The sequence below is a fragment of the Perognathus longimembris genome, chromosome 21, assembly GCF_023159225.1.
Source record: "Perognathus longimembris pacificus isolate PPM17 chromosome 21, ASM2315922v1, whole genome shotgun sequence".
In the NCBI taxonomy this organism is placed as follows: Eukaryota; Metazoa; Chordata; class Mammalia; order Rodentia; family Heteromyidae; genus Perognathus; species Perognathus longimembris.
In genome coordinates this window covers 44,672,813-44,797,143 of record NC_063181.1, presented here as the reverse complement: position 1 = coordinate 44,797,143, position 124,331 = coordinate 44,672,813, and the positions used below count along the sequence as shown (strand labels likewise).

The window sequence follows — 124,331 nt, the reverse complement described above, 5'->3', positions numbered from 1 at the left end:
CCGGAGACTCGGCCTCGCGGAGGAGGAGGGCGGCGGGAGGGAGGAGGAGGGGCTCGCGGAGTGGGAGGACGGCGGGAGGAGGAGGACGCGGCGGCCGCCGGCTCCGCCCCGCGCCCCGCCCCGCCCCGCCCCCGGCTTCCCGCGTGCGACCCCCGGGGGCCCCGGATCCGCGGCACCTGGCGGGGCGAGGGCGCCGCTCCCGCTGCCCGCCCTCCCCCCCCCCGGGGCGCCCCTCGGGGAGCCGGAGCGCCCCGCCCGCCCCCGGGACCCCGCCCCCAGCCACCCCGGCGACCCCCACGGACGAGCGGCCAGCCCGCGACCCGCACCGCCGCCCCCGCGGACCCCGCCGCCGCAGCCCCCTCCCCCTCCGTCCCTCCCCCCCTCCCGGGCTGCAGCCCCCTCCCCTTCCCCCTCCGTCCCCGCGGACCCCGCGGCCGCAGCCCCCTCCCCCTCCGTCCCTCCCCCCTCCCGGGCTGCAGCCCCCTCCCCTTCCCCCTCCACCTCCGTCCCCGCGGACCCCGCGGTGTCCGTGCGGGTTGTGTGACGGCGAATGGGGAAGGGAACCCGGCCTCCTTTCCCGTCCGCTCCCCGCGGGAAAGCTCGGGGTCCTCACGCGGGTCCACACCGCACAGTGAGCGCCGGGAACCGGCTGGGGGTGCGCGGCGCGCCGGCGGACCGCGTGGGGCCCCGCCGGGGATGAAGCGAGTTCTTCATAGCCCCTCCCTCCCCCTCTCTCTGGGTGTCTCTCCCTCTCCCTCCCTCCATCCTCTCTCTCTCCCTCCCTCTCTGTCTGTCTGTCTGTCTGTCTCTCTCTTCCTTTTTTAAAGCATGGGACGCGTCAGTCAGGATTCTGTGCCCCTTTAATCAACAAAATGAGAGGCGCTGGCTCTGTCACTGAATATTCATTTCAGATTTGCCGGAGGAATGTGGGTTGGTGTACAATTGGAACTTCCTTTACAAATTTAACTTTTACCCTAGAAATGAACCCTCCGTTTCCAGTCGGATCTGGCTCCGGCAGGACGATGGCTCAGGCGAGGCTGCCGTGGGAGACCCGGGCTCAGCTCCAGCTCCAGGTAATGACGCTCATCTCAAACATGACGGGATTTATATTCGTGGTATTTGTGGAATATTTTTTAACTTTTTTGCTTATTCACTTTTAAAAACATAAAGAGACTGTTGTAAGAATGGTCTCGAAAGCAACACTCGGCCACTAGGCTCTGGTTTAAGTTAAAAAATTACAGTGTTTGTGCACACCTATAATAAACGGTCATGGCCGCTTAAAGGAAAGTCTGTCGAAGCAAAGGAGGGCAAGGGCATCGCTGGGAGGGAGAAGGGAGAAGGGGAAGGCAGGCAGGAAGGAGGGGGAAGTCAGCCTGCCAGAGAGGGAGGGAGACCCCTCACCTGCCCCCCCTGGGTGGGAAACCCCATGACTACCTTTCCCAGCCCCGGGTAGAGTGTTCCATCTATCCGGACCAGGAGAACTCACACGATCAGATGCTGCTGCTGCCATGAAAAATCCTTCACCATCTTCCAACTCGTTCTGCTAGATTCTCCCATCCCCAAACCCCATCTTCCAACTCGTTCTACTAGATTCTCCCATCCCCAAACCTTGTATCTATCTTACTGCCCGGATAATATTTCACATCTTGCTCCCACTTCCACATTCAGATTCAAATGTTCACTCACTCTTTGGGATATAATGAAGAACATAGCATGCTCATGAAGCCCAGGGCTTGGTTGACTTCAGAGGAAGGACTTCAAGGCAACTGCCTGCCTTGACTTTATTAGGTCACTTCCTTTTGGGAATGTTCTTAGAGGGGAAAAAAAGTGTCGCTGTAAAAAAAAAAAACTTGGACGTATAAGGTCACGTTTATTATCTCAGACATGTGAGCAATTGATTATGTAGATGTCACCTATAAGATAAGGAGCCTGACCAACACTGCCTTCTAAGTCTTAAGAATTGGAGGAAATGTTCTATTCTTACTTATTCACAACACCCTCATCCTTACTTGAAACATTTGTAAAAAGCACTGATCCTCTATTATTGTTTGTACTTACTTGTTAGTTATTTATTGCCGGTCCTGAAGCTTCTTGAGCTCAGGGCCTGGGCGCTGACCCTGAGCTTCTTTTGCTCAAGGCTGGTGCTCTACCACTTGAGCCACAGTTTCACGTCTGGCTTTTTCTAAGTGGTTTATTGGAGATAGAGTCTCATGGACTTTCCTGCCTAGGCTGGCTTTGAATCATGGTCCTCTGATCTCAGCCTCCTGGGTGGCTAGGATTACAGATGTGAGCCACTGGTGTCTGCCTTATTTTTTCCTTTAGCAGATTTTATCAGTCTTTTGGACAGAGGTGTGAAAGAGGAATCTCTTAAGAAGCCAACTATCTATGACCACAGTGACTCCAAATTACTTATTAGCACAATTACATGTAGCTCAACTATTCTGTAACCGAACACTTGTTTCTAGACCAAAGTAAAAGAAAGATTTTGCTTTGGGGATCATGGGAAGGAAATAATGCTTAGTTATTAAAGGGAAAACATTGTACAGGATGAAAGGTCACTGCAAAGGTCAAAGATAGTGGATTAGAACAAAGCACTGTGAAAAGTGTAAAATGGCTCAACAGTGATATTTACGAGACAATATGTTGGAAATGAGCTTAGCAACTTTGGGGGGAAGAGTTGGGGGAGGGAAAGTGGGAGGAAAACGAGGGAGAGAATAACAACGTTCGACAAGAAATGTACTCATTACCTTACATATGCAACTGTGACCCCTCTGCACAACACCTTGGCAATAAAATTAAATAAAGAAAATTGTAAAATGGCCTTCATTCACTGTGACCAACTAACTGTTCACGGTGAAACCCTGTAGGGTTTCTGAGGTAGTATTGTATTTGGCCACAAGATGGCAGGCGCACACCAAGTAGCGCATCTCTCCAGACCTTTTTTCACAGCTAAGGAACATCAAATGTTAACCAAGGCAATTTATAAATTACAACTTAATGATCAAGTACATATAATTGTTTAATTAAAATGATATAAGCGTACAGTTTTATATAATTCAGTGACTAATGATTAATTAATAAAAATATCAACCCTGTTTAGGAAATCTAAAAGGCAAAGAAATTTTTCTGCCAGTCACTCTGATTCTGTTTCTAGTTCTCTACAGTTGACACCAAGGTTGGTCTCTTTGAAGAGAATTGAACATTGTTTTTTGAAATTTAAAGCTTTTCCAAACTATATGAATTACTTCCTTTACTCCTAAAAGGAAAGTGGCCGAATTCATGAAGCCGGGGTGGGCAGATCCCTCCCTTCCTCCCATGGTTTGGCTGCTACAGTGTGGACAGAAGCAAGCCTGTGTAATAAGTACAGTGGCAGAAATTCCAGTGGTAGCCACGTTGTTCGTGTTACTGTATTGGCCATGCACATCTTGATGCCTCTGCCATTGCAGAAGGTTTACTGTGGAACAGAACTGCCTTGACGGTTTAGCTTATTTCATATTCATAAAGCAAACTTTCAGTGTGAATACATAAAACAAAACAAAGGCTCCCATAAACTTCCATAGCTCCTGTTGTAAATAAACAAAAATGAGAGGTCACAGGAAGTTGAAGGCATTTTTAGGTTTATGATATTGCATTTGGAGCTTTCTCTCCCTAAAGAGCAATGAGTCCACTGGAATATTACAGAGATACTACTATAGATTTTAGAATCCAAGTTCTGTATACAAATCATCTGCAAAAGCACTTGCAGGAAGAAACTTAACAGAACACAGTAGTATGCTCACTTACTAATATATAAAGCTGAATTTAGTTAGATTTGGGCTTTGAATCACCAGCGCTTGCAGATATATCCTTTTTCTTAGGAAACTTGAGCCTTGAAGATTAGAATGGTGTATCGCCATTAAGGGCCACTGGGACTCTTTCTGTCCCGTTGGTTGAGCAGGTAATCACTGAGGCACATGAGTGACCTGCTAAATTCTGCCCTATCTCTGTCAAGTTCTAGGCCAGATTCACCATGCTTGGTGGCAGGTATGGGAGGAAGTGGGATTGATGTGTCCTGCCCACTGGTCTGCACGAATCCATACTAACTGTGGTTCAATAATTTTTTCCTGAAAAAAAAGGGAGAGGTGGAAGAGAGTGATGGAGGGGGGACAAGATGAGGGAAGAAAAGAGGGAGAAAAGAAGGAAGAAAAATATCATAAAATGTTTCATTTTAATAATTATTTCCAAGAAAGAAAGAATGGATGCATGGATAAATGAATACGTAAATCAAATGATTTTATACTGTTTAATGGTAGTATTGCCAAGTGTTGTCAAAGACCTTAGTAAAATTCAAGTTTGAATTCCAATTTATAATTGTAGAGGAAAAAATATCTAACCAAAGCTTTTATCTTTGGCCTTCCAAGACAGCCAAAAGAAGTTAGAAAATGAGTATTTAATGATGACATTTAACAACAACAAAAGGCAAGTTGACTCAGACTTGTAGTAATAGAACATACAGTAAACTAGGCAGTGAATTATACCACCTCTAACACCAGAATTACAGACCTGGATTGGGTCACTTATTCATTTGTGATTTAAAAAAAATGTCAGTCATATTGCCCCATTTGTAAGGAAATGGAAGGACTTGGAAAAAATTATACTAAGTGAAGTGAGCCGGACCCAAAGAAACATGGACTCTATGGTCTCCCTTATTGGGAATAATTAGTACAGGTTTAGGCAAGTCATAGCAGAGCATCACAAGAGCCCAATAGCTATACCCTTATGAACACATAAGATGATGCTAAGTGAAATGAACTCCATGTTATGGAAATGATTGTTATATCACAGTTGTATCTACTTTCAACGTCCCATGTGTATCTGTAGCTTCTATTATTGATGATGTTCTTGTATCACCTTCCTGGGGGTGTACCTACACTATGTCTGTAATCTTATCTGAGTATATTGGAACTAGGAAATTGAAAGGGAATACCAAAATTGAGAGACACAGGGTAAAAAAAGTCAAACAACTACAAAAGCAATACTTGCAAAACTGTTTGGTGTAAGTGAACTGAACACCTCATGGGGGGAAAGGGAAAGGGGAAGGCGGGAGAGGGTTATGAGGGACAAGGTAACAAACAGTACAAGAAATGTATCCAGTGCCTAACGTATGAAACTGTAACCTCTCTGTACATAAGTTTGATAATAAAAATTTGAAAAAAAATGTCAGTCATAACTATCATCAGCAAGCAACACCTGAAGTATCCAACATATGTGCAAATTTGAAAAAAAAAAATCACGAGGCTACTAAGGTCCCTTAAAGATAACTAAGGATTTTCTATGTGTTGATTGCTTTCTGTGTTCTCAGGTACTAGAAATGCTCAAATTTTAAAACAAAGACAGAAAAAAATGTAGTGTATAGCTTCAAGGAGTTTATGGACTATCAGTGAGAACATTGTGAAAACACTTTGAAAGACAAACTTAAAGCACACACTAGCGATACAGCAGGAAGGGGCTGTCGGAAAGTCTTGAGGAAATGTGGAGTTGATTTAAGCCTAAAGGATGAGTCGAAGTTCGCATGATGGAGAAATGAAGGGATAGTTTTCTTGCATAGAAGATTCCTTCTGTCCTTGAACAGAAGGCGGTATGTCAGTTAAGGTCTAATCAGAGGAGCACGTTTCAGAGCACGTTTCAGACATTTTCCTGGGAAGAATTTAATAATGGAAGTTAAATCCAAAGATGTTGGAAGAGTTGGGAGAGCAGCCAGGGTGAGAGGAGAAAGCTGTAGAAAGCGACTGCCACCCCCGAGTGCGGACAGACCGGGAAAGCCATGGAACCAAGGGGTAACGTATGCTGGGGACCATGGAGGTGATGTAGCAGCTGATAGACATGATCGCTTGAGAGGAGAGAAGGTAGGCGAGAAGGGGAACAGGGAGGGAGGGGACAAAGGAGAGAGGGAAGGATCAAAAGAGGGGGGGAAAGAAAGAGATTTAACTCGAAGCCAGCTGGCAAGGCAGTCTATGAAAAATAGTTTGCAGTGGGCAGCGCCCTGTGTATAAAGCAAACCAAAAGAAAGATAAGAAATAATTTAAGTCTCAGCAGGATCTTAACAAGGGAGCTTAGTAAAGGGAACAGTCACTAGACAAAGCAGGTATCTGCTGACTCAAACATGGCACAAAAGGGCTGTGTGCTCTTCAAAGGAGTTTGAATTATATCCAACAGTCATTAGAGAGAGCTTTCCAACAACCGTAAGCAGGAGAATGAGATGACAAATTCAAATCAGAAAAGAGGATTCTGGAAGCATAGTAGAAAGACTGAAGAAAATAATATGAAGACTCTTGTCCAGTTGAAGAACAAATGAACTCCTCAACTGGCACCAATGTTAAAGACGATGGAGATAGAAGCCAGGAAAGGCCCCAGGAACAAGTGGGTGAAGGATGGGAAAGAGGGAAGAACAGACTATTTTTGTAGGTTTGGGAAAGGGTCTGGAGGTAGATGGCCATGATAATCCCCGGGGCTCATAGTCAACCAAGGAGGCACAGAATCCTTGGCTGCCACACCTGCCTGTAATCATAACTCTCAAGAGAATGCAACTTTGAAGTCACATGCCAAAAAGAGACATGAAATTGAGATGTAGGGATGGCCAATCCTTCCTGCTTCACAAGAGTCTACCCATCCCGTCCCATTCAGACGGAAACTCAGGACCCTGCACTTGCCAGGCAAATACTTTATTACTCAAGCTCCCGCCCAAAGTTGGCTTTAATGTGTTTTACTGAAAAAGCCATGTGCTTTTTCCCAGTGGAGGCCTGGCCTCTCTGCCCTCCCCCCTCTACCTTCCGAGTGGCTGGGATGACAAGCAGGTGCCAACCTGGTTACAAAGGGGATCTTAATAAAACATTTCTAGGATATTAAATATAATATGGCAAAAAATGTAGCCTAGAAAACAGAAGTATTACTTAAAGGCATTGCAGCATTGTGTGTGTGTGTGTGTGTGTGTGTGTGTGTGTGTGTGTGTGTGTGTGTGTAGACATCAGTCTTGGGGCTTGAGCTCAGGGCCTGTGTGCTATTTCTGAGCTTCTTTTATGTTCAAGGTTAGTACTCTACCAGTGAGCTACAGTTCCACTTCCAACCTTTTGGTAGTTAATTGTGAACAAGCGTTTCACACACTTTCCTGCCCAGGCTGGCTTCAAATTGTGATCCCCAGAGGTCAGCCCCCTGGTTAGCTAGGATGACGGGCGTGAGCCACCATGCTCAGCTCTAGGAAAAATTTGATGCCAGTATATATTCTTCATAAAGGTGCAAATTATACGCAACCGTTTTGGAATCATCTTAGCAAAGCAGCTTATCCTCTAGCTATTTTAAATAATCCCGTACTGAATATTTCCACTTGCTCTTCTCAATGTATCCTCTACTTTTCTTTATGTTAGGGAGGCCCATCTTTTCCAGTCCATTTCACAGGACTCTTTTGCACTCTGGGCTCTGGTTGGCTCACTCCTTAGAAGGCTGGCAGAGGATCTGTGGTCAAGATAAAGACACAGGGATTATTAGGACATACAGCCACTACCTTCCTTTGCCCCGTTGCCCTGACCTGGAAATGATAGGAAGGTCCCCTTACGTCCCAGATACTTCTCAATTACCACTTCAGAGTATGCTATAGGCACTTTCATTGCAGATAGAACCCTCTAGCCTATCTAATCTGAATGTAGTCTATTTTGTGCTAGTGGAAAAAAATACATATAAACATCTACTGAATCTTTATTTAGAAAGCCACAATTATCCCTTATTATATACTTTAACATTTAAAAATCATACCAGAATTATATGGAGCAGAATAAGACATAACCATAACTGAAAATCTGGAAACACAAAGACAAAAGCCACTCATGATTCCAAGAATTAAAACAACCCTTATTTTATATTTTGTTTGCCCACTGGATCTTTTTGTATACATTTTTTCACAGTTGAAATAGCATTCTCATAAATAGTTGATCATATTTTCAATTTCACCATATAGGTTTTAAGTCATTTTAAATGTTTGCACAATATTCCACTTTGTAGACCTACTATACTACTACTATAGTTAACTAAAACATTTTCTTATCGCTATTTAAGTATTTTCTAAGTTTTCACTGGTACAACATGAATATCTTACCGCATGTAGCCTCTTGTTCCTATTTGGATGTTTTCTTTGGCGAGCATCCCAGAAGTAAAACTAAAGCAAACAGTTTGAAAAACTATGTAACGGGGATGATTTTTAAATAGATACACACATGTTCTTTGATAGTTTTCCTTTTAAGATGTGGCAGCTATTTCCTCTCTCTTCAAATTGTTGACTAAACGCAGTGTCTTTGTTCATTCTGATAGCAAAATATCATAAACTCTGTTCATTTATAAACAACCAAAACCTTTTCCTCAATGTTCTGGAGACCGGGAAGCAAAGGCTGAGGGTGCCGGGCACGCAGGTGGCTACTGATGACTGACTTCTGGCTCCTAGTAGGTAGGGGTTTTAGATGTCTTAAAAAAGGGCGAACGAGCTTTCTCTGGCCTCTGAGTCCCTCCATTGCATTCCAGCCGAGTTCATCACATCCCAAAGGCTCCATCTTCAATACTGTCACTTTAGGCATTGGGCTTCAGCACATAAATAAATGTTCCTGGCACACAAGCAGACTAAAATAAAGTCAAGAAAAGATGCTGTGACTTTCTCAAAGCTCTGTTCCTCACGTCCCTGATCAGTGAGAAGCCAGCACCATGTCTAAAGCAGTCCTCTGGATAGGCCCACGTCACAGGGGACACAGACCAGCAGCAGACAGCTGGGTAAGGGAGTGTTTTGGGATGTCAGTCCTCCAGTCCCGGTCATTCCTTCATCACCAGCAATCCTAGCTGAAAGCTTGACCACACCTGCATAAGAAATCCTGAGCTAGAATCACCCAGCGGAGCCACTCCAGAGTGACTCAGAAATAGTGCGAGAGAATCAAAGTTTGTTTTCTGGGCCTATGGTATATTGGGATAGTTTGCTTTCCAGCAACACATAGTGAAGAGCAAGGGGCTCGTGTTGTACAGCATTTGTCTAATGAGGTTCAACTGTGAGGCACATAGTGGAGCACCTCAACTTTAAAATTAATCACAGTAAATTATCACCACGGCAAGTCATCACATGGAAAGAGCCGGTGAAGATACAGGGAGAACAAGGAGGAAGAGAATGGAAGGAAAACAAAAGATTAAGAAAAGCAGAAGTTAGCAAGAGAAGGACAGGCCAATTTACTGTTGACAATCGTCCTCTGCAGTCCTGTCCTGAGACTTTTCCAGAGTCAGCTCACTGGGATGATGAGATGGATGCTCCAGACAGGTTGACATCTTGGCTTTCTGCCCTGCTCTGGGTTCTCTCCCCAGTGCCTCCTGCTCTTCTGGCTCCAGCTCTCCAGCATTCGCTTGGAATTTCCCATCAAGCCATAGCCTCTCACCAGCTCCTCTTCTGGGGGTTTATTGTGATTGCTTGCCAGTACTTCCGCTTGAATCCAGGGCCTCATGTTCTTGCTTCGTGTTTTCGCTAGAGGCTAATGCTCTACCATGTGAGTCTCCCCTACTCTTCTGCCTTTTTGCTGGTTGATTAGAGATAAGAGTCTCTCAGCTCTGTCTGCCCTGGCTGGCTTTGAACTGGGATCCTCAATGTCAGTCTCTTGAGTTGCTAGGATTACAGTCATGAGCCACTGTACTTAGCTAGATGTTCATTTGGAAGCATTCTTGCATTGCAGTATGCAACTTACATGCGGTAAGCAACTTATCACAAAAGTTAAGAGCTTGCATTAGCAATTAGGCAAATCTGGCTCTGAATACTACTTACCAGGATGTGACACTAGGGAAATGGTGTAATTTCCATAAACCTCAGCTATAAACTGAGAAATAGAACTGGATATTATCAGTAAGTTGGTTCCAAGTGAATGCTTATTATTTTATATTTGTACTATTTTACTATGTTGGTTATTATATTACATTAATATTTATATCATCTTATTATAGCTATCATGCACTAGGCGTTTACCATGGCCTAAGCTTGCTAGGCAGTTTCCCATGTAGCTCTCAGCCTACCCAGCAGCTGTCAGATCTTCTCCTACACAGGAAGTGCTGAGGCCGTGAAGGCCAGGACTGTCCTCATCTTCCACACCAGTCATTGATAGCAGCAGGAGCTGAGCCCCAGAGCCCACATGCAAGCATCCTGTTGTGCTGGAGGGAGAGGCTAATTACAGCTCACCTGCTCACGCTCATCTTCCATGTGTCCTTCCTTTTCAGAGGCCGCTTTGGGACCGTGCCCACTTTTTCGGCTCTCTCTGAGGATCATTTAACTTTACAATTACGCCAGTCTACACCTGTCTGAATGATATACTGACTCATTCACTTAGTTGAAGGGTAGAATGCTAATTGGCATTTGAAATTACCACAGGAACCTAATTGCAATATTTCATGAATCATCTTAATGAGAAATTGGTACCAGGAAATGGAGTACAAAAAAAACCTTCAGACAATTTGCTTTTGAAAGTGCAAATTAATGACTTAATGGTCTTGAATGAATATTACTATCTGGTAATACATGGTATAACAATACAGTGAGGGTCACTTCAGTGATTTTTAAACGTTGTTCCTCATTCCTCTAGTACTGAAGATGGTCATGTGTATATTTATGAAAATGAAAGGGACCATGATTCTTCCCTTCATTTATTAGGCTGAGCTTTTCTTCTTTCCTCTAGCCCTCTCTCTCCACTTGCTTCTTCTCTGTGCCTCGTCTTGCTGGCCTGGTACCCTTGTTTGCCCGTGTTCACATTCTACCATAAGCACTGAAACATACTTAATGTTCTTTTTCATCCAAAACAGTTTTGACCTTACTGGAAATGCACTGGAATTTGAAGGCATTTAGACCATACTGAGGTGCACAATGACTCTTGGACTGTGTATCCCATCATTTTGAGAAGCAAGCAACCTATGAGAGCTGAGGGTTGTAGAAGCTGCTTATGAAAGTAGCACCTTTACTAATGTTTACTGACTTACTTCCTCCAGGCATTTGGAGAGGGCACTTTCCTCCTACTATTGGTTCCTGGCTTGGTTTCTTCAGTCCTAGGCTCTTGCAGGTTGCAGCTTTTTCCAATGCTCAAGTCAGACAGGATGGCAAATCTGAGGTGCTGAAAATGCTTGTTTGGGCTTGCAGCACACTGAAGATCCTGCACTTGGTCTCAGCTAGAATCCCAGAGCCTCCCTGCAAACGAGCTGGGCTCCTGCCCGGGGCTGCAGCCTCACCCGTTCTCTCCCAGTGCCTGGCCAACAGCGCGGGTGGTGGCTTGGAGTGAGCTCTGGGACTGAGGATTTGGATGGGTGACACACTACCGCCATGTGGTGGTCTTCCTGCGAACCCACGGACCTCCAGCAAGTCCCACTCAGTGATTACCCAACTATCCAAAAAAGTTGCAGCTTCTCCAAAGAAATGCAAATCTCAGATGCAAAGTATGGGAGAGCTCCACTCAAAGCTCCGAGTCCTCCTGGTAATTGTTATTTGTTAGACTTTTCCTCAATACTCACTAGTCAGTCCACTATTATACCAATAATTGTTTATGTTACACTTCTGCTTATATCATTGTGTGGTGCTCTCTTCTAACTGGGTCCCACTGGTGTTGGTGAGAATATTCCTTGCCTTGTTATCTGCTTGGTCTGATGGGTATGACCCCATTCCTCATCTCTAGTGTCTTTTCTCTTTTTATGTCTTTACATAGGAAGCATATCTTCTCTAGCAGCAGATAGTCATTAAAAATTCAGCCAAATAAGATCTGATGCATAGTAAAAGTGTTTAGTGCCTCCAGTGTCTCCCTGGCAGTGCAGTCTCCGGAGCTGTTTGCTGTCGCGCCTCATGGAGTCTCGCTCTGCTGTTAAGCAGTTTTGAATGGGAAGACTTAGTCATAGACCCTGGGTGCTTTCCTGCGCAGCTCCTTGCTCTGGAACCTTTCCCATGTATCGTAGCCACCCAAGTTATCCTAAACTCTCATTTCAGTTCTGCCATCCCACAAAACTTGCTGTTTGCTCTCTCCATTTCCTTGTAACACAGTTTAGAATATGCTCCAAGGCAGAAAGCCAGACTGTTAGAACCCTATGGTTTTCCTTTCTTTTAAGCAAACAGATATCAAAATCCTGAATGCTCTGGCTGTTTGTGGTAGGCTATATGGTGTAATACCGATTACTCGGACATGTCTAAAGCCAAAACTCCCCAGTGAGATCTTAATTTCAGCAATTCAATTACTTTTAGAAATTCTATAAACACGTTTAGTCTCTGTAGTTATGTGTCCATTTGTGCAATTTCATGGTTTAACATGTTCTGTGTTTTATATCTAGTTCCAACATCTACATTCTTAGGATCTAAAACATTGCGGGGATTGATTCTGATTCCTAATGGCTGGCCTTCCCTGGTTTGCTAATCATTAAAACATTATGCTTGAGGCAAGGGACATAGCTCAGTGGTAGAGGGGTTGTCTAGGATGTATGAAGTCCTGGGTTTGATCCCTAGTACTGCAAAAAAGCGGGGGGGGGGGTTGGAGGTTATGCTTGACTGTCATCAATGAGAGTCATAGGTGATTTTTTTTTTGCTTCCACTGTCCATGTATACACACATCTCAGAACCCTCCAAGACATCTTTAAAGACTTTAAGAGCCAGGCATTGGAGGCCCACAAGTATAATCCTAGCTACTCAGGAGGCTGACATCTCAGGATCATGATCAGGGATCAACTCAGCCCAGACAGCTAAGTCCATGAGACTCTGATCTAAGCACCAAACCAAACCAAACCAAAAACCCCAAAATGGAAATGCAGCATGACTCAACTGGTGGAGTGCTAGTCTTTAGCCAAAAAAAAAAAAAAAAGAAGGAAAGAACTGAGGCTCTGGGTTCAGTCCCCAGGACTGGTATTTAAAAAAAAAAAAAAAGATTTTAGTAACTGAGAGGATGTCTCTCGTTACTGTTCTTAAAGCTCAACGTCTCCCAAACTCCTATGTTTAAAACCAAAGCCTGCAGGCTAACTACCACTGTAACTCCAACTACTTGTAAACTGTATTGCTTTGCCCGGGGACACTCCTCTGGAGCTGGCTGTTTCTGAAAACCCAATCAGGCCTCAAGTTCCAATTTCCCTAGGTCCCACACTTGGCCACTTGAAGCTGTTTTGTTTTGTTGTTTTTGATTTTTAAAAAAAATTACTCATCCATTTTATTTTTTGAAGGAGGAATTCTCTGGAGACTAAAAATGCTTTGATGTCTGTTATATTTGGGGACCTAGTTATTATGGAACAGAAATGAAAATTAGCTAAAACTTTCAAATATCTGGGAGCAAAAATACAAATATTTTACAATCAAGTAAAAAAAATAAAGGGCAACAAGTATCTTTATCTAAATAGCTACCTAAATAAAATATCATTATCTAAATAACATACTTATTTAGCGGGTAATATATCAATCAATATGAGAAATTGTTAATATAATTTACTCTAGTATTTTCTTATTGCTTCATTTATTTCTTAGTCTAACACTAATTAAAGAATACTTTCCAGGGGTGGGAATATGGCCTAGTTAGTGGCAAGAGTGCTTGCCTCGTATACATGAAGCCCTGGGTTCGATTCCTCAGCACCACATATATAGAAAAGGCCAGAAGTGGCGCTGGGGCTCAAGTGGTAGAGTGCTAGCCTTGAGCAAAAAGAAGCCAGGGACAGTGCTCAGGCCCGGAGTCCAAGGCCCAGGACTGGCAAAAAAAAAAAAAAAAAAAGAATACTTTCCATAGACAATATTTGTTAATTTTGGGAAAAAAAAACATACTTAAGTTGACAAAATGAGTGCTGACATTTGGCTATGCTTTAATAGGCTGAACATTTAGCAAATCCTATTCCTTTATTTGTTCATTTTGCAATACATCTCGACATCACCTTCTCCTCTTTCTTCAATTTGCTTACTTAGCAGGTACAATGCAGTTTTGATGTGCAATCTGATTTCAAAAGAATCTTTGAAACAGCTAATCTTCTGTACACTCACTGTAATTAAATATTACAGCACAAATGGTACATGAGATACTCACTTTCTTGAGAACCTCTTAGCACCAAAGAGCAATGACATAAAAAAGTATAGATTTTCAAGGTGCTTTTCTGTAGATTTTTCAGCTTGAACTTTTAACTCTTATAATACCTACAGATTGCTAAGGCAATATATGGCAGAGAATGGAAATTTATTGTCTTTCAATCTGTCCTAAATTCTCATTTTACCTCAGCTTAAAACCTAGTAGTAGACTAATCTGCTTACCTTTAAGCTAGCTGATTCATCTACTTGCTTGCTTCGAGCTACTGCTGTACTAAATTAGGTTAATAACCAAGTTCAGCTATCTTGTGGTAAATATGACGAGCATATGTTCTGCATAGAATATGGCTGCTATCTTCAGCTCCTTCAGTTCAGTAACTGATTTCCACCCATGTTTACTTCATTCCTTTCCCAGAACTACTAAGTTTAATCTCTGGTAGTTTTGTAAATTACACTTGCCATTTTATCTTGCATTTTTCTTAGAATTTTCTCTTTTTTTTTTTTTTTTTGGCCAGTCCTGGCCCTTGGACTCAGGGCCTGAGCACTGTCCCTGGCTTCTTCCCGCTCAAGGCTAGCACTCTGCCACTTGAGCCACAGCGCCGCTTCTGGCCGTTTTCTGCATATGTGGTGCTGGGGAATCGAACCTAGGGCCTCGTGTATCCGAGGCAGGCACTCTTGCCACTAGGCTATATCCCCAGCCCAGAATTCTCTCTTTCTAATTGAAGAAGTAACGTAACTCTAGATTGGGTGACAAACCCATCCCATATGGCCTTAATGTTTATTCCCACTTTTATTAAATAGAAATCCAAGTTTTAAAAATGTGTTTTTCCTGAAAAAAGTAAACTCAGGCTAAAAACATTCAAACAGTTCACTAAATGTAACTAGGATCCTTTCCTTCAAGGTAACCATACTTGAATTCCTTTGGGTACTTCCCTGGACATTCTAAATTCTGTATGTTGTTCTGAAAAATGCTTACTTTCCTACACATTGAAACAGTACATGATAGAAAAAAGGACTTTTTTTTAAAGGCAAAAATTTTTTTCAAGAGCAAGAAAATTAGAGAGTACAAGGACAAACTTTTTATGTCTTACAAACAGGCAATTTAACAAAACAAACAGAACTTAAAAATACTGGTAACAGAGTGATTTCCTGAATGAAGAAAATTCCCACTGAAGACTTCCCAAAAGCTTAAGAAGGGGTCTGGAAGGCCTGAAAGTTGCACTGCACGCAGCTTGTCCTGGAATTCTGTTTACGAGCTCACACATTTTAGGTACCTCCCTGCAGCTCCTGTCTTTCCTCTCCCATACTTTAGAGGCTGAACAAGAGATATACTACGCTTAGAGAGAAGAGCACAGTAGCAAAAGGAGAATCAAGATCTCTTTTCTAAACAAAATAGGAGCCACACTTTGAAATATTCAGCAGGCAAGCAAAGCCATTGTTTGTTTATATGGAGCAAACGAGGGCAGGATGGAAAAAGAAAGAAATGGTGATTTTAGAGTAAGCTGTTAAAGTTTGCTGATTATAAAAAATATAGACACATAGAACTTGAATAAAATTAAAGTATTGTTCTATGCAATGAAGGTATGCAGTGAAGGTGAGTAGGGGCAGGGCCCACATTGTTTAGATCATATTCTGCTCTCATAAAAATAGATCGCAGATTATATCATATCAACACCATAAATAAAACTCCACCTCTTCACTTGAGCATATTCATGAAACACATATTCTTATCAACATGAAGAATTATAAATGTATGTATTGGACTATTATAATCCCATAATTAAAATTCTAGGTTAAAATTTTGAGATATTTCTTCAGTTACATTACATTCAAACTTCTAGCTTTACCAATGTTGAGAGGACTAAATTTCCCCCATGTTCTACCAACACTATGTACTATAAAACTATGTTTGCATTATGGAACATGAAAAGACATATCATTTTGATTTATGTTTGCATTTATTTCCAGAATCTGTCTACTCAGCCCCAATTGAAAAAAACAACTGTATCCTCATCTGAATCCCTTCTTCATGATCTTGTTTTTTTCTATCCTATTTCTTACTGCCACCTACTTGTTTCTCTTCTCTCTCACAATGCTGGGCAAAGTTTATCCTTCCCAGAACAAATGTTATAGCAATGTTTTTCCTTTTATTTAAGCACTGTACATTTATGTGCACATAAATACAATATGTCTACTCCTATCTTTAAGGTGTACTATAAAAATACTGTGATATAGAAGATTAATTATAAATATTATATTCACATAGTATAGGGGGTGACCGTGCAGGAGAAGCCACTATTTCATGAGGTACCAAGAAAGCTGAAATGCTAGTCAGGTGCTGGTGGCTTCAGGCTTGTTAGGAGGCTGAAATCTGGAGAAGCGAAGTTTGAAGCCAGGTGGGACGGGAACGTCTGTGAGACTCTTCTACAAAATAACCAGCAGAAAGCAAAGCTGGAGATGCGGTCCAGGTAGAGCATCAATGAAGCAAGCAAGCAGGCTGAGCAAGTTTTAGCTCCTGAGATTTAAACTTCGGTGCTACCAAAAATTATATTATAAGCCATTTAAACAGTAAGGGTTGTGAAGCAAAATTGACAATCCATTAAGTCACAGGTAAACTTTCTGAAAAGCTTTGTAGTGTTAACCACAGATCTATATTATAGGGATTCCTCTGAGGTACATCAAGAAGCTGTAAGACTCTAATCTCTTACCTGCAAATGTGTTTCTCAGGTCAATTTCTCTGGTGTGCAACGGCCATAGAAGAGTACCTAAGATTAATGGTAATCCACGGATACTGAATATTCCCAAAATTTAAAGGTGATATTTTCAGAAAGCCATTAGTCCATAGTTATATGGAACAGCAAACTACCGATGAAAGCAGTGGTATCAGGCCTATAATCCCAGCTACTGGTAGAGACAGTAGATCTGTAGGTTGAAGGCCATCCAGGTAAAAACTAATGAGACCCTAACTGAAAATAAAACATAAAAAAACTCCCAGATAAACAAAAGGATTGAAGGTGAGCTCCTTGGTAAGACCACTGGCCCAGCAGTCTGCAGGCCCGGGTTCCACACACCGTACAGGAAAAAGTAAAGAAAAAAGGAGAACAGAAACAAAGCACAATGTTTGTTGATTCAAGGGCAAGTATATTTATTTTGAGATAATGTAAGACATGTAGCTTTATAGTTATAACTTATAAGAACAATTAATTGTGATTTAAGTGAATTTATTATGCAATGATTCTAAGAAGTACCATGTACTACTTATCACAGAGGATCCTTGTAAAAGTATAACTAAAATTGTATTTACAGCTTAACTTTTGCCAAGTATAGTTTGTAGAAGTCAAACTGAAAACAACAGCATACAGGTACTTAATACATCATTTGCAAAGCATTTAAACATTTAAATTGATGTAAACAACAATTCATTAAGATATATATTTTTTTTTCATTAAGATATTTTTAACCACTGATTTTATAGATGAAAGAGTTGATGAGTGTTATTATGGAGGGGATCACTGTAATTTGCTATTCTCTTTTCATTGTAATTAGTCAAAATATGGGATTCATTTTCATTTTTATATTATCTTTCAGTCCCATAAACACATTCACCTATTCATTCCAATAAACAATGAAGAACAATGATTATATAACAATGGCAGAGAATGGATTGAGAGAATGACAGAATTATAAAGGATTTTTAGAATGTCTAATTCAATTTTTAATCATATGATTTACATGTATGTGAGAATGTAATTTTCAAAGACTGAAATGTATTTTTTTAATATTACTTTCCAAACCGAACATTGACAACATTCAGTATAAACAACGAAGACCTGAGATATAAATGAGTAAACAGGCATCTGCATTTAGACACTCAATTGACTCAACATTCAAAACAGGTGAAGTTAAATTATGCTATGTGGGATTCTTAAATTTATGAATCTATGCTTCTGCATTGATATAATAAATAATATCAGAAAAATGTAAGTATAACAAACATAAGTCACTGATAATAACATATTGGAAATAACATTATTTTTATAAATAAACTGCTGAAGACCAATTTCACATTTAATAACTTATAAAAACAAAGTGCTTCCTATTTTCTTTCAAAAGCAAGATCAGAGTGGAGTGTGTATAACTTAAAATAAATATGTCTTAAAAAGGAAGATATATAAACTTACAGTCTACATGCAATAAATATATTAACTTAAATCATTGTATTGTTTTTAAATATTTTAATTAAACTGATTTATATTAATTTATAAAGTACTTGTACACTTTTTCTCAATGTGACTGAGTTTTTTCAATACAAAGTTTTTATTTTCACTTGCAAGATATATTATTTTGAAATAATGTGTTGTATTTAAGTTACCCATTATTACACATACTTTTGTATGTGGTCCTTGTGCAAGAAACAAAACATTATGTTCTACCGAAATATACATCAGTCATCTGAATCATTTTAATCTTTATAACACATTTAGATGCTACAAATATATATTAACAATATGCAATATGTGACAGAGCTTCAAGATATTATTTAGTGTTATTAATATATACCACTACATTCAGGAACAATATTGTGTTTAAAATAATAACAATGCATCTTGTTATAACTATCCCTGCTTCTGTCAAGCTAAGATTTTATTTTACCTACATTTTACATCTCTTTCTACATTAAAAAGTACCAGAAATCCTGTTGACTTTGGTGAATGCACAAAAACAAGACAAAACCAAAAATAAAACAAAACAAAAAGAATTTAGACAAGTCAAACAATGTTACTTCAATACTCTTAAAAGTTAAAAGTACAATGTAAACCATCATATTATTTAGACACTTAATTCTATTTTTCCCCCAATTACTTCAACAAATGAAAGAACTGGTAAATAATAGGAAATTATTAAAAATCCCAAGGGTCCGAATACAAATCTGAAGAAATATTTATTTTCTAAAAATAAATTCACAGTCCAAAGCAAAAAAAAATATGTTGCTTGTGTTAGGTGGTCTATAGTCTATGAGTCATAATTTATACTTGAAATAAAAGAAATCTCAAATAAATAAAAAAATTAAAATACATTCTCATACAAGTCACTGGAAATATCTGTATACTTCTTGAGGGAATGAAAAAGTGCAGAAAGTTCAGGAAACAGGGTAAAGGCTCAACTCGATTATATTTACCATTTGTCGTATCTTTGTTAAGAATCCAGTTCAACAAAAATACATAAATTTCAAAACATTTCACTCTTTCCTTCATTTTCTACATGTTGTGATATCAGACCTGCTTCCACTCTCAGAAATTTTTGCTTCTTGCATTTGTCATATAGATTGTAATCCTTTGAACTTTAAGGAGTGTCTAATAAAAAACACACAACATTATAAAACCAATACTTAGTATATAATTCAGACATAATGACAATCAAAATTCTTATGAAAATAATGTGAAACAGTAAGGCATACAATAAAAGCATCCTGCCTATATATAAGCAAATAGTAACAAAGTAGTTCCTTTAAAAGTTCAGCATTCTCTTTAGAAACTTCCCTCATGTTCAGTCTTAGAATGCCCTAGAAAAAGGTTGTAATCTTTAGGTGTGATTCTAGGCACTGAAACACAGAATCAACAGTGTGCTATTATAGTTTCATTGGGACCATACTACCAAGAAGGCTGGTGCTACTTTCTAACTATATTACCCTTTAAGATTTCACAGAGAAGTATAAAATTCTTTAAAATAGAGATATCTTCTTAGTTCAATCACAGTAAGTATCTTAGATAAACAAGCTTTTTTATCTCTAAACATGGAGACTAGACATTTCCTGAAGTGGCTTCCATAAATCACTAATCTCCAAACTCTTCTGCAAAAGACTCCTCATTATAGTTTCATTTAGAAACGCAAAGCAACTACTCAAATATTAAAATTTGATAAATCCTGTAGAGAAGGAATTTACTTAGCCAATTTTACTATAGTTCCTAAACTTGACTGAGCAACTTTTTTGTTTGAATAGAAAAATATGCACTGATATGTAAAAAGATGTAAGATGCTTCAAGCCTGAGGAAATAGCAAAAACTACCTATGTGAAATGTAATTGCTCATTGCTCTTGACTCATTTTAAACAATGAAACTTATATGTGGAAACTTAGCTAATTGGAATATACAACTGACCAAAATCAGATAGCTACAGTTGACTTAAAAAAATGATTAGCAAGTTTGAGATATTTCAAGTTTGAGATATTTCTTTGGGTGTGTATAATTGGAACAGATTCCCTGAATCTTCTTCAATTATCACAATTTCTGGTGACAATGTAGTAAACATTAAATAAGACAGTTCTGCCACCAGAAACAATGGTCTGTAATCTTGAGGAAGTTATAGTTGCCAACCCTTGATCTTGTTGTCAAATGGGAAGTAAATGAAGTACCAGAAGAAGACATATTGTCAAGCAATTTAATCCTTCAAAAACCTGGAAGAAATTCAGAATGATGATCCCCCAATTAGTAGCAAAAACGCCTTAGGTGCTAATGATGCTAGGTTATAAAAGTACAGTTGATTATATTATGGGATCCATTATATTGCATCTGTTCAAGACCAAACTCAAAAAGTTTAACATAAAAGTTTTTCAATCAAGACATTCTAATAATCTAAAATTAAATCACAGATTAGAATTGAATGTTGTTCAGAGCTCTACCACTAAATTACACCCTTAGCCCTTTCTTAGCAACTTTTGAAATGTTATCACAGAAAAATAAGTTATGTTTCATTGGACACTGTTATTGGACAAGTGAGGCAGATAGAAGTTAACATACTTATCTGCTGTGAAGTTCTTTTTTCAGGCATGATTTGAAAGTAGTATACTTTTGGACTGTTTTATAACCCTACAGAACAGAAAATAAGAATGTTCAAATGTAAAGAAAGAAAACAAAACAACATAGTCACATATACATGGAGTCTAAAGCAGTCAAACTTAAAGAGTAGAAAATTAGTTATCAGACTGGAAGAAGCTGACCAAAAGCCACAAAGTACCATCAAGGAAAATCAATTCCACATTAAAGTGGCCATGGTTAATAGTCACATATATATAAAAAAATGTTCATAAAGTAGATTTAAAAAGTTCTCACTGTAAACGTGAGAGATGGATGTTAGCTTCATATAATTATCCACAATGTATCTACCAAAATATCAAATTATACTCTATTTATATACTTATATATATGTACATATACAGTTAATATCTGCCAGCTAAAAAAGAAAAAAATGTGTAAAAATATAATAGCTATATGATCAAAGATATACAATAAGCACATAAATTAAAAAAGTAATATCTAAGTGGGAAATACAGTATCAACGTTTCAGAGTATAGTTTATACTCAATTTGATCATGTTATGATAAAATTAAGAAAAAATACATGATTTTCAATGTTTCTTTCCAGGTGTTTGTGGTACTATGTGAGGTATTAACAACCAACTAAAAGGTAGCAGTCAAGTACATAGCCTCTAACTAAGACAGCTTGGATTAAAGTCATCATAATCTTGAGCATATTGTTTATCTTAATGTTCTTTCTATAGAGATGTTTGTCTTGCATATTTCCTGGGAATATATCTGCAATGTAGATTAGATTGAATTACCAGCTGATAATTTTAGTAAGATTTCCTTTTTTCTATTCATGAAACATCTAGAAATACATTAGATACATCACACTATCTTTTAAGGTTTAAAGCATGCTTTAAAAAATAATCACTAAATTTCTAGTAGGTACTTTTTAGTATGTTAACAAGAAAAAAAATTGTTTCCCATACAAACACTAATGAATAAGTAACCTAAGAGCCTCAGGTGGGCTAATGGGAATGTGTCTCACATTTCTGAAAAGCCAATGTGCAGACAGGACTTTTCAAAAATATCTGGCAACTTTTTCACCTCAAACTGGGACAAAGACATTAATTAAGCTAGCTGAATATAAATTAAGCTAGCTGAAAATAAATTAAAAAGTACTATATTCTATCATTTCAATTGTTTTTAAAGTAGATGGGACCCATAATTTTTTCTAAATAAAGCATTTGATTATATTCTTAAAATTTACACAAATTGTTTTTGAGCTGTTTTTCCCTTAGATTTTAAAAAGAATATCAAAAGACAGGAAATTTGTAGGTTTACCCGGAATCCTCTATGGAGTCTGTCTTTCATAATTCCAATAAATTCTTTATAACTTAATTGATCGTCTTTGTCAACATCAAAGATCTTGAAGACAGTATTTACTAAATGTGGTGACAGTTTGAGTCCAGTGGCTACGTAGACAGCACGTTTAAATTCATCTAGACAAATGTTGCATGAAAAGAAAGTAGATCTCATTAACATCATTTTAGTATATGTTAATTACCAGAATGGTTGCAAAAGAAGTTGTTTCCTAATATGGGTTATGGAATTACAGAACACATGACTTCATTAATCATCATGTTTTTATAGTTTTAATAATGAAAGCAATATGGGGCTGGGGATATAGCCTAGTGGCAAGAGTGCCTGCCTCGGATACACGAGGCCCTAGGTTCGATTCCCCAGCACCACATATACAGAAAACGGCCAGAAGTGGCGCTGTGGCTCAAGTGGCAGAGTGCTAGCCTTGAGCGGGAAGAAGCCAGGGACAGTGCTCAGGCCCTGAGTCCAAGGCCCAGGACTGGCCAAAAAATAAATAAATAAATAAATAAAATAAATAAAATAATGAAAGCAATAAGCAGCTGTATTTTAGGTTAATACTACATTTACACTCAATGAAAGTTTAAAAGGATCCACTATCAGTGACAGAGATTTTAGAGGTTATTAAGGTAAGTTTCAATAGTTCAGATGGGAGACAAGACACTTGTCCAAATAACCACTACATGTAGCCTCAGAAAAATAATCAACCAAGTACAAGGACAATGTAGAGATGAGAGATCTTCCATGTGCGGCAATGAAAGAACAATGCTTAGTCTGGCTTGGGTCAGAGCACAGAGGACATAAAGGACCTAAAGAAGCATGACAGACTCTTAGATGAGGACCGTGTAACTCCTTTGATAGGCAACTGGGAAACTTAAGCCTCCATAGTAGATGTGTCAAAGAAAAGGTTAACTTGTAGACAGCTTCAGCTGAGAGTTGTCTGTGAAATGTTAGGAAAGAAAACAGTGTGATAGGTTAGAGTAGAGGTGACTACTATTATAGTCCTTCACAGAAAAACTCAAATAAGACACTAGTAGTGGGAACACTTCCAAAAGTGGCACTTTTTTCTTCCATTTCCTGGTTCCAAAAAGTGCAATGGTCTATTCTAAACTAGGTAAATCTATATTGATTATTTGTGTTTTTTGTTGTTGTGTTGTTGCTTTTTTCCCCCTCAGTTGTGGGGCTTGAATTCAGGTTCTGGGCGCTGTCCCTAAGCCTCTTTGTGCTCAAGGCTAGCGCTCTACCACGTGAGCCTTAGCACCACTTCCAGTATTTGAGTGGTTAATTGAAGATAGGCGACTTTTCTGCCTAGGCTGGCTTCAAACCACAATCCTCAGATCTCAGGATCCCGAGCAGCTAGGATTACAGGTGTGAGACAACAGTGCCTGGCTTATATTATTTGTAAAGATTTATAATACTTGTAAGGATCTTATTAATGAAGGTATGGCTTCCAAAAGTTTTGGTTTGAAAACACTAAAATGGGCTGGGAAGATGTGTGTGAACACCTAGTCTAGAGAAAAGACATCATGTGAATCATTTCAGGTTTCTCTTATTCAGTAAATAAATGCAGCTATAAAATAGATTTAGTATCTATGACTGTTTTTTGTGTGTACTTTTTGCTGGGATTTGAATCTAGATCCTTACTGCCACATATTGTTGGTCTTCCTGTGATTTTTCTTAGTACTACCTTTTTAAAAGGATTATTTTTTTTAAGTAACCGTTCAAAGAAGTTGCCATTTAACAAAGCTGTTTGTGAGTGCAATCTATCTTGATTAATGGCTATGGCTGTTTCTTCCTTCCTGAAATATGATAATAAAAACCCAAGAATGTTTTCTAAGATTTGAACCAGAGTACTAAATTATGTCAGAATAAATTAATGTTTTTTTAAAAAAAAACAAAACCCAACCAAACAGAAAGTCCCCATACAGCCAGAATTTTTTTTTTCTTTTACAAAGGATAAGGCCATGAGGATAGAGAAGATGACTGTTAACTACAGAATCCTAGAATAATCCTAGCTTGTTAATAAGGAAAGAGTGAGCTGGTTCTGAGGTGGTAGAATTGTATGTATTTTTATGTAAGTTGTATTTCTATGTAAGTTAAACTAATTTGGTCTTACACATCATTCTCAAAAATCAGTGTGATGGCTAACTTTGGTTGTCAGTTTGACTGGATTAAGAAGCTCATAGGAAGGGCTGGGAATATGGCCTAGTGGCAAGAGTGCTTGTCTTGTATACATGAAGCTCTAGGTTCGATTCCTCAGCACCACATATATAGAAAAGGCCAGAAGTGGCGCTGTGGCTCAAGTTGGCAGAGTGCTAGCCTTGAGCAAAAAGAAGCCAGGGACAGTGCTCAGGCCCTGAGTTCAAGCCCCAGGACTGGCAAAAAAAAAAAAAAAAAGCTCATAGGAGATTAAGAAAGCCCATCTTCAGGTGTATCTGTTGGAGAGTTTCCCAAGAGTACTGGGGCGGAGGGGAGACCTTCCCTGAACAGCAGGGATCCTGATGGAATATGGAGAGATGAAGAAACAGGAGGAGGGCTGCTTCTCTTTTCTACCAGGCCTCCATGATGTGATCTGTTCTGCTCCACCATGCCTTCCTTCTCCACCATGCTTTCAGACCATGGTGAACTGAAACCTCGGAAGCTATGAGCCAGAATCAACCCTACCACCATCAGTCGTTTATGTCAGTTTTCCTGTGTTCATGGTGAAGGGATGGCTCTGCTGACAAACCTAGTTTTTGAGCTAGCCGAGGAGACTCGGTAAAATAGCATCTTGTAAGAATTTCTGAGGCATGGCTAGCTGACCACACGTCCCTCATTGTTATTGAGTCCATAAAGTTTCTTCTTCAGTGAACTTTTGAAACTTTGTAAACCAATACCACTCACTTTTCTCTACTATGAAAAAGAGCAATATATATCCAGTGAAATATTTAGAGTATCAAATTTTGCTTAGTATTCCTTAACGTATCAGAACAACTTTCACACTGAAAGCATATTTAATTGACTTATTGGGAGAGTCCTCTAGAAAATTATGTAGGATTTTGCTCTTAACCTTGTTTTATTTTTGAGTAGACAAGTGTAATACCACTTGAGCCACATCCCAGCCCTTTTTTTCTTTTAGTTATTTTGTGAATAGGGTCTCATGTTTTGCCCAAGGCTAGTCTAAGCCTGTGATCTTATCTAAGACTCCTAAAAAACTGGAGTTACAGATGAATACCACCAACCAACCCTTGTTTGTTGGCTGAGATGTAGTCTTGAAATTTTTTTGCCTTGACTGGCCTTGAACCACAGTCCTCCCAATCTCTGACTCCCAAGCAGCTGGGATCATAGGTGTGTCACAACATGCCTAGCTCTGCTTTAACTTTTGAAGAACGATTACTTACCTTGTCCTATAGAGCGGCTTGCAAAGTTATACATATTGAGGGCTATTGCAAAGTCTTCTAAGTTGTTCAAAAACTGGAAAAATGACCTGAATTCATCAAATGTGATGCCCTATTTTTGGAAAGAAAACATAATTAGTATATCCAAATTTATTAAAATAAGCATTATAAACTAAGTAGAAGAAAAGTGATTGAACATTTGCAGCGTATCTTGACACTATGTTAGGACACATTTTAGAAATAGTTTCTCCAAAAGGAATATGTGATTCACACAGACTTATTCCCACTGTTTAGTGTTGCTATCAATAAGTGGAATTTTCCCTTAAATACTGTCAAGACAGCACAAGTGCCAATAAAAGGCTACAGTAAAAATGTTAAGGCCCAATATTTTTAACACTGCAAGTATAATGACTAAGAATTAAAATCCATAAACAAGTTTGCCTTTCCTATGTGCTTTCTTTCCAGTCCCTTTTCCTTGGTCACTAAAGGAGCCTCCAGTCTCAGAATCTGTTTTGTGACCTGACCCCAACGTACATGTTTCCTAGGAAGACTGCTAGACTCAGTTAAAGAGGCTGTGGAAGGAGGGGACGGGTTTGCTGCAGAGACCATGTTGCCAAGAAAACTGAGAAGCACTCCAGTTTTCTACCCATGTATGCTGACATTAGCTTCCAGGGCAACAGCTTTGTTTCATGATGAAAACTTAAAAATAAAAAGAAGATGGGAAGTGGAAATGTGGCTTAGCGGTAGAGTTCTTGCCTAGCATGCATGATGCCTTGGGTTTGATTCCTCAGGACCATGGACACAGAAAAAGCTGGAAGTGGCTCAAGAGGTAGAGTGCTAGCCTTGAGCAAAATGAAGCCAGGGACAGTGCTCAGGCCCTGAATTCAAGCCCCAGGACTGGCAATAAACAAAAGTGCTGAAGAAGTAAAAAGATAACCCATCACAGACTGGGAGAAAAGGCTTGCAAATCTTGTCTTATAAGGGTCTACATACACAATGGAAATCTATGCTTCCATCAGAAAGAATGACATTGCCTCATTCATAAGGAAAGGGAAAGACTTGGAAAAAATTACTTTAAGCCAAGTAAGCCAGACCCAAAGAAACAGGCTGCATGGTTTCCTTCATTTGTAATCATTAGAATGTGCCTATAAATCTACAAGTAACCCAGTGGATAGTAAAAGAAAAATAACTATACTTGGACATGATTAAACAGCACTCTAAACATTCACACAGTGAGACCCAAGGAGGAGGATATTATTAGCAGAGGATCACAAGGGCTCAATAGCCATGTGCATATGATCATATAAAACTATGCTTATCAAAATGAACTCCCAAGAAATGGAAACAAGAGGATTTTTACTGTACTTTGTGGTTCTTTCTCCCCCTCCCTTTAGGTGTATTCCTTTTTGTTGCTAGTTGTGATTTCTGTACCCTCTGCCTTGGATATACATGCCTTTATCTTATTTGGGGAGGGGAGGGGAAGCACTGAAATGGTGGGACAAAGGGTGAACCTGAATTCAGTACTGATATTCACTAGACACTGCTTTGGAAATGAATTATACAACTTGGAGGGAGGGGCCCAGGAGAGGAAAAACTGGGAGAAAATGAGGGAGGGAGTGACACTGTTCAAAAAGAAACTCAAGTACCTGACTTATGTAACAGTAAGCCCTCTTGTATATCACCTTTACAATTTTAAAGCAGAAAATATCACAAAAAATATATGAAGAATTCTCAAAAATCAGTAACAAAAAGACAAATGAATTAATTTAAAAATAGGCCAAAGGGTTGAATAGAAGTTTCTTTGGAGGAGATTTATACATCGCTAACACACATAAAAACTGCTGAATATAATTATTCACTGTGGAAATGCAGATCAAAAATCAGTGAAGTATCACTTCACAATCACTTAGAATGACTATAGCGAAAAAGCAAACAATAGTAATTGTTGACAAAGACACAGGGAAATTATAAACCCAAATTATTGCCAGTGGGGCTGTAGAATTATTAGAGTTACCTTGGAAAAGTTCGGCAGTTCTTCAAAATGTTAAACATAGGGTTGGTATGTAATATAGCCATTTATTCCAAAATATATACAAATTCTCTTGGAAATAGTATATATTCACACAGGTTCCTAGGCGCCCAAATTAGAAGCAACTCAGATACTCAAAAACTGAGAAACAGCAAAATCTAGCATTATCTACACATGAGAGTATTACTTCAGGAAATAAAAAGGATCAAAGTATTGATACTACTACAAGAAGTTATGCCAAACAAAATAAGTCAGAAAGGACCATATATTCTATGATTCCACCTGTATGAAATAACTGTTAGACCAGTCCATAAAGACAGAGGCCTTGGAACATCATCAAGTGTGACAGCATATGCTTTATGGGACAGAAAGAAGGTAAAGAGAAAAGGAGATGAGCCCCCACCCAAAAAAAAAAACCTGAAGAAATAATGGGTGAAAATTTCTCAAATTTGATGGATGACATGAGTCTACATATATAAGATGTTGAATAAACTCTAAGTAGGATAAACTTAGGAGACTCATTCCAAAACACATTGTCACACTACTGGACAAGAGAGAAATAATCATGTAAGCAGCTACAGGAATATGACTCTTCGGTAAGCCCAACCTATGATTTCTATCTGAATCATGGAAGAGGGATAATATATTTCAAATGCTAAAAGAGAGAGAAAAAAGGCCAGCCAAGTATTTGATATGTGGGCAAAAACACCTTCAAAGCAGAAGAAATTAAGACATCTTTAGATAAGCAAAAGCTGAAGATTTTTAGAAGCAGCAGGCCTTCCCTAGCAAAAAAAAAAATAAATAAAACAAAAATGCTAAAGAAAGTACTTTAAGCTGAAAAGAAAGAAAACTAGACAGTAACGTATATGGAGAAATAGAGTAGAATACATGTAACAACAACAAAAAAACCCTAAAAATAAAATATGGCAAGTAACATCACATTGAGTTCTACTTCTAGGTATATACATGAAAAAAATTGATAAGTAGTGCTCAAATAAGTATACATATATCCTTAGCAATCCTAATCAAGAACCAAATGCCTGTAGATGGATGAATTAATGAACAAATTAAAGTATAAAAATACAGTGAAAGGTCACATGTTACATGATTCAATTGAAAGGAAATGTAAAGAATATACAGAATATCTTGATAAATTTACAGAGATGTAAGCTATATTGTTTGCAGGATAAAAAGTAATGGAAAATGGGAAAAATGGCTTAATACTTGCAGGGTTTATTTTTGGTGCAGTAAAAATGTTTAGGAAGGAGACTAGGAAGAATGAAGTTCCCATTAACTGAGATGTGAAGCAAGTTTTACAACCATTAAGACATCCATCAGATCCTCACATTGAGTAGGCAGTATATTATAAAAGACTAAGTTTGGTGGGAGAGGTTTAACTTGGAGGCATAATCTGGAAGCCTAAATACCAGGAACTAATATTCAGTAGTTTTAATTTTACCCCTAAATGCTAGATTATTTATCCAACTGATTGTGTAAATACTCTCACTTGAATAGCCTGTAGGAATATCAAACTTTATTTCAATTTATAGTTCAGGCCAAACACCCAGTTCTCCTTGATTCATCTTTCTCTTTCACACTGCAATACAATCTACAAATAAGTTTCATCAGCCCTATGTTTGAAATAATCCAATATATGACCCCTTTGTCCTATTTTTGCACTTGTTTAGGTAATGCTTATCTTTTATCTGAATTCTTCAGATAGTATCTTGCCTTTCCTTCAAGGTTGGGCATATTGAAGTGTGTTTTGTTACATAGCAATCAAGATGATCTTCTGAGACATAGATTGGAATATCAATTAAATTATATGAGGTAGATAAAGGAGATCACATCTGAGTGTCATAGTAGATGGTCAATGCTTTAATGAACAGATATCATGCCTAACATCTAAGAGCAGGTTAGCAAGTTGTTAAAATTTGCAAGACTGTTCAGACAATGAGGAGGAAATCCAGAAGAAAAATTGAGTCACTATGTTGGTGCAAATTTTCCATTTCTATTCCACTGACTTTCAGTGCTGAAAACGTCTATCAATTAAACACCTGGGTGTCGTGGTGCATGTTTATAATCCTAGTTCTTGGATAGCTAAGGCAGGATTGTAACTTTGAGACCAGCCTGCACTACATACGCCTCTCAAAAACAAGCAAACACAATTCAAGTGTAGAAACACTACAAAGAGTTTACATAACATCATTACTCCTAGAACTCAACATTCTGAGTTACATTTTGATGTTTCTATTTAATAGAAAAAAAAGAAAACCACATTAAAGGCCCTAATAGCTAGAGTAGTACAGTTTCCAACACTTTATTTTCTTTAAAGATGTACCTATGTGTTCGAAAAGCACAGTTTAACTGGGAAAATAGATAAAAGTCCTCAGATTAAGAGATAATGTAAACTAATAGCCAAATGCTTCAATACCTTTTCTTCTCATTCCTTAGGGGGGCCTTGAGAACTGTTAACATTGTCACAGTGTATCTACTCTACAGAAGGTTAAACTATTTGCAAGTTTTCCTTGGGTAGACTAACTTGATCCTTCTATAAACAAATAGAAGGCAGTATATCCAAAACATCCCATGCTTGAAGGGGTTCTTGTGACACCAGTTCTATTTGGATGCAATGATGCATTCAAATACCACTAGATAATGCAACTGCTCAGAAGTGCTGACAACACATTTGCTTCCAAACAAATAAGACAACCAGTTGTCCCAGCCATTCATACCATCCAAACTCCATGAAAAGCCTCACTTCAACTGCTGATAAGATCACTCACTCAACAATGGCACTCTTTAAATGACCTTTCATTATGGGTGTTATAGAAATGAACAGAGTGTGACAGAAATAATGCCAATACAAACTGTTTTATATGAAGTGAGGTTTGTGTTCTAGTCAAAGCATACAACAACATGATTCTCTTGAAAAATCATCTTCTTAATTTGAATTAAACAATTGCTAGTAGCTGTAAAGATTTTCTGCACGTACAAGAATATATGAACATTTAGCCAGAATTTAAAATTAAGTTAAAAAATTTAGATAGTACTTAGGAAACAAAGGAAGAATATTTTTTTAAGAGAAGCAAGAGAACTAATAAAAGGGCCATGCATCTTGTAGACTTATCCAAAATAGGGAAGATAATGTATGTAACACAATAAATAAGAATTAGATACCTTTTCCTCAGGTATACTGTAACGCACATTTTCCAAAAACACAGATGTATTTTCCACATTTGTATATCGTAAAAGAATATGAGCAAAATCTTCTTCACTGATAGTATTCATTCCATTAGAATAGGAAAGGAATTCTATTTCTAGAACTTCTGTTTGGAGATTATCCATGAATCTGTGATCAAAGTGCAAGAATGAGCAAGATTAACGATCAACTATTTACTATTCTAGAGAAGGAAAGAAAGAAGCACAAGCTATGAGAACTTCTATCACCAATGGAGGGCTTGAGTTCCCCCATCTGCTAAGTGGGGATGATAAAGTACCTTCCAGTGTAGAGACAATACTTGCATTGCTTACTGGTATTACTTATTGAGACCAAGGCATTAGTAACATAGGGTGTAACAATGGGGATATGTGGAGATTCTGTCATTCATTAATTTCTTATAATAATCATCAGTATAATCACTGGTTTGCAAATACCACAGGAAATGGATATTTGTTATACAACATCTCCAGTTAAGATAAAAGCAATGAAGAGGTGTCACTGTTCTACCTGACGTGCAAAGCCCATTCCAACTTCAGTAATTCCAACAATTTCCAGTTAAAAATAAGCTCACCTATAAAAATCTTCAAAGTTGAGCTCAGCTTTTCCTTTCTTTCCAAAAAAGTGTACAAGAAGTGTAGTATCTGCTACTAAACTTGTGATGTCATCAGCACGCTTAAGAAACAAATCAATTTAAAAAGTCACTTGCAATAAAATAGACACTCAACATCCTTTAAAGAATTTTATCAGCATATAAACATCAAGAATGCAAAGGTATTAACATTAGAATGAAAAGTCCATGCTATAATAATTCATGTCATTATAGCTAAAATGAAGCTCAAATTTTGATAACAGAAATTTGAACAAAATTGATCTTTATCTTAAAAAAATGTTAAAGACATGATTATAGTTTGAGAAGTTTTGTACCTCAAATTATGCACACAAGGTATCTATACTTTGTCTGTTTGTATTTTGCCAGTCGTGGGGCTTGAACTCAGGGCCTGAGCACTGTCCCTGACTTCTTTATGCTCAAGGCTAGCACTCTGCCACTTGAGCCACAGCGCCACTTCTGACCTATTCTGTTTATGTGGTGCTGAGGAATTGAACCCAGGGCTTTCATGCATGCTAGGCAAGCGCCGTACCACTAAGCCAAATTCCCAGCCCCCTTAAATATTCTGTTAAGTAATTTTCAGACTTTTCTAGTCAATCTGAAAAATACAAGAGGCCAATTCTAATAATTAAGTATATGAAGTGGATACAAGAATATCTCCAAAAAACAGCTTGCTCTAACCAAGACACTTTCCAGTTGTTACATAATTATGATACTGCAGGTAGATTACAGTGTCATTTGAAAGAGAAACTATAGTAAAAACTTAACTTGGAGTTCATTTATAATTTTTTTCAAAGAGTAAAAAGCTTATAAAACTCCAACTCAACAGAAAGGCTGGGCATGGTGGTAAGGTATCAATCATCCCAGCTACAGCAGGAAGCATAATAAATACAAAGATTATGTCCAGGTTGACTTGAACTAAAATTTGAAGCTCTTGTCTTGGAGTACCCAAAGCAAAAGGGGGAGGCAGTGTTGTCTGAGGCTGTGTAACGCCTGCCCAGTACTTGCGAGGCTCTGAGTTCACGCTCCAAAAATAATGGGGAAAGAGTTAATCCCAGTGGATTTATTTTTCTATTCCACTTGATAAGCTGTTTCAACAACTATATTCTGAAAACTTTTTGATTATAGACCTTACAAACTTAAACAGACTAGCAAAGCTTTTCTTAAATCCATTACAGGTCTTCCGTTTTCCCCTCACTCTCTCCCTCTTCACTTAGCCATGAATTCATGCCTACTTTATTAATTCAGACACAAAATTCATGAATTTCAAATGATTGTAACTCTCCTAGATCTCATTCGAGGAAATATGAGAAAAACAGGTTACACAGTACTACCATCATCTATATTTTAAAAATAGCTGAAGATTCCCATTAAAGGTATAGAGATAAAATAGAGTACTTCAAAGAAAATGTAAGGCACAGGGGGAGAGGACCTTCTCTACAAGCACAAGTTACCTGGGGTTCCAGACAAAAGCCTCATTTCAACCACTTTACACACAGCTTGAAACTGGTCTTCCCAGTTTTTCATGAAGATAGCTATTTTACCCTGCAATATGGGCTAGATTTTATTTCCTTTCTCCCTGGACCAAATATTATGCTTCTCTTTTATTGATTAGTAGCGATTACACCTTATGATTCTGTCTCTAGCTTGCCTCATTAGTCCATTAAAATGTTTCCTAAAGTGATCTCTCTACTACTTTAATTGTTTGAATCTCTCAAAAATTCTAGCATGGAGGGAATCCAAATTTCAAAGTATCTAAAACTGTTGGAATTCTTTAGTAATCTTCTAAATGTCATACACACACACACACACACACACACACACAAACAAGTTTAGATTTCTTAGTCTATCTCGAGCACTTACCCTCCTTGGGTAGGACTGGTTCAGAAGACCTCTACTACTCATTCTAAGTTCAGTTTCCTGAAAAGTCTGTAGTATTTTCAGAATGTCTAGAAATTCCATATAACATCCTCAGTGCCTGTGAAGACCTGATAACACATTGATCTAATTGCTAAAAGAAAAAATCTAGCCTGGTAACCAAGTGTCATGTCCTATTTTTAGATTGATCTACTTGAAAACAGCTCATTCTGACTACTGAGGAATAAGAGTGGCAGTAGCCTTCAGAGCTCCATATGTGAGATGAGGCAGCACAATCTGAATTAGTGCTGGAAGGCAGTTGTTATTTTACCAGTAGCTTTAAGCTCATGAGCCACACCTTTCTAATAGGAGAGAATAAGACGTAAAATCAGGAGTTTGGGTTCACTGGCTTTCTTGACTTTTGGCATTATAATCTGTAAAATTGGAATAATTCTATTGATAATAACCTAGTGGACAGTTAAGCTGTGAATGCAGGTAAAGGACATAAACGTTACTACTGGCAGTCAAAAGTTGCAAACACCATTTGGGAAAAAGGAGCCAGATACTCATGAATTAGTGTGATCAGTTTATTATCCTTGGAACAGCTTAAATTTAAAAGGGGAAGAAATACTTCAGAAATCATGTCTTAATAAATTAAGCATGAGAATAGAGGCCCATGCTTGCTTCAGTAGTACATGTAACAATACAGAGAACATTAGCATGGCCCTGTGTAAGAATGACACGCAAATTGGTGAAGCGTTCCATATTTTAAGGATCACAAAGGCTCAATAGCGACATGATCATATAAAATGATGCTTACTGAAATGAACTCCAAGAAACGGAAACAATGTTTTTTGTTTCTTTTTCTCCTGTTTTTGATTTCTTACCTTTTCTCTTGAATTTAGGTTTATCTGTTGGGGGAAGGAGAGCGGAAATGGCGGGACAAAGGGTGAACAAGTGTAGCAGTGATACTAGACATTATATTGAAAATGAACTATACAACTTGTGGGATAGGGGGTTGAGAGCAAAAACCTGGGAGAAAATGAAGGAAGAGGTGACACTGTTCAGAAAGAAATGTACTCATTTACCTGCCTTATGTAACAGTAACTCCTTTGTACTTTACCTTTACAATAACAATAATTTTTTTTTAAAAAAAGAACAGAGCCTCTAGCCTATCTGTGTGAAAAACCAGGGTTTATCTATCTAGAAGGTAGAGGAATGGGACGGGAGAAAAGGGGACAATGTGACATAGTGGGAAAGAGCTAAGGAAGATGTTTTTGAAAAAAGCTGCTTTCTTTACAAATAAGCAGTAGCATGCCCAAACTAAATGATGAGTTTAGGATTCAGATGGCTGGCAGTGAAGACTAACATTATTTATGTGACCTTGGAGAAGCTAAGATCTCTGAGAATAACTTTGGGAATAGCAGTATGCATCCTGAAGCATGGTTTTAATGATAACATGTAAATTTTTAGCACTCTGGGTGCCAAATTCAATAAATACTAGCTATTACTATGTCAAAGGATTAGACATGACAAAAATGATGGTAATACTGAAATGTCATGAAAAAGATCTTTAGATGCTATACTTCTTTTATTATTGAAGATAATGGCTGTATAAGTCTAAAAAAAAAGTCTTAAAATGAGACATTCCCAGATCACCATGTTAGTGAACTCAGATGACATAATTTAGGAATGTCTTCCTTCAGTGTTGTGATGTCACCATGTCTAGAGACACAGTACACTATAACTGAGAAGCCTCTGTAGTATACAGGTCTTAATAATGACCTCAGCAGGCCAGCTCTTCTCATGCTCACTGAGCAGAGAGGATCTTTACTTACAAGGCTCAGCGTTAAATCTTATTAGATTCAGGTTGCAGCTATCCAGATAATCCAGAGTCACAGAAGCAGAAGTAACAGTTTGACATTGGAGAAAAAAATTAGAAAATTGAAATGGGGAACCCCCTTCTATTCAGTGAAACTCAGTACTGCTTAGAGTCACTGAAAGTGATACCAATGTCCTAGGTACCCGAACCATGTTATATAACTTACATCACAAGAAAGGTTGAGACAAAAATAGAGACTTTATCCCTTTGATTCTATGCTTATTGTTAAAATAAAATAAATTCAGGTGTTTTCATAACAAAGCAAGAAAAGCCACAAAAGAACCCATGGGCCATTTACATAAAAGTCTATTATCTAATTTTGTTTTGATTAAGAATTACTGTAGGGTGTGGAGAGGGAGCTTAGCGTAGGGATGGGAGCTTGGTGGTAGAGTGCATGTTCAGCATGCATCGGACCCTGGGGTCAATCCAACGCATAAAAATAATCAAATTAATGAATCAATCACTCAATACATATCTACTTTAAATGGCTTCATTTTAAAGAATGAAGTAAGCTTGCATACAGTATAAGGTCTTCACTATATAGACAAAATTTTAGGGTAGCTTTTCAACATTTTTACTGATTGTAATATAAAAATAATTTTAAGCTCTATCCAAGCGATGAAGAAAATCTTGAAACTCATGATTCAATGAAAGTTTTTGAATAACCTATTAAAAGCTATTAAGGATAAGTAGAATTTAAAGCAAATGCAAAAAAAATGCATTTGTGATGCTCAAAATACTATTTATAATTCTGGTATGACCAGACTCAACTGAACTTATACTGTGACTTTATTGTATACTTTTGGTTAGACAATGGTACAGCTCTGATACTTGCAAATTTTTATTATGTCATTTTAATTAATTAATTGTAAAATATTTTACTAACTTGAAAATACTTATAGTTAGAAACTTCTCTGGGACAAGAAAATGAGAGGCTGATAAACAACTGTAAAATGAATAAGAACTACTTTATCTCAATAATTAAATATGAGAGCTATAACAAAAATGCAAATATATTTCAAAGCTTTCTAAGCCAACTTGACTCCTGAAATACTAATACTGTAATATCATGTATACTATACTAGTTTGTTATAATAGTACCTATAGGAACAGACCACTATGTGCCTATATAACTGATTACAAAATAAAGTACTTCTAAGATCTTTGAAGGGAAAATTTGTCACTTCATTCCTATGTATTATTCAAAGCTAATAGTTGATATAAAAAGGATAATATATATATGGTCATGATTATATCATATTTAATCATTAGAGAAGTTAAAAATAGGGCAAAATGCACTATCTATTTAATTTGGACACTAAAATTGAGCATGATCAACAAAACTAACAGTTTCAAGTATTTTCCTGGATTAGGGATGCCAATTGAGTAATTTTGTATAACTAAGTAAAGTTACAACTAAGCCAAGCACAGGTCAAACCTATAGTCCCAGCTACCTGTTGGGCTAAGGTGTGAAGATCACTTGAACTCTGCACAACAGAGCAAGTCCTCATCTCAAAAATAAATGAAAAAGAAAATCAGAAGAAAAGAAGTCAAAACTGATTGTAGTTTATTTCTTTATTTTTATGTGTAATGTTAGAAAAAGTAAACTTAAAATTCAGAAGTCACCTTTATAGAGAAAAAGATAATGAAAAGTAAATATCTTAGTGCTGTCAAGTTCTTTCCAGTAAGACTTCATTATAACTTTATAAAACTTAAGTTAAAAAAATTTTAATTTTAATTATTGAAGTTCTTGGTAGAAAACATAAAACAATACTTAATCTACATAATTCAGCTCATACTTAAAAATATTCAAGTATACTATATAAGTTATATATACATCATACAGAAATTCTTAATTTATAGTAATTACTACTTTACTGAAGAATATAGAAAACAATATATTTTTGGTTTCATCCTGTGACTCTGAAACAAAATGAGGACTGGATTAGCAAAATGGCAAATGATACAAGAACCTTTGATGAGGTTTAATTATACCTCTGCAAGGTCTGAAAAGAGTGCTTGGCTTGTGTTACGTCTCAGTGTGTCCCAATAGCTTCTGGAGACAAGTTCCTCAGCATCTGTTTTAAGTACCTGTGGAAGTGTTAGGAAGAACAACTGAAATCTGAAGAACAGTCACAAAGAATGACAATTTATACATTTTAAACCTCTTCTAACAAACCTTAAAAGAAAACACATTAGCTTACCTCTTTTGTCTTCTGTGGCACACAACAGTATTCTGTTACACTGCTGGTAACCATGGGTGCTTTCAAGGGTGTAATGGCATATGACCATGATTTCTAAGTACAATGTGGCTTTGTCAGGAGGAATCAAATTCTCCCATCCCTCCCTCTGCCCTTCTCCTGAGATGTATATAGCTTCTTAGAAAGTTGGAAATAGACATTTTATGCTCATTTGTGTGAAGTAAACTCATGTCGAAGATTTTATAATTTTGTAGTAATCTAGTGAAATCATACTTTAGTTATTTCTGCTGTTGCCCATCAAAATAATCTCATCCAGACTTACAAATCTTAAATTAATGCAAAGCCTATAAAAAAGGAATTTATTAAATTGGGTGTCTCTGTCAATGGACAGTGTTTATCTAGCTTTTTATAAAGTTTTTATTGTTTTAGGAATATGGCCTAGTGGTAAAGTGCTCGCCTCATATAAAATTTTTATTTTATTATCTTTAAGTAGTTGTACCAGTAAGTTATTATTCAACAAATCAGTTTTTGAATATAATGCATTTTCACCATTCTTCCCCATCCTTCCCATCCCTACCCTCTCAATTTTCTTAATTTTGTAAAATATGCATGTTTATTCTCAGTATTGCCTAGTCTGAAGATGTCAAGATTAAGAAATAATCTAATTATCCTGTGAAAATTTTGAACTCTAAGCCTAATTTCAATGTATAAACAAAAACAGCTAAAATGGTCACTGCCAGTAGAGCTTTACTCTCTGTTTCCTTTTGTTCTATTTTTTAAGAGTTAAGTGTCAGTGAGGTACAACGGCACGTGCCTGTAGTCCCAGTTACTTCAGAGAAGAACAGAAAATTGCTTAAATCCAGAAATTCAAGGCCTGACAACATAACGAGACTCTAATTCAATAAACAAACACATAGCTAATGCCATTAATAGTTATTGCATTGCTAAGAATTATCACAAAAACTTGTAATTTTAATTATATTATTGAGTAGAAAATACTGCCCATTGCTCAAAGTTTGTTTGTTTGTTTGTTTGTTTTTTGTTTTTGTTTTTTTTTGGCCAGTCCTGGGCCTTGGACTCAGGGCCTGAGGCACTGTCCCTGGCTTCTTTCCGCTCAAGGCTAGCACTCTACCACATGAGCCACAGCGCCCCTTCTGGCCGTTTTCCATATGTGTGGTGCTGGGGAATTGAACCAAGAGCTTCATGTGTAGGAGGCAAGCGCTGTTGCCACTAGGCCATATTCCCAGCCCCCATTGCTCAAAGTTTAATAAATGTTAACAATAAAACATTTAACAGAATTCACACTTAGAAAAGAGGTAAGTAGTACTGCAAATATCAATGTAGCACTATGACAGGGAACTTGCTCATCAGACCAGCTTTATATAATAAGCACTGCCTAAACAGTGTGAGGTTAGGTAATACATCTAGATGCTAGAATAGCTTCTTACTCTTAAATACGACCTTCATACTTTGAACACAGATTTATTTTGTTGTATTAGCAGGTCAAACATGATTTTGAAAAGAAAAGTACTATCAAATCTACCAACTAAAAAATAAAGCTGACTAGACACTATTGTTAGAATAATTGGCATGTTTCCTTAAGTGAATCCGTGCCTTTTGCCCACTGGCAAACAACAGTCATCTATAAAAATATTTACAACATATGATGAGATAAAGTTGGCTTAATAAAATGTGTGTTATATAAACATAGGAAGGAAGTAAATATATGGAAATAGATTGATTACCTCTGAGTGGTTAGGATAAGTTGTTTTTCCCTCTTGCTTTCCCATAATTAAAAAAATTTAATGTGTATTCAGGATACTCTATCAGTTTAAAAAGCTAAGTGTCTATGTGTAAGCTAAGAGAAGCCAGAAGAGAAACGTCTAAACATAACTAATAACACTTTTGGATATCAAACAGGTAATAAGGATGAGGCAATTTGCAAAGACATCCAATGCTTTATCAGTATTCCTGATCTGAGTTTTAGGCCTGTTTACCAGATGCGTATGCTAAGTGTACAATTTCATTAAAAGATTAAAGATGAGATTAAAGAAGAAATCCACGAGTCTAGAATAACATATATGTATGTAATATTAATAAACAATGATGGTATATCTAACTGATAGTATTAGAAAAACATGAGGCAAACACAATACAAGAATTTCAAGCCAGGCCCCGTGGCCCCCGCCTGTCCTCCCAGCAACTCAGGAGGCCGCGATCTGCGGATCGCGGTTCAAAGCCGGCCCAGGCAGCAAAGTCTGAGACGCTCATCTCCAATGAACCACCAGAAAGCCAGAGGCGGAGCTGTGGCTCAAGTGGCAGAGCACCAGCCTTGAGCAACAAGAAGCTCAGGGACAGTGAGCGCCCAGTCCCTGAGTTCAAATCTCATGACCGACCAAAAAAAAAAAAAAAAGAATTTCAAGTGCCCATCAAAGCAATTAAAGGTACTAACGTGTTTTAAAGCTCTAATGATATGGAAGTGTACAGGTACTGCCTAAGCTATGGTTTTACTTTTTTAAGTATATCTATTAAGAATTTAAAAAACTAAAATGAATAGAAATGAAATAAATATCTTCTACACTTAAAAGAAAATTATTTTCAGAATCTTTTTTTTTTTTTTGCCAGTCCTGGGCCTTGGACTCAGGGCCTGAGCACTGTCCCTGGCTTCTTTTTGCTCAAGGCTAGCACTCTGCCACTTGAGCCACAGCGCCACTTCTGGCCGTTTTCTATATATGTGGTGCTGGGGAATCGAACCCAGGGCTTCAAGTATATGAGGCAAGCGCTCTTGCCACTAGGCCATATCCCCAGCCCTATTTTCAGAATCTCAAAGAAGAACAAAAATAGTAGAAAGAATAAAGTTACCAAAATTCAAATCAGAAAGTAATCACAATAATGTCAATCAACTCAGCCTCCAATTAAAAATCATGGATTTTCATCTAGATAAAAGAAACCAGTACAACTCACAGCATGTACTACCTAAAAGTTTCAAATCCTTAAGAAAAGTGTGGTTGAAAAGGGTATTATAGGCTATAAAAAAAAAAGACTTGTAGGGGCTGGGGATATAGCCTAGTGGCAAGAGTGCCTGCCTCGGATACACGAGGCCCTAGGTTCGATTCCCCAGCACCACATATACAGAAAAAACGGCCAGAAGCGGCGCTGTGGCTCAAGTGGCAGAGTGCTAGCCTTGAGTGGGAAGAAGCCAGGGACAGTGCTCAGGCCCTGAGTCCAAGGCCCAGGACTGGCCAAAAAAAAAAAAAAGACTTGTAATCATTACAACTGAATAAGCTGAATAAAATTTAAAACAGGTAAGATCTTTAAGCCTCTTAAAGACATTTGTCTGGCTCTGTTGACATTTGCACTCCCAGTGTAAAAGTAAGATTTTAATTGATGTGTGTGTGTGTGTACCAGTCCTGGGGCTTGAACTCAGGGCCTTGGTGGCTGTCTCTGAGCCTTTTTGCTATGTACCTCTTGATTACAGCTCTACTTGCAGCTTTTTGGTAGTTAGGCAGAACTAAAAGTCTCAAGGACTTTCTTTCCCAGGTAGGATTTGAACAGTGATTCTCAGATCTCAGCTATCTGAGTAGCTAATATTACAAGCATTAAGCCACCAGCACCCAGCTTCATTAATATTTTGAAATAAATGAATAAATATTTTAAATTCTAATTTTTAATTTTGAATATGGTAAATATAGGAAGATATAATTTACATAAACAAAATCTCTTTTGGACACTGTGAAGAAGTCACAAGAAACCCACTGCTTACAGTAATAGAAGACAATAAACTAAGAAGGCACTTAGTGGTTCAAATCCAGTTTGGGCATAAAAGCCCATGAGACTTCATCTCCCAAGTAATAAGCAAAAAAGAAAAGGGGGGGGGCGCTGGAATTGGGCTGGAGTTGTAAAGACAACCAGTTCAAATTGTTGGTGAAACCTCATTTCAACCAATGAAAGTGACATGTGGTAATTGTAAAACCAGAGCACAAGGCTCTGGTTTTAAACCCTAGTACCACCAAAATATATGTGAATGTGTATACGTGTGAATAAAGGTAATACAGTACATTTTGGTAACTAAAATTGATTTTTCAGGCAAAAGAACACTGTAGTATAGTACATAACAGAACAGTCAATTCATTAAAAGACAGAACTAATCTATATTCTAACACATGTAAGAGTAATTCTTTAAAACAAAAATTAAGAGGACTATTAGTAAAAATAAGTCTACCATTGTAATATGTAATTTAATATACTAATTGACAGATCAAGCAGACAAAAATATCAAGAATGACAGGTATTTAAAACACATAACTAACAAGTATGGTAAAATATATGCATATTTATGCATATATGTCACAACACCACTATAAATCGAATACATTCTTTTAAAATAAAGACTACGTAATAAATACTAACACTGTTTCGAGCCATAAAACACATCTTAAAACATGTTAAAGAAATGGTATAAAAGTAGATGTATTTTCTAGTAGCAATATAATTAAGGTAATTTAGAATGATCTTTAAAAATATAAAAGGCATGCTAAAGTAAGCATACTTGATTTTTAATTATTTATTCTTTTATATTTTTATATTTCTTTTTAAGACATTAAGAAGCTAAATTGAGAGTATGATGGTAAGAGAAAAATGAAAAGAATCTGAGTTATCTGAAACAAAAAAGCAACATAAGGTTTAAAAAACTCTCTTCATAGATCCAAAGGAACTATGATTTTCTCTGTAGCAGGAAATAATTAGTTAAATTAGGCAGAGTCAACTGTATGTGTGACAAAACAGACTACAGAGGCTAAAGAGTTGTCTATAAGACAAGGTGACTACTGATTTTCCTGAAGGAGCTTCCTCCTAAAGGTAAAACTCATTCCTAGAAATCTCTGATGTTCAGCTACACTATCAACACTCAGATCAGATTATCACTTCAGCTGATTTACAATTCTAGAGACTAGCAAATGATTTTCAGTGGAATTATAAAGTTACACTAATGTATTTGTGTAATATTTGCGTCCATGATATTGAGTACATTTTCAGACTGTATTTTTCTAATCGTAAATTAATTTTCTTTGTTATCTTACAGGGTCTGAAATAGGACCATTGCTTTGTGAGTAAAAATTTTGTTGTAAAACAAGAAAAAAGCTTATAAATCCAGCTAAATGCTCAAGGGAGTTAAAAAATCATGTATAAAAATAACATCAAGTTATCTTCCTTTAATAGGTTCATTTTGCATATGGAAGTCATCTTTGATAAAAATAATAAAAATGCACTACCCAATAAAATGTAAAAACCATACTTTTCTATTAAATAAATGAGCATGATATAAGCAAACATCAATTTGAGCCTGTTTTTTTAATACTGTTCTCCATGTCTGAGTGACTGCAATTTTATATGCAGCTTAAATAAGGTATATTAGGATCATTTCTTTTTAACTTAAAGGATCATTTCCCTTAAGGTATATTCTGAAATACAATTTACTACTACTAATAATTAAGAAAAATCATCTTACATGTAAATTACTTATGAAGTTAAAGGAACAATTACTGCTTTCACAGAAAAAGTCATACAATGATGGTATATTAGAAAAACAAATCATAAAGTAATAAGTATTACACATTTCACAGGTTCTACAGAATTATAATTTGTGAAATTTTCATTTTATGTATAACACGATTAACAGACATCCTTTAATTTTTTTTAAATCATAGACTTTATTTAATGGAAAACAATAGCAAAGTAGTAGAAAACATAAGTTTCTTATAAGGATTAAAATGTTAATCATATGAATCCCCTAGGCTTAGTTTGTTTCCCATTCATTCTAGGTATATTACTACTGACTATGAAGACAATCTTGTGTTTACTTTATGATGAAGTTTCTTCCGTTATATGTTTAAATCTAAACAGAAGTTAGTTTCTATAGTTGCAGTTTTGACATCTACCTAGTCATGGAGTCAAGATGACTGTTTTTAGCATTGTGAATGATAGCTACAACTCTAATCAGCATAATACTGAAGCAATTACCTTGAACTCAAGGGCTTCTCAGAATTTCTAGTTCCAGAGACTCTTTTTTTTTGTTTTGTTTGTTTGTTTGTTTGTTTTTGGCCAGTCCTGGGCCTTGGACTCAGGGCCTGAGCACTGTCCCTGGCTTCTTCCCGCTCAAGGCTAGCACTCTGCCACCTGAGCCACAGCGCCGCTTCTGGCCGTTTTCTGTATATGTGGTGCTGGGGAATCGAACCTAGGGCCTCGTGTATCCGAAGCAGGCACTCTTGCCACTAGGCTATATTCCCCAGCCCCCAGAGACTCTTTTAAATGGCTGAAGGATTGATTACTGGGGAAACGAAATGAACTGTGCATGTTTACGTTTAAAAAAAAAAAGGGGGCCACAGCTTGTTCTTTGTAGGTTAGTTACTAGCTGAGCTAACTAGTAAATTCTAACTTGCTCAGGAAAAAAGAAAGATAACTTGGCATAAGAATACATTTGGGAGTTGATTTATGGGGATTCCCCTCTTTTCAAGAGAAGAGTCTAAAAACATTCAACATTCTTTGAAATATAACATAATATATTCATACTAAATACACCAAGAAGCATCTTATATCATATTTTATAGACCAGAAAAAGGATGTAAGCAACAAAGACTTTAGGGGGAAAAAAGAGAATACTGAAAACCAAAAAATATCTTATTAGAAATATCTTATTAGAAATGATCAAAGACTATCTATCAGATGGATATATTTAGTTTTTAAAATATCTGTGTTTGGCAAACACACAGACCATTTTTTCTATTATTTACAAATAACTTCATATACTGCTGAAAAATATAAAGTTTCAATTACTCTACCAGAGTTCATGGTGGTTGTTCATTCATCCTTCCTTTATTTTAATCTAAAAGCAAGCAATCAATAAAGATACATAATTGCTCCATATATTTTTACTTCTCATAAATCTAGGAAAGAAATGTAGAAATTTGACTTCACTGTAGCTTATTTAATTCAATAATTCCCAAACATTCTAGTGATAATAGTTTTATATAAAGTAATAGCATTTTCAAGTACAACAGGTGAAGACGATATACATAAAGAACATTGAAAGTATTGTACATACACTATTAGGAGGAGAATGGTATCCATAAAGTTGAAGACGCTGACACAGAGCACAAAGGGCCAAAGGAAGTGTCACATTTCAGAATGAACCCAAGTATAGCAAAAGAAAAAAGAAAAAGGCGACAAAATAATCAATTAGGAAGGGCAAATCATTATGCTACATTCTATTCATAGAGCACGCACATGATACAAGTGGGATAAATGTTAAAGATGAGTAGCAAAGTTTTTCAGTCTACTATAATTAAACATTACATGAGCTTGTACTCATTTCAAACATCTTCACTGTAACCTAGAAGCACTACTGCACTGGGTAAAACATGTTCCTTTTACCTATGCACTTTTATTGAGACAAGTTTCAGAAATTTTACATGAAATGGGGAGCTCTAGATGTAGCAGCATGAGAGTGGAAATGGTATGAGAGATCTGGAATTCTGCTCTGTTTCTATCAGTGCTATGACACTAGACAAGGTAATTAACTCAAGACTGGTTTCTCTTCTGTAAAACAGGTACAGAACTTACCTGTGGGAACTGTAATGAGGACTAAATGGGAATAACAATTATTATGAACATAGCATAGAGCTTAGCATGTCAGTGTCTCACCAAGGGCTGTATTCATTTTACTCCTGCCGTTTTATTTTAACATAATTTTATAATATAGTTTTTTAAATATCATATTTTAATAAGAAGACTTAAAAATTTAGTTTTTGTTTAATTTTATTTGGGTATGTTAAATTTCAGTTTAAGGTAGCCAGCTATGTGGTTCTAAGCAGCCCTTCATTAGCTAATCTTTTTGAGTTTATTAGATTTCACATACTGTTTAGTAGCTACATGTTTTAGCTCATTTAATCCCTATAAAAGCCACATGCAGTCACTATTCCTATTACCCTGACTGTACCCATGAAAACAAGCGAGGCAAAGAGGTCAAGAATCTTGTTCAGGATCATACAGGCAATGCGTGGTAGAGGTGATACTAATAGAAATAAAAAAGATTCTGCTCTTAAGTCTCGGGCTACAGTGGTCCCTCTGGTGCAAACTGTATTTCTAAAAAGCTAAAGTTTAGACTTTGAAATGTTTTAATAATGTATACAGGATCAGGAGTGTTGGTGCATGCCTGTAGTCCTAGCTACGTGGGAGCCAGAGGCAGGAGAATCACAGTCCGAGGCCAATGTGGGCAAAAGCATAAGACTTTTTAAAAAGCAAAAGGACTGGGGCACAGCTAAAGCTATGGAATGTTTGTCTAGCAAGCACAAGACTAGATGTTCAATCTCCAGTAGAGGGGGAAAAAAAGGAAAAGAAAGCATGTAATCATATTTTCATTCTTATCACCTTGACAAACACAACATTATCTTCAACGGGATCCTCTACAAAGCAACATAAAAGAAAATCATATATTTGGCATGGTAGTGCATGCCTGTAATCCCAGCTATTTGGGAGATAGAGGAAGGAAGACTATTCTGAGGCTGGCCTGAGAAAAAGTGTGAGGCACTATTTGAATTACAAACTAAGCCAGTGAAAAAGAATTGCGGGCAGTGTGATAGTAGCAGGGCAATAGCCTAGCAAGAGGCCCTAAATTCAATTCCTAGTACTCAAAAAGTCAGTTCAGAGTAACATTATTAAAAATAAGTTAAAATTACTATCACCAATATGAAGCATAGTAGTGAATATTTGTAGAGAGCTATATTGCCAAAGAATGCTGTTATAATCAGAGGCTAAACTAAATAATATATCTGTATTGTTTTAAGAAATGATTCTGGTAGTTAAATTTTTTTTTGGGGGGGGGCAGTCTTGGAGCTTGGACTCAGGGCCTGAGCACTGTCCCTGGCTTCTTTTTGCTCAAGGCTAGCACTCTGCCACTTGAGCCATAGCGCCACTTCCAGCTGTTTTCTATATATGTGGTGCTGGGGAATCGAACCTAGGGCTTCATGTATACAAGGCAAGCACTCTTGCCACTAGGCCATATTCCCAGCCCCTGGTAGTTAAATTATTTATATTATGTAAGACAAACACTTCTGGAATACCTGTAAAGACCAGAGACTTTAGTGCTTACTATAGTCCTTACCTTAGTGTTTATTTTACTTAAATGTTATTTTTATCTGCTCTTTAAAATTAAGTCTCCTTCCTGATATATTTGCTAGAGAAGGCTTCATTCAACTATATGCACATAAAATTACATAACCTAGGGCAAGCTGGTATCATTTAGATTTCATCATTCAAACAGACTTGCCCTAAATAATCCAAGTTAAGAAGATTTTAACAGATCATTATTATAAAATATTTACATTAAATTCTCTTGATTTCAGTGCAGCTCAGAAGCAAGTTTTGTGCCAATAGTGCTATTCTCCTAGTGTCGGTTACTGCTTTTCTCTTTCCTCTCTACCTTTGTTACCAAGTGTACATATTTAAATAATAAATGTTAGTGATGAAAATCATACTGTATTTTTAATTGAAGCTCCACAAATCCTCTCTGAAATACTATAAAGAAATAAAACAATTAAATTCCTGTCCATTGAAATACTACTTTGGTACTATAGGATTCATTAACATAACTTAAACTCCCTAAACATTTTACTAACAACTTGCCTATTGTATTATTGGTAAAAATACTCTGCCAAAATTAGAATAACTCCTTATTCTTTCAGTATATTATTTATTCTCACAGGATTTATTAATTACTATTTGAGAGACCTGATTTAGAGTACTACTAATATCCCTTTTACTGCTTTGCTAATATTGCAATTAGCTACTTAATTTTAAAGACTGTCTTCAACATTTATCAATAAAGTATTAGTGAAGGTTTATCAACTTTTGCTAATTATGTCATGGCCAAATACCCATGAAGTAATATGTGTTTAAATATATTGGGATGAACATGGTGACCATCTGCTATAGCAGTCCAAGGTATTATAAAAGCTAATTCGAATAACTAATACATATAGTAATAGAGATAATTATTCTGACTTAATGTAGACTTGTAAACCGACTACTCAGAGCCATTTATTTGCAAATTAATCAATTATCATTTGTGACCCAATAAAATTCACTATTTCTAGTGTCTAAGTACTAGAAGAAGAAATATGCACAATACCTAAAGTGCAGGTTCTGGAGATAGACATAAATTCAAATATTGTCACTTAATATGTATGTGATTTTGGACAAGATAGTTAAAACATTTTATTGTTATTATAAAGGTAATGTACAGAGGGGTTACAATTACATAAGTCAAGTAAAGAGTATATTTCTTTTTGGGTAATGTCATCCCTTCCCTCCTGCTCTCCCAGTGAAAATAGCTTTTTAAATGATCAGTTTTTTATATCTCATTGTGGACAATAAGAGAATAGTTGCATGGATTAAATGAGGAAAATGCATGCAAAGCACTTAGCATATGCCTGATAGTCACGTCTCTAAGCGGGCTTATTTGTATACTGGCCTGTATATAGGATGGAATACTTGTGATAAAAAGAAAACTGCTAGGAAGATGAAAGGAAATGTTCTTTAATTCTAACTTTAGGATAGATGACAATATTATGCATCCTATAAAAATTGTTCATAGAAACTATTCCTAAGAATAGAAAACATAAATTCTTTTAATTTGCTTCAACCTTCACATTATTACCTTACCATTAAATTCATTCACATTATAACTAAATCTTTGCAATTCACCTTTAAATTTTTACATGCATAATGATCTGTATTAATCCACTACATGATACACCCTTCAAATCTCACAGGTAACAACAATACAAATGAAAATGATTTAATGACCATGACTATGGGTACAGATGCTTAATATCAATATTTGCTTCAAATATTGATATTGATGTATATAAATACTGAAGCAATATTTCTACCTAAGTATATAAGAAAGTTTTCAAGAAGGAAACAGGCTCCAAAATTCTAGTTTATTGGTTTTCACCATAAACTTTCACCTGAAAACCACCTGAAATTATTCTAAAGTATTTCTTACCAGCATAGCACGTTTTTCTTCATCTCCTTTAGTTTCTCTCTTTTCATTTTTTTTCCTGAATATCTCTTGAAGCTGAAAGAAAATCAATTAAGAATCAAATTCCATCAAGGGTTTTGAGGCACCTACTTACCACTCTTTGCTAAGTATATCCTAAGAAACAAAATAATTTCATTAGTCAAGTCCTTTTAAATATATATATATATATATTTAACCTGATTTTAATATTTTTCCCAAGAAAAGAAAATTACATTATTTAGTACTACAAAACACTGTTAAGTTAAATGTGCTTAATGTTAGTTTTATTTTCTTGTTAAGACACAGATATGCAGTCTGAAATATACACAGAAACAAAACAATGGAGCCTACAAGGATATAAAGAATATTGGAATAGTACTCAACAAATCTGGGTTTGAGTCTAGCTTCTATCACATATTAATTTTATTATGTTGACAGAGCACTCAACATTCCTGGAGCTTCAATATGCTCCTATGTGCAAAGAGGAGATGACATCATGACTACAGTGTGTTTCAGGTGATGGAGAATAGGCTCTGCAGGCATCATTCCTTGGACAAATTACTTGAAATATCTAAGGCTTGTTTTCCATTTGTGAAACACAGAGAAAATTCCTTACCTTATAGAATTGTGTTTCAAATAAGTGCCACAAGTAATTAATTACTAATTATTCCATAGAAGAAGTAAAAGTTAGCAACTATTATTATAAATGGTATTATTATAACTTAAAGAAGGAGAATCCTACTTCTTTCATCAGAGTTCACTGCTGTTGTCTGGATAATCTGAACAACAATCTCAGTTTTATTTTACTTTATAAGGTAATTGTTGAAAACAAAAATATTACCTCAAGATTTTAGACTTTAAATAACTTAGTCAAACAACTTTGTCTCTTGCTTTTAGGAATTCTTTGCAAGTAAACAAACACATACCACATATGAGGCAACTAAAAAGACCAATTACAATTTTAAAGAAAAGCCAACTTTTGTACAATTAAAGTAGAATAAATAATCTAAGGAATAAATTGACATCCATTTTTTACTTAATAACAAAAACAGAATTGATACCTCAATATAAAAACAGAGATCCAAAAAACTGTGGGACAAAGGGTAAACCACTGCAACAGCGATACTCATTAGACACTGTTGGCAATGAACTTTACAACTTGGTAGGGAGGGGCGGTGGTGGGGAAGGGAATAAGATAAGGGAGGGGTAACACTGTTAAAAAAGAAATGTGCTCATTGCCTTACTTATGTACCTGTAATCCCTCTGTACATCACCTTTACAATAAAATAAAATAAACACAAGAAGAAAGAAAAATTCTGGAAGGTAGGACAAGTGAACACAGCTGAAGACATTGTCAGACCAGGACCAGGGCTGCACCAGGAAGATCAGAAATATCCAGGGATAAACACCTAAAAACTGTCAGGTCTTGGCCAAAGACAATGGAAGAAAAAAGGAAAGAGGAAAGCATGAGACTTACAATGGTAAGAAAGGAAAGTTCCTATGGCCAAGAGCTATGACAAGGCTGATATGATGGAGACTGAATATGAACTGGGAAAATATCATCTCAGGAAGGCCTGTTATCTAATACATTCCAAACTTCCCGGTAGAATATAAGCCACTATAATCACCTTTATACACTAAATATAATTTACTTTCACAGTCTAAATACTATTCTAAAGACGAAAATCTTTAAGATGAAAATCCAATTTTCACTTTCTCTCTACAATAGTACTCCAAATAATGCAAAAGCATAAAATATAAGAAGATGATAGCCAGCGGTTGAGAAAATGAAGCTTGTAATATACATACCACTAGGAACTCCTTCTTGTCCACCATCTCATTGCCATCAGTGTCAAACATGTTGAAAGCTATCCTGAAACCTGCATGGGGCTCTGCCATAAAAGAGAAAAAATGTTCAATCACCACGGCGCTCTTGGTTGTAAAGTTATACATACACTATATATAAATAGTTTTAAACCAAGAAATTAAAAGTAGTACATTACTATTAGTTAAGTATAATGAAAGCTGCATGGAAATATACTTATGTCTGCTTCCTGTGTTAACAGACAATAACAAAATAGTCAAAATACACTTAAAGAACTTATGTCATACTTATTGCAGAGAACTGAAAGAAAAACCGGACTGATTTTCCTCTAACATAAATTATCCAGCTGGGTGCTGGTGGCTCCTGTCTGTAATCCTAGCTATTCAGGAGGCTGAGAGCTGAGGATCATGGCTTGAAGCCAGCTGGGGCAGGAAAGTCTATGAGATTCTTTATCACCAATTAACTACCAGACAGCTTAAAATGGAGCTGTGGCTCCAGTGGTCAAGGGTTATCCTTGATCACAAAAGCTCAGAGATAAGCACCCAGGTCCTAAGTTTAAGCCTCATGATTGGCACACAAAATAAATATCCAAAGTTTATCCACTGGTTAGAAAAATAAACTGTTATTTCATCACATCTGAAACCTTTTCAATATATGCAACTACTTGAAGTTGCAGAAAAAAATAAAAATATGACATGGTGAACCACTTTCAATTCATCAGAAAAATACAATGGAAATGCCTATAGGAATAGAAGTCAAGCATGAGAGATCACAGATTTGGGGTTAAACTTCTAGAGGCATAAAAAAGAAATGTCAAGGAAGATTGAGTATGTAATTCCCAATGTCTAGAAAAAAGACAAGTAACAAGTGCTTTTCTGAGACAGTCTTCCACATACTCTGAACTGATTTAACCAATCCCTACGATGAGCCTTGCTCTTTCCACTTTTCACTTGAACAGCATAAAGAAGAAAACAAAGGAGGACAAAAAAATGTCCTCCTTCAAAGAGGAGCTCAGTATTCTCTAACTATGTGACCTTATTTTTCAGATATCTAGCCAAATGCTTTACAATGGACTCCACGCCCCCCCCCCCCCCCATCTCCAGATGTACTTGCTAATGTGAAATACTCAACCTGGTGAAAGAGAAGCATATAGCCCAACCCTGCTAACCAGTAACAGTGGTCTCTTAAAATAACAGAAACAGAGCCTGACTTTTATGGTAGCCCAGCCCATTTCTCACATGTATTTTAGGAATTTAAACTTGTTTTTGTTACCATTCACTAAGAAAGGAAAAATATACTATAATAAAATTTTTAAGTTTTAAAAAGATCTTAAAATAACATACAGACTTTCTTAAGCACTGTTTAAATGGGAAAGAAAGGTAAAGGAATCAGAGGTAGAGAGGAAATACAGATAGGTACCAAAGAGTATGTAACTCCACATCATTTTCTTAGTTCTATTCTAAACAACATTACAATTTTTTCTATCTCTACTTGGGATTTTCTTGGAAACCTCAAAGGAAGTTCACGGCACTGAAAGATCCTACCCTTTCTGTAGTAAGGAAACAAAATGGTATGTTTGCTTGTGCACCTTTCAATCACACCCTCTCCTATGACTTGCCAAAACCTGTACTAATTATTCCCAATAAGGGAGACCATAGAGCCCATGTTTCTTTGGGTCTGGCTCACTTCACTTAGTATAATTTTTTCCAAGTCCTTCCATTTCCTTACAAATGGGACAATGTCATTCTTTCTGATAGAGGCATAAAATTCCATTGTGTATATGTACCACATTTTCCTGATCCATTCGTCTACTGAGGGGCATCTGGGTTGGTTCCAGATTCTCGCTATGACAAATTGTGCTGCGATGAACATTGTTGTGCTGGTGGCATTACTGTGATTTTGTTTGTGGTCTTTTGGATAGATACCCATAGCAGAGCATCACAAGGCCCAATAGCTATACACCCTTATGAACACATAAGATGATGCTAAGTGAAATGAACTCCATGTTATGGAAACAATTGTTATATCACAGTTGTAACTACTTTCAACGTCCCATGTGTATCTGTAGCTTCTATTATTGATGATGTTCTTGTATCACCTTCCTGTGGTTGTACCTATCTTATCTGAGTATATTGGAAACTATGTATACTGGTATTCGAACTAGGAAATTAAAAGGGAATACCAAAATTGAGAGACACAGGGTAAAAAAAGACAAACAAATACAAAAGCAATACTTGCAAAACTGTTTGGTGTAAGTGAACTGAACACCTCGGGGGGGGGGGAAGAGGGGGAAGAGGGAGGGGGGCATGAGGGACAAGGTAACAAACAGTACAAGAAATGTATCCAATGCCTAACATATGAAACTGTAACCTCTCTGTACGTCAGTTTGATAATAAAAATTTGAAAAAAAAATGAAAAAAAATCACACCCTCTCCCATCTCTACTAATGGCTTTCCTAACCAGCAGTGTTCTTATTTTTGTTTATTAACTCTGCTTGTTTAGGTCTTCACAACTTACAATTTTGCAACCAAAGCTGTTGTGGCTGACAGAATGACACCAACGATAATTCCACAGTAGCATTCTTCCATCATCTGGACTTGGAACACCATTTCTAATCTCTTGTCAACCACAGGTATTACCAAATGCATGATTCTTACTACTCAGCAGTAATATTTATTCTCATGTTTTGGAAATTAAAAAATAGAAGAAAAAATAAACAAAAACAAGATTTTGTGGTATGTGTGTGCCGGTCTTGGGGCCTGAGCTCAGGGCCTGGGCACTATGCCTGACCTCCTTTTTGTTCAAGGTTAGTGCTCTACCACTGAGCCACAGCTCTACTTTTGGACTTTTCAGAGTCGTTTATTGGATAAGAGTCTCATGGACTTTCTGGTTTGGCTTTGAACTAGGATCCTCAGATCTCAGCTTCTTGAGTAGCTAAGATTACAGGCATAAGCCATTAGCGGAAAGGATTTCTGAAACATACATGTGTACATATTCCCTTTTGATTCCACAAAACTTCCTACAACAGAACTCAAGTTAACATAATTAAGAATAACATGGTGTGAATTTTGTAGTCATAGATGTACAATGTATTTAAAAACTATTTCTAATGAGCGAATTCTATTGATGCCTGTTTGAATACATCTAAATCCCCACACTGGAAATTCCAAGAGTGATACTACTTCATTTCCTTCTTCATTTACCAGGTGTTTTCTGAGAGGGTAAATGGCCTGATACAGAAGGAGAATAATGTAACATTTTGCCATCACAGATTCTACACCTCAATATAAGACCTATGCAAAACCAATAATACTTTCAAATAAATTTGTTATGAAGAAAATAAAACATGTTCTAAAGAGAGAGACATGGAGAAGGGAACTATTTGAAGAGGATGACCAAGTAAAGATTTCTAAGTTTTCACATTTTTAAGAAATCTGAATGATGTTTATTCTCAAGAGAATCTTGAGTAAGACAACTGAAGGCACAAAGAACAAATCCCTGAGGTGCAAATTCGAGAAATGGAAAGGTCAGATGGCTAGAGTACAGCAAATACAACATACAATTTCTTCATCAAATGCAAAGAAACTGAACTGAAAGCTTTAGTAAATTCTTTTTTTTTTTTTTGGCCAGTCCTGGGCCTTGGACTCAGGGCCTGAGCACTGTCCCTGGCTTCTTCCCGCTCAAGGCTAGCACTCTGCCACCTGAGCCACAGCGCCCCTTCTGGCCATTTTCTGTATATGTGGTGCTGGGGAATCGAACCCAGGGCCTCATGTATATGAAGCAGGCACTCTTGCCACTAGGCCATATCCCCAGCCCCTAGTAAATTCTTTACCTACTTCTTAAGAGTTTCTACATATGAGAGGAAGAGAATAAAAGTATTTTAAGAGTGGGAAGATGGGCATTTTGACAGACTCACCAACTAGAAGAGTCAAGTCTCAGTCTCTCACAGTAGCCTTAGAAAAAATCTGATAAAACTTTACAAATTATGTATATCCTGACCATTGGAGTCTCAAGTAAGTTAAAACTGAAAATGCTGATATACAATATAAGTATGATACTCTGGTTTCTCTTCAGATCGTATAAATCTTTCACCTTTTACAATATAAGTTATGAACATCTTATTACCATACCATAAGTAAAAGTATTTATGTTTTTGACCTTGAGAGTGATACATTTAGCATTTTCTATAGCATAAAAACATGAATTTTACAGAACAGTACACATAACTCAAGGTGATTTTTCCACAGTAAGAGACAGTAAAAAAGATCTCTTTTCCGAGATTCAGATTTAAAAAGAAAACTGTATCTAGGAATAGATTTAATGAGTATACTTACTTGTTAAAATACATAAAAGAAAAAGATATTCTGTGTAAGAAATCACACCTAGAAGAAAAATAATACCAATTATAAACTACCACTCCATACAAATTAGAAAATACTACACCTATCTTCATATATATTAGTAAAATATTCTATTAGTAATAAATGCTGTGAGTAAATAGTTTTAAAGCAGATGCTAAATAGTTTTAAATGAGACTACATAATTATAAAATCATTGCAAAAGCAGCAATGATTTTAATTGTTCCACATACCACTATAGAATCCACATAAAACACCCATTAATGTTCCCAAATATACTGACAAAATAGAACAATTGTAGTGCTTACTTAATAGTTGTAACTTCAAATTTATTGCTAATTGTTAATGTATGAACTGAACATAAAAAGATCAGACATGGTTAATATTGTAAGACCTTAATTACAAACATAGTATTTACACATCCCAATTTCAATACTTGATTTTTGTATTGCATTAAAAACAAAACTTCAGTGGAGCACTAGTGGCTCACATCTAAAATCCTAGGTACTCAGGACACTGAAATTTGAGGATCCTGGTTCTAAGCTAGTCCAGGTAGGAAAGTTCATGAGATTCTTATCTTCAATTAATAACTGCTGAAAATGGGCTGCAGATTTTAATGATTTTAGTGATAAAAATTGGAAGCTAGCCCTTCAATTTATTAAGAAAACCAGTAATAAACAATAAAATTAAAATCAATGTTAAGCATACAGTACAATCAATAAAACAGCAAAAAAACACAAGCTATCTACTAAATTCTAGCACTTGGAAAGCTGAAACAGGAGGACTGCAAGTTGAAGGCCAGCCTGGGCTATATTTTCTTTTGAATATTAAACAAAAACTTTTACAATAGAGGTTATTACTCCTTAAAAGCATTTGTAATTAGAAATGTTTATAACTCCTTTCACAACTGTTTGTTTCCAGTTTATTTTCTCTGTCCATATATACACATAACATATAATTTAAAAACTATGTGAAGTATGGAAAGAACACGAATATATGAATAAAATGCATAAAAGATCTGATCATATGAATAAAATGCATAGGTACTCAAGTTAGCTTACCTCTTTCTTTAAGATTTCTGAATAGCTTCGATGACCCCTTCCAAACTGGTGGTGTTTCTGAAAGCATTTGATTCAATTCCTACAACAGGAAGCATCATAATATTCATAAGTAGACACACATACAAAAATAACTCATTTCAAAGACCTACAATGCATATTACCCGCCCTATTCTCTGGCTGTGGCTCATGCAACCACAATATCCAATATCAGCCCACAAAGAAAATACAACAAAGAAGAAAGATGCCACATTAAGTTTGATCAGAGCTGCCTAAGATGTCAGATAACTTTAATAGCTGGAGATGTATAAAGTAAGACAACCAAAATAAGACAAAATACCAAGTCAGTTACAAAGGGATAGTTTTAGAAAAGCCATATGGTTTTTAAAATCAAGGTCAGAGATGATCACCATCACCCAGCTCCACACTCTTCTTTGTTGCACTCATAAATTTAGGAGTTCAGTAAGGAAATAAATGGGAAAAAAAAAGGGGGGGGGGATGCTAAAAGGATATACAGAGAATTTTAATGGTGACTCAAACAATTCTGACATCTGAAGTTGGAGAACAGTAATATCGAATTGTAGTTACCAGTTCAAATTTGTCTTCTAATCTTAATACCATCTTTAAAAAGAATCAAGTTATCACTGCTGCAGGGAAACTTTTGGAGAAATGAAGCATTTGAATCCTTGCTCATACTCATATACATGTTTTAAAGTTCGTTTTGCATTTTAAAAAATTCACTGTAGCTCAGAGCGAAAACTGGACTAAGAAATCTGATTAAGAGCTTTTGTAAAACAACTTAAAACATTTTGAAATTTAAAACTTATCCCCATTAGCATAATTAAAAAAAGAGAGGCCATTTTTATTTGTCACTCTGATGCCTGTTTAAACTGTAGTTCCCCAAAATCTGATGTCACCTGAGAGCTCGTAGAAATTTAGCAGGTCAGTCCCAATTCCAGACAGCACGAACCACAATCTGCATATCTTGTAAGATCTACAGGTGTATTTGTGCACATCCAAATTTGAAGATACTTCTAGTGCTTCCTAACGCAGTTGTACCTAAAAATCTTTGTGCCATTCATAAACTATCTTTTATCAATTGCAAAGATTACCTATTCAGAAAAAGTAAGAAAAATCTCTGGAAGGCCAAAGGCAGAAACAATGTTTTTAGGATACTTGTGCACTTCTTGAAGCCCATGTGTAGATTTGTACATTCATTTCCTTGCGGGTGCTATATCTGCATTTCAGGTAACAGAAGCCAAAAGCTGTAAGCAAGTGTCTACTTGGGTAGCAACGACACGGAAATTATGTTTTCAGGTGATAGTATTGAGAAGCTGGGAAAACTGCTGTTGGGACAAAAGCAAACTCAAATGTTTTTGTTAAACTAAGAGACGTTGAGAAAAATACTTTGAGTACATTTTATATAGTTTAATTTATACTCTATGTGTATATCTTTCTCCATTTTAATTCTCCATGTCTTTCAATACCATCTATCCTACTTAAATTTTTAGTTTCAGACTGAAAACCCATTGCTACCTCTTACTGAGTACTTTCTGTGACTAGCAATGGACTCATACAATAGCTCATTTAATTAAAAGCAGGCAATCCTCAATATGCATATTTTACTGGTAAGTAACTGAACCAAGTTAGACAGACAATTAGTAAATAACAAAGATCTATACTTAGTCTAAGTAGTTATTTTAATAATAATCCAGTTTTCCTGGTATAGATCATACAACTGACACAGTGATCTTTTTTCTTTTCTGCTAACACTAATAACTTTTAAAAATTTATTAAATCTATGTATTTTCAGTCACACTAGAAATCTTACTCTTACTTTCTATCTTGGACTCAAATATAGTAATGCAGTATGTAAAGAACTTCACTGACCCTTGTCCAGGGTTCCTGAGAAGACAACTGTAAATCCTGGAACCACACTTGAATTTATTATTCCAAGGAAATAACTCTCCCTGGTTACTAGGAAGTACAACTCGGATTAGAAGGTTAGGATGTTGAATCAGCTCTACTTCTTATGAGAGAAAGGGGATATCTAGCTTCATATTATCCCCATAAGTTCTAGACACTAAGTTTAATGAGGCCTCTGTGTTGATAAGCACTTGATGTATTGGGAGGATGACACACCCTGATTCTGTGTAGTGCGGCACAGAACTTCTGCTGAGTCCCTCCCAGACCTAATCCTTTTTCTCTTCATTTGCCCAGTCCAAATTTGTAAGCTTTATAAATAAAACTGTAACATTTATCTGAGTTCTACAAGTCACTCTAATAAATTGTGAAACCTGAGGAGAGTTGTGGAAAACTCCTAGACTTGGGAGACCTTGGAATTTGTGCTAAGCATTGAAAGTAGAGGTACTTGTTGGGCCCTATTCTCTTACATTAGTGGAATTTACCGTAACTTTGGGTGACTAGTATCAGGAATATATTGCAGTATTGCAAGGAGTACCAAATAAACATCTACTGAACTAAATTTACTTTTTAAAAGTTATACATGCTATTGGAAGGATTTATACAGTAAGAGAAAAGAAAATGAATAATCCAAAGACAAACCAAACTTAGGTTTTACTTAGAACTTCATTCATTTTATTTTGCTAGCCAGAAAACTGTAAATATTAAATTATTCTATGTCCTGTTTTGTAATATCCCCGTGTACTTCATATATCATGGGTAATTTTCTTGTCAAATACTCTTCACTTTTGTATTAATCACTATACAGCAGTTAATATAAAATTCTGAAATGCTTATATTCTTAATATAAAATATTCTTAGTATAATTTATTTGAAAAGTAAAATAATTTGTTAATCTGAAAGCAAAGAAGAAAAAATTTTAAATACATATAAACTACCTTCAAAGCAATGGCATCATAACTCATTATGCAGCCTCTAAATAACTACTGTGGGAGAATCAGACTGAAAAAAACAAGTCCTTCTCCACGGTATGAGGAAGACAGATTTGACTTCAAACATCCTTGGGAATGTCTTTTCATTACAAAGAATTGCCGATCTACTTTTTCTGCAACTTGCTGTTTACACAACCTTTTCTCTCTAACATAATTATCCATTTTAACTGTTACTGTTTGTCCTTGGTATGTCTATTTTGTAATTATATTACCTATGTAATTATAGTATCTATATTAATGAATGGTATTTTTATTGCTTCTATTTTTTTTTTTGCTATATTAACTAAAGCTTTAGAAAGCATGAATAGAATTGCTGGTACAAATATACTGATATTACTCTAGAAAACAAACGTACCTGGAAGTAGGATTTTCAATATATTATTCAACTTTATTAACCATGACCAAATTCCTCTCTAAAGTAAATTAACAAATTTATGTTCTCCCTGGTTCCTTCTTGCCTTGCTAATTATTGACACTATCAGACTTCTTGATGGTGCCAAATAATTTAACATCATTAGTTTAATTTGCATGTTCCTAGGTAGCAACAAAATTGAACTTCTCTTTACAGGTATTTATTGGCTATTCTTTAAGTGCTTGCTTCTTCATTAATTATTTTTTTTAACATGAGTACTATATGAAGATAGATACTTTTTTGTGGGGGGGTGCTGGTTTTGGAGCTTGAACTTAAGGTCCAGTTGCTGTTCTTGAGCTTTTTTTTGCAAAGTTAGTGCTTACCATTTGATCCAGAGCTCCATTTCCAGCTTCTTTTGGTACTTAATTGGAGAGGTAAGAGCCTCATGGACTTTCCTGCCAAGGCAGGCAGGACCCTCAATCATGACCCTCAAATCTCAGCTGCTTGCCTCCTGAAGTAGCTAGGATTACAGGTGTGAGTTACTGGCGCCTGGCTCAAGATGTTCTTTTTAAGTTATTATTTTTTAAACCAAGTTGAAAATATATTCTCTCAGACACTGTACATCTTTTAACATTGTTGACAGTTTTTTAAATGCCAAAGTTTAAAATACTTTATTTAGTAGAATTTGTCAGTAATTTGTATCATGTGTATGAGTTTGAGTGTGTATAGCACACATATGTATTTGAAAAGCTTTAACTTACCTGTTTAGAAAGGGACTTCCATGTTTTGGCAACTACAATAAATATAAAATAATTAGATAATAAATACTTCATATAATATGTATCTATATTCAGTAATAACCCACCATAACTCAAAATCAAGGTTTTATGTCCAAAAGGTAGTTTTTTTAACCTTAAGATTTAAATCCAAGACATGATATTTTTATATTATCTAATTACTTCATATACCACGAACATTTTCCAATTATCTTTTTTTGTTGCTGTTATTGTTGTACTGGAGTTCCAACTCAGGGCTTTGCATGTGTTAGCAGGTACTCTCCCAAGATCACATGAGATCCGGCGCGTTCAGGATGGTATGGCCGTAGACATGCAGGTACTCTCAACACTTGAGCAATGCCTTCAGTTTGTTTTGCCTTTGGTTATTTTTCAGAGAGGGTCTTGGGTTTTCTGCCTGGGGCCAGCTTCAGACCATGACCTCCTACCTATGCCTTCAGTGTAGCTGGCATATAGACAGCATTACTGAGATGAGGTCTTGCTAAATTTGTCAGCCTGGACTTGAATCTTGACACTCTTAATCTTTAAGTCTGGAGCAACTAGATTACAGGTGTGAACTACCCCACTCAAACCATAACAATATTATCTTAATTTGGCCTTCTGGATCTATAGTATTTTTTCTATTAAACATCTTCAATTTAAACATCTTTAACAATTAAAGCACAAATTCTGACACTTATAAAACATTAATCCTTTAGGACATATTAGTATCCCTGGAAATAATTCATAGCTGAGGTCTGTCTAGAATGAAGAAAGATAATGGCAAGGATAAAGAAGAATAAGAGGAAGTAAGGTAACAGGGAGAGCTGGCAAAGTAAAAGGGAAATTCCTGTCCTACTTTTCACTCTCCCCTACACCTATTGTAAATGTATCATGAGTGTGGTAACCCAGTGTACTATCTAGGACCAACTTTTTTATCTAAATCTTTTTTCTGTTCCTCAAAGATCTCACATGCTATAAATCATACTATGTTAGGACAAATTAGCATTCAGTATTGCTGTTTCTTTTGATCAGATTTGAAAACTATAAATTTCTAATGACTAAGAATTACCTCCAGGTTGATATGTGGTTAAGTCCTGTAACATAAGTGTATTAGGAAAACTAGTAAACATTATTTCAGCTACACTAAATCAATGATTTCTAGATATCTTTTTCTTCATAATTAACAATATATCAACAATAGCTAGTTTAATATAATTAACAATGTATCAAATTTCAAAATTCTAAGAAAAGACCTCTCTCTCTCTCTCTCTCTTTTTCCTGTTGTTAGTTGTGAGGCTTGAACTTAAGAGCCTAGGCACTGTCCCTGAGCTGTTTTTGTTCAAGGCTACTTTGCACCACTGTTCCACTTCTGGCTTTCTGGTGGATAGCTGGAGATAAAAGTCTCAAGTACCTTCCTGCCCAGGATGGATTTGGACAGCAATTCTCAGATCTCAGACTCCTGAGTAGCTAGGATTATAGGCATGAGTCACCAGCACCCATCTGATCTCTCCCTCTCCCTCTCCCTCCCTCCCTCCCTCCCTCCCTCCCTCCCTCCCTCCCTCCCTCCCTCCCTCCCTCCCTCCCTCCCTCTCTCTCCCTCTCTCTCTCTCTCTCTCTCTCTCTCTCTGTCTGTCTCTCTCCCTGGGGCTTGAACTCAGGGCCTGGGCTCTGTCCCTAAGCCTCCTTTTCTTTGGAGGGGGGTAACTTTGCTTTTTATTTATTTCTCCTTTGTTGTTCTTTTTAATTTCTGCATCTTTTGTCTTACATGTAAGTTCATCTGATTTGAAGAAGGTAAAGGGAAGCAAAGAGATGGTGGGACAAAGGGTGAACAAATGCAGCAGTGACACTCACCAGAGTAGATTTCTTTCCTCATTTTCCCCCGAGCCTCTCTGTACTCAGGGCTAGTGCTCTAGCACTTGAGCCACAGTGCCACTCCTAGCATTTTCTGAGTTGTTTATTGGAGATAAACGTCTCAAGGACGTTCCTACCTGGACTGGCTTTGAGCCAGGATCCTCAGATCTCAGCCTCCTGAGTAGCTAAGATGATAGCCATGAGCCTTAAGGTAATATTGTAACCCATTTTAAGATCAAAAGAAAAGATTTTTCCAAAAGTTTGGGAAACTGATTTTCACCTAGCTAGGTTTCATAAGTATGTAATAACAACATCTTAGGATTTACCCAGATAGTTTGTACAAACAGATAATCAAGTGACTAAATTCACAGCTCTGTAAGTTAAAATGCAGCATATAACCCTATGATACTGCATACATTCATTTCACAGTGACACTTTCAATAATCAACAAAACAGTGTGGATAATACTTTTGATTCTGTTGCACCTGAAATATAGTAAGAATAGAGAAAAATAAATGGTATAAAAGTACATGTACATACTCTTATGCAATGTTCACAAGTTATTTATCAGAAGAGGAAGTGAGACATACTCTTGAGTTTGGTAGAGTTTATGGTAAATTATTCACAAAGACATATTCATTCTGCCAGAAATGTACCATGCTCAATATTGTAAACTTTTAAAAATAAAGACTAAAGAGCCATTAAGGTTGTTCTTCAAAGAGTTTCATGACTTTCCAAATTCCTCATTTCACATGAAGTTACAACACATGGAACTATAGCAAGTGAAAGATACCTCAATTTTATTAAAATATTTTATTTCTTAAACTGTAGCTTTATTATATGTGTATTATATTTGTGATGCTTTTTATGTCTAAATATCTTCAAACAATATATTTTCAAAAATCTAAATTGAAATATTTCTTGTTGCTATACAAAACTAATCAATTACTAATGGTAGTGCTGAGAGGGGATTTACCTTTTAGATTTTAGTTAAAAAGGTAAAACAAGAAATTTTCTAGTTTTCAAAGACAAAATTATAATCAATAAATGTATTTCTTAATTATCATTTGAGGTATCTTAAGGAAGCATTTTTTACACTATATCTTTTTCTCTCATGAATGTCATCACAACATTATATAATTTTAAGTCATGGTTATGACAACCAACTAAGGGGACCATAATTCTTATGATGGTCTTTGAATTATTTATATAAAGAGCCCTAACTACTTCTTAGCCTTCTCAATCATTCCTGCCCTACCCATTCCCAAAATAGCTGCAAGAATGTACTGATACTCTTAAATTTTATGGTTTTAATCATATAGTTTCTTCTCCTTTAGATACTACCTTTACAATCTCTAGTCTAAATCTTCTTTTTAAAAACTGGGGCTGGGGATATAGCCTAGTGGCAAGAGTGCCTGCCTCGGATACACGAGGCCCTAGGTTCGATTCCCCAGCACCACATATACAGAAAACGGCCAGAAGCAGCGCTGTGGCTCAAGTGGCAGAGTGCTAGCCTTGAGCGGGAAGAAGCCAGGGACAGTGCTCAGGCCCTGAGTCCAAAGCCCAGGACTGGCCAAAAAAAAAATTATTATGGATTAAGAACTTGTACAATCAAGCCTCTACCACAAACTTCACTACAGCTGTATTTCTTTTCTTTCTGGCAGTCAAATGTCTCCAAAGAGTCCTTTATATCCACTGTTTTCATGTCTTCATCTGCTTGTCAGCTCTGCAATCTGGTCTTTGCCTTAATTATGCCTCTGAAACAGCATTTTAAAAATCAACACTATCCTTCATATTCCTAATCCAAATGGACATTTTCCTTTCCTCCTCTAACTTAACTATTCAGTGGCAACCTTGACTATCGTTGGCTATTTTCTTTCACCTCTATGATTCTTTACTCTTCAGACTTCTTCCTCTATCTCTCAGGCCCAGTCCTCTGCTTTCTCTTTTGATTCTTACCCTTTTCGGGGGGGGTGGGGTGGGGTGGGTGTGTGTGTGTGTGTGTGTGTGTGTGTGTGTGTGTGTGTGTGTTCTCAACTTTTCCTTTTTTGCCAATCCTGGAACTTGAACTAAGGGCCTGGGCTCTGTCCCTGAGCTTATTTTGCTCAAGACTAGCACTCTATTACTTGAGCCACAGTGCCACTTCTGGCTTTTTCTGCTCATGTGGTCTGAGGAATCGAATCCAGGGCTTCATGCATGCCAGGCAAGCATTCCATCACTAAGCCACCTTCTCAGCTTCATGTTCAACTTGTCATCTAAGTCATACTGTACTATACTATTTCCTAGACAATGTTAGCCATACACATGGTATTAATTACCTACCATGTACAGCTGAATACATCTATATAGACGTCTCTCCTGCTCTCCAGTAGAAATAATCAAAAGCAACAAAAAATCAATTCATTAAAAGCTAGTCTGACCCAGACATACACCTGTAATCTTATCTATCCAGGAGGCTGAGATCCGAGGATTGTGGTTCAAACCCAGCCCAGTCAGGAAAGTCCATGACTCTCTTATCTACAACAAACTACTCAGAAAAAGCCAGAAGTGGTGTTGTGGCTCAAGTGGCAGAGTACTAGCCTTGAGCAAAAGAAGCTCAGGGACAGCACCCAGGCCCTGAGTCCAAGCCCCAGGACAACACCCAAAAGAAAGCTAGTTTGCAAAAGAGCTAATATTTCTTTCTTTTTCTTTTCTTTTTTTTTAAAATTTTATTTATTTTTTGCCAGTCCTGGGGCTTGAGCACTGTCCCTGGCTTCTTTTTGCTCAAGGCTAGCACTCTGCCACTTGAGCCACAGCGCCACTTCTGACCATTTTCTATATAGATGGTACTAAGGAATTGAACCTAGGGCTTCATGTATATGAGACAAGCACTCTTGCCACCAGGCCCTATTCCCAGCCCCCAAAGAGCTAATATTTCTAATTACTGAGAGTCTTCCATCCTTTGGCAGCACCACAGTTTGAACTCAAGACTTGGATGCTAGGTAAGTGCTCTACCACGGGAATCACACAACTGTGTTATCACTCAAACTATGATCCTCCTATCCTCTATCTCCCAAATTGCTAGGGCCACAGGCATGCCCTACCACGTCTGGTTCGTTTTTCATTGGCTGGGCTGGCCTCAAATCATTTTCTTTCCATCTCTACCTCCCACATAGCTGGGACTATAGGCATATACCCCACACACAGCTAACAAGGTTTTATTATTTTTTATTTATTTTATTCTGTATTCCAGTCTCAAAAGAAAATACGTCTTTAACTGTTTTAGTCTAATGTTTGGTATATTGAGTTTCAGTTGAGTACTATGCAGTGAACTGAAATGAGTTAAGAGACACTTTATACTACTTCATCTTTCCCATTTACCATTCAACTCAAACATATCATTACAAAATTGATAAAGTGATTATTGTCCTCAAACCCCATTCTTACTGTCATCAATGCACGTAATTGGGTCAGAAGCTCTTAGTACTAATTACTATTTCACTACCATCTTTGGAGGCTTTCAAAACCTAAACTATCACTAAGTTGTGGAATAGGATCAAAGAAGAGTATATGTCATCATAAAGGCTGTTGGGTAAAGGATGGGTTTAGTGGAGTGGGCACTTACCACGCATGCCCTTGACATCCACAATCATCCACAACAACAAAAAGAAAAGGCTATCAAAATTTTCCCTTTTTCTACCACTTGTATCAGTAAGGTAGTTTTCGTCACATTTCCCAGAAAACAAAGTATTCTAACGCATTCAATGCAAAAGCACATACAAGAATCCAGCTGCCTATTAAGATAGACCTACATTATGCCAAAAAGTTTGAGAATTAACTGTTCTAAGGAAAAGTAAGAAACTATCTAAAAGATAAGTTGCTATCTGTAGTAACAGCTAGAAGAAATGCAAGATCTAAGAAGAATTCTTAATTATATATTATAAGAAATATATGTATATTATACATATAAAATTGAAAGTAAGATGATGTTGAAGTTTGGGAATGAGGAAAATTTTCTGAAAAGGAGGCAGTAAGAGTTTATAAGAAATATCTGGTAACAGTGTAGAGTAGACTTTGGAAATACATTACCTTGGTTAATTATTCTAAAATATATTTCTTCTCCATATTTTTATAGATCAGAGAGTTATTTCATTTTTTGTTTTTTCTTAAATCTCATTCTTACTGTCATCTTACCCAGTTAATCTGTTCAGAAATCCTTACTATTCATTATTATTCTGCTACCACCAGATGTGAAGGCTTTTGAAAATTATTAATACAGATATAACTATTATGATAACTTTTAAAATTTACTCACCTTTGGGCTCATCTGTGGTAACAGCCAAAATAAAATCATATGGAGTCATGAATAACTGCCCTTCACACTCTATAGAAGCAAATAAACGAAATCTTCTCTCTCTTGATGTAGCATACAGGTCCAGGTCTTCAATATCTGTTCTGCTAATGGCAACCTACAATTAAGAAAGCAAAGAAATTTGGGCTGTGTGAACAGCACCTTCTTTTATAAGATAAAAGCTTTATTTATGCCCGTAATGGAGCTTGATCTCAGGTCCTGAATGCTGTCTCTGAGCTTTCTTTGTTCAAGGCTAGCACTCTACAATTTGAGCCACTTTGGGGCTTTTTTGGTACTGTATTGGAGAAAGGAGTCTCACAGTCTTTCCTGCCCTGGACTGGCTTCAAACCTTGATCCTCAGATCCCGGCCTCCTGTGTAGCTAGGATTATAAACATGATCTACCTGGTACTAGCTACAAGATACGAGCTTTTGATTATATTAGAAGTGATTTAATCAGGTATATGAAAAAAGTGCTAAAACATTACATGTTTTGGAGAACCATAAACATTTTACAAATTGTTCATATGAATAAAATTAATTAATTAGTTAATTGGTATTAAGAATATGAAGAATTTTAAAGTGTTAATTTGAAATGTTTGTGATTTGCTTGGGGATGGCTATTTCTTTCTTGCTAGAATGCTAGGGGAAGGCTAAGCCCGAATAACAAACCTTCTGAAATGCATACCTAGGCAATGTGTATAGCTGTATTTACTTGATTAGAAGCCTATTCTAGAGGAGGAACTAAAACTTTGATAAGCTGCTCATGACTACTTATTAGGAAACCATGTGGAGGTCCTGTTTAGATTAGGGCCACAATCACCAATTCAATGTCACTATACAGTCAGTCACCGAGGTGACTTTTCGCTTGCATACAGGCTCATAGGTTTCTTTCATTTTAAGATTTTTCCTTGTAGACAAATCATTTTCCAGTGTTACTTTGCTCTTGCAGTGAATTTATCTAATAAAAAGATTTTTTCCTGGTTAAAAACTAATGCATAGACATTGAATGCAATTTAGAAGATGTTTTTAAATTTACAAATATAATTCTGTATTGCTTGTTTAAAAAATGGGAAAAAATCTGATCTTCAAACTTACATCAGGGACATTTTCCTGTATCACTACTACAACAGAAGAACATTTTTAGAAACTGTATGATATCCCATAGCCATCACAGAAAACATTCAAACTCATAGAAACGAAACAATACATTACTGAATGATTATAAATCACTGAGGAGATAACAAGGGAAATTCAAAAGTTTCTAGAATTCAGTATAAATGAAAACACAAAATACCATCTCCTCTACGACACACCAAATGCAGTACTCAAGGGAAAGTTTATGAGTGCCTACATCAACAAATTAGAGAAATCTCAAATCAATATTAAAATAATGCACTTCACCCTCCTAGAAATACAAGAGCAAGCAAAGACCAAACTGGTAGATGGAAAGAAATAATAAAAATTAGGGTGGAAACAAACAAATTAGAGACTAAGAAAACCTTACAAATATCCACAAAATAAAAAGTTGGCTCTTTAATAATATTAACAAAATTGAGAGATCCTTAGCAAAACTAAGAGAAGAGAAATAACCCATGTAAATGAAATTAAGAGATGAAAAACAACAGGAAAAAAAAAAAGGCAGAAACAAGGGGCTGGGAATATGGCCTAGTGGCAAGAGTGCTTGCTTGCCTTGAATACATGAAGCCCTGGGTTTGATTCCTCAGCACCACATGAACAGAAAAAGTCACAAGTGGTGCTGTGGCTCAAGTGGCAGAGTGCTAGCCTTGAGCCAAAAGAAGCCAGGGACAGTGCCCAGGCCCTGAGTTCAAGGCCCAGGACTGGGGGGAGGGGGGGAGAAGCCAAAAAACCCAGAAACAAGCAAAATTCTGAATATTATAAGGGAATATTTTGCAAACCTTTATGCCAATAAATTGGAGAATCTGGCAGAAATGGATGGATTCCTAGAGAACATCAATATACCTAAACTGAGCTAAGAAGATATAAAACAATTAAATAGACCTATAACATGCAATGAAATTGAAATGGCAATGAAAGACTTCACATCCAAGAAAAACCCAGGACCTGTTGGATTTACAGCCCAATTCTATAAAGCCTTCAAAGGAGAACTAATACCAATACTCCTGAAACTCCCCAATGAAATAGAAAGGAATTTCATGCTATGAAGCTAGCATTATACTCTCACCCAAACTAGGTAAGGACTCATCAAAGAAAGAGAACTACACAGACCTATCTCGGATGAACATATATGTAACACTTCTCAATAAAATTCTGGCCAATTGTATTTAACAACTAACAAAAAAAAATACATACTATGGTCAAACAAGATTCATCTGAGGGATGCAAAGCTGTTTCAACACATGTAAATCAAGAGAAATAAGGTAAAAAAGAAAAAAACCCCACGATTATCTCAATAGATGTAGAAAAAGCTTTTGACAAGCTCTAACACCCCTTTATGATAAAAAGCTCTGAAGAAGCCAGAAAAACATAGAACATTCCTCAATAAAGGCTGTGTATGACAAAGCTACAACCAACATTATTCTTAATGGTAGAAAATTAAAACCATTCCCTTTAAAATCAGGAATGAGATAAGGATGTTTCTACTCCTGTTCACTACAGTACAGTTCTAGCAAGCACAATAAGGCAAGAGAACAATATAAAGGGGATCCAAAAAGGGAAGGAAGAAGTAAAGCTATCTTTTGCAGATGGCAGATCCTGTACTTAAAGGACCCTATAGACTTCTCCTCCAAGTTACTAGAACTGATTCAAAACTGGTAAATTAGCAGGGTATAAAATAAAAGTAGTTTTAATGTATGCCAACAATGAGAAGATGGGAGACTGAAATCAGGTAAGCAACTCTGTTTACACCTAAAAAACAACAAGAAAAAAACAATTTAGGGATTAACCAAAGATGTGAAACACCTCTATAGTAAAAATAACTAAAAATTTAAAGAAGGAAATTGAAGAAGACTTAGGAAATATAAAGGTCTTCCATGCTTCTGGATTGGAAGAATTAACATTGGGAAAATGGCAATACTACCCAAAGCAATTTACAAATGCAGTGCAATATCCATCAAAATGCCATCAAAATCATTCTTCAATGAGAGAGAGAAAGCAATTTAAAAATTTCAAATGCTTATAATTAAAAATCTTGGGGCTGGGGATGTAGCCTAGTGGTAGAGTGCTTGCCTAGCATGCATGAAGCCCTAGGTTCGATTCCTCAGCACCACATATATAGAAAAAGCCAGAATTAGCACTGTGGCTCAAGTTGGCAGAGTGCTAGCCTTGAGCAAAAAGAAGCCAGGGACAGTCCTTAGGCCCTGAGTTCAAGCCCTAGGACTGGCAGAAAAAAAAAAAAATTAAAATCTTTCAATAATATTTTTTAGTAAATGATACTATTTACATCAAAATTACCAACACAGTAAAAATTCATCAAAACTAATAAAAGCCAATGGAGAAAGATAATCCAGAAACCAAAAAGGCCTAAATTACATTCATTTAGTTAATTGCTGAAAATAAAAAATCATTATCAGTTCAATATTAAGAACCCCTCTACCATTACAGTAAAAAAGAACTAAAAAAAAATAAGCCTTTCAGAAGTGGTAACGTAATTGAGAACTGAAGGGATAGATAGGGAGGGCATTACAGAACCTATAGTTATTTAAGAAAAATTCTTCTTTTCTTCAGATTGGTGGTCAAACCAAAAAGAAGAAAACAACATATTTCAAAGTTCAAGAAATAAGAGCTTTCAAACTGTTAGGAAATACTAAAAAGGAAACTGTTAAGGTTAATATCAATAACCAAGAAAAAATACAGCCTATTAAGGTGGAAGATAGGAGGGGCATTTATGGTCAAAACTGAGCTTCAAAGAAATCCAAAAGTAAATCCAACATAGTTTCCATACATCAGCTTTCTTGAAGATGCTTCTTTAAAATGATTATGATAATGTGAAATACTTCCTGCCTTTGTTTGCATATGTGTAGTCTTACTAACAGGCCTACTGTGGAAGCTCTTTAATACTAATTCTTGTTAATTACAAGTTTTGGTTAGTTGAGGTTAATAGGTAGCACATCATTTTACAGAGGCTACTACCTACAGTTTATTTAAATTTTTGTTCTGAGTAAAAGTTCTTACAGGTTGATATACTTAATGTTGCTTCTCCATTGAGTTATATTTTTTTTAATCAGTCTTTGCAACCACTACTATCTCAGGTTGTTAGTAAACAGTCCCAGGCCAGGGATCTGTATACTGTCTATCCTATCAGGAAATGACCTTCTGATTTCCTGATGTCAACTTGGATTCCTCATTTCCCACTTTCAGTACCTGGACTCCTTCTTGTTAGCATGTACCTTTCGTGGTTTCCTAATACTTCTTTAGTTTCCCTTGGAATTGAGATACATGCTTTCTTACCCACTTAGAAGTAGCTTGTTTCTTATTATATCTCTGTAAAGCTTTTGTTTAAAGACTGTCTGATAGTTATCAACACGTGCAATGGCTGCCACCTAATGCTAATGCATAAAAATTACTTAACTATTATTAATCAAAGTCTAGGCTTAATTTGTTAAAAACAAGAATGATTCAAGTTTTCATCTGTGCCTGGGATGAGTTGTGGAAACTGTAATACTGTACTCCATCAACCACATCAACTTCAGTAACGTTTTAGATTTACTTAGTTCTTTGCTTAGCTGTGTAATTTCTCTGAATGGGTGCCCCAATACCTTCCTAGTTATTGCCTACTCAGTTTCTACATATCAAATGGGATATGTGATTCTTTTATCCACACTCTCAGAAAGCCATTTGTCTGGAAAATTCTGCTGTCATACATTCTGTAAGTACAGACCCGAATTACTTTTATGAACTATATTTATTGTACTAACATCTTAAACTTTGACAATGCAGTTACTTTCCTGGACCCTTGGATAAGTGATAGTTATTTCCTTTATAAATTCTTACTACATTCTATTATATCTGTCACTTGATTATGAATTCCTTGAGGAGAGCAATAAATTCTTAATTTCATAGTGCCAGTGACTATATAGTGCATGAAAGGATGAATGGTTGAGAATGAAAAGATAATTGGTCACTATGTGACAAGCAGCCAAAAGAATACGAAGTCTGGGTCAAATGAACAGACAAAAAAACGGTCAGTTTTTTTTAAGGCAAGCAGAAGTGAGGTTTCTGATTCCAATCTAAACATTTTTATTGAGTTATCAAAAAAATTCAAAGCTTTAGTGAGAAAGGTACAACATAATAACAAGTATCTATCATTTAAAATATTCTTCTAATGACATATTGGTTTTACACGTAGTTACTAGGTAGACTGACATTTAAATGCATTTCTAGAAGATGTAAAGATCATATCTGGGTTACTGGCATGTTTATCACTGAAGGCATTTATCCCTCCTTTTTGACAGAAATATTCAAAATCCTTTCTATCACCTATTTTGACTGGTTGTGTTATAGAACATAAATATTTATAGAGCTATCCAAATAGCCCTATATAACTGTTAAACATCCACTTTCCATCTCCCACTCCTTTCCAGGTTTTAGAAACCACTATTTAATTTTCAGTCTATACATCTGACTTTTATAGATTCCATTAGTGAAATCATGTAGTATTTGTTGTGTGTGTGTGTGTGTGTATTTCTTCACTTAAAACAATGATCCATGTTCCATCCATGATGCTGCAAAATACAAAATTTAATTCTTTATGATTAAATAGTATTGTTTTATATACATATGACATTTTTTACCCATTTATTTGTGGTTTGACACTACTTTGTAGCTATTCTGAATTACTTTGTAGCTATTCTGAATGGTAACCAGTTCATTTCCTTTTGGGGAGATGGGGGATGTTGGGTTCCTTTGGAAGCATCACATTACCTTGTCTTCCCATGTTTCTTGTTGATCTTTATGTATTTGGTGGAACAGTCACCTTGTATAGAGTGGTTTTCAAGTAAAAGACTTTCTCCTGGTGATCTGTTCTAAAGTGTTGTTTGGATAGGCTTCACTGGGCTTTGGCTCCTGGTGGAAACTAGTGTGATGTGTAGCTTCTTCAGCAATAATCGACAGCAACAATGTTCATGGGCATTTCAGTAGCTCAGGTTGCAGTTGGGGGATGTGGGATTGCACTTACAGCTGGGCTAAAGTGGGGTGGGGTTCCTGGCATCTCGGAAGGACAGTGTGCCCTGATTCTGGCACAAGGTGTCCATCTGTGTCTGTGGGTCACACTGGGGCCAGGCTGCCTCCCTGTGTGCAGTAGGTATTATGCAACATACATACTAGAGGCCTGCATGCCTATCCCAGCACCACACAGGGATGGAAATCACTAGTGGGGACAAATACGGTCCTTGTCAGTGTCCGAGAGCTGTGCAGGTGAGTCTGAAGGACTAACCTCTCAGCAGGGTGCCTTGCTTCTTTCTGGGCCCAACGGTGAGTTAGTAAGTAAACCTGTTTCCTTCCCAGGGCCTCAGTGGGTGAATCTCCTAATAATGTGCTGCCTAATTGCCTCCCTAAGCCAAGCCATGCCACTGTGGCCCAAGCTGCTCTTTCAAAAAGTTGTTAAAAAAAATGTTACTTTTAAAATTGATGTTGTTTATGATTTAAGTTTAGCTGTTGCAATAAGGTTTACGGGATTTATTTTTTCATTCTATTGTTATTTTGCTAGAATAAAAATTATGGTAAAATCTCTTAAGCAAGGATACAGGCAAATGATTTTGACTTAAGTCTTTAGGTTTGAAACATTCAACTCTCAGGTACCACTTCCTAGGTGATTAGGACATATAAAAATCCTACAGGCTGTAAAAGAGGGTTTTATATACTTCTAATTTTAAGTACAATGTTACTACCTGTATAATACTTCAGTTGGTTTCTTTCCGTTATATATCATCAACTCTTTTCTACAGGAAAGAAATAACTTTGCTTCAATAACATCCTTACAGAAAAGGTTAATGAAACTGAAATTCATAAATAACAAGAAATACATTGAATATTTGGTGAGAATTTTATCAGCTAATACATTAGGGAAGGAAGGAAGAGGATGTAGCTTTTCAAATTTGAATGAACACTGAGCATTCTAATCTAAAAGAAAGCAGTTAGTTGTTGCTTGACAAAAAGACAGTCATAAATATAACTTGAAAGAGGCTCATCCTTAGTAGGAATGCAAGGAGCTGCCCAGAGGATAGAGGCAGCAGTAGAGGGAATGAAAAGCCTAAAAATAGGAAAAGTAAGAGATATATAATATGATTTACCTGGCAAGGTCCTCAGCCAAGTACAAGATCCAGACTCTGGATCTCATCCATGAATAAAAGTGATATAGAGAGGTTCAAGTAGCATGAAAATTGGCTGAAGTTCACTATCCAAGAAGAGACAGTAGATCAAGTCAAAAGAAACCTGGGTTCAGGAGGAGGAAATTTAGTCCCTGAAAAATTAGCATAAGGTTGTGAGGAAAAAGATAGGAATCTAAGCACATGAAATTATATGTATATAATTTATAATATATAATGTATAAATGTATAAATTATATATATAAATGACTGGAGTTAAATCATAGGTATCAATTATATCAACAATGTCAAAGTGGACAACTAGACCACAACTTGAGGCTTCTATTGGTCTTAGGGTTTGTGGTAGATTTGGCCTACAGGTGAACTATGTTTCATACTAGGAAAATACAGGAGACCAGTTCAACTGAAATTCAATTTCATCAAAAATCACCCATCTTCCTCCCCAAAGATAAAGGCCTTTTTTTACTTAGTCCCTTTTCTGTATTAAATAGGCTATTCTTAATTCCTCAAATGTCATGGTTCAAAGACAACTGAGTCCATTTCTTTCTTAGATAAAATATGTTCTTTCCAGAAAGAACCTATTAGTTCTTGGATGAGTCATTAAGAGTCCACAGGTAAAAAGATAACTCTGACATTATCAATTGAGGAAAAGGAGAGAGGTATGGAAGATTATCAGAGAAATATTTATAAACCAGGCCTAGCAATGGTATAAATCACTTCTGTTCACATTTTGTTGAAGAGAACATGGACACTTTGATCACATTTAAGTGCAAGGGATGCTGGAAAGTAAAGAAATGAGTATCCATATCCTAAAGAGGAAAGGAGGAGACTGTGTACAACAGTTTCTAATCTCTGTCACAGCAACTCTGGTGATAACATCAAGGACATATGGAATACAAAGGATAAGTGAGCAAAGCCTTAGAAATGTATGCATGTATGCTGAGGGACTTAGACTAACTTCCGAAACAAAACCCTACATTAAAAGTCACATGAGTTAACTTCAAAACACTTCATCCATTGTGCAAACACTAACCTGCTGCAATGCACTCTGGCTGAAGAGTTCCAGACATTTTAGTCACAGCAAACCGTACCTTTCTTCTAACTTCTGAAATGCAGCCAGTATTGGCTTGAAAGTTTATGCTGGTTGCACTTATGCTCTCTATAGCTTTGTTTTGTCAAAGCGGACAAAGTGCTTCTGTGATTCCTACTTTTTCCACAAAATATTGCCTTAACATTATGAAAAAAATATTTATGGGCCAGGTGCCAGTGGCTCAAGCCTGTAATCCTAGCTACCCAGATGGCTGAGATCTGCAATCCCCATTAAGAGCTAGCTCAGGCAGGAAAGTCCCTGAGACTCTTTATCTCCAGTTAATCACCAAAAACCCTGGAAGTGGAGCTGTGGCTCAAGTAGCAGAGCACTATCTTTGAACAGAAAGCTCAAGGACAGTGCCCAGGCTCTGAGTTCAAGCCCAAGACTACCACCAAAAAAAAAAAAAAAACCAAAAACAAACAAACAAACAAAAACCCAAACAAACAAAAAACACAGAAAGAAAAAAAAGAGAGAAGAGAAAAAATGAAAACATTTATGTGTTGTTCTCTATCTTTGAACAGTTAAAGATATCAATTATAAATAGATGTCTTCTGCTCCTTGTCCACAGATCCACCCACATATCCGGGGAAGCTGAACAATAATTATCATTACTGCCTATAGCTTAATTTACAAAAAACTAAATTCACTCAAGTACAGAGAGCAAGATCTCAACTTCTTGATAAAACTACAATATTACTGAATTTTATGATAGATTGCTATTCTGAAAATATCCAGCAAAGATCATTAATACTTTGTCTAAAATTTAAGAGAAGCAAAATACAATATTCCTTGAAAATGCATTGTTGTATACAGCCTTACATTTTATGTTCTAACAATTACACTTCTTTTTTGTTTTCTTTTGTTTTTTTTTGCCAGTCCTGGGGCTTGAACTCAGGGCCTGAGCACTGTCCCTGGCTTCTTTTTGCTCAAGGCTAGCACTCTACCACTTGAGCCACAGCGCCACTTCCTGCTTTTTCTATATATGTGGTGCTGAGGAATCGAACCTAGGGCTTCATGTATGCAAGGTGAGCACTTTACCAGTAGGCCATATTCCCAGCCCCACAACTACATTTATAAGATTACTCTAAAAATAAAATACCATTAAACTACAAGATAATGAAACTACACATGAATAATTTTGGCAGAAACTAAAAGTAATTCAACTATTATGGCAAGGAATCTTAAGAATTTTATAATGCTAATTTTTTGCAGAACAGGGAAATACAGATATTGTTAAGTTTAAGGTTAAGTATCACTGAGGTATTTTTAGATGTAGTAAAATTTGCTAAAGACTTGGAATTTTTCATACCAAAAAGTGTGGCAACCCTTCTGTTATTTTTAATAATGGAGAATTCACATGGAAGTAAAAATTCCAAATCCATGCACATTACTTAAAAATTTATGACTTTTATGTAATCTAGGTCTTATAGGTTGTGCTAACAGACTGAAGATGAAAAGCTTAGAAGTGGTAAAAATGATAAAAGTTAATTTTTTAAAAAATTACCTCACCTTTCCAAAAGAAAATAAATATTGGCAGTGCAATTACCTCCCTGGAATTTCCCAATGCAGACATTTGCAACTAGTATTTAGATGTTACTTCTTAAGGTAGCGAAACAAGGAGCTTCAGGCAACAGAGTACATCATTATCCTTCCTATGAATAACAGAGTAAAGGTTCACTGCCAAGACATGGGCTCAGGTTACTTCAGGTCAGAGAAGCAAAAATTTACTCTGTGGCAAGGTCTGATTTTCCCAGGGAGGCAAGATTAAATGCCAGATAAAGGATTCACTACTAGACAATTAGAGAAACTGATGCCTACAAGCTGATAATAACACAGAGAGGTAACCTGAAACAATTCTCTAAATTACTGTTTAGCAAACAAGAAACAGAAGTGAGAAGAATGGAAAAAAAAAAACAAATGAAAATCATTTGTAATAACAAAATTATGTAGGTTACTCATCATTATTAGTTTCCTTAAGGCACATTTGTTTTAATTAAATCAAATTAATACTAAATTTTAATAAATATGCTAATGTATATTTAATTTCATGTAGGTGGTTGAACACTTAATATTAGCTCCTAATTGGCAATGGCAATTATATCAACATTTCATAAAACATTTAAGAACAAATAATCTTTTCATTTTACATGTAAGACCATCAGAGGCAAGAATCTCATGGAGCATACTTGAGGTTCTATTCAAGTAGCTAAAAAGCTGTTCACGGGAGTATTACATTTGGCTTTTCACCTATGGCTTCAGGCTTCTTTAAAGAAGTCTAAGAAGATAAAAGAGCTAACTTTTTTTAGCTTTCTGGGTGGTCGAAAGGTTAAATATCAAATTCCCACGACGGGAAAATCCCCAAGTACTCTGGGTGAGATGTGTTGATGCTTAGCAAAGTCATCTGTGTAAAATATATACAGCTGAAGACAAGCCAATACTATATTCCTGGCTGAGATCAAATACACAAATCGCTGCTGATAAAGCAACTGACCATTTATGAGTTTCAAAGTCTATTTGTATTGTTATAGCGTAAGTGTAGAGAATTCTTTATAGTTTATGTTTATGGAATTCCTTACTTTCTCATATATCATCTTAATTTTTATCTGACAAGTTAAGTGAAGGTATTTTTTAGAAAGTAGCATGGTGCAGTGATTTATTGCCTAGAGCTCATCTTTCCTTGTATATTCAAGACTGTTCCAGTAACACTTCCCTTGCCCTGCAACCCTCATGTTGCTTCCCTCTCTCCTGACTACTTCCCTTTCACATGTTGCTACTTCTCTCATCTTAGAAAGAAACCTGTCCTAAGGCTCCCTTTAGTAATACTTCCCCACCTTCTTGCCATTTCTTCCCTACCCTGTACCAAAGGACCTCAGGAAGCACAGTCTCCAGTTCCTGTCTCAGATCTCCTCAGTCTCTTTTGAAATTACTTCATTAGGTTTCACACTCTACCTCCAGTAAAAGCTTGTCAAAGTCATCCATGTTCTTAATCCAAAGGTCATTTCTCAATTTTCATCTTATAGCATTTGACATAGTTGATTACTCTATTTTTCCTTGAAATAATTTAGTGTCTCCGATTGCCTCGCTCTCCTGATTTTCCAATTACTCTGGCAGGTCCCTAATGGTATTAAAATGTTTTCTTATTAAATAGTTATAAAAAAGGTTACATTTCTGTAAGTCAGGTTATGAGTACAATCTTCATCAATGATATCTTGATCAATGTCACCTTTTTCATCATTCTCTCTTTTTACCCTTCCCATTCCTATCCTCAATTTATGTAGTTCAACTCTTACATAATGTACACTGAAAATAATGACTGCATTTCTGGGGATTTTTTTTGGGTAGATCACCTGCCTAGAAAGTGTAAGGCTCTGGGCTCAAACCCTGGTATATATAAAAAAGAGAAAAGATCTCAGTAACAGAACAATGTGCTTACTGTTTTTATTAAACATACACTACATATTTTGACCACTTATTAATCTTCACAAAAGTCAACTTAATAAAAATAAGAATGATGTCAGCTTATGAAATATCTGTTTTTTTCAGGGATACATACATAATTTGTAACCGTATTTAAAAACCTGCATAAATGTGACGAAAATAAACACGCAATTTCTAGGAAACAAATTATTACAAAAAAAAAATTCTTGGCTAAGTTTAGCACTGATGGCTCAAATCTGTAATCCTAACTACCTAGGGGGCTGAAATCAAAGAACTGAGATCAAAGTCATTGCCCTAGGCAAAAAAGTCTGCAAGATTCAATCTTCGGTTAACTACCAAAAAGCAGAGCTAGTGGTGTGACTCAAGTGGTAGAGTGCCAGCAAATCATGAAAATCAAGGAAGCATAAATCCCTGAACTTAAACACTAGTACCAGCAAAAAAAAAAAAAAAAAAAAAAGACGCCCCAAATTCTCAGCTAGATATAGTAGCTGACATCTCTAAAAGGTTGGTGGTATGTGCCTGTCATTCCAGCTACAGGGCAATATTAATTGGAAGGATCATAATCCAGGCCATGCTAGCAAAAAAGTAAGACCCTATTTGAGCAACAAAGGCCTAATATCCATCATCTACAGAGAACTCAAGAAACTAACCTCCTCCAAACCCAGTAAACCAATTATTAAATGGGCAAAGGAGCTAAAGAGAGACTTCACAGGAGAAGAAATAAAAATGGCAAAGAAACATAGGAGGAAATGTTCAACATCCCTGGCAGTAAAGGAAATGCAAATAAAAACAACCCTGAGATGCCACCTCACCCCAGTTAGAATGGCCTATACTCTGAACTCAGGAAACAATAAATGCTGGAGGGGGTGCGGATAAAGAATGTAAACTAGTACAACCACTCCAAGAACAGTATGGAGGTTCTTCAAAAAGCTCAGCATACCCAATGGGCCAGCCATACCACCACTTCTAGGCATCTATCCTGAACAAAAGGATCCAGGATACCACAAAGACACCTGTACATGCATGTTTATTGCTGCACAATTCACAATAGCCAAAATATGGAAACAACCCAGATGCCCCACTATAGATGAATGGATCCAAAAATGTGGTACCTATATACAATGGAATTCTACACAACAATTAGAAATGATAAAATAATGGCATTCACAGGGAAATGGTCAGATCTTGAACAAATAACGTTGAGCGAGACAAGCCTAGAACACAGAGAACAAAGGCGCATGGTCTCCCTGATACGTGGATGTTGGGGGGTGGGGGGAAAACAGTAGAGATCCTGTCTCTAAAACAACAAGTTCCTTTTCAAATGGTACTTCTACATGTTTTGGTCAGTGACTTTACATTATGTCTCTAAAACCAAACAATTACTAAATAAACATAAAAAGGTCTAGGATAGACCTATCAGAAGATCACAATAGCTCAACTGCTACATACATATGATTATATAAGATGCGGCTAGGCAAAATGAACTCCAAGAGAGGGAAACAGGAGGATTTTATTGTTGTCATTATGTTTCATGTACTAGGTGAATTTCCTGTGGCGTACCCCTGTGGTCACTGTATATGATTTGGTACATCGGATATTGTATATATGCATATCTGAGCTAGGGAAGGGAAAGGAAAATGAGGGAGGGTGTAACAAAGATGACAAGAAATGTACTCACTACCTTATTATGTAACTGTACCCCCTCAGTACATCACCTTGTCAATCTTTTTTTAAAAGACCCTATTTGAAAACTTAAAAGCAAAATGGCTGCCGATATGGCTCCTGTACTACAGTAGCAGCCTAGCAAGTACAAGGCCTTAAATTCAAGCCGCAATACTTTGATCCTGTGAAGCGGAAGGGGAATCCGGGCAGCCATGTGCACAGAAAGACCTTCCGCACGGCCACCCCCGCAGCAAAGGAGTCCGGACTGAAATTCTGGTGTACAGCACCAAATCCAGTGCTCCTTTTCTTACTACACAATGTGGTAGAGTGGAACCAAAGTACACAGGTTTTGCAATCTCTTAGGTCTACATTCAAGTGCCAGCTTCACCATTTCCTAGTTAGGTAATCTTGGGAAAAATATTTAAGCTCTCCAAACTTTACCATTTTCAACTTTAGAATGGACAAATACTAGCGCTATAAATTATAAAGATTGAAAGTTAATGAGGGAATTTCCCTTTCCCTTGTTCAACAGAATCATTTGATAAGAAAATATTCTTAATTAGCTGGATCTTGAAACAGTCTAGCTACTTAGTTCTATGCCCAAAGTTTAAAGTATCAAGTAACTTTGTGACATGTAAGTTCAATGTTCACTAAACATGTCCATGGTGATAGAACTATTCCAAACATCTGACATTTCTTTGTAATTCCCTTCTACTTTATGCTTTGTCACCTTTCTGTTAGTCTTTCTGTCCCAAATATTTGGATTATACAGTACTTATTTCTTTAGGGCGATGGCTGACACTTCATGACCAAATCTCTAAGTATCCATGAGAAAAAACAGCCATGAACATTACAAATTGCAAGACTGTAGGGACCAGGCTCTAGCCCTTAGGAACTCACAGAACATTACCACTTGCTAGCCAGACATGAGGCTACAGGATATAGTGTTCTTCCTGCTGGGTTTTGGTCATGCTTTGGTCTAATGCTTCCATTCTTCTGTTCTTCCCTTTTGAAATGGGAATGTTTACTCTGTTCCATTATATCTTGGAAGTATGTGACTTTTTGATTAATTAGAACCCATGGCTCAATTTGCCTGGGATGATAGAAGCTTTAAACTTGAACTGCTGAACAATCTTAGAGTGGTACTCATACAGATGGACTAACGCATTTGGCATTTGGAAATGGTACTGAGTCTTTGGGAACCAAGAGCAGCATGTTGGTTTAAATATGACATATCACCCACAGGCTCATGTGCCGAGTGCTTGATCATTAGCTTGTGGTGCTGGTTTAGAAGGTGCTGAAAACCTTAGGATGTAAGGACCAGGTGGAGAAAGTGAGTCACTGAAGGCATTCCCTTGGGAGTTGTGTATTGTCTAGGGCTCCTCTCTGTCCCCTTGGTACCTATCTTGTATGAGGTGAATAGCTTCCTAGCCTCCTCCTCCATATGCTCCACGACGTTTTGTCTAACCACAGGCCCAGAAACTGAACCAGATGTGTGGACTGAAACCTCTGAAACGGAACCAAAATAAATCTTTCCTGCCTATCAATGGTCCTCTTAGATATTTTCATCCCAGCTATGCAAATAGACTCCTAAATATTCTAGATTACAACTTAAGAAAAGGATCACAACACACCACTGATATTTAGACTTTTTCCTAAATAAATCATAATGAATTTAGCCGTTTAGGGTAATCAGCTTAGTCTTCTTTAACAAGATATCTTAGATGCCTTAAAGAATAGAAATCCATTTTCTTTTTAATTCCAGAGGCAGAGAATCTGAGATCAAGGTGAGGATTCCCCTCCTGGCTTGTAAGTAGCCACCTTTTGCTACGTTCTTCCAATGTCTTTCCTCAGAGTATGTAGAAAGTGAGAGAAAGAGTGAAAGAGCAAGTTCCATGACCTCAATTCACCTCAATTCCTCAGAGGCCCAGTCTCCAAATACTGCTACATTAAGTATTAGAGCTTCAATGGATAAATCTGGGAAAGACACAAACATTCAATCCCTACTATCATCCACCACTATATCCATCATACTATCACCAAATAGCAATTTAATCCTTGTCCCTGCTCATGCAGGCTTTAAAATAATCATTTTTACCAGCATTATCACTCTTGGGAACAACTTGATTATTTTTAGATTTCATTACAGATGCTCTCTTGGTAACTAAGATCGTTCTTCATCCTCTGTATATCACCTTTATAACTATTTTTTTAAGAATAAAAAAAATGTCATCAAAACAAACAGATGAGTCTTTTACACAATCGTTGGCCCACTAGTTCCCTATGGGGACAGGAGGGCAGCTCTCTGCTTGCTTGCCTGAGGTTGCCTGCTCATCAAACACCAGTCTTGCATGCCAGTGGGGGAACTCCTGTCTGCCCAATGGTTCCCCAGCAGAAAAATTCAGGTTGTCAGTCCAGGCTTCTGTCTTTTGTCTCCATGTCTGTCGGCCAACCTTGGCCAAGTAGCTGTGGAAAAGCTGTTGTTGCTAACTAGACCCCAATTCCAGTTTAGGGAGCTTCCCTTCCACATTTGTTTCTTCCTAGAGTACTCTCCCTCAGCCCCAGGGCTTCTCTAGAATGCTGATCCCTTCTCTGTAGCGAATCCCTTGTAAACAGTCAATAATACTGTTTAATACTGTGTGTTTATATAAATATATACATATACATGTGTATATATATATATATATATAATACACTTGGAAAAATCCACAGAAGGTGCATACTGAAAGGAAGCAAGTGGAGACTGTGTGTGTGTGTGTGTGTGTGTGTGTGTACGGATGGACGCTAGATAATATTGGTGTTAATTAATTGTAACAAATGTGCCATTCTGATACAAGATATCAATAGTGGGTAAGCCTGCATCTGGGAAACTTGTAGCTTTCTGCTCTCTTTTTCTAAAAAAATAATATCTATTTCAAGAAAGTGAAGAGAGATTGTATTCTTCAATGTGATTTCTTAAAAATAAAGCACATTTGGCTAAGCATATATCTCTGAAAATGTCTAGAAATATACCAAAACATCCATTTCAAAATCTGAATGATAGAATATACAACTCATATTTTAAATTTGGACAAAAAAGTTACAAGAATACAAAAAGTACATAACTAAATGGTATACAAGTTTTAAAATGATATTCAATTTTTCATCATAACAATTATTAAAAAAGAATAAACGAGCTTGGTTTTTACCAACACCCTGGATTGAACCCAGAACTTCATCCATGTTAGTTAAGTCCTCTATTATTAAACTATATTCCCAGCTACTTTTAAATTTTATATTGAGATGCTTTTGCTAAATTTCTCAGTGTCTTCGAACTTGTGCCCTTACTGTATCCCAGTCTACATGAAAATATTATGATTATGAAGTAGGAACTAATTTTATTTTTCTCACACTGAGTACTTTAATTGTACCCCATCATCTTCTATATTATTTAATATTGAATACTAGTTAAACTACATTAAAAGTAACATTATTGTGTTTTACTCTTACTTTACTAATGTTTTTGTTCACCATGTTTATTTTATTTTTATTTTTTTGCCAGTCCTAGGGCTTGAACTCAGGGCCTGAGCACTGTCCCTGGCTTCTTTCTGCTCAAGGCTAACACTCTACCTCTTGAGCCACAGCACCACTTCTGGCCTTTTCTATATATGTGGTGCTGAGGAATCGAACCCAGGGCTTCACGTATAGGAGGCAAGCACTTTACCACTAGGCCATAGTCCCAGCCCCAGCATGTTTTTTTGAATGTCAGTCCTTTTATGTCTGTTTCCTCCTGATATCTTCAATAGTTTCTTCCCTGATGGTCTGACACTAATAAATAATTTCAAGTTCTTATGAAAATGAATTTATTATCATTCTTAGAAATTTACCTAGATACAGAAATCGAAATCAGCAGTCATTTTTCTCCCAGAATTTTGAATATGCACCCCCTGTTTTCTGGCTTCTATCTGTTATCATGATCAGACAAACTATAGTTATTTTACAGATAAACCATTCTGTTTGTATATTTATTTTATTTTATAATTTCAATAAAATGTGACAAAATATGTATTTTTTTAATTTAGTCACCTTGGAACTAATGCTCCCTGAAACTGAGGATTAATGTCTTTGTTCCTCTCTGGAAACTTTCAGACAATGTAACTTAAAGGAATGTCTTCATCATTCTATTCTTATAGTCTGTATCCCTTGAAAGATGGATTTTAAATTCTTTGGTCTAGTTACTATGTATCTTAAACTCTATTACACTTGTTATTTCTATATATTTTGTTTTGTTTTATATTGGGTAGCTTCCTCAATTATGTTCTAGGCTATTAATAGACTCATTAGTTCTTGCAAGTCCTGTTTGACTCTAAATTAGAAATATATTCTTTTTCATAGTAAATTTCAATTATGCTTTTAACCATTTTCAGTATACTTAGTGTAAAAACTCAACCAAATTACCCTATTATTAAACTGTTAGCAAATTATTGACCTTTTATTCACAGAACTTCATGTATTCTGTACTGTGGGATTATGTACTTATCTTGGTCTAGACCTTATCACATATCCAGTATCCAGGGAATTTTCTCTGCAAAGAAGCTGTGTATTTCTTTCTGTCATCTATATCTGCTACTTCTCTGCTTGAGAAATATAAATTCTAACTCTGAATATCATGAGGTGGAGCAAAAACATGTTTATACGTTCATAAGACAGTCTCTTCAACCCAGAGCCCAGGAAAAGATCTTCAGGGTATTTTTTGTCATCAATCTATACTTTATCCTTTTAATAAGAATTCTGACTTTTGGTAAGTGGCATCTTAGGTCCAACCTGCTTGAACAAGATAGGTCTTGTCTCCTTATCCCCACATGAGAACTAAACTCCAGATCCTTATAATTCAATGAATAACTCCATTGCCTCTCCCAAGTAAGCTAGAGCTCACGCATTGTTCTACAGTCCCGCCACTAGCAATTTCCTGAAATCTAAGTACATTGTGATATCTAAAAGTTTATTTAAAGGATTTTTATGGATAGATTTACCAACAATAAATCTAACAAGGGTCTAATAACTAGAATATACAAGGAGCTTAAAAATCTAAAGCCCCAAAGATTCAATAATCTAGTTAACAAATGAACAAAGGAGCTAGACACTTCTCAAAGGAAGTTCATATGACCAATAAACATACCAAAAAAAACACAAAAAACAACCAGGCACCATTTCTGGCCATAATGGAACTGTAAATCAAAACAACACTAAGATTCCATGTCACTCCAATCAGAATGGCCATCATCAACAAATGCTGGTGAGGACGCAGGGGAAAGGAGACCTAATACACTGCTGGTAGGAGTGTAAACTAGTGACTACGTCCATGAAGGAAATCACTATGGAAATTCTTTCTTCAAAAAAACTAAAAATGGAACTACTCTATGATCTAGTGATGCCATTCTTGGGCATTTATGCAAAAGTTTGCAAGATTGGATATAATAAAAGCATTTGTTGCACCCATGTTCACTGCAGCACCATTCACAATAACCAAGTTACGGAAAGAGCCGATATCCTACAATTGACACTAATGGGTTAATAAAATGTGATATAAATATAAATACATATATTTATATGTTTGTCTATACAACATGGAATGTTATTCATCCATCAGGAAGAATAAAATTATGTCAATCTGGATATTAACTCTTAAGGTCATTGGTACAGTTCAACATAATGTTTTTCTGAAAATTCTTGGCAAGCCAAACTTGCACAGTTATATACATTATCATATGACTGGATCTACCAATTACTAGAATTTAGGCTTTGACTGCAATCATACCAATTTAAATTATATTACTAGTTTGGCTGAACAAAATATTAATTCCCCACAGAATGTGGATGTGCCATTTATTTATGTATTTATTTATGTATGTATTTATTTATTTAGTAGATCATGGAACTTGAACTCGGGGCTAGATGTGTCCCTGAACTTTTTTTAAAAAATTTATTATTATTTTTGCCAGTCCTGGGGCTTGAACTCAGGCCCTGAGCACTGTCCCTGGCTTCTTTTGCTCAAGGCTAGCACTCTACCACTTGATCCACAGCACCACCTCTGGCCTTTTCTATATATGTGGTGCTGGGGAATTGAGCCCAGGGCTTCATGTATATGAGGCAAGCAAGCACTCTTGCCTCTAGGCCATATTCCCAGCCCCTGTCCCTGAACTCTTGCTCAAGGCCAGGGCTCTACTACTTCGAACCACTTTCTAGTGGTTAGAGATAAGAGTCTCTCAAACATTTCCACTGAGGCTGGCTTTGAACTGCGCTCCTCAATGTCAGGTGTGAGCCACCAGTGCCTGGCAGGATTGCCTTTTAATGTGTATTTCCTATACAAATATTTAGTATTTATTCAATTAAACAAAGCAATTGCATCTACCAAATGAATATATAAAGATAACCAACATCATTTTGGTGCTTCTCATTAAAGGACTGAGACAAAAGGAAATTAAGAGATAATTACCAAAAAATTTATTATTGGAGAGTATATGATAAGCAGGGGTATTTTACGAAAACTATGGTGTCAGAAAAAAAACTTTCTGGTGGAACTTTAGAGCTGAGGTTAAAACAAAAACCTTCAAGGCTCTGGTAATGGAACTACATTTCAGCAAGTTACAGATGTCCATTCCCATCAGTTAACTCTATGCCAGGCTTATAAATCTGAATTTCTTTCAAATATTCCCTCCATATCCACACTAAAATCACAGTAAAGAAATATAAAATGTACAAATACATTAAGACGAAGAAAAAGAAGAAAATCAATTCAGAGAATTCTCCATACTGTTGTAAAACCAAGAGATGGAGGAAATAACTGACTTGAGGGAGTAGAGGCAAAACTTGGAAACTAAGGCTAAGATCAAACTGAAGTGAGGTATTTGCTATACAAACCCCTAGAAAAGTCAAGGCCTTGGAAATACAGGGAGCCACAGAAGCACTCTAAGTGGTGGGACTGAAAATACAGGAATATAAAACAATGTGTAGGGGCTGGGAATATGGCCTATTGGCAAAAGTGCTTGCCTCCTATACATGAAGCCCTGGGTTCGATTCCTCAGCACCACATATATAGAAAATGGCCAGAAGTGGTGCCGTGGCTCAAGTGGCAGAGTGTTAGCCTTGAGCAAAAAGAAGTGCTCAGACCCTGAACCCAAGATGCAGGACTGGCAAAAATAAATAAATAAAGTAAAATAAAACAATGTGTAAATTCACAATTAGATACTTCCCCAACAATGCACATGTTCTTATACATATGCATCACTGTGCTCCTCCAAACTCCCCTATTCTTAGAAGCTCATGATACCAAAGAAAAAGTGCTGTGAAATACCAAAATACCCAAATCGAGAGACAAAGGATAAAAAGACAAAAGGATTCCAAAAGCAATACTTAGAAAACCATTCGGTGTAAACCAACTGTACAACTCATGGGGAGAGAGGGAAAAGGGGAGGGGGGAAGCGGGGGAAAAATGAGGGAGGAGGTAACAAGTTGAACAAGAAACGTACTCCCTGCCTTATATATGAGAATGTAACCCCTGTGTAATTCACTTTGACAATAAAGGAAAAAGAAAAAAGAAAAAAAAATACTGAAATGTGGATGCTGCTCCAAAGTCGGTTTATGGAGGTCACATACAAAAGATATGCTAGTCAAGATTTAGAGTAAGAGGCTTGGGATGGGTAAGCCACGGGGCTTCAGTATCATTTAACTTCTAAATATACAGAAACTTTTGAACACACTAACCAATAATAATTAAATAAAAACAGACAGTAAAGGGGTTAGGGGTTAGCCCAGTGGTACAGTGCTTGACTAGCATATATGAGAGAAAAAGATAATAAATGAATAAATACATTGAATATTTACTATATGCCAAGCATACCATAACTCATTTGGCTGTCTTAACACTGTATGAAACCACAGCCTCTTTTACACATGAGGCTATAGGCAGAGAGAGGTTAAATAATTTACCTAAATGATACAGCTAGTAAGTGGTGGAACAGCTGAACCCTGTTTCTCTGAGGGCAGTCTTGCAAAAAATGGCAGAATACTGTCTCTCAACTTGAAAACTAAAGTTAATTTTTAAAAGAAAAAAAAAGGCAATTTGCATTTTTGCTACCTTGTTAATCTGTCACCAAAGAGGCCGGTGGCTCAGGGGTAGAGCACCAGGCCCTAGGGAAGCCTTGGCACCAGCACACAGCCAGCCCGCACGCTGCGCTCCGACTCGGTCGATGGGGACACACGGGGCACGCTACCCCCTTCCTAAGCTACCGAAGTGACGGGCGCGTGGAGGGGGCGGCGAGGCCCCAGCGGTCGGGGCTGCTTCCCGCCGCCGCAGGCTCGCGGTTCACTGCGGGGCGCTGGTCCGGGCGGCAGGCCCTTCCCCTCGACGGCCCCGCCGTCGGCACTGCGCGCGCGGACCGCTGCCGGCCATAAGGATCCTCACGCTGCCCGGGCCGCCTCGTCCCTCGGTCGTCTTCGTCTAGACCGTTCACTCCTCCGGCCCAGCAGGGAGGAGGTCCCTGTTCACCCGGCCAGCGCACACCGCGATGCGACCCGGGTGCGCGCTCGGGTCCCGGGCCCGCCCGGTCCGGCCGCCCACCCGGGCGTGGTGTCAGCTGTGCTCATCCGTCACGCGTGGCCCCGAGTCCTCGCTCCGCGCCGCGGCGGGGGGTGGGGGGTCGCGGGCGACCACCTTCCCGGGGCCCGGGCACCCGAGGGCGCCCACCGGCGGGCGAGCGCGCTCTCCGGGGGCCCGGGCCGCCGCAGCACCGGTACGCGGAGGGGGCCGGGGCCGCCGCGGGGACCCCCCCCCGCACCCCTAGCCCTCCCCGCCGCCCCCCGCCCCGGGGACCCCCCCCCGCCCCCCCGCCCCCCGCCCCGGGCCGCCCGCGCACGCGCACTCGCACGTACCGTCTCCTTGGCCGCGGCCACCGGGATGGGCAGCAGCCCCCGGGCTCGGGGCGGCGCCTCGGGCTCCGAGGCCGCGCTCTCCGCGGGGCGCGCGGGAGCCCACGCCGAGTCGGCCCGGGGGTCCCCGTACAGCCGGTAACACACCAGGCCGACGAGCCCCCCGCCCGCCGCCGCCGCGACGCCCAGCTCCCCCCAGCGCCGCCGCCGCCGCCGCCGCCACGCCGCCTCCGCCACGGCGCCCGCCGCCGCCTCCTCGCGGCCCGCCGGCGCCGGGGCCGCGCCCGCCGCCCGCCCGCACGGCCCCGGCCCGGGCTGGAGCGGCGAGAGCGCCGGCGGCCGCCGAGGCGGCGGCCACAGCAGCCTCCGCAGCGCGGCCATGGCGGGCGCCGCCGGTACCCGAGCGCGGCCGGCGGGCGGGGCGGGGCGGGGCGCGAAGCCTCGCGAGACTTCGGTCGGCGGCCGGGCGCCGGGCCCGCGCCTGGACGGGGCTCCCCGGGGCCCGGCCGAGCCTCGCGCTGCGAGGGCCGCCCCGGGCTGCGCGGGGCGCCGCGTCCCCGGCCCTCGCCCGGCGGTGGGGGCCGCGCGCGCGCGCCGGGTGGCGAGGGGCTGCCCGGTGTGTCCCCTCGGGCCCGGCCCGACGGCAAATTCCAAATCCCAGCACGGTCCCTGGGTAGTGAGGCGGCGGGGGGTGGGGGGAGAGGTGGGGGGGGCTCCGGGCCGGTGACCCTGGCCGCGCGGGGTGGGGGGGCTCCGGGCCGGTGACCCTGGCCGAGCGGGGTGGGGGGGGGGCTCCGGGCCGGTGACCCTGGCCGCGCGGGGGGTGGGGTGGGGGGGCTCCGGGCCGGTGACCCTGGCCGCGCGGGGGTGGGGTGGGGGGGCTCCGGGCCGGTGACCCTGGCCGCGCGGGGTGGGGGGGCGGGGGGCTCCGGGCCGGTGACCCAGGCCGCGCGGGGGCGGGGTGGGGGGGCGGGGGGCTCCGGGCCGGTGACCCAGGCCGCGCGGGGGGCGGGGTGGGGGGGCGGGGGGCTCCGGGCCGGTGACCCTGGCCGCGCGGGGGGGGGGGGTGGGGGGGGCGGGGGGCTCCGGGCCGGTGACCCTGGCCGCGCGGGGGCGGGGTGGGGGGGCGGGGGGCTCCGGGCCGGTGACCCTGGCCGGCGGGGGGGGGGGTGGGGGGGGGGCGGGGGGCTCCGGGCCGGTGACCCTGGCCGCGTGGGGGGGGTGGGGGGGGCGGGGGGCTCCGGGCCGGTGACCCTGGCCGCGCGGGGGGGGGCTCCGGGCCGGTGACCCTGGCCGCGCGGGGGGGTGGGGTGGGGGGGCTCCGGGCCGGTGACCCAGGCCGCGCGGGGTGGGGGGGTCGGGAGTGTGGGCGGCCGGCCGCGTGCTCGCCGGCGGCGGTCGGGTCCGGCGTGTTCTCCTCTCCGCCACTGTCTTGGACACCTTAGCTCCCCGGACCGCCGGGATCCACCCGTCGCAGCTCCCCGGATCACTGGGATCCACCCGTCGCAGCTCCCCGGATCGCCGGGATCCACCGGTCGCAGCTCCCCGGACCGCCGGGATCCACACATCTTAGCTCCCCGGGGCCGCCGGGATCCACCCATCGCAGCTCCCCGGGACCGCTGGGATCCACCCATCTTAGCTCCCCGGATCGCCGGGATCCACCCATCGCAGCTCCCCGGGACCGCTGGGATCCACCCATCTTAGCTCCCCGGATCGCCGGGATCCACCCGTCGCAGCTCCCCTGGATCGCCGGGATCCACCCATCGCAGCTCCCCAGGGCCGCCGGGATCCACCCGTCGCAGCTCCCCGGATCTCCGGGATCCACCCGTCGCAGCTCCCCGGATCGCCGGGATCCACCCATCTTAGCTCCCCGGATCGCCGGGATCCACCCATCGCAGCTCCCCGGATCGCCAGGATCCACCCATCGCAGCTCCCCGGATCGCCGGGATCCACCCATCGCAGCTCCCCGGATCGCCGGGATCCACCCGTCGCAGCTCCCCTGGATCGCCGGGATCCACCCGTCGCAGCTCCCCGGATCGCCAGGATCCACCCATCTTAGCTCCCCGGGCCGCCGGGATCCACCCATCGCAGCTCCCCGGGACCGCCGGGATCCACCCGTCGCAGCTCCCCTGGATCGCCGGGATCCACCCATCGCAGCTCCCCAGGGCCGCCGGGATCCACCCGTCGCAGCTCCCCGGATCGCCGGGATCCACCCATCTTAGCTCCCCGGATCGCCGGGATCCACCCGTCGCAGCTCCCCGGATCGCCGGGATCCACCCGTCGCAGCTCCCCGGATCGCCGGGATCCACCCATCTTAGCTCCCCGGATCGCCGGGATCCACCCATCGCAGCTCCCCGGATCGCCAGGATCCACCCATCGCAGCTCCCCGGATCGCCGGGATCCACCCATCGCAGCTCCCCGGATCGCCGGGATCCACCCGTCGCAGCTCCCCTGGATCGCCGGGATCCACCCGTCGCAGCTCCCCGGATCGCCAGGATCCACCCATCTTAGCTCCCCGGGCCGCCGGGATCCACCCATCGCAGCTCCCCGGGACCGCCGGGATCCACCCGTCGCAGCTCCCCTGGATCGCCGGGATCCACCCATCGCAGCTCCCCAGGGCCGCCGGGATCCACCCGTCGCAGCTCCCCGGATCGCCGGGATCCACCCATCTTAGCTCCCCGGATCGCCGGGATCCACCCGTCGCAGCTCCCCGGATCGCCGGGATCCACCCGTCGCAGCTCCCCGGATCGCCGGGATCCACCCGCCGCAGCTCCCCGGATCGCCGGGACCCACCCGTCGCAGCTCCCCGGATCGCCGGGACCCACCCGTCGCAGCTCCCCGGATCGCCGGGATCCACCCGCCGCAGCTCGCCCTCCTCCCACGTGGACGCCGTCGGCTTGCGGCCGTCTCCTCTCCCTTCCGCCTTGAGCCGTCACACCGCGCTTCCTCTGACGGCCGCCGGGACAGATTGAAACCCAGAACCGGCGGGGGGCGGCCTCCTCACTCCCGGGTGGGTTGCGCCTCGTGCTTGCTTGCAGGGGAAAGTCGGCGGGGCCTCAGCTTCCCACACCTGGCACCCGTCGGTCTGACCGGCGTCGTCCGAGCTTTGGTTTCCATCTGACGGGACGATGGTACCCGGAGCCCTCACGGAGCTTAGGTCCAGTCCGGCGGCTCCCACTGGGCCGGAGGGTCGGGGTCCGGGTCCCCGCTGATTACAGCGATCCTTAGGAAAACCGCTGTCAGGAGCCACCAGAACGACAGGTCCTGCCCTCCACCTGCCCACCTCTTCATCACTCACCTCTTGCCAATGAGTGACCAGTCAGGTCCCTCCCAGTGTAGCTTGTCTTAAGATAGGTTTAGTGGATTTTGCCTACTTAAAGCTGCCAAATGTGATTTAAACACGAAACTTCCATAACATATAACAAAGTATCTACTTTAGCTGCCCTCTCTGCTTTTCAATAGGCTGACGTGTTTGTGGGTTTTATGTAACCAGTACCAGAAGGAAGAGCCGTTGAGCGCTCCTTGCTTTACCCAGTTTCTTCCATTGGTGCCTTTTCTGAATTGTGAAAAGTTTAGTTTTCCCTTAAGTTTTACTTATATGTACCATCACAGACACAAATAAACTGCCCTACAGTTTACTTCAAGCACAATTTCCTGATTTTCTTGCAGATTTCCATTGTAGCCTAATGCAAGAATTCTTGAACAGACTAATGAAGTTTCATGAGTTGCAGGTTCAAAGTAGCTTTGCGTCAGCCAGCAATGGTGGCCCATGCCTATAATGCTAGCTACTCATAGTCACTGCGGAGGGAGAGATTGGAGTTGGAGACGAGTCCAGGCAAAAAGTCCAAGAGGATAAATCTGAAGAGAAAAGTTTGTGAGTGGCACTATGTATGGGTCTGTTATCCCAGCCATGAAAGGGTAAATAGGAGGATCCGGATATAGGCCAGTCTGTGCAAAAGTAAGAGCCCTATCTCAGAAATAACCAGAGAAAAAAGAGTTGGAGGTCTGGCCAAGCAAGATTTCTCACCTGCCTAGTGAGCACGAACCCTTCAGTTAAAAAAAAAATAGTAAAAAACATCAAAAACTACAAAGAAATGGGGATGTAATAGTCATATATTAGATTTCTTAGAAATGTTTTCTTGGTCAAAAGACTAAATTGTAAGCTCTGAGTTTAACTGAGAAACGTTAATAAGCAATCATGAATAGGAATTTGGAAATGTTTTTGAAATTTTAGATACTTTTATGTCAGTTCTACAGAGAAATTTCTTTTAAAATGCACATATTCTGGGCTGGGAATGTGGCTTAGTGGTAGAGTGCTTGCCTAGCATGCATGAAACCCTGGGTTCAATTCCTCAGTACCACATAAACAGAAAAAGCCAGAAGAGACACTGAGGTTCAAGTGGTAGAGCACTAGCCTTGAGCACAGGAAGCTCAGGGACAGTGCCCAAGCCCTGAGTTCAAGCCCAGGACTGGTGAAAAAAAAATGCACATACTCTGCAGTGAGAGCACAAACCTTCAAATGTGCTGAAAATAAATCATAAGGTTTTGTCCTTTTTTTTCCAGGAAAGTGAATATAAACTACGGTGGAAATCAAGAAATCTGGGATCAATCCTTGAGTTTGCTACATCTTAATTGTAGTGCCTTGCAGGCTAAAGTGTCCTATAAAATAATGAAATATTAGATAGAAATTAGACTGTAGCCTTCTGAATCTGTGTTTCCAATTTACCAAAAGACTCCATTATTAGCCATGTTTCTATAGCGTACTTTTTTCATGTCATTTTTTTTCAGTGCTAGAGCTCATAAAATTTTTCATATTTTATTTGAACTAAAGATGTAGCTCAGTGGTAGAAAGTCTGCCTGCCTAGAATGTTGAAGGCCCCAGATTTGATGGCCAGTAGTACCACAAGAAAGCAAAACCAATAGTCGTTTCTCAAGATCTATAATTCAGTGTGTCCTAGCTACTAAAGTTCCATCCCCAAACCTAATTATTTTAGCCTGTTTGCTGTTTTTTAAGTTGCAAATAAATGAGTAACTTTTAAATTTGGAAAGTGTGAAATTTCAACACACCAGCAGAAATAGCTTAACAAAATTATTAAAACATGCTGTTGCCCTTGTTTTGTTCAGTCCAAACTCCGGAATCTTGAGTGGTTAAAAGGGAAGTGGGCGCAGCTGAGATGCTGCAGCAGGTGTGGAACCACCAGCCCCAGCTCCACCGAATTCTCACAGAGGGAATATACCGAAGAAAGAGCAAAGAATGCCGTAATCTCCTGAAAAAATTGTCATAAACATCATATGCCCTTGTTAAGGAATAAAAGGTTGTACAGGTAAAATTGAGGTGGGTTCTTTGGAATCACAGCCCTTTTTTCTTCTTCTTCAGCATACTAATAATCAGGAATCTTGAACTCCATTCCCCAGCATCCAGGACATGCCAGACACTGAAAGAATCTCTTGAAATAGATCAACTCAAAACGGGAAGCTAGAGAGAGAAATCAAGGGGTTGGCAAGGAAGGATCAAAGACAGAATGTGATCATGGAGAGGAGCTGATTCAGAAACAGGCTGTGTGATTTTGAGGTTTTAGTGCTGAGTCTATCCTCTTAAGATACTAATTAGCAGAACCTTCTTGGACTAGAACCCTAACTTGATCCTTTTGGTCCTCTGAGCAAGTCTATTATGATCCATGGCCAAAAGACCTGACTTGTCATACCTTCCTGTTTTGATGTATCTCACTGGTGGTGATAACCACGTTGTCATTTATACATGCTTACCTGCTCTTTTGACTATAACATTTAACATTGATATATTATGTTTCATACAGTTTTCTAGAGTCTTTTCTGATGGTGCCTGAATTCCTGTGTAGCTCCTTGGAATTGTCTTTCGTCACCATTTGATAGGGTGGCAGTTCAAACTTGTTACCAGCAAAGTTTCCTGCTTGCAAACAAGCCAGCCCTTCTCAACTTGTATATGCTGTTCTCATGCCTGGCAGGGACTAAAGCTTTTGTTGCCATCAAGGTTATATCCTGGTGGGAATCAATCTCCGAGCAAGATAATGATATCCATTATATAAGTCTGACACTAGGGTAGAAAAATAATCTTTCTAAAACTGTTGGTAGTATCTACTAGAGTTTAACCCATACACGATGGCCCATCGACTTTACTCAAAGGTGCAGTAGTCAACAAAAATGAGCACTTATGTTTACCAAAAGATATACAGAGGAGCATTCATAGCAGCATTATTATAATTGGAAAAAAGTAGAACTCTACATATCCATCAGTAGCAATTTGGATCTTTTTCTTTTTTTTTTTTTTTTTTTTTTTTTTTTTGGCCAGTCCTAGGGCTTGGGGCTCAGGGCCTGAGCACTGTCCCTGGCTTCTTTTTACTCAAGGCTAGCACTCTACCTCTTGAACCGCAGCACCATTTATGGCTTTTTCTGTGTATGTGGTGCTGTGGAATGGAACCCAGGGCTTCCTGCATGCTAAAGCACTCTACCACTAATTCACATTCCCAGCCCCGCAACCTGCATTAAAAAAAAATTGTCTAGTCATATAATTGAATGCTCTAAAGCACTAAAAATTGCTGGTCTCAGTCTACATGTAATCATATGGGTGGGTTCCATAGCATAAAGTTGAATCAGGGATCAAATAGAAAATGCAGCTATGTTATAATATTTGTAAAGCTCAAGTGTAACAAGAACAACAAATATATGTAATGTATAGAGCAGTAATATATATGTATACGTGTGTGTGTGTGTGTGTGTGTGTGTGTGTGTTTGAATTTAGGCTAGTAGTTTCCCTGGATAGAAGTTAGTAACTGGATGGAAAGACATTCTGTGAGCTGTTTCTTATTGTAGGAGCTAATCACACAAGGGCATTCATTCTTTGAAAATGCATTAATCTGTCTGCACTTTTTATATATGTTATGAATCAACAAAAAGTTTATATATAAGAATAAAAATAAATTTACTTCCTGCTTCTCTTGCACTTATGTATTATTGACTAAAGGACTGCACAGTTATGAATTTTCAGAAGAATATGTACAGCTTGAAATAGTTGAGCTTATTGGATTATCTGGAGATAGCCTAAAGAGGTGTAACCAAAAATATATTGATAAATGTCTTTAGTGCCTGAAAACTCCTAAAAATGCTTATTAGCTACTTTTATTTATTATATAAAGGCCACAAGGAGCTTATTATTTTAAACAAATAGCTCAGTGCTTTACCTTCTTTGACTTGTAGCACTCTCTCTTGTAAAAGGCCCATATGGAGTCACCCAGTAGGTATCTCGTCCTGAGGCCTAGTTCTACTAGTACATATTCTTGTCTCTGGCTATGACTCTGGTTTATCAGGTGTTAGATGGAATTGCTTCAAGGCCAAATAGCCAAACAGAAGGGCAGCCTTCAGAACAGATGGAAAGCTCAGCATAAAGAAGAAACCATCGAGACATCGAAAATAGCACCAAGTGTACATACATGAGACGCTTAGCAGGATGACACAACATTTTTGTCTTTTGCCAGCTCTTGTTATTTGGAATTGGTTAGCAAAGAAACTGAGCTAAGCAAAATTTTCAGGCCAGGCCAAGAATGCACAGTGGAAGAAAGTGCCTATTAAAGATGAGGCAGCATTAAAGAATATATATATATGCATATATATTGTTGGAAGATCGCCATGGTATCTGAAATTCTCCATTAAGATGATGCAAATAACAACAAGAACAAAAACTGGAAACATTTTGCATATTTTTGTAATGTCTACATGAATATTTTGCATTTATACAGTTATGGAATATTGGCACTAATTTAGAGATGGCTTATTCTGGAAACATTTTAGTTGAAACTTTTTTTGAGCAGAGGTAATGTAGAATACCTTTGGAAATTGTCAGAAGAAATTTTATATGATCCAAAATAAGGAATCGATAACAGAATATCTCTAGTTTGAGAGGAGAGGAATCTATTCATTTACAACCTCCTTTTTCCACCATCAAAATGGGATATTGCATACCTCAGTAGAATCTTGGGCCACTAAATACACACACACATGCACACGCACATGTTCATTGCTGAAGAAACCAAGAATTTCTCAGGCTGAAGAAATTTTCTGGGTTTTACAGCCAACGCTTGAGTCTAGATATCTTTCCTTGTCGCATTAATTTGCAAGGAATGAAATAGTGATTACAATATGAAATCACAGATACTATGAGGTCCTGGAAAGTTGGAACCAAGTCAGCTCTAAGAATGACATGAGAATTCGACAACCATTCTAACCATTGCTGTGAGCCTAGTCATCTGTCTGTCTGTGAATCACGGTGTCATCTCTAAAGAGAAAGCTTTAGGTTGGTTTGTCTGTATGTGTTTTTTAACCTTTGTTAGTGTTTGATTTAGGCCCATCAGCTGTATCTGAGATGAAAGGTGTGGAGTCATAGTGAGATGCTGTTTCTGAGAAAGACAGAACAGCATCCCTTAGAAGGCCCTGTAGGCAGGTGCCAGGATGTATTGGCACAGATAAAAGGATTATTTCTGAGGAAGGTAAGGTGGGCAGCCCTAATTTGTGACAGTTCAGATTTTCATGATGTAAGTACTCCCATGCTGGTGATTTCAAACTACTAATACATGTGAGTACAGACTTGCATAGAAATGCATGGTAGTATATCATTGTATAAAATTTCCATTATCCACATACAAAAGGTACATTGAATATATAATATGTGATAGAATACATAATATATGGGGAGATGAGATTTAAGTAGATAATTTTTATATTTAATTCATCTAATAAGTGTAAATTATATCAATTTAAATATAAGATCTAGTGAGAAGTCTAGTTTTGATCATGTCTTTAACACCTGGCTTGAAATTTTTCAGAAAATGTAACAATGGACACAAGAAGTGAGACATAAATCTAACCCAAAAAGATCAGGGCTGAAAATATGACATTAGATTAGGTGTAACCCCAGCTACCAGGAAGGCAGAGATTGGGAGGACAGAAGAAGGAGGTCATTCCCAGGTGAAACTGTTATCAAGAAAACAAAAAAGGTGGGCTGGGAACAGGGCCTAGTGGCAAGAGCGCTTGCCTCCTACACATGAAGCTCTCGGTTCGATTCCCCAGCACCACATATATGGAAAACGGCCAGAAGGGGCGCTGTGGCTCAGGTGGCAGAGTGCTAGCCTTGAGCAAAAAAGAAGCCAGGGACAGTGCTCAGGCCCTGAGTCCAAGGCCCAGGACTGGCAAAAAAAAAAAAAAAAAAAAAAAAAAGGAAGAAACACTGCCTTCAGCTACAAATGGCAAAATGAATTTACCCATCTTCCAAAAAAAGTTTTCGAAAAGTTATAATTGATCTCAACTCTCTAAAGGTTTTAATTGTTTTGTTAACTATATACTATGGGATTATTTTCTTTCTAATTATATTTGTTGTTCCAAAGACTTGGAATTAAAGAGTAATCTTATGTCTGTAAACACTGGATTACTCAAAAAGATGAAGGCTCTTTCTGAGTTGAGTCTTCAAGGATCCAGTTAAAAAACTCTTCATTTAATCTTATCGGCTGGTTGGGGCTTGTTTCATTTCAATTATAACTTTTATATTTGGTTAAAATATATTGCAAATGTTTACTTTAACAATACAATACCTCTAACTCATACTTGTTTATTATACTTAAAGTTTAAATATTATTCACATGAACGTATTTATGCCTAACCTAGAGTAATGACGGAATGATTTAGATTGCTCGGCAGTGTCTTTCTTTTCTCAAAATAAATGAGTGTGCTTCAGTGCTGGAGAATGATCTAAAAACAAAGTTTGAGACTATAGGTATTTGTACATTCCTTGGCAGCTGAAGCGGATCAGAACTTTCACAGTTCAAAAACGATCCTGACTTTTTTCAAGACAGCCTCACACCTCGTGTTCAGAAACCTGTGAACCTCAGTTACCCACATCAAGGGAAATAAAGTGAACCTTCACTTGAGGATAAGGTGTTACAGAAAACCACTGAATGAGCCAGTCTACCATCATCATTCAGGCCTACGGGTGTTCTGGATCAAACTGTTCTGGAATAAGATCAATTCCTGTATCCTCACAGTGTTATACAAGGAAACCATATTTGATTAGAATTTTATTGTATGCAGAATTAGTTTCAAGTACACTTTGATCAACATCAATATAATGGAGACCTATACTCTCTGATATACACAATCATCAAACTCTTTCTTGGCTCTCATTAAATACAAATACTATCCTGACTTGCTTATTATTGTGCCTGTGCAGTTTTCCCCAAAAATGTATTTTAAATATCAAAGACCACCAATGATTATGAAACCAGTATACAAAATTCAGGTTCATTACCTAAATCAGGAGCTCTCTTGAACTGAGAAAGAGCCAAAGAAGGAAGAACTGAAAGTTGTATTACTAAAACTTATCAGTATAAGTTTTATAAAAGTGGAAATATGAAAAGGCAAACTTCAGAATATGCTGTGAATATTCCTTTGTTCTTATTTCTACTCTGTATATTAAATTTTCTTCTAATTTTTCTCTGATAATTACCCAAGATTGACATGACATCAAACTAGAAGAGAAACATCCACGGTTGCAGATTAGAATCAAGAACTCGGGCAGAGAGATCTTCAAAGTGACAGGTGAGCACTTCATAGTTCCATGTCAAAATTGAGCTGAGCTTTTAAAGTGATGTTTGTAAAAGAAAAATTGTACTGTGAAGTGTATATGTGTTCTTAGTAATTTCATGAGAGTTAAAACATAAGTTATTTAACATATAACAACAAAATGGGAACTTCCAGCCCTAGCAAAAAAGTTTATTAGTCCTCCTTCACAAATGCAGTATTGGCATATCTCTATCATGCCAACTAGATAGGCGGCCAAAATTGGGAGAATTATAGTTTCATGCCATCCTAGGTAAAACAAGTTTCCGAGAACCCCTCCCACCCCCCCCCCACCAACTCAACAGAAAAAGCTGGGCATGGTGGTACATTTCTGTCATACCAGCTGCTTTGGGAAATATAAAGAGAAGTATCAGGATCCAGGAGGGCCTGGGAATAATTCAACATCCTATCTTAAAAATAATTAGAGCAAAAGCGGCTAGAGGCATGGTTCAAGGAGTAGAGTGACTGCCTAGCAAGCAGGAAGCTCTGTATTCTGTCCGTAGTTCTGCCCCAAACAAGTATACAGATCTGTTTTCAACAGTACCAATATTTGAGACCAACAGTAGAACTTCATTATCTTACTGAAAGCACTGATTTTACAGGAAGAGTTGAGTCATTTCAAGTAAATTCCACTGAATTTTATCTTGAGATTTTGGTTAGAAAAAGCACATAATATTAGGTTGAAAAAATACTAAAGAAGTAATGTCATTTAAGGGCTAAATTTTGGAGAGGAGAATGGATGGATCATGGTTTTCCAAGAGAAGTTTCATGATCTCCTTTTTTTCTACTCCTTTCTATAGCACTCCCTGTATGAGTCCACGTACATATTACTCTAATCCAGAATGCCTTCCCTTTCCTAAGGCTAGCCTAGGGCACCTTTGATACTTAAACTTTTGATGAAGTACCTTGAACTCCTCCATTATGACATCACCTATTGCTTCTTTAGGTGTCTAGTGGTAAGATTCAGGAACCTGGAGATCATATTTTACCCATTAACAAATGTAGACATTACCTGTTTTGTAACAAAAAGTTAAATATTTTTGAGTTTATGAAATATTTGTTTTCAAAAAATCATGGAAAAATTCATGTAAATTTAATATAGTTTTCTTTTCCAGGATAATAAAGGTATGAGTTGAACTATTGCCCAAATGTCAGAAAACCAAGTCAATCATATAATATACTGTTCTGCAGAACAAATTTTTATGGCAACAGCTTGTTAGAAATAATTACAGCTTATTATGTTGATATATCTGATGTAATACTAGTATGTGAATCTGAGTTTACTGAAGACAATCATAAATGGTTACTATCAGAATGTGGTTTTGCCATTTCGCTGTAGATTCTGGTGAACACAGCTTAAGGGTGAGCCAACACTCAAAGACCTTTTTATTTGTCTTATATTACAGCAAACAACTCCAAATCTAGTTCCTTTGCCATTTCATTTGCTTGACCCAGCGGCTTGTCCTTGAGCTCATTTCACAATTTTATTGCCAGCTAGAACCTTAGAGCCTTATTCCCCAGAATAGCTCAAGTCAAAGATTTTCAGAGTCAGCACTTTCATGAGGTCCCGACAGCTGCACAGAATCTGCTGAATTGCATTTTATTCCTCATCAAGATTATTGACACTTTCACAATTTTCTCTGATTGTTTAAACTAATCTTTTCCCATGACCTACTTGTTAGATCCGTGCTGTGTTTTTCTCCCCCCAGTTTTGGAAGTGAGGATTGCATGAGGAATTTGCCAACCCTATGACTGGAGAAATGAAACTTGACCCGCCAGGTCCCTGTGGCCTTAGAAGGGGCTGGACACCTAGGTGACCAGCACCGCCCTCTAGCGGCTGGCCCCGGGGAGTCCAGCAGCTACTGCCCCTGTGGTAATGACCATTTCTGTCAGGGCATGGCTTTATGCCCAGGGGCAATTTTTTTCAAGAAGAAAGTTTTCCCAGCACATGTTTTCTAACAGACAAATTTTATATCTTTATTCGTTGTGTGAATTATTGGACTCATTCTTCACGGGGGGAAATATTAAATTCAACAAATCAAAGCAAATATGACGTTTCTGGAAAACTCTGAAAGTGAATGTTAATCAACCAAGAGGTATTTACTGGATATGCAACCTAGGCCGCATGCTTGCCATTCATTAGTGAATCGACAGATTCCTGCCTGCGAGGAGCTTACGTTCTAGGGTGAGGACTCTGCTAAGTGCCCTGCTAAGACAACAACAGCACGATGAACTTTCTCTCCACTGCTCTCTTACGCTCACCCTTTTTGTCCATTTCCCCTTCCCCTTTTCCCTTCCCTTCCTCTCCCATCCTTTCCCTTTCCCCTTCCTCCTTTTCTCCTTCCCTCTCATCCTCTCTTCCCCTACCCTGTTTCTTTCTCTCTCTCCTTCCCCCCCCCCCCCGCCCTTTCCTCCCCCTTCCTCTTGTCCTCCCTCCTCCCCTCCTCTCCTCCTTTTGACATATGGATTTGTCAGATCGCCCAGATTGACCTGCAACCGGGCGTCATTCTCACTGGCTCTTCCTGCCTCCTTAGTGCTGAGACCTCAGGCTTACGCCACCAAAGCCAGCTCCAAGTCCTTAAACTGTGTTCATGATACTCAATTCATGGAATTGGATTTGCATGATCTTCTCTAACTTGTCTTCAAGGCAAGTCAGAGGTGACTGGCCACAGACCACTTAACAAGTCAGCATTCATACTTTGTCAAGCAGGCATTAATAAGACTTCCTGTATTACTACTTCTCACGCCAGAGGGACCATTATAGGAAGTTATTTATGCCCTCCTAAATTGTGTGCTAAACCAGAAGAAATGTTCTTGCTATTCCTTTTCTCAGGGATGGAGATTCATCCCTACAGCTCCTGCTCTAATGGGGCTGAATGTCTTCAAGAGAAGACTTTTTTGCCTGGGGTTAGGCTCCCGTACTGCATAAACACTAGTCCTCTCAGGTCTCTAATTAGGGGCGATAAGTGGGTAAAAAGGCTTTAGTTAACTCATATTTTGCTTTTCTTGCAAGCTTCAAAATTTCAAGTTAGCTTAATAAATCATTCTCTTTTCTGCCCTTTAAAGAAAATGTAGCATTCATATTAGTGATGTTATCACAGATTGAATACTTGCACCTACAATTCTGTAACTGTAGTTTTAATTTTGACCTATTTTTTTTAAAGGCAACACTTTCATTAATTGTTAAAGTCTACAGACTTAGTGCTGATAGCTCATGCCTATAATTCTAGCTACTCGGGAGGCTAAGATCTGAGTGTCAAGATTCAAAGCCACACAGGGCAGGAAAGTCCACTGAGACTCTTATCTCCAAGTAACTGGAAGTGGAGCTGTGACAAAGTAGTAGAGCCCTGGTCTTGAACTAAGGGCTCAGGAACAGCACTCAGGCCTTGAGTTCAAGCCCTATGACCAGCAACAACAACAAATAATAATTATAGACTTTAAAAACTTTATGAGTAAACTCCCTAGTCAGAAGGATACAATTTTAAAAACAGAATTTTGATGGCATATCCTTGGAAAGTAAAATTTACTTGGATGATTTTAACTTCCTAATTATTATAATAAAACATCTATTTAACGTTTACTTGGCATTATCCCACAGAAGATTGAGGCATATTTACTATATCTTGAAAGTGGGAAAATTGAAACAAAGAAGCCTAGTGGCATCTCTGGATACATTCACAATGAAATGAGGCCATCAAGAATTAAAACATGTAGTGGTACTCACTAGGCACCATGTGGAAAAATAAGCTATACAACTTGTGGGTAGGATGGGAAGGCAGACTGGGAAAGAGAAAGGGAAGAGGTGACATTGTCCAAAAAGAAATGCACTCTACCTGACTTAGGTCACTATTACCCCTCTATACATCACCTTTATAATAACAATAGAAAAGAATAAAACAGCTGGGAATATGGCCTAGTGGTAGAGTGCTTGCCTCCTATACATGAAGCCTTAGGTTCGACTCCTCAGCACCACAGATATTGGAAAAGCCAAAAGTGGCACTGAGCTCAAGTGGTAAAGTGCTAGCTTTAAGCAAGAAGAAGCTGGGGACAGTGCTCATGCCTGGAGTTCAAGCCTCAGGACTGTAAAAAGTAAATAAATAAATAAAAATGTATCAGCTACAATCACTTTTTTTTTTCCTCTCTCTGCCTCTCAGAGTATATAAAGTACCTCCACATCCCTAATGTCCCAGGATTTGTATTAGGGCCTCAGCTGGTGATCTAAATTATTTTTATCAACTTACTGTTCAGTTACTGGTTCTGAGAGCAACCAAATAAAGTCATTCATACACATAATAATGTCACTTTGAACCACAATCATTTTCATGTGTACTTTAGTTGATCTAGAGAATTGCCATTTATTATTTGACATGTACTTGCACCATTAGTCAGTGGGAAGTGCACTGGAATTAGGTTTAATATATTTTGACTTAAATGGTTGTCTTTCATTGAGTAAGTGGGATGAATCATATCACCTTCCTCATCTGCTAAATGAAGATATCTAGTTGTTCTGGCAAGTTCTTCCCATGGAATCAAACAATGTGAGATCATTTCATAGTGTATTTTTGTGACTCGCTCAATGATGATAGGTCATGTGAAACACGAGTGAGTGATATGTTTTTAGTGAGATGCTGTGCATTAGGCTGCTTCTGAAAGTACTTCTTCAATGTTCCAGATCCATCTCAAGGAACAATGATTGATGAACAGGAACAACTGTTTAGGAGGCTGAGGCAGGAAAGGTACTTGGCCAGCCTGGGCAACACAGTGTGGCCCAATCTTAAAAATGCTACTAAGTGGCTGGGGATACGGCCTAGCGGGAGAGTGCCTGCCTGGCATACATGAAGCCCTGGGTTCCATTCCTCAGCACCACATATACAGAAAAGGGTGCTGTGGCTCAAGTGGTAGAGTGCTAGCCTTGAGCAAAAAGAAGCCAGGGACAGTGCTCAGGCCCTGAGTCCAAGCCCCAAGACTGGCCAAAAAAAAAAAAAAAAAAGAAGCCAGGGACAGTGCTCAGGCCCTGAGTTCAAGACCCAGGACTAGCAAAAAATAATCTATTAAGCTAGTGGCTCACATCTGTAATCCTAGCTACTTAAGAGGTTGATACCTGAAGACTGGTTCAAAGTCAGCCCAAACAGGAAAATCCATAAGGCCCTTATCTTCAATAAACGACCTCTCAGCTGGAAGTGGAGCTCTGGTTCTAGTGGTAGAGCACTAGGCTTGAGCAAAAGAGACTCAGTGATAGTGCCTGGCCCCTGAGTTCAAGCCCCGTAATTGGTGTGTGCACACACATACGTGCACAAATACTATTAAACTTTTTATGTCAGCAGACATAAAATTATTTTTTCCAGGCTCCAAATAGAGAACACTGTTAGTTTTGATGATGGTATAAATTCTACAGGACACCTTTATCTTCTTTGATTCTAGAAGACCACAGAAGTTTTAGTAACCAAACATTCAGGAAAAATTGGTAATCAAAATCACCACTTTCCACAATTTAGATAGACCACACTTTATTATCCTAATTTTATGGACAAGAAAAATTGACTTGTATGGAGGTAATTTTCCCAAAATCCCATAAGCAGGCAGCAATCTTCTTACGTCTAGCAAGATAATGAAAAGAAAAAAATTACAAGGCTAAAATCAAAGTATGTGTTGTTTATTACTCTTGATCTTTTCGGCGGGTAAATTAGAGAGTCATGATGGATTATGGTAGCTGACATTCCTGAAAGAGCAAATAAAAATCAAGATGTTCAATTTGCAACTAATTTTCAACCTACATAAATATAGTTTTCCATATTATGTGACTTCATTGTCAATTAGTATTTCTTTTTTTCACCTATATTCAGTACTGTCCATAGAAAAAAGATCAAAGCTAGTTTGGTTGAGGTATGAGGTTTTGTGTAGTCTAGTTCTCTTCTGAAAGCCAGGAAATCTGTTTAATCTGTGATAAAGCAGACAATTACTCATAATTGTGGATAAATCTTACAGGTAGAGGTTGAATTGAAATTTTTTTCTTATATTAAATGGTTTATGTTGGGCTGGGGATATGGCCTAGTGGCAAGAGTGCCTGCCTCATATACATGAGGCCCTGGGTTCGATTCCCCAGCACCACATATACAGAAAACGGCCAGAAGCGGCCCTGTGGCTCAAGTGGCAGAGTGCTAGCCTTGAGCAAAAAGAAGCCAGGGACAGTGCTCAGGCCCTGAGTCCAAGGCCCAGGACTGGCCAAAAAAAAAAAAAAATGGTTTATGTTATCTTTGTTGTTTCATCAAAATCTTTATAGTCTTTATAGTTTAGCATCTATAGGTGATTTTGTTTGGAACAGCAATGTTCTTATGATGGGTGCAAAATGGTCCATTTTTAATTTCGTCATTCTTGTGCTATTTATTAAAGTTCTACCACAAGAAAAACCTTTCTCTTTCCTTTATTGATTACTTTGATTGCTTAATTACTTAAACAGTTGTATTCCAAGAGTTTTATCCCATTTTGTTGAGATCACTCTTTATTTCAATGTTCGTTACCCTAGATTTGGTTTATGATTTTTTTTAAGTTCTCATCATTTTTTTGATTACTTCCTTGCTCTCTGACACAAAAAGATGTCCAATCCTGGGACGTGAGATATTTTGGTGGCCTAATGGATTAAGAAACCAGAATTTAGACACTACTCTGCCTGTTGCCTTTGCATGTGCTTGCTTCTAAACCCTTTTAATGGATAATGTAGACATTACATACACTCACACATGGGCAAGCTCACACACGCACACACGAACACATACACACACATGCACACACACACACGCCACAGGCATCCTCAACCTGCAGAGGCATTTTCCTCAATATATTTCCTCAATATATTTTCTTGTTTGCTTAGTTCTATAATACACTAATTTTTACCATTGCGGAAAACTATCTTTCTCATTGAAGTTTATGTTTATTACTTAGTTATTTTATTCTTTAAAACTTCATTCAAAGAGCTGCATTTGAAAATTGCTAAGTTAAAAAACTGATGTGGCCTTCTATGTGGTTATATTATTTACTTGGTCATTAACATATTTACTTGAATCTATATAGCTAGGCTTATTTAGTTCTACCTTATTTCATTTTTCTCCATAATCCTTGTTTATTTCATTTCACCTAAAAATTAAACATTTCATTGAAAATCAAAAGTTCACAAAAAGTTTGCAGAGATATATCACACATCCCTCCCTCCTACTTTTTATCCACTAGGCAGAGTTTTATTAATACATTATATTCTATTTGTCTGTCTGTATGTGTGTGTTTATTCATTAATAACACTAAAGAGCACTTCCAGGGTCTTTAGCCACCTAGGCAAGTGCTATATAGCTATTATCACTAGGCCTGTTTATTTTTTATTTTCAGCTTATCTTTCCAGGTAACTATATACATGTAGAAATTTCTTAGCTGGGCACCAGTGGTTCATGCCTGGAATCCTAGCTACTCAGGAGGCTGAGATCTGAAGATTATGGTTCAAAACCAGCCCAGGCAGAAATGCCCCCTTAAAGCCCTTATCTCTAAATAGCCACCCCCAATCCTGAAGTAGAGCTGTGGCTCAAAGTGGTAGAGCACTAGCCTTGAGCAAGAGCTCAAGGACAGTGCCTTAAGTCGAAGCCCCATGACAGAAAAAAAACAAAAGCATTTCTTGTTTCCCCTCTGTCTTACAGGAAAGATAACATGAAGTTTGTATTTTACATTCTTTACTTAATAACACTATCAGTTCATTCAGTTCTTTATTTTTCCAGTTTTATAATGCTTTGTTGTATCATAATTTATTCAACTTGTTTCTTGTATATCAAAATTTGTGTTGTTAACTATTTTTGTGTGTATGTGCCAGTACTGGGACTTGAACTCAGGAACTGGGCTTTTACCTTGAGCTTTTTCTTTTTTTGCTTAAAGCTAGTGCTCTACCACTTGAGCCACAGGTCCACTTTCAGCTTTATGGTGGTTAACTGGAGATAAGAGTCTCACTTGCTTTCCTACCCAGGATGGCTTCATATCAGAACCCTCCATCTTGGCCTCCTAAGTAGAATTAGAAGCATAAGCCACCAGGACTCAGTTGTTGACAATGTTTTGTAATTACAAAACGTAAATAATGTTGTGTAACTGTACTCTTATTTTGCTGGATGTATAAATCATAACTTACAAACGAGATCTTTCTCAAAAGTACCTTTAGCACCATCAAAAATTTCTATCTTTTTTCACTTTGTAAAAACTAAGGTTCATGACAATAAGCTGGCTAAAAAAAAAAAAAACAATGTAAAGAAAGCTATATAAGAAAAAAGCAGCATTAAAAGCCCTGTGAAGTCTCACGAACTGTGAGTGTGTCTTGTGGAAGTAGGAATTGTACCACCTGTTTGTGTAACAGCAAGGCAAGTGTGGTCTCTAGGAAGTACAGGTAACGCTGATTAGATTGCAGTGTATGCTTAAAAGGTGAATAATGTACTCTTGTAAAACACTCTTCAAAATTATTTAACTTCCCATGATATCATCACCGCATGAGCAAAAAAATCCTTCAGTGTTATCTTTTCCTGTCACGTGACAAGAGCAAACACCAGGAAGCCTTATCTCTCCGTGTCCACGCTGCCCTTTATAGAACAGCATCAGAGCACCGTTCAAAGCTCACGCATTAAGGGTTTAGTTTGGGGGAAAAAGGGGATTTATTTCACATTTCCAACAAGTTACACTTGCTAAACTATAAAAAGAAAACTATGCGCAGCAATGGACGACGCCTAGGAACCCTCATGGCCGTCGGGCTTTTTTCCTAACTACATCTTCGCAAGAAACTCTCGCGGCCGCCTGCGGCCTCCCGAGCCCGGTGGGAGCGGCGCCGCCTGTACTTCACCAAGCAGAAGCCGTCGTGGGGCGGTGGGCGGGGGCCAAGGCGTGCGGGCCGACCCCGGGGCGGTGGGCGGGGGCCGAGGCGTGCGGGCCGACCCCGGGGCGGTGGGCGGTGGGCGGGGGCCAAGGCGTGCGGGCCGACCCCGGGGCGGTGGGCGGTGGGCGGGGGCCGAGGCGTGCGGACCGACCCCGGGGCGGTGGGCGGTGGGCGGGGGCCAAGGCGTGCGGGCCGACCCCGGGGCGGGGGCCAAGGCGTGCGGGCCGACCCCGGGGCGGTGGGCGGTGGGCGGGGGCCGAGGCGTGCGGGCCGACCCCGGGGCGGTGGGCCAAGGCGTGCGGGCCGACCCCGGGGCGGTGGGCGGTGGGCGGGGGCCGAGGCGTGCGGGCCGACCCCGGGGCGGTGGGCGGTGGGCGGGGGCCAAGGCGTGCGGGCCGACCCCGGGGCGGTGGGCCAAGGCGTGCGGGCCGACCCCGGGGCGGTGGGCGGGGGCTAAGGCGTGCGGGCAGACCCGGGGGAGCAGGGTGCCCTGCGCGGTGACGGCTCGTCGACCCCGGGGAGCAGGGTGCCCTGCGCGGTGACGGCTCCTCGTGCAGCGCTGCCGTCGTCCCTAGACGACAGGACGCGCCCGGCACGCTGAGCCGGCGAAGGCGGCCGGGGATTCAGACTCGGCTGCGCGCCAGGGAAGGCGGGGGTGCGCCTCCGAGCGCCGGGGAAGGCGGGGGTGCGCATCCGAGCGCCGGGGAAGGCGGGGGTGCGCCTCCGAGCGCCGGGGAAGGCGGGGGTGCGCATCCGAGCGCCGGGGAAGGCGGGGGTGCGCATCCGAGCGCCGGGGAAGGCGGGGGTGCGCCTCCGAGCGCCGGGGAAGGCGGGGGTGCGCATCCGAGGGTCTGCCCAGCTCTGCGGTGTCAGGGCTGCAGGAGAGCCGGGCGGTCACACGAGGGCGGGGGGGCGGGGGCCCACGGGGCCGGGACGGCCGCCACACGAGGGGGGGAGGGAGGGGGGGCTCTCCCGGCGGGGGCGGGGGCCCCACGGGGCCGGGGACGGCCGCACCTGTTCGCCACGGAATCGCGGGCGGCCTTTCCGCGTGCGGGGGACTTGGGCCTTGACGCCCACGTCGGTGGGCAGCACTCGCTCTCGTTTTAAGCCCTCCCACGTGGCCCGCGTTCGGGCGGGGTGTTCACGGAGGCGGGCGCGGGGCTGCGCACCCGGGCGTTTGAACTCGGCGAGCGAGCTGGGCCGTCGAGGCTTTGATCGCCCTCTCCGGCGTGTCTGGGCAGCCCGCGGGGACGCCCGCTCCCCTCCTCCCCGGGCGCTCCCGGCCCCGCACCCGTCCAGGGCGGGCTCCCCGCGCCCGGCACGCGTCCCCGCCGCCCCGCTCCCGGCCCCGCACCTGTCCCGGACGCGCGTCCCCGCCGCCCGCCCGCCCCGCTCCCAGCCCCGCCCCCGCAGGCCGCCCCGCTCCGGGCCCCGCACCTGTCCCCGCCGCCCCGCCCCGCCCCGCTCCCAGCCCCGCTCCCGCAGGTCGCCCCGCTCCGGCCCCCGCACCTGTCCCGGACGCGCGTCCCCGCCGCCCCGCCCCGCTCCCGGCCCCGCACCTGTCCCCGCCGCCCGCCCCGCCCCCTGCCCCGCACCTGTCCCCGCCGCCCGCCCCGCCGCCCGCCCCGCCCCCGCAGGCCGCCCCCGCGGTGCAGCCCCGCGCTCGTCCCGCCCCGCGCGCCTCGCCCGCCCGCGCGGAGCTGGGGCGCCGCCGTCCCGTCCCGGGCCGGGGGTGGAGGGGGGCGCGCGGCTCGCGGGGCGGGGGGCGGGTGTCGGGTTTCACGGCGGGCGGGCTCCCCATTAGCATGAGCCGGGGGACGCGGTATATAGACGCCGCGGGCGGGCGCCCGGGACGCCGCTGGGAAGCGCGCGAGCCCCGCCGGACCGCGGCAGCCCCGGCGCCCGCAGCCCAGCGCGGCCCCGCGGAGCCCGCCGACCCCGGGACGGGGCGGTCGGCCCGGCCGCTGCAGGGCGCCGTCCCCGCCGGCGACCCCGGGCCGCCCCCGGCCGCGCGCCCTCCCCGCCCCTCCGCTCGCGCCCCCCCGCGCTCCTCGGCGCCCCGCGGCCCCGGCGCCCGCGTCCCGCTTCCCGCCGGGCCCCCCATGGCTCCCCTGGCCGCGGTCGGGGGCGGCCTGGGCGGCCTGGAGGCCCTGGGCCCGCAGCAGGTGGGCGCGCACTTCCTGCTGCCCCCGGCCGGGGAGCGGCCGCCGCTGCTGGGCGCGCGGCGGGGCGCGGGCGCGGGCGCGGCGGAGCGGGGCGCGCGGGGCGCGGGCGCGGCGGAGCTGGCGCACCTGCACGGCGTCCTGCGCCGCCGCCAGCTCTACTGCCGCACCGGCTTCCACCTGCAGATCCTGCCCGACGGCAGCGTGCGCGGCACGCGGCGCGACCACAGCCTCTTCGGTACGAGCCCGCGCCCGGGAGCGGGCGGGCGGGGGCGGGGGCGGGGGGGGGGACACGGGCCCGGGGCAGCCCGGGGGGGGACACGGGCCCGGGGCAGCCCGGGGGGGGGGACACGGGCCCGGGGCAGCCCGGGGGCCGCGCCGTGCGCCTTCCCGGGACCCCGAGGCCCGGCCTGGGGAGCGCGGCGTCTCCGCGCCCCGCACTCTCGCTCTGGAAGCGGCGGGCGGCTCGGCGAGGGCGTCCTGGGCCCCGGCTCCCCCCCCCCCGGGGTTGGAATCGAGTCCTCGGCCGTCCACGCGTGACCGGGGCTCGCGCTCGGGCTGCGGAGCGGCGGGGTCCCCGCGGGAGCCGCCAGCGGGCACCCGGGAGCGCGCGCCCTTCCTCCGGGGCTCGGCGCGGGCGGCGGCGGCGGGGGGCGCGGGCGGCGGCGGAGGGCGCGGGCGGCGGAGGGCGCGGGCGGCGGCGGGGGGCGCGGGCGGCGGCGGGCGCGGGCGGCGGCGGAGGGCGCGGGCGGCGGCGGCCCCCCAGGTGCACCCGAAGGGCGGGGAGCCAGGGAGCAGGCTGGAAAGCCAGCCCAGCGCACGGGAGAGCCCGGGTCGCCGTGCGCCCCCTCGGCCAGAGGCCGCGGGAAAGGGAAAGAAGCTAGAGGTGGGAACGCAGACAGACGGACAGACAGACAGACAGACAGACAGGACGCCACCTGCCCCCAGGCCTGGGGGCCGTCGGGGGCTCAGAGGAACACAAACGAGTCTGGCGCGGCCCCCCGGTTCGGACCTCGGCCCGCCCCTCCCGGTCACCGCGCCGAGGTCCGGCCCGGGGTCCCCCGCGCCCCGCCCGTCGGGGGCTCCCTCCCGCCCAGGCGCCGCCCCGCGCGGAGGCCGCCGTCGGGAGCGCCGCGCCGCCCCCGGGCCGCACCATCGGGGACGCGGGGACTCGTTCTGAGCGCGCGGGCCCCGTGCGTGGACGGCCCCCGTGCGTGTGCGTGGACGGCCCCCGTGCGTGGACGGCCCCCGTGCGTGGACGGCCCCGTGCGTGTGCGTGGACGGCCCCCGTGCGTGGACGGCCCCCGTGCGTGGACGGCCCCGTGCGTGGACGGCCCCCGTGCGTGGACGGCCCCCGTGCGTGGACGCTGGACCGTCGGGTCCGCGTCGGATGCGCTTTGGAAGCACAGCAGCGCCTTGCCTTTGCGCCACGGAAGGTTCTGGACAGTGTCCCCTCCCCGCGAGCCCCTTACTTTAGCCCCCTGGCCTCGTTCCTCCCCGGCCTTGGCTGCTTCTGGCTTGGACTCGCAGTGGCCGTCAGCACGGGGACGCGTCCATCCCCGTCCATCAGGGGGACGCGTCCATCCCCGTCCAAAGGGCGTTTGTAACCTGAGACTGGAGCTCAGCAGGTGGCGGCCATTGGGCAGCGCTTGAGGCTGAGAAAATCAACTCCCAACCCCGCGCGCTTGGCCTCCCACGGATCCCCTGAGTCCCCGCGGAGCGGAGTCAGGCGAGCCGCGACCCGGCGACCCGTCTGGGGTCCCTCTCGGGAGGACTGGGAGAGGCGAAAGCCCTCGGTGGACCCCGGGCGGCCCAGCGCGCCTCCGGAGTGCGGGCTCCCGTCCTCGCGGAGGCCCGTCGGGTCTCGGGGAGACTTAGACACGCGCGGGCGGAGCGGCGGACGCCCGGCTCGGGGAGCATTCAATGGACGTTGCGTTTCAGAATTATTATCAGCCGGTATTGAGCTTTTGTGTCATTATTTAGTAATTCACAAATAGGACAGACCGATTGGGTGCTGGTTTAACTTGCGCGGTACTAGCAGACTGCATAGAGAAACAAACTGACTCATTGTATCCTAATAGAAAGGCAACCTAGACTAACCCGGGAGCTAAAGGAGTGAGCCGCCCCTTCTCACGCACTCCGGTGCGTCCTAGTGGCCTTGGAGAGGTGATGCATCGCGTTTCACTGCGAGGGCCTGCAGGTGACCAGGAAGTTATGCTTAACATGGTCAACAGTATAGGCATCTATCGCTGTTTGACTTCGTTGGATAATTCTTCAGTTGCTATTTATTATGTTAGTTTTCTAATTTGTCCTTTAGATTAATTTCACTATCATCAAAGTAATAATTTTGGGGGCTGGGGATATGGCCTAGTGGCAAGAGTGCCTGCCTCGGATACATGAGGCCCTGGGTTCGATTCCCCAGCACCACATATACAGAAAACGGCCAGAAGCTGCGCTGTGGCTCAAGTGGCAGAGTGCTAGCCTTGAGCGGGAAGAAGCCAGGGACAGTGCTCGGGCCCTGAGTCCAAGGCCCAGGACTGGCCAAAAAAAAAAAAAAAAAAAAAAAAATAATAATAATTTTGAAAAACTCCAAAGAATGATTTAAGATACTGAGTATCATTTTTGAAATGTTATCCTAATTTGGCCGTGATCAGGTAAAAGCTGAGAATTTTGTATTTTTAAATTTCAAAAACACATCACTGGAACATAATAAGAAAGGTCTCAGGAAGGCTAAAATAGTTCCCTCACTTAGCTTTATATTTAATAATAGGATTTTTCTGCACAGTAGTATAGGAGGAAGACTTTGCTTAATACGTAAACATGGAATCATTTCTTTAAAAAAAAAGTTTAACCCGAGATCAAACATAGTCATTTAAAGCCCTTCCTTTATTCTCTCCTATTCTCCTTAGATTTGTCTGATGTGGTTGCCCTGTGGGTTGACTCACCTGTTTATTATGATTTTTTTTTTAAAAGGCTGGCTTTGAAAATGATACCAGAAAGACAAAGTACCTCCAAGTCTTTTTCTGGGACACTGGGCATTAGAAAATCTACCTAAAATCTGTGATTACCTCTTAAGGAAAGTTTTTCATGTCTACTCTTTGTAAAGGAATTAGCTTAGTTGCCACCTCATATTATGAATAAGAAAGACTTGTCAAATCTCATTTAAGAATCAAACGATTACAAATTACTATGCAGTATACTATTTCCTCGAGGAGAAGAAAGGATCAGAATTAAAAAGCGTGGCTCAGATCTTTAAGAGGAGCACGAGGGAACACACAGGCACTTTCCCATCAGTTCTCCTAACCACTGCAAAATTAACCTAAGCTTGATTGTGCGTGAGGTTTTGAATGCCATTTCATAAAGTCGAAATATTGAATATAATTACTGTAAGGGCACATGTGATAATTTTTCCTTCATACAATTACATATTTTTAGTAAGATACCAGAATTGTGTTAAGAGGAGAACAGAAGAGTAGGTAGAGAGTATCCTGGAATAGAAACACTGAATTAGAACTTACTGAGTTTTCCAGGAAAAATAAATGTTTTTATGGAAATCAAAGTTACAGTCTACTAAAGTTGACAACTGGTTTAGTTTGCAGTCTACTTAGGTGATCCTTCTCTGTTCTCTGAAAGACAAGAGTAATTCATTGCAAATTAAGAACTTATCTAATACCTTAAAGGGACATAAGTTGCAATGCCTATCAGCCATATACTCTTTAATGTGAATGCATATTTAACATACTTATAATTGATATATTTCTTAAACCAATTGTGTTTTAAGAAGAATCTTTGGCTGATAAGCTTGGTAATGAGTCTTTCCCCCCTTTAGTCCCTCTCTATAGTTGTCATTATGATAACTATCTTTTGGATCTAGCTCTTCTTTATCTTTTCTTTGCCTTAGGCTCTCAAGTTAGGGACTGTGGCTCTTTCAGGCCACTTACAGACTTTTAGTAGTGTATTGTTGCTGTGAGATCCCTGATAGCTCTAGTGTTCTACATGATCTCCTAATAGGTAGAAAGAGCTCATTTGTTTTGCTAAGAATCTATGTTTCTGCCAAAGAGTGAATTAAGCTCTGGGTAGAATAGAGCCCTCCGTATCAGCAAATAGTCAGATTCTGTACTTTCCTTTGGCTTTGGGAGTATCACGTGTCCAAACAGGAACTGGTACAATAAATCAAGAAATGACTTAAGAGCAAGAGTCAGGCTAAATGGTACACATTTATACTGTTTGTAGAGCTTAAGATAGGGTGAAGGCGTGAAGATACAAAGCTATTGAAGGAGGCAGAACTAAGCATAAAAAGTGTGGTGATACTTTTCCACCTCTCTAAGGGGAAGAACAAGACAAAAGAACTAGTCCAGAGGTTAGTGTGTGTAGAAAAACAGGGTAATGCAGACTGAGGTGGTATAATGTATTTTTTTGCACTGTAATGTATTACTGTGTCAAGTGGAATGTTTCTGAAATGAGTCATTCATTGATGAATTAAAGTGACTAGGAAAGTATTGATAATAAAATCTACTTTCCTATTGAGCTTTTGGTATGTGGCTGTCAGATGTAATGAAATAGGACATTCTTTTACTTTTCAAACTATACAATTTGTTTGAAAAATCATTTGACAGAGAAAACATGTTTTATCACTTTTAGTCTTGAAACTACTTTGCTATTTTCAAGAAACAGTGATCTGGAGGACAAAACAGTGGATTAGGGTTCAGAAAAAGTAAATTAGTTCAAATGTTGGTGTTACCGATTCATTATAAACAACATCAATAACAGCAAACTCTCCAACCCCCAGTTAATTGAACATGGTTGCAATTAAAACCAGTAGAACCATGGAGGGCCAAGAACACCTCTATTATAAACTTTCTTATGATAATAATAGCTTCTATTTGTTGAATGCCTACATGCATCAGTCTTATCACTCTGCTGTAGATATATATATGTATTATATACACTAATGAGTACAAATCATTGTTTTCTTTCATAAATTTAGGAATTCTAGAATTCATCAGCGTGGCAGTGGGACTGGTCAGTATTAGAGGCGTGGACAGCGGTCTTTACCTTGGAATGAATGACAAAGGAGAACTCTATGGCTCAGTATGTATTATTCTTCTTAAATTACTATTATAATTCTCGAAATAATTGCTACCCATTTTGTAATTGAAAAATTCCCAATAATGTGTTCCTGAAGCAGTATATAAAATACATCAAAATTAGAAGTCTTTATCCAGTATATAAAATATGTAAAAATTAGAAGTCTCTACCCTAAATATGTAAAAATTAGAAGTCTCTACCCTAACAAATTTCCATCTGTCTAGGCAACCGTATAACAATTCGGTTTTATTTTAAATCCTCAATCAGTCCTCTAGTCAGTCCTATTCTTTATCCTGCGTCTCTTCAGTCGCCTTCAGAGTTTGGTCATTTCCACCAGTGACAGAGAAAAATGAGAGTCAGTTAAGACAAAGACAAAAATAATACACTTGTAAAAGATTGTAAGAGAAAGGATTGAAAACATATGCAGTCTTCATACACAAGTGGGATTAAATAAGAAAATGTGGCCTATCCTTTAGAACAACATACAGTCTCTCTTAAAAAGACTGGGAATGATTGGGATTTTACTATATATACCTCAGTAGAAACATAATCCGTTAGAAGCTATTTGTGGGGAACATACCATCAATAATAAATTTATAGACAGAAGACATTGGATTTGGAGGGGTGACCTTCAATTAGAAATCTGGATCTTGGCAAGGTCTTAGATATCCTAAGACATGCTGTGTGTAAGTTTGGCAACAACAGTGGGTCAAAACAAATTAGAGACCTGCTTGGTGGTGATAGTAGCAGAAGGGTGATAATGTTCTGCAAGTAAAAATTCCGAATTTTTATTAAGTATTTTAAAATGAAATTGGACTAGATCTGGTTGGAGGTTCATGCCTATATTCCAGCTACTTGGGAGGATTATGGTTTGAGGCCAGTCTTAGCAAAAGATAGCAAGACCTTATCTCAACAAATAAGTTAGGTGTGTTGTGACATGCTTATAATGCTAACTACATGGGAAGTGTAGGTAGAAGAAACACCGTTTGAGGTTGGCCAAGCAAAAAGCAATCTGAAAAATAACCTAAAGCCAAGCAAACGGAAGACAGACAAGATAGATAGACAGACAGACAGACAGAGAGAAAGAAAGAGAAATTTAGAATTAACAAATATTTTAAAGTTCTTTGAACTAAACTGTCAGATACAGTCACCTGGGAGAAAACAACTCCAAACAATATATGAACCAAATAAAGATAAAAAAATTAAACTTTTTTCCTTCTCTGATAATGAACTCCACATTATGGAAACAAGTATTATATCATTGTTGTAATTATTTTTAACATGCCATGTGAAATCGTACCCTTTTTTTTTTTTGTTTCTCTCATATTCCCCTAATGTAGTTGTACCCCCGCTATCACTGTAGCTCATCTGAGTACCCTGGATACTGTATATACGTGCATTAGAACTAGGGAAGGGAAAGGGAAAGGGAATATCAAAATCAAGAGACAAAGGATAAAAGACAAATGATACCAAAAGTAGTACTTTTGGTACAAAACCATTTGGTGTAAACCAATTGTACAACTCATGTTGGGAGAGGGGGAGAGGAAGGGGGAGGAGGGAGAGGGGAAATGAGGGAGGAGGTAACAAGTTGAACAAGAAATGTACTCACTGTCTTACATATGAAACTGTAACCCCTCTGTACTTCACTTTGACAATAAAGGGAAAAAATGAAAAAAAATTTAAACGTTTTTTCCTTCTTTGACAATGACATAGTTGTTATCAAAGAAAAGCAGTAGAGAGTTGAGAATTTTGTAAGGAAATTGTATGTGTTAATGGTATTTTTCTTTTGCAGGAGACACTGACTTCTGAATGCATCTTCAGGGAGCAATTTGAAGAGAACTGGTATAATACGTATTCGTCCAATATATATAAACATGGAGATACTGGCCGCAGGTACTTTGTGGCACTCAACAAAGATGGGACTGCAAGAGATGGTGCCAGATCCAAAAGACATCAAAAATTTACTCATTTCTTACCAAGACCGGTAGATCCCGAAAGAGTTCCAGAATTGTACAAAGACCTACTGATGTACACTTGAAGTGTGAAAATACTCTATTGGAGAATGAGATTACATCCATCATTTTCTATAACAGTTCCCATGGTTAAAGAACAATTGGAGAAGACATTCAAACTATTACAGTTTGTTTTTCCACTGGGAGAACCAAATTTTGAAAGCTTACTAACAGAAAGAAATAGACTTGAAGTAGATCAAGATCTACAGGTGGATTAAGTTTCCTTAGGTCCCTTGGCTCAGTCTTTACCAGTAGATTGAAGCTGAAAATCAGTTCATTATGGATAATGGGAACATCATGTAGTTTGCTGCTGGTGCGTCTGCCTCTCTTTTTTTTTTTTTGGCCAGTCCTGGGCCTTGGACTCAGGGCCTGAGCACTGTCCCTGGCTTCTTCCCGCTCAAGGCTAGCACTCTGCCACTTGAGCCACAGTGCCGCTTCTGGCCGTTTTCTGTATATGTGGTGCTGGGGAATTGAACCTAGGGCCTCGTGTATCCGAGGCAGGCACTCTTGCCACTAGGCTATATCCCCAGCCCTCGTCTGCCTCTCTTGATTATGTTTACTTTGGAAGTTACCCTAAAAAAAACAGATACTTCATGGTGAAGAAATTGATTGACAGAATTGGCCATAATTATTGCCTCTTAAGTAGAAATTTTCAGGTTATGGCATTATATAAAAAAACAAACAAAAAACCAAACTTAATGAGCAAACAACCTTCAAGTGACTATGGAGTATAAAATATGCCACACCAATATGGACCTTTTTGTTTTTACACAATGAACCTATTTATACATTTTTCCATTTACAAATATTTATTATATATTTATTTATTAAAGAGTTTATTTTTTACTAGTATATGAAGACAATACAAAGAGTAAAGACAACAAAATTTCTTACAGTATATCATGACTTCGTTGTGAAATCTTGTGCTATAAAGAAATCATCATTATAACACCAACTACAGAATATGATCTGGAACTCACCTTTAAAAGAATAAAGTAGAGTGTATATTATACTCTTATGCAATCAGTTGCCTTTTAAATGTGACATTGATTCCTTTGGACTCAGAAAAATACTTTTACTGATTTGTATTGCATTCAGGACCTGTTCAAAAGGGAATTAAATAATTTTTATTTTATGTTTTGGTATTGCTTTTCATGTGTGCTTTATTTATAGGAATTTTTTTTAAAAAAGACAACATTCTAAACACCCTAGAGAAAGAGTTTGATATTTAGAGAAGAAATTTTAATGTTGAAACTATTAAACATTGTAGTCAACTTACAGTTACTTATTTTCTTGATTTATTATAGCAAAGACTTTCTTTCACCATGTGTGATAGTGGCATTAGTTTTTGTGGTGCTTCCATTAACAGTGGTAAGGCCCCGTCTACCTGTGGCTCATGTCCTTTCTATTTGTTTAACAAATATTCACTAATAGCTACTAGACACCAGACACTCTATCAGGTACTCAGGACATTGTGATCAGGTCAAGTCAAGGGTAGATCCTGCTTCACAGAGCATAATGTCTGATAGGAGAAACAGAGCACTAAACTAAACTAAAAATTACAGTACTTGTGAACTATGATGTGTTCTACCAGGAAAGCAACTTTTAGACCTAGAAAAAAAGAAAATAATAATTGAGAAGGTGATTCAGAGAAGGTGTCCCTTAGGAGATGACATTTCTGATAGGCTCTTAAAGACAGAAGGAACAAATGAAGCTGAAAAGTGTATAATATTTGTGAACAATGAGCATCCTTCCTCCCTTCAAGAAGCTGTTGTACATTTTGATTATATCTTACTGATACCCTCACAGATACTGATGGTTAGGCAATTACTGGATAGATTTTTCCATAAGCTACGTAACCTTGGTGTTAGTGCCTACACAAACTATGTAGTATCTTTGCTCTCAAAGAAAGACTGTTTAGATAGCTTTCTAAAGGGAGGCAACTTGTTTTCCTTACCTTGGTAACAGAGGCTTGACGATATTACCAATCAATAGTATTTGGGACTTACTACAACAATTTGAGAATAATAAAAGCTTTGGCAGGGAAATATTCATATTTTTACCGGGGGCACACACCACTTTATATTATTAACTTCTGATATTCATTTAACTTTTGTCTGGAGCATCTGGGGGAAGGGTCTGCCTTCTGGGCATAGGCTTTATGGTTCCCTTCATTTGCCTCTGCTGGTCCTCTTCAGTACTGTGTCTCTGTGTCTCGTGTATGGAAAGAGGTTGCATCCTTATCTCAGTGTCTGAGTTGTAAACGTCCTGTGTTGGTATCCACAAAACATTTAAAGTTCGATTTAAACACTGCCTTGATGGATGAATGGGAATTTTTTTCAAATTAATTTCTTAAAAAATATTAATTTCTTGCATTGAAAAAAAATCCTCTGATGGGGATGCCAGGTAGATCTGATCTGTCTTTGCTCTTTCCATCTGGCTGGTGAAAATGGGTCGATTAGCTCTGGAAATGTCAGAGCATGATTAAAGCTCAGTAATGACTTACAAGTTGGAAAGGAGGGGCAGCAGAAATCAGAGTATGAGTTCATGTAAATGGAACTTTGGTTTCTTGGATCCAAATCTGAAAATCTCTCCATCATACCATAACAGTTTTTTGTATTATGCCAATAAACATTTTAGTGGGCAGATGGCAGGCTTTAAAAATTATTTTTATTCAAGAATGTTCCTGGCTGGGCCCTGGTAGCTTATGCCTGTAATCCTTGCTACTCAGGTGACTGAGATCGGAGGATCACGGCTCAGTGCTTACCCGGGCAGACAGATGTGAGACTCCATTTCCAATTAACCACCAGAAAACTGGACGTGGATCTGTGGCTAAAGTGGTAGAGCACTAGTCTGAGCAAAAGAGTTTAGAGACCCAGGCCCTGAGTTCAAGCCCTATGACGGACAATGAAAAAATCATCCTAATCCAAGTGCCAGTGATAGGTACATGGCTAAGGTTTTTCAACCGTGCATGTTATTTTATTTTTACTAGTATTTAAGGGCTGATAGATGATTCAAGTATGCCAAACAAAGTCTTCATTTGTATTCTGGATGGAACTAAAAAAAGAGAGATCTCTCCTAAAATGCAGAGGTTAAGAACTACACATATTTAAAGCTACAGGTCTCTCTGTGCTGACTTAAAGGAGAATTGTAGTCAAACTAAGAAAAATAGGATAGATATAGACTTGAAGAATGAGTCCTGAGTGTTGAAACCTCAACAAGGAACTCTAATAAGATTGTGGACACAGGGACTAGGAATATAGTCTAGTGGCAAGAGCACTCGCCTCGTATACATGAAGCCTTGGGTTCGATTCCTCAGTGCCACATATATAGAAAATGACCAGAAATGGTGCTGTGGCTCAAGTGGCAGAGTGCTAGCCTTGAGCAAAAAGAAGCCAGTGACAGTGCTCAGGCCCTGAGTCCAAGGCCCAGGACTGGCAAAAACAAAAACAAAAACAAAAACCCCAAATAGATTGTGGACACATTACAGAATTACTATGGACAAAACACTATTTTGTGCTCTCCATTTGTTTTCCTTCTTTTTGAATAGAAATGTTGGTAGCTTTATTCTGTACCTGTTCCACCACTGAACATTGGGGGTGCTATGGATATGAAACTTGCCTTTATCTTTTCACAGGTCCATAGACTCAGAGGAATTGCACTGTAGAGATTATACTTAATGACTTATACTTGTCTTTTATACCTACAACTGATTTAGATAATAGAATTTAGATTTTCACATATTCCTAATGAACTGATGCTTTGGGGGAATCCTGGGAAAGAAGAACTGTATTTTTCATGTGGAAGGTCCATGAATATTTTAGAATCCAATGGTCGGTTAACTGTAGTGGACAGATTTTTAAGATGCTCTTCCCTGATCTCTGCCTTCTTGTGACCATGCTTTTGTGCAAGTCCCTGTGAGACTTGTTATCTTTTCCTAAACATCGAAGAGGGCAAGGAGTTGGCTGTCACACCTATAGTTATACTAGTAGTTTTGCTCTAGAGATTCACTGCTGAATAAATGAGTAAGCAGCCATGGTGGGGAAGTCAGAATGGTAGCAAACTGCTGGTAACCTCTAAGACTTGAGAACAGTGCCTAGCCCGTGACAGGTAGAAGCTTGGAGCCCTCAGTTTCACTACTGCAAGAAATGTCTCCAACAACCTGAGTGTTTATGAAGTAGATCTTCACCAGTCAAGCCTCAAGATAAAGTGCCATCTGTTGGCTGCAGATGTATGAAACCCCGAGTTAAGAGCCTGAAGAAACCCTGGCTACAGAATGAGGGAGCTCATGAGTTCATATTATTTGTAAGCCCTTGACTTTATAGTAGCATATAGTAAAGGAACACGTAACAAATACATTTGTTAGGTCAAGTAAACATTTATTATTAACCAGAATCTCAGTATTCTTTTTAAATTACACACACACACACACACACACACACACACACGGGCTTGAACTGAACCTTGCATAACTTTTGCTCAAGGCTGGTGCTCTACCACTTGAGCCACCACTCCTCTTCCATATATATACACACACATATGTATACATATATATATATACATACAGACATATCTGTGCCTGTTTACATATGCATATAGTCTTTTTAAAGTTTAAACTCTAAGTTTTTATTTTTGAAACTGTTGCATAAAATTAATTTGTAGACATGGCCTATATAGTTGGTTTGCACACTTCCAAACCTGAAATGACCAGATTTCTTTTCTTAACATTAAAGCAAATTTGTTCTCTCTCATCTGGAGCTCTGAAATGTGAATTTCCTCTCTTCTGTAATCCAAGCATTACCAAGGTGCAAACATGAACGATGCACCAAGACAGAGAAGTCACATGCTGTTTCCCTTCTATATTGTACTTTATTCAAACTATCTTTTGGAGATTGAGTGGTGCAGGCCTTAGTATGTTTCTTGGATTGTTGACACATAATTTTCTAGGTAAATCAAATTTGTCTCATTGAAAACAGAAAAAAGGCCCCATGGGCTGCAAATGAAGGATTCGCCAAGGGCTTCTTGGCATATCTCACCTTGAGTTAGTCTGTAGAATGGGAACAAATAAAGGCAATTTTCTTCGAGATATAATGATATTTTATTTCTTTATTAGTTAAGGTGGAACTGGATGAAGAAGATTTGTATCTTTCTGATTTAACTGATAAGTGGAATAATGAAACCTGGTGCATCAATAACAAGGTCAATTACAAGGTCACAGATGTCCCAAATAGGGTGCTTCTGCTGAAGCAGCTGGAAGACTATGAGAAATATATTTTTGTCATTGTCAATTTGATCTGATTTTAGTTTTAGTGACCTCTGCATCTAACATCCACATTTTATAGGATGGTTCTGGTGATTTCAATTTACTCCCGCATAAAAATCTACAATCCCACATTGGGCATGATTATTCTCAGTCTGTTTGTTAGCATTAGCAGGGATATCTTAGCACTCAAAGATAAGTGACAACACAGTCTTACTAATTACGATACTTTAGTGAAAACTAATATCATTCTAAGCTTCCCAGCTAAATCTTCTGTGAATGAGAAACATTCACACTTTCTCAGAGTTGAGGTGAAAGAAGACCAATGCATATATATTTAATTTAATTGGTTTCACACTTCATTTCTCATTGAGCAGAGTACCTACATGCAGGTCACAGCTAGACACTGTGAGTTCCTTAGTAATTTTCTTCTTCTACGTGATTGGGAACTATAAGCAGCATACTACTATGCTACCAAATTAAGGACCAGTCTGAACTGGCAACATTTATGCCTAGTACCAACTCATCTTTTAGTATGAACTTATAAAATAGGCAATGCAATTTTTATTTTGAAACAATTTTTCTTCTATTTCTAAAGCATGCAAGAGCAGGTGTCATAATTCTTGTGGGCACTTGATACACACAATTTTGGTATGGAGACACAAAATTTTCACAGGCTGACTCATTAAAGAGGCCAAATATTCACTGGCTAGCTTTTTACAACTGGCATTGTTCAAGAGAATTAAATATTAAATATTAAAAATGTGTGTGGGTGACTACATCCTTAATCTTCTCATGCACAGATCTGGTGTGATTTTAGATATATTAGAGAACATAATTAGCTCCTTAAGGCTGAATTCTCTTAGGAATTCTTTGGGAAATCTGTGGGCTTTTCAGAGAATCCATGTCTCTGAAACATGATTGACTGCTACCTGCAGGTGCCAGGTATGTGAATACAATTCAAATCTATGTTCATTAAAATTCTCTGTGTCACGTTTTTTTTAGTGTTTGAATAGCATTAAGGTCGTCTGATATGACCCCTAGGCCAGGAGATTTAAGGATCCTCAAAGTGGTCCAGAGTATTTCTAGGCCCTTGAATATATTTTTCCCTATTAATTTTTTCTATGAGTTTTAATTATCAACCTAATAAGGAAAGACAGAGCCTTGAGTACAATTACTTCTGACAGCGAATTGACGTGGCATCTATGAAGTAAACACTGTTTCTGTTTGAATTAGGTCAGAGATTTCTTTTTTAATTTTTACATAACTAGATTATATAGTAAGACTGCAGAGTTTATTTGTGTAGTATTATCATAAAGAAGTAATTTGGACTAAGTAAAGGCAAATCACACTGGAAACCAAAATTAGCAAAAGTTGACATTTGTAGTATCATGGGCCACAGCTTAGTAGGATGCTAATGTAATGTCCCTGTCTATTTGGACTAGTCAAACCAGTTTGTTCAAAGGCTATGTGGTGTGTTGGGCTATTCTCAGGTTGTTCAATACCCTTATTATATACATTGGTATACCTGTATGGCAGCCTGGTATTATTACATATTTGCAAGTGTGATGATATAGAACTGTTCTACAAGTTTCCTGTTGGTATGCCCAGTTGTTGGGATCCTAATCTTACTTCCCCTAGAATTATAATTTCCTTGTAATTTACACCCTCACGGAAAGCTTTTGTTTTGTTGTTGTTTGTGGATCCTAGGCAATTTTCACATCTCATGAACTTCAGTTACTTTCCTTTCCATCACTCAAGAGTCTAACCAATTCTCTCTTTTCTAAAGTTAAGTGGGGCTGAGAATATGGCCTAGTGGTAAAGTGCTCACCTCATTTAATGTTAAGTATTGTTTATTTTTATTATTGCTTTATTGTTATTTAAAGGTGATGTACAGGGGGATTACAATTGCATGAGTC

General features: G+C 39.7%; 3 protein-coding genes and 1 non-coding gene across 5 annotated transcripts; 3 read left to right on the top strand and 1 right to left on the bottom strand.

Moving 5' to 3' along the window:
• Nucleotides 1-17,183: 17,183 nt before the first annotated feature.
• Nucleotides 17,184-88,750, bottom strand: Micu3 (mitochondrial calcium uptake family member 3). Of its 2 annotated transcripts, XM_048330294.1 has the most exons (15): nucleotides 88,363-88,750; nucleotides 65,922-66,075; nucleotides 59,762-59,793; nucleotides 55,737-55,815; nucleotides 54,652-54,699; nucleotides 50,302-50,384; nucleotides 48,478-48,549; nucleotides 44,515-44,553; nucleotides 37,210-37,305; nucleotides 31,440-31,540; nucleotides 30,826-30,997; nucleotides 25,620-25,728; nucleotides 22,204-22,361; nucleotides 20,858-20,926; nucleotides 17,184-19,413 (listed from the first exon to the last, which is right to left on the bottom strand). In XM_048330294.1, the coding sequence occupies exons 1-14, from the start codon at nucleotides 88,738-88,740 to the stop codon at nucleotides 20,858-20,860; spliced, it is 1,590 nt and encodes a 529-aa protein (XP_048186251.1). In that variant the 5' UTR covers nucleotides 88,741-88,750; the 3' UTR covers nucleotides 17,184-19,413. The 2 variants fall into 2 exon arrangements, with proteins under 2 accessions (XP_048186251.1, XP_048186253.1); XM_048330296.1 differs by lacking the exon at nucleotides 44,515-44,553.
• Nucleotides 34,002-34,103, top strand: LOC125339754. Its single transcript, XR_007208606.1, has one exon. It is a non-coding gene; the product is annotated as a U6 spliceosomal RNA (small nuclear RNA).
• LOC125339418 (basic proline-rich protein-like) lies at nucleotides 88,739-91,331 on the top strand. The gene is made up of 3 exons (XM_048330555.1): nucleotides 88,739-89,032; nucleotides 89,805-90,542; nucleotides 90,678-91,331. The coding sequence occupies exons 1-3, from the start codon at nucleotides 88,739-88,741 to the stop codon at nucleotides 91,329-91,331; spliced, it is 1,686 nt and encodes a 561-aa protein (XP_048186512.1).
• An 18,661-nt stretch (nucleotides 91,332-109,992) lies between these two features.
• Nucleotides 109,993-117,178, top strand: Fgf20 (fibroblast growth factor 20). The gene is made up of 3 exons (XM_048330814.1): nucleotides 109,993-110,290; nucleotides 115,040-115,143; nucleotides 116,933-117,178. The coding sequence occupies exons 1-3, from the start codon at nucleotides 109,993-109,995 to the stop codon at nucleotides 117,176-117,178; spliced, it is 648 nt and encodes a 215-aa protein (XP_048186771.1).
• The last annotated feature ends 7,153 nt before the right edge of the window (nucleotides 117,179-124,331 follow it).

Excerpts from the sequence above, each read along its gene's own strand:
- LOC125339418 (XM_048330555.1), top strand. The coding sequence starts at position 88,739 with ATGGCGGGCGCCGCCGGTACCCGAGCGCGGCCGGCGGGCGGGGCGGGG. Across the intron at positions 89,033-89,804 it reads AATCCCAGCACGGTCCCTGG|CTCCCCGGACCGCCGGGATC; the intron begins GTAGTGAGGCGG and ends TGGACACCTTAG. Across the intron at positions 90,543-90,677 it reads AGGGCCGCCGGGATCCACCC|CTCCCCGGATCGCCGGGATC; the intron begins GTCGCAGCTCCC and ends CACCCATCTTAG.
- Micu3 (XM_048330294.1), bottom strand. The coding sequence starts at position 88,740 with ATGGCCGCGCTGCGGAGGCTGCTGTGGCCGCCGCCTCGGCGGCCGCCG. Across the intron at positions 30,998-31,439 it reads AACTTTGAAGATTTTTATAG|ATTCATGGATAATCTCCAAA; the intron begins GTGAGCTTATTT and ends CTTTGATCACAG. Across the intron at positions 22,362-25,619 it reads AAGCCGCTCTATAGGACAAG|ATGAATTTAAACGTGCTGTC; the intron begins GTAAGTAATCGT and ends ACATTTGTCTAG.
- Fgf20 (XM_048330814.1), top strand. The coding sequence starts at position 109,993 with ATGGCTCCCCTGGCCGCGGTCGGGGGCGGCCTGGGCGGCCTGGAGGCC. Across the intron at positions 110,291-115,039 it reads GCGCGACCACAGCCTCTTCG|GAATTCTAGAATTCATCAGC; the intron begins GTACGAGCCCGC and ends TCATAAATTTAG. Across the intron at positions 115,144-116,932 it reads AAGGAGAACTCTATGGCTCA|GAGACACTGACTTCTGAATG; the intron begins GTATGTATTATT and ends TTTCTTTTGCAG.